Source organism: Emys orbicularis, chromosome 7 (assembly GCF_028017835.1).
Source record: "Emys orbicularis isolate rEmyOrb1 chromosome 7, rEmyOrb1.hap1, whole genome shotgun sequence".
NCBI lineage: Eukaryota > Metazoa > Chordata > Testudines > Emydidae > Emys > Emys orbicularis.
In genome coordinates, this window is record NC_088689.1 from 16,618,393 (window position 1) to 16,727,846 (window position 109,454).

The 109,454-nt window shown below is 41.3% G+C and overlaps 3 protein-coding genes and 2 non-coding genes across 6 annotated transcripts; 2 read left to right on the top strand and 3 right to left on the bottom strand.

Annotated features, from left to right (window-relative positions):
• Positions 1-30,762: 30,762 nt before the first annotated feature.
• NANOS1 (nanos C2HC-type zinc finger 1) lies at positions 30,763-31,530 on the top strand. The gene has a single exon (XM_065407086.1). It carries the CDS (start codon positions 30,763-30,765, stop codon positions 31,528-31,530), a length of 768 nt encoding a protein of 255 aa, XP_065263158.1.
• A 5,788-nt stretch (positions 31,531-37,318) lies between these two features.
• Positions 37,319-86,067, bottom strand: EIF3A (eukaryotic translation initiation factor 3 subunit A). Its single transcript, XM_065407434.1, has 23 exons — positions 85,931-86,067; positions 74,016-74,206; positions 73,487-73,623; positions 71,692-71,855; positions 70,057-70,256; positions 68,432-68,640; positions 67,079-67,250; positions 65,797-65,901; positions 64,867-64,965; positions 64,008-64,124; positions 61,897-62,082; positions 56,530-56,877; positions 55,900-56,004; positions 55,387-55,500; positions 54,927-55,049; positions 53,133-53,286; positions 51,827-52,011; positions 48,697-48,785; positions 43,621-43,971; positions 42,863-43,410; positions 41,631-41,805; positions 40,536-40,723; positions 37,319-38,641 (listed from the first exon to the last, which is right to left on the bottom strand). The coding sequence occupies exons 1-23, from the start codon at positions 85,977-85,979 to the stop codon at positions 38,361-38,363; spliced, it is 4,290 nt and encodes a 1,429-aa protein (XP_065263506.1). The 5' UTR covers positions 85,980-86,067; the 3' UTR covers positions 37,319-38,360.
• LOC135882014 (small nucleolar RNA SNORA19) lies at positions 61,642-61,773 on the bottom strand. The gene has a single exon (XR_010561572.1). It is a non-coding gene; the product is annotated as a small nucleolar RNA SNORA19 (small nucleolar RNA).
• LOC135882015 (small nucleolar RNA SNORA19) lies at positions 64,349-64,479 on the bottom strand. The gene has a single exon (XR_010561573.1). It is a non-coding gene; the product is annotated as a small nucleolar RNA SNORA19 (small nucleolar RNA).
• A 9,079-nt stretch (positions 86,068-95,146) lies between the features above and the next one.
• On the top strand, positions 95,147-106,196 carry DENND10 (DENN domain containing 10). Of its 2 annotated transcripts, XM_065407779.1 has the most exons (8): positions 95,147-95,353; positions 97,273-97,352; positions 98,530-98,678; positions 98,933-99,044; positions 99,410-99,510; positions 102,322-102,429; positions 103,930-104,024; positions 104,784-106,196. In XM_065407779.1, the coding sequence occupies exons 1-8, from the start codon at positions 95,216-95,218 to the stop codon at positions 104,958-104,960; spliced, it is 960 nt and encodes a 319-aa protein (XP_065263851.1). In that variant the 5' UTR covers positions 95,147-95,215; the 3' UTR covers positions 104,961-106,196. The 2 variants fall into 2 exon arrangements, with proteins under 2 accessions (XP_065263851.1, XP_065263852.1); XM_065407780.1 differs by lacking the exon at positions 95,147-95,353 and having other exon boundaries at positions 97,313-97,348.
• Positions 106,197-109,454: the final 3,258 nt, after the last annotated feature.

The window sequence follows — 109,454 nt, forward strand, 5'->3', positions numbered from 1 at the left end:
CTGGAGCGATGGTCGCAGCGGGCTCCATGCTCGCAGTGCTGTGGCGTCCGCGCTGTCACTGACCAGAAAAGTGCGCGAACTGATTTCCCGCCGGCGCTTTCAGGGAGGGAGGGTGGGAGTGACGGTTGGATGACGACAGTTACCCAAAACCACCCTCGACACATTTTTTTCCCCAGAAGGCATTGGGGGCTCGACCCAGAATTCCAATGGGCAGCGGGGACTGCGGGAACTGTGGGATAGCTGCCCACAGTGCACCGCTTCCAATGTCGACGCTTGCCCCGTTAGTGTGGACTAACAAAGTCAAATTACTGTCCTTAGTGTGGACACACACGTTCGACTTTGTAATATCGATTCCACATATTCGATTCAAGTAAAATCGAACTACTCTCGTAGTGTAGACATACCCTCAGTGTACTAACATATGAACCTCGCCTCCACTTGTGACCTGCTGGCTTTGGAAGTACAGGGGTTCCAGAGTTAAGCCTTTTTACTTGTTTCTCAGTTTCTATTTCTGGATAATTTTCTAGTTTGCACATTTAAATGGGAGCAGAGATGGAGAATTATAACTGAAATATGAGCTGCAGGTGCTTTTTAATGAACAAGCTAAAAAAAGAATTATGCCCAAGAGACTGGGAAGGTTGCTCTTTTTGTGCACCACTCGTTTCACATTGATTTGTTTTCCCTTCATTTCATCTGTCCTGAAGTTGTGCTGGCCACAAATTCTGCTCTGCTGTGATGATCCTGAGAAACCACAAATACCACTGGCGTCCTACTGGAGCATGGATCCTGCCAGTGGGTAGGAAGTAAGGGAACCTTCCTTCTTCTTATGTATGCTGAGAGGCTGTATAGTCTAGGGCTCTGGACTGGAACTCAGGAGACTTTGTTATACAGCCTTAGACCTGCCATCCCTCTGGGTCTCTCTCTCCCCTTGTGAACAAGTTGCCACCTCCCTACACCCCCCTAGTGGCCTCAGGCAGGCCTGCAAGCAGCTCCTCACTTCAGTTTCCCCTCTTGGTTTCTCAAATTATCTCCCTGCAGACTTTTGGGGGCCAAAAAAATACCCCTCCTTGGCGCCTGGGCTTATGAACATAAAGATAAACACCAACTAAAACTCCAAATCCCGCATGAAAGGCTACACAAAACAACAATGTCACTTCCTATTCCTGGGGCACCTCGCCCTGTTACACCCCTGCTGGTCTTTTTCTTAAGATTGTAAGCTCGTTGAGACAGAGACTATGTATCTGAGCAATGTTGAGCCCAATGGGGCCCTGATCTTGGATAAGGCCCACAGAGGGCTGCTATAATATGACTACGACGAGCTTGTTTTTGCCACGTGTTATTTTTATGACCTTCCAAATATAAAATAATGAACACACCTCTTATGAAAAAAATCCCACTGGGTTCGTTTACAATTACGGATGTGCTGATTGCCCCACATAGGAAGAGTAAGTGGGGCAGCTAGTGCATAAAAATACACTGGACTCCTTTCAGAGTTGTTTGCCGTTCCCTTTAAAGGAGCTAATGGGGAGATAGCTAGCTCCTCACAACAGAGCTGGGGGGTGTTTATGCTCAAACTCCCAGCTGAACCGTCCCTGGTGTGCTGTGTAGTAGTACACTTCCTGGACATTTTTCTGAGTGGGTAGGCAGAAGGTTGTGGAATAAGGCACAAGGGGCACCCTCCCTTCCTTTGGGGAGGTGCCATCCCAATTGCCAGTGCTTGTGCTTCCTGATTACAAGGACTGGGAGAGGTGAATGACAATGCTAGCCTCTCCAAAGGATATGGAGAGTGGATAGGATTGGACTAGTTCCCCTCCAGTCAGCAGAGCAGTAGGCACCTGGTTCGGAGGAGTTGCAGTCACTGGGGTAATACATGCTCCCTGTCCAGGACAGATTGCAGCTGAGATGCCCACTGCAATTCACACACAAACGCCTCAAAATGAAACACACTTTGAGAGAAAAACTCCCCCTCGAGTGCGACATTATTACCATAATCTAATATTAGTATAAAATATGACCTCTACCCAGGAGCTCAGAGGAGAATGCTCCCCTGGAGACCTGTTATCAGCCCAGGTGAAAACTTGCTGTAATAACTCATTCGAGCTTAGAGGGGAATCTTAAAGTTACAGTGAGATTTTTCCAACTGAAATAACATTTTCTGACATTGCAGGCTATGCAATTGCTGGGGGATATGGGGGGGCGGGGAGTAAGGTACTTTCACATACACTCAAATTGCTGCTGTAATTGTAGGCATTCAGAAGCCATTCCAAGATTAGAAGATAAGCTCACTTAAGGGAATAAAGATTCAAGATACTCTCTTTCCATACACCCAGCACATATAGTTTTATGTTGCGCTTCCTATATTCCTATTTTTTTAACTCAAAGCCATTTTCTGCCCCCGCTAAGAGATTGTTCCTTATTTTGCAGTTCATAATGGGATTTGAATGGTTCCAATTCTGACAGCATCTTCCCCATTGATGTAAAAACTCCTCTGAAAACAGTATTGGCTTTGACTAAAAAATGTACTACATGGATGAACTAGCTGAAAAAGGAAAGATTCACTAAAAAATGACTGCATACGCAAAACAAGAGGAGAAATAAAGTTACCCTTGTAACACAAAGTAAAGCCCTAAGAAACAAAGCAACAATCTATTTCAGTAAACAAAATGTGCAGGTATGACTCTTTCCCTGTACATATATTTTTCCCCCCATAGGGACATGAAGTTGTGTTGTTTTTTCACATGGCACGTTATTCCATTTAAGTGCTTGGGCATGTTTATTAATAGGGAAAAAATGAGTGAACAATGAGCTACTCCAGGGTGGCTGAAAGCCTGCGCAATATTATTGAATCAGAGGAACAAAATCCATTTAGCAAAATGCTCATTTTTAAGAAGGGTTCTTTTCACACTTGAGCTGTCTTTCCCCTGCACCCCAAACTTAATTACAACCCTGCACCTTGGGCATTGAATGATCTGTCTGATCTATTCCTCTCCACCACTTACTGATCAACTCCATGTATATTGACATATATCAAACAAACAGAACCTCCAAGACACACCGCCAGATACTAGCATGGGGTAGGCAGAGTGTGACTAGATACTGTTTGGGGTGACGTGTCTGATAACTGCTAACAGTCTGATCCAAACCCCGCTGAAGTGAACAGAAAGACTCATATTGACTTCAATGGAACTAGACTGACTTTAAATGAATTGGGCCTAATTCTGCCCTCAGAGACACGGATACTCCACGTTAATGAGTGCTGCAAGTATGTACCTGAGAACACAGTTGGACCCATTATGCACTGGGGCTGATTCTCCACTGCTCTACATCTTGTGTCGTTATTTACACTTGGGCAAACGGAGTGGGTGAAGAGGACAGTACTACCAAATCAGACTGCTAGAATCATACACCCTCCTTGCACCTACTTTATACAGGAGTAAATGATCGTTGATTATTATTTGTGTTGTGGCCGATCCTAGTCAGGGATTGGGCCCCATTGTGCTAGGTGCTGTACACACACATAATGGGAAGATGCTCCCTGTTCCCCAGAGGCAAATGACTACACAAGATTCAAGGCAGTGAAAAACTGGGCCCAATATAGTCTACTACTATGGGTCTTGAAAAGTGAGTCAGAAGAATGCAACAGAAAGCAACAGTGATGCTCTAAGCAAGGAGTGACAGATGGAGAGTAAAACATGGGTATTGCTTACCTGCTATTGAACAAACACAATGGAGGACATTTTCCAAGGGCTATTTCACCCTCACCTCATCATGTTGAGAGCATCTGAACCCCAACCCCCGCAAGTACCACGCGCCTGCATTAAAGATGCCTAGGGTTATTCATTTCATATTTCCAAAGGGGTTTGTTATCCATGAGCTAATAATGGTTGCTTATTTATCCATCTCAGTTCTCTGGTGGACTTGCTTGCCCAATCTCCCCAAGCTTTCAGCCTGAGCCTGCATCATTGCAGTGCATGGGAGCTTTGCCATCGACTTCAACAAGTGCAGGATCAGGCTTCACTGTACAAAAGACATAAGGCATATGTCCTATCAAAGCATCTCTCTCTAGCACCAGATTTTGGCTGCTTACACGAGAACAGTTTCTGTATTCATCCCAATGAGATTATCCGATTTCAAATAGCTCCCAATGAAAGCTGAGTTTTTCTAAGCCAACATTCCACTTTCCAGTGAACAAACACAACTCTTGAAAACTGGACTGGCATTTAAATTGGATCATGTGACTATTTTATGCAGGAGGCCTGTGAACTAGAAGACCAATGCAATGAGTCACAGAAACAGTTATCTGATGGGATTTCAAATGATTTTTTCTTTAAAGAGGTAGGAGGGTCTTGTGATTAAGGCACAAGATGGGGAATCCAATCTGGGCTGTATTCTTGACTCTGCCACAGTCTTACTACATGATCGGGGCAAATCACTTACCCACCACTCTGTGCTCAGTTTCCCCATTTGTAAAATGGAGATAATACTCTTCTGCCTCATGCGGGTATGGTGAGGTGCTCAGATAGTATGGAGGTGAATGTCATACCAATGCCTATACAACAAATAAATACCCTAGACTTGGGAGACCTGCTGCTCTAGATTTCAATGCCTGGGAGCAACAGCTGGGATTTAGAAATTGTGGGAAATATATTACAGCACATCATACTGTAAATAGGAATTCGCTGATGAGTTTATTTCAATACCCTCCACCATTCTGACAAACAGCAGTTGTTTGCCTGATACAACTGGAGAGGAACAAGCGGTCTCTACTACAAATACAGCAGCTGTGTTAGGGAACCATGTAGGGCAGGTTTGTGACATGGATTTCCTCCCCATGCAGGGCCATAAGAGACAGTAAGCCCTGCACAGGCTACCTGGACTTTAGCCCTAGGTGAAGAGGAGCAAAAGGTGCTTCACGCTCACTACTCCATGTGGAGCAGGTAGGTGGGGTGAGGAATGGGGGCAGCCTTGGCTCCACACAGCCGAGGGCACACTGGCCCCCACAGCTGAGCTGGTCCAGAACAGCAAGCCACCATCCTTTTTTGGGCAGCATGGGGGGGCATTGTACACCAGAGGGGGTCTCTGAGGCACAGTTAGGCTTCTTCCTTGCTCAGAGCTGTCCCCTACCAGCACCATCCCGCCCTATCTAGTTAGTGAAGTAAGACTATCACCTTTAAAAGTGCTGTGTCACCCAGCACTGCCGACGAGTCTTACGAGTGTTTCGTGTTGACCTGAGTAGTTCCCTACAGGACAGCCTGACGGTGAGTGAATTGGACAGGCACAGCCTGTATTACACCTTCACATTCACTAGAAGTATTGTGTCAGCAGGGAAACAGTGAGAAATACCAGGGGTTCCAAAAGGGTGAACTGACCTCCTCAGAGAGATTTTTCGACATACACTTTCAAACTCCAGCTCCTTATTTTCTTGTGTACCCAGGGGCTTCACCCTGTGAATTGTGTGTACATGCCAATGCACTGAAAATATCCGAGCTGATTCCACTGTATTTGGCCAGAGTTTAAGTGGTGAGGTCCAATTGGTTTGTTGTGGGAGGGGTTGTTTGTTTGTAATGCATTTTAACCTTCAATTGTTTCTACCAAATGTACCCAGTATGGTTTTGTATTATATCAGTAGGGAATTGACTCGGCTGAGCCCGGACACTCAGCAGAAAATTACTTAAGCAAGTACTTAGCTTTAAGTATCTCAGTAGTCCATTACCTTCAATGGCTTCAACAAGTGCCTAAGGGCTTTGCCAGATCAAGCCAAAACACGCAGTACGTTGTAGGATCAAACTCCATAGTGAGTGCTTTCCAAGCTAAGGACCTGAACCAAAGCCCACGGTGGGAAGTCTGTGGGAGTCTTTCCATTGATTTCAATGGACTTTGGATCAGGCTCTACCGGCTCTATGACCCATGGAATTTACAAAAATGGCCTGCACTATCCACCAAAGAGAGGCCAATCCAGTACTCCTTGCATCTCTCCCTAAAGTCAGTGGTTGGCCACTCCATACCCCTTTGGGCAAGAAAATCAAAGGAACCACCTAAGTCTTTCATCAGACACCATAAATGTCTCCAGTTACTGAATTTTAGCCCCTCTGGTCTTCAGCAGATGCTGTTGGGTTCCTCCCCAACCTGCTGATTACTGTCCGCAAGCCATTGTGTTTTTCCTATAACCACCCATCTAATGCCAACTTTCCTCAGACTGTTCCAGTCTCTCTCTCCTCCCCTCCCTCTATCCCTTCCTTAAAGGGAGACCTTAGTACTAGGAAAGATCACATATTTAGACTTAAATCCATTGCCTCGCCTGTCATTTTCAATAATGTATGTCAGCACTTTTGCTGTGTCCTTTTAAAATGTATTTGGGTTTCATTAAGAATTTGTTAAAGCACAATCCATTCTCTGCTTCTATTCAGTCCTCCGATGCAGTTTATAATCCTAATCTTGAGACATCTCAGTCTTCTCTGCACAACAGACCTGGACATCACCCTACAAATGAAATTAGAGCTTCAGTGTAGAGCCAAGGAAAGGAAGGATGGCCCAGTGTGTAGGGTGCTTGCCTCAAACTCAGGAGAGCTGGGTTGAAGTCCCTGAGTCAACTGACTTGGCCTCGAGCTACATATATACGGCTAAATATAGCAATGTAGGCATTTGGGCTTGGGCTGGGTTTCGGAGTCTCTGTTCCAGCCTCAGCCCAAACATCTACACGGACATTTTAGCCCCATAGCATGAGTCCTGCAAGCCCTACTCAGTTGACCCTGGCTCTGAGACTTGCTGCTGCAGCATGTTTTTTTGTGTTTTTTTTTCCAGTGTAGACATACCCTACGTTTCTGTGTGGACCCTGCCACCACGCACTAAAGTTTCCCTAGTGTGCTTCATCTACTCCTGTTTCAAAGCAGGGTAGATCAAAGAGTACTACAGAACTTCACTTAGGGTTTGCTGCAGTGTAATCCCAGGCTCAACCTCAAGCGTAACCCTCCCCCCTTTCTGTCTACACACAAATCATATTAATCCATGGCTTGATCCCAGGACCATGCAGGGGTGGAAGGTCTGAGCCTGAGTCAAGCCACGACCCAGGGTTCAAGCCATATCGCCGATTCCGTGGGTGCTCTGGGACTGGAGCACCCATGGAAAAAAATTAGTGGGTGCTCTGCACCGACCGGCAGCCAAGCTCCCCGCCCTTCCTTGCCCCCCTTCCCCTCACCTCCTCCTCCGCCTACCTCCCAGTGCTTGCCGCCGCCAAACAGCTGTAGCAAGCTCCAGGAGGGAGGAGGGAGCAGTGGGAATGTGGTGCGGTCAGGGGAGGAGGCGGGGCCGGGGTGGGGATTTGGCGAAGGAGTTGGAATAGGGGCAGGGAGGGGGCAGAGTTGGGGCAGGGACTTTGGGGAAGGGGTTGGAATGGGAGTGGGAGGGGGCTGGGCAGGGGTGGAGTCGGGATGGGGGCAGAGGGGGACCCAACGGCGCTAGTAGAAGTCGGTGCCTATGGTTCAAGCCCTATTGCTTTGCTGTGTAGATGCAGCTCCACTTGATACAATCCCATAGGCCAACTTCCTTTGTTCTCTCTATTCCCAAGAACCCCCAGTGGACTTCAATAAAAACAATAGTGAATCCCTCGGCATACTGCAGCAGTTCAGTGAGTCCATTGTCTTCTGACCACCGAGCTGCAAACACACCATCAGCGAGCCTTCTGAGTTTGCAATGGCAACTGACCAGAACAAGCCTTTTGCAAAGCACGTTGCTTCACGGTCATGCGAGCACAGCCAGATTTTGGTGAATCTCTCAAGTGAGGCCAGCAAAACTGTGGACTTTAGAAAGAGTACCAGGAATGACCATGCATCCCAGCAAAGAAGCTGACAACACTCCCAATTTACCTGACCGGTAACCAATGTAGGAAGTGGATTAAGTCGCTCAAGAGCTAATACCGGAAAAACTAGGAACCAGCAACAGACCTCAGGCAAGTTGCCCACATTGTGCCCATTTTATGAGGAGTTTTACTGAATGTTGGGCACTGTGCCCAGCATGGAGCCAACTGCGGTGCATGATGACCTGGTCAGCCAGGATGGTGCCCTGCTGGCTTCAGAATCCAGCATGGGCACTGATGGGAGCCAGCAGCGAGTGAGGACCATGAAATCACTAGGTTGCTGAAACTGGTTCCAGAGCAAGCTTTGGAACAGGGCAGCAGCAGCACATTCTGGGTCCATACTCAGAGAAGCTGTTTGATGCCCCCCGGAAGAACAGCCCCCTGCAGAGCCTGCAGCAGACCCAGAAGGGACAGAAGCCGTCCCTGAGCCCAGTAAGTTTATGGATCCATTATAAACTTTGATAATACTGTAATGGGAGTGATTTCCACCCTATGAACCAATGCAAAAGTTATGAGAAGCCCCAGCTAGCAGTATGTATCTGCTGATGGTGGATTGTATCCTAGAGCCTTGGTATCCCTCCTTCCCCTCCCATCCACCATATGTCATTCAAAATGGGGACTGGCAAATGCAAACAGTAAATAAGCGCTTTAAAGTGAATTTTTACTGGAAAGATGCAGATTTTTGCTAGGGCCGTTCCTGTTTCTTAGAAATAAGTCTTCCATTGCCATGCCTTTAAGTTTGCAGTTCTGTAACCACTCCCCGGTCTGTCAACCACCTGGAAACAGTGAATGCGGACAGGGGGTGGAGGGAGGAAGAAATATGTTCCATTTACAAATCTAGTCCATTTCAGCAGTCCATAGGTGACAAGATCATTTGTCCCAAGTACAATGGGTATTTTGAGTTTTTAATCCAGAAATGTGGAGTTCTTTGTGTTTGCATGCAGCCATAACAAGGTAAATCATGTAGAAGCTAATGCAGCATCCTGTTGATTCCCTCATCAATTCTGACCCAATCCCAGCTGCTGATAGCTGTAAACTTTTTCTGAAACAGGAACTCCAGATCGGTAGTGTCATTCTGGGGAAGGATGGATTTTCCAGGTCCACCTCGTTAGCCTCTACTGACCACTATACCTCCATAGCTTGTCCATAGTAGTACAAGCCTGGGCCAATGTACCGTCATGGACTATGCCAAGAGGAAGTGTTTCCGTGATGAACTTTGTGGTTGTAGTTCTGGATGGGGACACCAAGTGGGTTAGGTACCCGAAACAGAGGGACTTGCGGCTGGAGCAGAGACATGCCGACAGGCCAAGGCTGGCTGCCCAGTTTGAGGACAGGGTTTCAGTGTGGGAGCAGGCCTTGCTTTGCAGTTCCTGGAACAGGAATGTGGCTAAAGGAGGAGGACAGAGCTCAGCAGAGAGAACTGAGTGGCTCCTCTCAACCTGAGCTGCAAAAGTACTGGCTCCTGCTGCCTCTCCCCCATCACAGCCCGAGTCCCCTGCGACGTACCCTCAGTCCAGAAACAGTTTCTGGGTGGCCCATGCAATCGGTGCCCAGGAGGGGCTGGGCAGGACACCTGAGCCTCATGCACTCCTCCATCTTGACCCTCCCCCCTTCTTCCCTGTGGATGGCTCCATCCTCCTCCATTGGCCCCACGTGCACAGAAAACAGAGAAAGGGAGCTAGGGGACATGCAATGCTAGGGACTGTGTCGTGTACCTGGTTTCACTGTTTGCACTTGTTCATGCATTTTTGTTTTGGAAAGGTTCTGTTGTAACTGGTGTTTTGGTGTGGTAATGGCAGCAGGCCTGCCTGGCAACGGGTGAATATTGTGCTGTTTTAAGACACGTTTATAAATAAAGCTTTGTACATCAAAGCTCGGTGCTGTCACTGCATCTCATCATACAATCTGTATTTGAAATAATAAAGGTAAATGCATCATCAGGAACAATTAGAAATTAGTAAGCAAACACTATTCCTCTATGCAGTTAGGTACAACAATCCACACTTCAGTCACTTCCTTCTCTGAATCCATACTGTTAATCATCCTCACCCTGCCTTTCATAATTCAGCATGTCATTCACATGTACACTGCATGGCAATCACGCCCCCTTTCCCCAAACACACATTCATAAAAAGGTATTATTCCCCCCCCCCTTCCATTGGGCTGTGCAAGTCCATATTGTGAGAGCACAATGCATCTCTGACTTCTGTTGTCCAGGTGCATCCAGCTCCAGCAGGAGTAGCTGCACTTTCTGGCTGAGTGTATCAATTCAGGGCCCCCGGGCTGTCAGGGAAATGGCTCACCTCCGGCTTCACAAAGACTGTGAAGAGCACAGTAAGGCACAGTCACGCAGACAGCACTGATGACACTGGCACCCAAATGATTCTGAAATCCTGCTGGTGATGTTTACAAAAATTGGCCAAATGCACCTTCAGCCACCATCCTACAGCTGCTCAGAGGGTAATTAAACCTTCTTTTGCCAGGGCTGCTGAGATCAGGATATGGTTAAATAAGCCAAGGCAAAAGGGGATAGGTGGAGTCCTGCAGAGTAATAGTGGGGACAGTAACCCCATTTATGACAATGTCAGTTGGTGGGAATAGTCTCCCAGCAACTCCATGAATGTAGACTCCTACTCGCTGGAAAACCTTGGCAACGTGAACTTTCCCAGTGCAACCCACGTTGACATTCATAAATCTGCCTCTGTGGCCCACGAGGGCCTGCATGACAATGGAGTAGCACCCTTTGTGGCTTATGTACTCATGTTCCTTGAGGAGAGCAAAACTATGGGCATGAGTCCCATCTATGGCTCCGGTGCAGTTTGGAAACCCCATTCTCTCACAGCCAACATTTACCTTGGGAATATCTGTTATGCCTGCCACCTTGGGGGTCAGCTACATGCCTGATTGCCTCAGAAGCCTCTACCATCACTTTAGCCATGGTCAACTTTCCTACTCCAAACTGGTTGGCAACAGACCTATAGCAGTTTGGGGTAGCCAGCTTCCAGCCAGCTACAGCAACCCACTTGTGGACCAGCAAGGGTGCCCTCATGCACATGTCTTTACACTGGAGGGTCAGGGCAAGTTACTCACAAAGCTCCAGCAATGTAGCTTTCTTCATGCAAAGATTCTGGACCCACTGCTGGGCATTCCAGGTTCACATGATGATGTGATCCCACCAGTCTATGCTTATGGCCCTGCGCCAGAAGCCCTGGTCTACGTAGGGTGTGTCACATCTTCTAACTTGAATGAATTCAAGTCAGCAGGGCCTGATGCTTTTCACCCCAAGGTGCTGAAGGAATCTCAGAGCCATTGGCAATAATATTTGCAAACTGATGGATGACAGGAGAAGTCCCAGAAGACTGGAGAAGGGATAATGTAGGGCCCATCTTTAAAAAGGAGAAGAAGGTGGAGTCGGGGAACTATAGACCGGTCAGCTTGGGAAGCTACTAGAGCAGTGTATGAAACCTTCAATTTGTGAATACCTGGAGGATGAAGGGGTAATCACTAGCAGCCAGCATGGATTTACCAAAAACAAATCAAGCCAAACCAGCTTGATTTTCTTCTTTGACAGGGTAACTGGTTTGGTGGATGGGGGATTGCAGTGGACATAGTATACCTGGACTTTAGCAAGGCTTTTGACACAGTCCCACATGACATTCGGATAAGGAAGCTGAGAAATGCAGGCTCGGCGGAACTACCATTCGGTGGATAAACAACCGCAGACAATGAGTAACTATTAATGGAATGATGTCAGATTGGAAGGAGGTGTTGAGTGGGAGTCCACAGGGATCGGTTCTGGGTCCAGTGTTATTTAACATCTTTATTAGTGACCTGCATGTAGAAATAGCGAGCATACTGATCAAATTTGCAGATGACACAAAGCGGGGGTTGCAAACACTTTGGATAGAGCTAAAATTCAAAGTGATCTTAATAAATTGGAGAAGTGGGCTATAGACAACAAAATGAAATTCAACACAAACCAAATGCACAAAATACAGAATGGGGGATAACTGGCTTGGCATCAACACTGCTGAGATGGATCAGAGAGTTGCGGTGGATCACAGCCTCAACATGAATCAGTGTGATGCTGTTGCAACCTAAAATTGTATTTGCTTTTTGTTGTTGTTGTGTTTTTTTTGCATTAAATTGCCATAGCATGCAAGTCACGGGAGGCAATAGACTGCTCTATTCAGCACTGGTTAGGCATCAGCTGGAGTACGAGGTCCAATTTTGGCCAACAATGTATAGAAAAGATGTAGAGAAACAGGAAAGGATGGAGGTGAGTGACAAAGATGATCAAAGGGATAGAATGCAAACCATATGAACAAAGGCTGAAGGAACTGGGTATGCTGAGTTTGGAAAAGAGGAGATTAAGAGGGGGGAACCATAGTCTTCAAATACTAGAAAGGCTGCCATAAAGATGGAGAAAAAAAGTTGTTCTCTCTTGCCACAGAGGGCAGGACAAGAGGCAATGGGTTCAAACTACAGCATAGATTTAGATTAAATCTCAGGAAAAAACTTCCTAACTGTAAGAGCAGTAGGACAACAGAACGGACTGTCGAGATCATGGAGGCTCCTTCGCTGGAGGTTTTCAATAGGAGGCTGGATAGCCCTCGGTCTTGCTTTAGGCACAACAAATCCTGCGTCTTGGCAGGGGGCTTAGACTAGATGACTCTTGTGGTCCCTTCTAACCCCATAGTTCCAGCATTCTACGATTTCAGGTTGAACAAAACATTTTATTTGACCCCAGATGAGGTTTTTTGTTAACTTTTCAATTTGCTGAGCCCTCCCCCCCACCCCAAATATTGGATTCTAGTTGATCCAAAACAATTTAATATATTTTTCATAACTCCCAGCAAACAAAACAAACAAACAAAAATCAGTTATTCACACAAGGTCAACTACATATTGGAAAAGATGCACTAGTTTAAAGGGATCAGTTTAAGATCTACACCGCTACCCCGATATAACGCGACCCCATATAACACGAATGCGGATATAATGCGGTAAAGCAACGCTCCAGGGGGGCAGGGCTGCGCACTCCGGTGGATCAAAGCAAGTTCGATATAATGCGGTTTCACCTATAACGCGGTAAGATTTTTTGGCTCCTAAGGACAGTGTTCTATCGAGGTAGAGGTGTATTTAGTTCAACCCATGCAAATAGTACAGGGGTTTTTTTTTTTAAATGAAAGTTTTTAATTCTCTGTCCTCGCTGGTAATACACCCACTTTGAAGCTGGAAAATCATTTTGTTACCTATCACTTCTACTCTCTAAAAATTTAGCAAATTTTATCCCTCTGGTTTTCCATAGGGTAAAAGCCAATCTGGATTTTCTTATTTTACTTTCTTGTTTTCATAAGAAGCTTCAAGATGGTGACAGTCCTGGGACTAGGTTTGTTAGCTAACTTGTGCTTTCTTTCCAGGCGGTCTCCACAGTAAGAGAACAAAAAACATTATGGTCATGCATTAAAAATTGAGCTTTCAGTTGTACAGGAGTTGTTGGGAGTGGGTGGTTTCTGGGTATTTTAGTGACAGATGTGCATTTAAAACATGATATGTAGACCACCAATGATATTAGATAACAGATTATATCTATAATCCATCTCATCCATCATTTTAACCCAGATGTGTGTAATAGTATAGATTATATATTAATATATAACTATATTGTATACACACACACACATAAACACACACACACACACACACACACACACTATACCCACAAATTTTGCATTTACTGTATATAGCACCTTCCTTCTGACCTCTGCTCACAGCATAATGAATTTATGCCTCACAACCCGCCCTGTGAGGAAGGTACTATATTATTATGCCCATTTTATAGATGTGGAATCTGAGCCAGATTCCTCATCCATTATTGCCTTTGTACAGTCATTTACCCCTGTGCAAAGGGTATATTGAGCACTGTCCAAATGAGTGGCGATTTCCCATTTAACAGTGTCACTCCTACTTTGAAAAGGAGTGATTGACCACACAAAGTGCAAGGCAGTGAAGAATCAAAACTAGAGGCTAATCTTTTCAAGAGTGCCCTCTGATATCAAGTGACTCCATTTGGGGATCCACAATTTGCAACACCATGTGGGGACCCCAAAAATGAGGCATCCAAACAAAAATTAGTCGGCACATGAAAATTGTGGCTGAAATGACTTGCCTAAAGAAACTGAAGAAGCTTGTAACACAGCTGCAAAGGAAGCCAAGTTTCCTCCAACTCCTACTTTTAGGATTCTTCTCTTTTCTAAACTTAGGTCAATTTTTGAGCATGGTTTGCAGCATCCCTAGAGTGTCTGTAATGCTTTCCATAGACCTTTATTTCTTTATAATAAGATAAAAATGTGTCTGCACTGATATGAGTTTGAGCGTCCCAGCAAGTAGTCAAAGAAAATTGTAGCAGGATATATATGGGGGAAATCTTTACACTTGCATGCTGCTTTGCATCGGCATCCAAATTAGAAATAGAAATGCATATGTAATCAATACATTAAAACAGCTCAAACCCAAGGGCCAGACAGTGTAAGGTACTATTCACTAAGAATAGCACCTTACACAAATCAGTAATCCTGTTCAAGTCAAAGGGACTACTTGTGAAGTAAAGTGCTACTCAGAGTGAGCAAAGGTATAACAATCTGACCCTATACGGACATGTCTCACTTACAAGACTGAGTTTCAGGTCGCTTTTAATACAATTCTAAAGATTTCAGTAGCATTTGACACAATATGTACTATTTACAGGCAACAGTCTCCCAAATGACTTATTGGAGAGGAGTTGAATTTTTAACCAAGTATGTCCTACCAAAAAAACAAAACAAAAAACCCACACACCGGAGTTACATTTTATCTGTGCGATTCCAGGAGGAGAATGAACAAACTGAAGTGGGACCATGGGGCAGGGTTTCAGAAAATGTGTGGTTGAGTGCTCTAATAAATCAAAAAGACCAAAAACATCCCCACGCACAAACTGTCGGATTGATCACATGGCCAAAAGACGGAACACATGCAGATCCCTTGTACATTAAAATATTAATAGTAGTCTTTCTGTAGCACTCCCAAAACAGTAACAAAATTCCACCCAAAGACTTCCTAACCATAAGACACTGAGTTCCATTCACTGGGCTAGATTTAAGGAGAGTTAATGAAATTCTTGTTTGTTTCGTTCCACAGAAACTCTAACCCTCAGATATTATTATATTTCCAAGTATAAAATCATACTGAATAATCTCACATCTTCGAATTCCTGTGCTATGATGGTTTGTGACATTTCCCAGGCCTTCAGCAGCAATGCAAACAGCTAGTTTAATTTACTGTCTGAAATAGCAGTAGTGAAAAGCAGGGCTTGTGGCAACAATTAAATCACCATAACCAGTTGTGAGGCATCCTTGTTCCACAATGGATTTTCAACTTCCCTTTCATTATCAGCTGAATGAAATCTGTCATCACGGCCATACTTTGCCATCCTCAGCATTTCCCAAGATTCATCTGCATCTAGATGATGTTTACGCCTTAGCATTCAGACACAGTGTAAGTATCTGAATGATACTATTATATTATTCTGCACTGACGAACTTGTAAAAGTTTACATTAAACCCATATTCTCCTCTCAACTGTGATGCATTAACAGGTGACACCACAAAAATCCCTGCTCGAAACTCAATTTCCATTTTTCGGGAAATTCTGAAATTCCTTTCATCCCATACTAGAAGAAAAGTCAAAATTCCCACAAAATGAAATATGTGGTTTTGAAATATTGAGGCAAGCTTACTGAAGTGCTTCATTTCAATAATGTCAAAGCCTGTTGGTTTGACTTTATTGTTTGAACGTTTGTAATATACATATGTTGAAACCAAGTTGAAATGAAGGGCTTTAACCTTTTCAAAACAAAACATTGATCATTTTTGTCAAATGTTTCAATGAAATAGTTATGTTCCCAGGAAATGTTTTCAGTTTCACATTATCCATTTGATTATTTTTCAAGGGACACTGAGCTTAAATATCACATATATTAAACAAATTTCTTTACCTATGGTAACAATACCACCACAGATTGTTAAAAAAAGGGAATTAAAAAAAAAATTTAAAAAAAAGAAAACTTACTGTTTACTCACTTCTTTTTTGTTTACTTCTTACATTCTTCTGATCTTGGGCAAATGAAAATCAGTTAATTCAGCTTCATTTTTATTGATCGCCAGTTTCGCTTTCAGGCTGTTAGTGCTGTAACTTTTGGGTTTCAGACTTGGTCAGGAGCTGTTTGTTTAAAAACCAACTGTGTTTATTGGAGCTTTTTTTTTTTTTTTAATATAAAGGGTGGGGGTGGCATATTTCTATTAGTCTTATAAAAGCTATAAACGTTTATTTACAAAAATGTAACGTTGGGGCCAAATTTAAGTGGACTCTCCAGACACTTTAAAATGCAAAGGAATCTTCTCAGACATGCATGTGTGTGAATAACCATCTTTGCTTTCCACAAACATTTCTGTAAACCAAAGATTTGCCAATACAGATTCTCCACAGAAAGTGAAATTCTGCAGTGCACGGGCCACATGAATTTTATCCAAAGCAACTAAAAGGAGGCCATGAAACACTAGCAAAATGAAACCGTAGTTTCTGTTCATAAGTATATTCCTGAAAACTTCTTTGCCACATTCACCCACATCTAAACAATATGCATGAAAGCGAATAGCCACTGCCAGCACACTCCTGAGAGTGTGTGTCAGAAGAGCCTATTGGGAAAGGCCTCAAGCTTGTCACAAGACTTTGGGTACGTCTGCACTGGAATCGGAGGTGTAATCGCAGCGAGGGCAGGATACCCATACTAGCTAGCACAGCTACAAATAGCAATGAAAATGCAGTGGCACGGAGTCGAACAAGGACTAGCAGTGTGAATACATACCAAGGGTCCTGGGTGGGCTCGTACAGCCTACACTGAAGCCCATGCTGCCGTGTCTTTGTGGCTATATGTAGCTGTGCTAGCTAGGTTAGTGCTAGTGCATGTACACCCACCTGAGCAGCAATCACACCTCTGATGGCTATGTAGACACACCATTTGAGAAAACAGCCTGTAATGCTGATACAAAGTTCTGTGGCTGATTTTCTGCTTCATTATTTGTTTCAACAGATTCGTCCTCTTGCATGGATCGTAACTAAGCATAAAGCATACGGCCCCCTTTCTTTTCCCTCTCAAATGCCCCTGTTGTCAATTTCTTCAGAACAATCAAGATCCTGTTCTGCCATCTCAGGAGGAGCATAGACTTCCTTCCCCTATTACCAGGCCGTGGGGGTTTAGTGGTGCTAACCCTTCTGTAGCATCTGGCAATTATTGCGCTGGTTAGGTCCATTTCTCCCTTTGCATGTGTAACAAGACAAAGGGTACGTCTACACTACCCGCCGGATCGGCGGGTAGCGATCGATCTATCGGGGAATCGATTTATTGCGTGTAGTGTAGACGCAATAAAGCGATCCCCGATCGCTCTCCCGTCGACTGCTGAACTCCAGCTCGACGAGAGGTGGAAGCAAAGTCGACGGGGGAGCCACGGCCGTCGATCCCGCACCGCAAGGATGCGAAGTAAGTAATTCTAAGTCGATCTAAGATACGTCGACTTCAGCTACGCTATTCTCGTCGCTGAAGTCGACGTATCTTAGATCGATTCCCCCCCCCCCCCCCCCCCAGTGTAGACCAGGCCAAAGAGTGAAATGTTTCGGCAGTATGGCCATAATTTGCCTTGTCTTGTATTAATTAAAATTATGCTGATAAAAAGCATAAGGTGACATCTGGGCTCTACTGAAGTCAATGGGAGTTTTGCCATGGACTTCAATGGAGCCAGCATTTCACCCAGCTTGCTTTTTCAAAGTGTTGGTGCTCCACAGGATCTTTTGGCAGGTGGTAAATTAAATTTTATGTTTGTACACTTTTTATTATTATCTGCATTTGCTGTGCAGGTAGCACATGACATCAAACTTCCTGCCTCTTTGAAGAAAGCTGTCGAATATTGTATACAAACAATTCTTCCATATTTCTCATCTGTACATTCTTGCTGGCTTCATACAGCACCAGTCTTATCTTCACCTCCTTAAAGCAACCTTTAAGTCTTACTTGTTCCTATAGCAGTGGGATCCATTTTCCCAGCCTTGTTCACTACATAGCATTGCTATCTTAAGCTATTTATGCACAAGACTCGAGCCACATCTTAACACTTATATTTCAATGTTCCACACAGATGACATCTGTCCATTCCTTTTTCCTCTAGCACTGAAACAAGACCCAAAAGTTGAATTTTTTCCCTCTCATGAATTCCAGGGGAGCTTCTATAACCCAACATTCTGGAACACAGTCATCCACATCTGTACTTTTGCTATGCTACTGCTTGAACTGTATAAAATATCATCCTTCCATCTTTCTAGCAACCCATTAGTTACAGTGAAATCAGGAATGCCTAACTTACAAGCTAAGCTCTGAATTTTCTCCATCAGTTGCCTGCCAGTGAGATCTTGCCAACTTTCTGCCTGGATAAACTAACATAGTAGGGCATCTTCCAATCCCCTCCCCTTCAAACATACCTTTTTTCCCATTCATTCCATCAAGAGTTCTGGAGATTTGGCTCTAATTTGTTCCAATCTCTTTGGAACTTGTTTGGGCAGAATCTAGTTTCAGACCCAGTCTCTGTGTTTGTAAAGCACCAGACACATCTGTGACCCTATATATTATATAAAAATATTATCATTAGAGTCTGCTCCCCCTGCAGGTGCAAATACACATTGAATCAGTGTCAGGAGGCAGTCCAGAATCTCAAAATCTATCATGCATATTTGAGAGCAGAGTTTGCCCGTTTAATAAAAAAAAAAAAAAAAAAATCACATCTACTTTCTCAGCCACACAACATTTTACATGTTCTTATTACCACAATACTGACAGTTTCTAGTAATAAGGAGATTCCACTGTAAACAAAATTTGAGATACAGTTTTGGTATTTAATTAGTGATTTGTGTCTTTCGGAGGAAATTTTCAAAAGCACTTAAGAGATTTAGGAGCACAATTTTATTGGAAAAAAAAAATCAAAGGGACTTGTGCTTCAAATCCCTTAGGCACTTTTGAAAATCTCCCCATAAATCAAAATACATTTAACCTTAGCAGAAAAATATATGATTAGAGACAGATTGGGATATGATGATATCAGTCTTTCAAATGAGGCAAAACTGAAGCTCTGAGAAGCTGTGATCACTAAGAGCCAGTCTCACTTTTCACAAGAGCAGGAGATGCCAGCCCTGGTGCGCTGGTCTTTTTGCTAGACATGCCCTAATAGGCCCTCTACACAGCAAAGAGAACCCCCCAGCTGGACCATACCAGCTGATTTGGGCTTGCAGGGCTCAGGCTGCAGGGTGGTTTCATTGCTGCGTAGACTTCAGGCTTGGGCTGGAGCCCAAGCCCTGGGACTTTACCACCTCACAGAGTCCTAGAGCCTGGGCTCCAGCCTGAGCCCAGACATCTATACCGCATAGGTACAGCCCCACAGCCCAAGCCCTGTGAGCCCGAGTCAGTTGGCACAAGTGCCTAGTTCCTGTGTAGACATACCCTCAGATGTCCCAGACAGAATGTGTTTACTGTGAACTCTCAGGGTGGCAGTGTTCAATCATTAACAAAGGCTTCCTTTATCCAAAATGTTACTTAATCTTTGAAGTTGTTTTTCCACTAGTTTTTCCATCAGTCTTCCACAACAGACAAGACCTGAATTTGTAATGTAAAAACAAACAAAGAAACCCTATACACTAGAAGGAAGCAAAAAAAAGAGGCACAAATTTATTTCCTTTGCAAGTTACCTTTATCCGGGATTTCCAGTGTGTTTGAGGGATTAGTTTTTTTTTTTTTTTTTTTTTAATTTCAATGTTTTCCCCTCTTAATAATATGTTTACCCTTAGCTAATGATTTAACAAAACTTTGTGTGGGAATTTTCTTAGGATTTTAAGGAAGTTGTCAAGGAAAAATACTGATATAAATTGTAAGTTAGATTGCTTCTCTACAGGACAGCTGTTAATTAGCATATATTGGTCATCTGCTAGCTAGATTTGCACCAAAAATTCTTCAAAGCTAAATATGCAGACTTCCTGAAGTCTTTTAACCTGGCCGGTTCTGCTTAGGGACGCTGCAGGAGTACCCTCTTCACTTAAGCAGCCATGCAGTATTCAGAAAAATTACAGGAGTCCTTACAGACATTAGAAATATGCATTAGGATTCAATGACATTCAGAAACTAACAGCGATAAATCCAAACATACGTATCAGACCTTCCCAGAAATTCTCCAGGGCACAAATTTTCAGAGAGGACAGATGAATAAAAGGAATGTGGCGTTTCTAGGCTAAACTTTGTTTGAAATATTCCTTTCAAACAAGACAGCCAAAGACTTCAAAAACGGAACCCCCTCTCTTTGTTTCTAATTCCCTTAACAAAAAAAGCACATCAGCCCTGATTTGCCATTTCCTTGAACTTTTATCATCATTTAGGCCCCTATTCAACAAAGCATAAGGGCACGTCTTCACTACCCGCCGGATCGGCGGGTAGCGATCGATCTATCGGGGATCGATTTATCGCGTCTAGTGTAGACGCGATAAAAATCGATCCCCGATCGCTCTGCCGTCGACTCCGGAACTCCACTGCAGCGAGAGGCGGAAGCGGAGTCGACGGGGGAGCGGCAGCAGTCGACTCGCCGCCGTCCTCACAGCCAGGTAAGTCGACCTAAAATACGCAACTTCAGCTCCACTATTTGCGTAGCTGAAGTTGCATATCTTAGGTCAGCCCCCCCCCCCCCATAGTGTAGACCTAGCCTAAGCATATGCTTAAGTCCCTTTGAAGTAAATAGATGAAATCCTGGCCCCCATTGGAATCAATGGGAATTTTTCCATTTACTTCAATGGAACCAAGATTTCACCCAGTGTCACAAGTCAACATTGTTTCCCTCTATGCCTGAGAAACTCTCCAGACTTCTGAAACCAAACAGCTTTATGAATCTGCCAAACTTCTCCCCAATTCAGTAACGCACTTAAGTGCGTGCTTAGAATGATTTGCTGAATTGGGGTCCTCCCTTCTTATCCCAGAGTTAACAGCAGAAGTGAAGCACCCATTACATGCTGATAAAGCATGCTGACATTCAGAAGTGTGAAACTTACAAAATAGATGGCGACGTCTCCTCAAAATGCCAAAAGGCACTAACGGTTGCTAAAATGTAACAAGCAAAACTTCCTAGGCCTCCCTAGGAAGCTAACAGAATGTTGGGAATCATTAAGAAAGGGATAGATAATAAGACAGAAAATATCATATTGCCTCTATAATCCATGTACGCCCACATCTTGAATACTGCGTGCAGATGTGGTCACCCCATCTCAAAAAAAAAAAAAAAGATATATTAGAATTGGAAAAGGTTCAGAAAAGGGCAACAAAAATAATTAAGGGTATGGAACGGCTCCTGGCTTCCGAATGAGGAGAGATTAATAAGACTGGGACTGTTCAGCTTGGAAAAGGAATGACTAAGGGGGGGGAATATGACAGAGGTCTATAAAATCATGACTGGTTTGGATAAAGTAAACAAGGAAGTGTTATTTACTCCTTCTCATAATACAAGAACTAGAGGATCACCAAATGAAATTAATAGGCAGCAGGTTTAAAACAAACAAAAGGAAGTATTATTTCACACAAGGCACAGTAAACCTATGGAACTCCTTGCCAGAGGATGTTGTGAAGGCCAAGACTAGAACAGGGTTCAAAAAAAGAACAAGATAAGTTCATGGAGGATAGGTCCATCAATGGCTATTAGCCAGGATGGGCAGGAATGGTGTCCCTAGTCTCCATTTGCCAGAAGCTGGGAATGGGCAACAGGGGATGGATCACTTGATTACCTGTTGTGTTCATTCCCTCTGGGGTACCTGGTATTGGCCACTGTCGGAAGATAGGATACTAGGCTAGATGGACCTTTGGTCTGACCCAGTATGGCCGTTCTTATGTTCCCTCTTGCAAAATTCAGTCTGACAGCTGATCATCATAATCATTCAGCCACGATAAACCGTGAAGATGAAATCCTGGTCTCACTGAAGTCAACGGCAAAACTCCCACTTGACTGAGAGCTAGGATTTCACCCAGATAGTTTTATATTCTCATGAGCCAGATCCTCAGATGGTGTCAATTGGCATAGTTATATGGTCTTCCGTGGAGTTATACTGACCTACACCAGCTGAGGATCTGGCCCTGGTATCTCCACATTGGCCTGGCCAATTCACCCAGAATATCCCTTCTGGACCCCACCGTGCATACCAATTTGTAGGATAAAAAAAACTGTCCCTAAGTGTTAGAGGGGTAACTACTTGCATCTTTATAATGGAAAGGTTGTTGTATGCTTACAGCCCAGATAAATATAAACACCTTTTGCAAACCAGAGCTATATATAAAAAAATAAAATGAAAAAACCTTGCTATATCATTCAGTTATATCATACAGAAATAGGTCATTGTAATACTATATGGTTTTATGCCACTAATTTTAAACTTGCAAAATGTACAACTGTATTATGCTGTTTCCCATTAATGGGACCTCTACAAAGGAATGTTTTTTAAATTTCAAACTAAACTCATTTTCTTTAAAAGTAAAATCATATTCTACATTTAAGAACTGACATACTTATAGAATGTGTCCTGTTTTGCTCCTCTGACATATTTGCAAAATGCATAAGCACAAATTACTCTAAAATAAGAGATCCTTTTCAGTTTCCATAAAAACTGTTTGATTTTCATTAAAACAGAATATATGAATTTCTATGCTACTTTCATATTCTCCCCCAACCCCCAAGCTATCAATGTGAATTATTATAACCTCAGGAATATATACTTCTGATGATAAACATTAGTTTGCTGGGTTGCATTTATGTTGTGCTGTAGCTCAGGTGGAGAAATCTGAAATTGTTAGTTTTAATAACCTATGTTTTCTTCTTTAGATTAAATATATATGAAGGAAGGGGAAAATTTTATAGTGTGTGTGTGTGTTATTGGGGACCTGGTAATAGCCCCTACATTTAGCCTGGCTAATACTTTCCATTATAAAATATTCTTGTGACCTTTTATTTGACTAGCGCTACCATCTCCATTGTTTGCAGAAGGCCTTTGACTTTTGGTAAGGAGAAAGCCCCCGATGCAGAGAAGTGCCTTTTCTTTGTCCCAGGAAATTCCATTCCAGTTTAGCTGAGCAATAAACTTTTGAAAAGTCACCATTTCCCTCTGTTGTGTCACCAACAAATTATTTTGGCATGTTGCCAAAATAAATGGAGGTGAACATTCTAATTTAAGGTCATACCCATGCCACCATCAAAACAGCGACAGCAGAAGCACACATTGTACTGGGAACCCCAGAAATAGACAGCCTCTCCAGAAGGAGTTCAGAGAAAACCAGCCCAGGCTTCTCCATCAATGCCCACTATGGGGGCACCAAATGGGTAAGGGAGCTCTCCAGCCTCCTGAGAGAAAGAAAGAGATTCCTCCTGGGCCCACCACATAGCCTCAGAAACCCAATTCCTGCCATCCCCATGGTGATAGCCTTCTGCTGCCAACTTAATGCTATTACTCCCATAGCTCAGGCTGGACTGCACTGCTAGAGGCTCAGGTTCAAATCCTGTGGATGGTGTGAAAAACCTAAATTCTGGCATTTACTCACTTTCAAGTGTTTGACTTTGCAACCTAAACAATTCATACACAGATGCGATTTTCAAGTTGAAGGTGTCACTGCTCCAAACAAGTTACCTATATTCAGAAGCACCATTTTTCCTCTGATCTTTTCTGTTTTGCTGTATTTGCAGGGTGTAGAGCAAAGGTGCTCCGACTGTGCTCTGCAGAGAGCTGGCTGGTCAGATGGCACTGTGTGCTGCTCCGTGTTTCCAGCTGCTGAATAAAATTAAAAGGCAGCTAAAAATACATTTAATTCCTGACTGCTGTCACTTGTGCACATTAGCGATTGCTGCAGGTGCCACAGTGTTGTTAAGCAGTTGCAAGAGGGAGTGTGGGTGGATTCAAATGATTGAGTAAGACAGGTATGGTCCACACTAAGAAATTTAGGTTGAGAATCCCTGGTGTTGATAGCTGAGCATCTGACATCTTTCATCATCTTCCTTGCCTATAAAGAAATTACAATGTTGCTCAACAGTGTGTCAGAAAAAGCCTAAGAGTATTGTCAATGCCTCTGTTCCAATAGACTGATTTTATGGGGAAATGACTCTTCAAGGCATGTTAAATTTAACATGCAAGTCCCCTGGGGCAGAGACAGTCTTTTGTTCTACGTTTGTACTGCACCTAGCACAATGGGATCCTGGTCTATAACTGGAGCTTTCAGGCACTATGGTAAGATAAACAATAATAAAAATAAAAAATTCACAGAGAAATTTTGGTCAAGAATGACAATTGTTTCTGCAGTGAGCTTTTAAACATTGCTTTCTTCATAGAGAAAGAGAAAATTAAATAGGGTCTATACTTTACCCAAATATTTAACATTGGAATATTTTCAAGTGCTCCAGTTCTAATCATTGAGTCCTTGCTTTCATTACTCTTCTGTTTATGTCTTTTATAATAAATCTAACCTACCTATTTTTGTCCCACCAGCTGTTTCCAATCTCTTAGCCAGAAGGGTAACACTGTACTATAAACTTCTTCATTTCCAAAGAATGCATGATCTGTTAAACCAAAGGCTTTGGACAGGGTCACTAAATGCTACCCCAGCAATCCTATCAACACAGAGTATCTTTCTTATGTGGACACCTAATGGATTTTTCATTGCTGACAGAATCAAACAGCTCCTTGATCCTTAGGGCGTGGGGTGGAATCATCAAAAAGCGTCAGTGAAGCTAATATTTTAAAAGATCCTTTCAAGAGATCTCCAGTCTCTTGGGCGTGCTTGTCAGCATCTCCCACATTAAATAAAAAGCAGCTTCGTCATCCATGGAGGTTTCAAAGAAAAGCTTGAACATAATTCAAAAGTTGCCAGGACTGCAAGCTTCGTAAGATGATACATTATACATCACCATGTACAGACACTAAATCCTTCCAAGCCAAAGGGGAGCAAACAATCCCTTGGAGTAAGATCTCTCTCCCAACTCAATCTCCAACTTGAGCGCTCTCCTGGATGGTGCTCCCAATATATGTATATATCTCCTTCAGTCATTCTAATTAAAAGAATTATAGATCATTTTTGCTTTCTGATATAAAGATTTCACAGATCAGTTATGCAGGTGTGCAACACACCAACGGCAGTGATACTGCAGTCTGTGTCTTTGCAAAGGGTGGAAAGAGCTTATGGACAGCCAATGGTGCAATGGGGAGTCTTCTCTCACTGCATGCTGGGAAACACTGGTCCAAGAGGATTCTCTCCCTGGCAGAACAAAGTGTGACTTGGTGCTTGGATATGTCCAGTGGATCTAAAAACACAGTCCAGCCATCCTGTAGTGGGGTATTTAGCAGGTTCTGGTTATTACTACAAGCCAGGCTGTGTGGCACAGTAAATGTACTTGCCTACTATGTTCTTTTACCACGTGGTGCAGTATCTCCATTCCAATCCCAGCCATGCCAGATGAGAGTATGCCAGGATGGGGCTTAAAGGTCAAAGGACATATTTGTGTGCATACGCTCCCGAACCCAGCAATGGCTTCTCTGCACCTTCCTGTGCAGATTACTCATGCTCCTAGCAGAAATAATCCACTCTCTGTGCTGGAGCCAGAGCATGAGATCTCACTGCTTTCAGGGGATGATTAAACCACCTTTCTCTGCACTGGTTAGAATTTGGCCCATTGTGTTATATTCACAATGACAAGGGCCATTTCCTCTGCAGTCTCCAGTGTTTCTAGATACTCAGCCGCTATAAATCATGTGCGGCTGAAACAAGCCCCCCCCCACCCCCAAATGCTCCTCCCCCTATTGTCTTTCCAGGACTGTTAAGGGGGTATTTTGGGGTAGATTCAGCTATAGGCTTCAACCTAAATTTAAGGAGGGGGTTCATTTTAAAAATGGAATTTTGAAGGCCCCTTTGTCCTTAGGGTCTATTAACGTTTCTTGATAAAAATGAAAATCTGGCAGTTTGGTTTCATGTTATTTCAAGCTGTAGCACCTCATCCAGCAGCAACTCTTCACAGCATTTTTTGTTTGCAGCATGAAAACGGCCAATAAAACCGTTAGTTCCACTGACGCACTAATCCTTCCAATGTCAATACAGAGGTTTCCTACACTTAGGGTGACCAGACATTATCGGTTCCATCCCAATATTAGGGGCTTTGTCTTATATAGGCAACTATACCCCACCCTGGAAAAAAGAAGTCCCAATTTTTCACATTTGCTATCTGGTCATCCTACCTACACTTGCACAGTAATAGGCACCCAACAAGCCAATCCAAGGTCTATAGGAAGAGTGAATTCTAACGGTTCTGAAGTTATATCACCATGAAAATAGCACACTCAGTGAAGGGGTCTCATTCCCTATATGAGACATGATAGGTTATTAAAAGAAAATATGGACAGTCAAGGCAATAGAATAATGCTTTCAACCTGCCTCATGCACAGTAGCTGCATTGCATAGTCATCACACATTAGCTCTATCAGAGTTGTCAGTGAACATGATGTCAATGCTACTGCAGGGCTAACAACAGACATATCCTTTTACACTATTTTCATGGTGTAGATATTTTTCACACTATTCCCTGCAACAAACCAATACATCTTTTCCCCTCTCTGACTTCTGTAATACTTAGCCATAAGTATCACAGCACAAATGATAGGAGATTATTCACTTTAAGACCCAAGGCCATCAATGCCTAGACAAAAAGAGGGTGAGCAGCTGCATAAGGGCTGATTTTCAGGAGTGCAAGTGCTGGTCTCCTGCAGAGAGGAACTCATTGGTTACTTTTGGACTCTTCAAGCATTCAGCCCCTCTGAAAAATCAAGCCATTTGTTTGTGTTCAGAGAGGCAGCACCTGTGTAGCAGCACTGGTTGGCTATCCCCTTAAGGGTCCTCCTGCTCCACCAAAGAGAGAAAGAGTTTGCCAGTGTCAAACCCTGCATTGAGGCCAATGGTGCAGCACCTACCTGTGTGTGATTATACCAACACTTAAGCAGCAGCGTCACTATTAGAGCTACTCAAAAATGGGCTAAAGTTTTCATGGAAAAATTTCAAATTTTCCCAACTATTTCTAGTAACTATAGTCCTGGGAATACTCCTTTATAGTCAATACATGCACGTCTCTCTCTCTCTTAGGTACTTATGTAGCCCACCCATCGCTGTAGTAGTGGAGTGCCTCATAATCTTTTAACATTTATCTTCAGAACACCCCTGTTGTCTCCATTTTATAGATAGAGAGATGAGGTATAGAGAGGCTAAGGCCCACTTCCAGAAAGGGACTTAGGTATTGCAATGTTTAGAATCATGTCTAACTTTTAATGCCTGAGGGAAGGAGGGGAAAAAAAAAAATCACAGGAACAACTTTGTGATCCACACAGCCTGAGTTGGGGGCCTAGGTGAGCCGCCTAAGCCAAGCAATGGGAGATGCCGAGGAGAGCAGTGTGCTGTAAGCCCTGCCCCTCTCACAAAGGCAGTTACCTAAGTCCGAGCAGCAGGAAGGTGCCTAGCTCTGCCAGCTATTCACAGATGGGAACCCCTCTCCTGGAGTCTGAGGCACCCCAGGTGTTTCTTGTGAGAATGAGTTAGGCACCTGCCTCCCCGCCCACAAAGCAGCTGGAGGAGAAGATGGTGTCACCCGCCTTATAACTTTTAGCCCAGTGGTTAAAGCATCCCATTTAAATCCTCTCCCCCAGTCAGACAGCAGTGAGAATTGAACCTGGGTCTCCCACGAGAGTGCTCTCACCACTGGGGTAAAAGTTACATCCTGGCTGGTGCCAACATGTCTGGCTCTGAGCAGGCCTACTGGATGGGATATCTGGTCACCCTATTTAAGCACCTAACCTTTCAAGGTAGAAGTTTGCTCTGCCTCTATGTTTCTGCCTCTGGGCATGTGCAGTTTCATCTCCCACCTAAGCCCCAGAGTCATCCATGAACTTGGGGAAGATAAGCATTTGCTCTAACCTCTGGGCCAGCCTTCCTCACCAAGGCCCCTTTACACTGCCAGAGTGGCACAGAGCAGCCTGAGCGTAAAGGAGAATCAGGCACTTGAGTTATTGATATTTAACTTTGTTTGCTATTTAAATACTTGGGATTAACTAACTCCCTGGTAATTAAATAAGGATTAGAATGTAAATGTCTGTCAGCTAGGAACCAAGGTGTTGGTGGAGGCTGGGAAGAGAGATTTACCACTAAAAAGAAAACAGACCCTGCTTTGCTCAGCCCAGCAGTTCTTACTATGAGCTTGAAATGAATATTTTTAGTTGCAGCTGCATTGCTGACCCCTCTTGCATCCATTACTTGTGTGGCCCTACCAGTATGAGAAGCTAACTTCTGTGGGCCAGATTCACTCCCACTGTAGCACTACTAGAACACTCCCTATATAAGGGCCTGATCCAAAGTCTGTTGTATTATATTATTAATTCAGTATTTATTTGTCTTGTAACAGCACCAGTCAAGGACCAGGACCCCCTCATGCTAGACACTTTACAGACACAGAACAAAAAGTCCTTAAAGTCTTACTTACCAGCCTCACTAGGGAACAACACCTATTGATTTCAAGTGGTTCCATGCCAGACCCTAACGCCTAGCTTTCGTAGGCTTTTTTTATAGCACCCCTACACCTAGGGTGACCAGACAGCACATGTGAAAAATCGGGATGGGGGTGGGAGGTAATAGGAGCCTATATAAGAAAAAGACCCAAAAATCAGGACTGTCCCTATAAAATCGGGACATCTGGTCACCCTACCTACATCAGCCTGATGCAGCTGTAGATTGTGAAGTAGATGCTCTGAATCTGCATATACCCCAGCTTGCCCAGGTGACACCTTTTTTCCAGACCAGGCAGTCCCATACACTTTCAGAGCTGCACTGATTTTAGGTTTCTTGAGGTAAGGAAAATCATAGCTATTTTCTGCGGATCCCATAATCTCTTCCCCCTGCAGACTTTCTTCTGCTTCCGCATATTCTGCCAGGGTCCAGGCTGGCACGAATTAAGCTCAAAGTACACTGATTGATAGATAGATAAAAGTCCCAGGCTGCTTACAAAGAACTTCATTGTTTTTTTACCAAATGTTATTTTTAACATGAGCTTTTTTCTTTGTTACGCTAATATTAAGAAAGGTTGGAAACTAACTAGAGCTCAGTGTTGGAAGCGATGTCTCTTCTGCAAGATGGCTATCAGCAGCAAGCAGCCAGGAAAAGGCCATTTGTAATTAAAAACTTTATTTTCAAAAGCATTTCAGTTTCTTCATGGTCGATGGGCTCCTGACCATTCTGAATTTGCAGAAAGCTATGCTGCATAATCTGGGAGGATGAGTTTCTCAGTTCTACAAACTTCTTATTGCCTTTGCCTGTCTTCCTTATAGTTTATATAACACAGACACAGGCTCTAGCACTGTTTATAGGTTTTGTTTAAAAAACAGGAATGTACCTTTCAGCTGCTCGGAGACAGTGGGCCCACGAAAGGGGAGAAATAAACAGTGATCTTGAATTAAAACCAGTGTGATACTGTTGAGTTCAGGAGAACTGATCCTAGTTTGCACAAATGTAAGTGAAGACAGAAGCTAGCTAGCTTAGGGTTTTAGACTGCCACTCATCACCATAGTATCTGAGTGTCTTCCATGTAAAATCAGTAGCAATCGTGGAGTGCCCAGCAGATTTCATGGAGTCTCTAGCACTTCTCCTTTTCTGGGGTAATATCTCAGTTTGTGATAGAATCAGACCCCATATTTTTCTACATTTGGAAAGCTCAGCTTGCCAAGTACTTAGTAGTCTGCCTGAGGTTGATGTTGTTGTATTGCTGCTCACATTAGTATATGGGCTAGGACAATTCTGTTTGGGGGGGTCCTTGTGAGATGGCTTTTTGGGATGATTTTTGTTGTTGAAGGTTTGTATATAGTGCTACTTAGCATTTCACTACAGGGTTTTTATATCTGAAAACCAGCAAGTGTTTTGCAAATGTTAATTATGGCCCTGCTCCTGCAAACTTTTCCATGCAAGAGGACCCTGGTGCCTGCTTAGAACCCCACTGAAATCAAGGGGGCTCAGCATGGGTATAAGAGTCCCCCCAGGCAGCACAGTTTTTCAGGATCAGGGCTTCATTAAGTCTCACAACACCCCTTTGAGGTAGGCCAGTATCACTGCATCCATCTTACATGGAATGCAGAGGAAATGAACTACAGAAAAACACCCCAGCCACCCCTATGTAGGAAGGGCAATACTTACTAGTGCAATGTCCTAGCTCTGCGATCCAGGCACAACTTGGCACGAGGATGCTGCTTTTTACACATCATAATGCCCAGCTGCCAGTGGTGGAGAAGGCTTGCGCCCATCCCTAGCTACCCCATGTGACGCAGTATGTGTGTGTGTGCGCATTCCCCAAGACACCGTAGCAGGGGGCTGGAGGCCTCTCACCTGCTCCGAATCAAAGGCGAGGGGCGGCCCCGCCCGTGCACACACAGCTGCAGGAGACTGAACACAGCTTAACGCATCAACCAATCGGCGGCCTGAGCGGTAGAGCCGGGCGGGGGGCGCTGCTTTGGCTGGTGGCCAATTGCCGCGGCCCCTGGGCTGAGCCTCCTCCTCTCTCCCCTCCCCCGATGTAACTAGAGCAGCCGCGGCCAGCGAGCGAAGCGGCCGCCGCGCAGAGCTGCGTTGGTTGCGGGCGGGTTCGGCTGGGTGCGTGCGGGGCGAGCCCCGGAGTCGCGGCTGCAGCGCGCAGGAGGCGGCGGCTGGGACTCGGGTCCCCCCCCGGCCCCGTGGCGTGGAGCCTCCGATGGAGACGTTCCCCCCCGGCAAGCTGGAGCAGCACCAGCCCGTGGAGTTCCTGCAGGGCGCCCGCTACGGTGCCAAGAGCCACCCCGCCTACGGGAACGCGTTCAACTCGTGGAATGACTATCTGGGGCTGGCCACGCTGATCACCAAGGCCGTGGGCGAGGAGAAGGGCTTCGGGACCCAGCCCTCCTCCGTGGTGGTGGCCGCCGCCGTGCAGCCGGCTCCGGAGGAGGACGACGAGGACGACGAGGAGGAGGAAGACGCAGGGACCCCCTATTTCGAAGGCGCGTTGCACTTGCACGACTTCGACCTGTGCAGCCACCACCACGGCGAGAGCTTCCTGGAGGAGCGGTTCGCCGACTTCAGCCCCTTCTCCGGCCGCGCCAGCCCCGCCGCGCTGGTCTTTAACTGCTCCCCGGCTCACCTGCAGCGGGACCGCTCCCCTCACGCGTGGGGCGGCGGGCTGGGCGACGGGCGGCTCCAAGCGCCCCAGAAGCCCGGCTCCCGGCTGCTCAAGCCGGAGCTGCAGGTCTGCGTCTTCTGCAGGAATAACAAAGAAGCCGTCGCCCTCTACACCACGCACATCCTCAAGGGACCCGACGGCCGGGTCTTGTGCCCCGTGCTGCGGAGATACACGTGCCCCCTCTGCGGGGCCAGTGGGGACAATGCCCACACCATCAAGTACTGCCCCCTCTCCAAAATGCAGGCCAGTGCCGCCAAGCAGCAGCTCCGAAACGCCAGGACCGCCTTGGGCAAGAAACTCCGCTAGGGGGCTGCAGCCTCCTGGCCTCGGGACTGTTTGTTTTGTTGGCGATGGATTTGTTGGGTTCGGTTTTTTCCCCTTTTGACTGAGGCCGCTTCAGTAGAAAGTGACCCGACAGCAATTTTTTTGTGTGGCCCACAAAAAAAAGACCTTCCCAGTTTTTTTTTAAAGAGTGTCTTACAGCGGATTGCATTTTGTTCTCTTTAACACATTAATATATTCAACGTGGGAGACTAGAATGTAAAAAGCTCCTTGGCTTATGTACTATAATGATAGTTTCTAGTTTGTATACTTAGCATCCAGGGAAGCTGGACTCTGAAGTTAACTCTATATAATTATAAATATGCAGTTTAGATGCACTGTATTTGTTTATTGTATAATATATATATCTAATTTTTAAAAGGGGGATAAGATGAAATTGAATGATAGGGAGCTCCCATGGGGACGCTTATGTTGGTTTATTGGAGAGGAGGCATTTTAAAAAAATATTTTACAGAATCTCTGAAGAAAAGGCCTCTGTACTGCTAAGCAAACGAATTTCTGTTTTTGCAGTATCCTAGCCAAATGAAGAATTGATGTTTTTAAATTTTATGTTTTAAGGGTGAGCTCGACAGGGTAGGGAGGGGAAATTATGCTGTATTTGGCTGCTCGTGGTTGTGTTTGCACTGTCCTCTAACAAAACAACGTTGGTTGTAAGTAGGTAGTATGAATTGTTAGTTACTGATGTTTGTGGGGATTTTGAGATCAGGAATGATCATATGACACTTTTTAGTGTTGGGGGAGCTCCCCTTTGTGTTCACAAGTTCTTTTGTACTGATCTAGGGTTCTTGTTTTTACTATTTGGTTTTTTTCCCCTTCCATTAGTCTAGAAATTAACTTTTATTCCTCTCAATTCCCTTTCCCTTCCACCCCCAGCCAAAAATAAACACTGTCGAGATTGTAAAGCCCCATACTGGCCACAGGTGGCAATGGTGCTGTTTAAATTTGAAGTTTTGTTTTATAGAGTGAAGTAAAGGCATCACAAATTTGAGTTAAGCCTGTTCTCTCTTCTTTCCCCCCATATGTGCCCCTAGACCTACTACAAGGTGGTAATGTGCAGCAAGGTATTTTAAACAATGGACAACTATGTTTTCTACCTTGTTTTGCTACCCTGTAGCTATTTATAGATTATCACTCAACACTCTTGGGTTTGTTGGACCATTTTATAGTAGCTGCAATGCATTGCATCCCTGTCTAATGCATAATTAGTGGGAAGAAGTTCTTGTTGCCTTCCTCTGACTTGTAATGTGGATTCTAATAGCTACCATGCTCTTCTACTGCGAAGAAAACAAAGCGCCTTTTAATGTGGATGGAGGAAAGAGCCCTAGTTTGTTCGTTTTTTTTTTTTTTAATGCACAAGCTGCTTGAGGGCTCTTGCAGGAAATCATTTATAAAACAAATGAGAATACGCCCCCTGCTGCTTTCTCTTGCAAGACTTCTTTGAAACTACCTCAGGGCTGTGCTGAGGTACTGTTTACAATGGAGGCCTCAGCTAGAAAATAGTTGCTCTCTACTACAGAGCAAGGCCAAACTGTATTCTGACTCATGTACTGTAGTCTTAATCACACTGTGTAACAGGTTTGGACAACATGATCCAAAAGGTTAGTTTAAACTTCCATCCTGAGTAGATTTTTCTCAGCATAGCAAATTTAGATTCCACCAAGCAAAGCGTTTTTCCCCTTCACTACTTACAATGTAAAAGAATGGGGGGAAAGACTTACTAATGTTCCATGCAGTGAATCCCTCTCTTTTTTTAGTAATATACTGTGCACACTTCATTTCTCTTATATAGGTAGACAGTTGATGAAGCTCTGGAGTATTGCAGAGCATAACTGCATTTAAATTAATACGATGTGTATGTGGCTAATTTAACAGTTGCAACTGGACTGCATATAAGCTTATTTTAAAGCTGCATATCATCTTGTAAGAAAAAATGCTATCAGGACAGTTATGTAAAAATATTTACATTCTGAAGTACTCGGTACATGAACAACTTTCTAAAATCCCTAAAAGCTAGGAAGTTCTAACAGTGATCAAGCTACTACTTGTTTCTAATGGGAGAGTAGTGTAGTCTGCTAATTCTTCGCTTAACTCCAAAGCTTGTGTTGGGTTTGTTTTATTAAAGGGAGACTCTCATTAAGTATAAAACTTAAAATCAATACAACTTATTTAACCATATGCTGTTTATACTTTTCTCACTCTGGGTGTCCATTCATTACTATGTTTTGGCTCATAGGTAAATAGGGATGTAACTATCTCAAAGCTGTACTTCTAGACCCTCCAAACTGCTTGTTTTCTGTGGGATTTCACAGGTGATCTTTGTAAGAGCACCTCCCCAGTAGAACTTGCTTTGGTCTATGAGAATTTGCATTCATATGTAGGTGAGAATTTAATAAACTGACTTGTAATGCAAAAACTTTAGTTACAATAGCAAATATGACCAGGGCAATGTCCCCTCTAAGGGGCTACATGCTAGTCTAAATTGATGGACCAGTTCAGTGTACAATTTGCCCATGGCAGTTTTACTGGAATATCTGGAGTATGTCCATTTAAATTTGGGTATTACCTAGCATGTATTTCATGTGGAATGTGTCAGTACACTTAATGTACACAGTAAGTCTAGATACACTACATCCAATGCTAGAATTTAAGCTGCTGTCTTTCTTCTATAGGAAGAATGAATTCTCATGTCTGAGAACTGGATGTGTCCTTACTTAATGTTCTTCCTACCTACATGCCCAATGAATGTTGTTGTAATTTAACAGTATTTCCTTCAGCAATGTTTTATCTATCAAGGTTAGTGCAAGTTACCCACTGCACTGGTGTAAACATTAAAGGGAGCAAAAAGACCATATGAAACGCGTTCTTGGTTTTACACATCCCGAATTTAGGACAGTGCTGTCAAATGTGTAGGCAGACGTGCCTGCAGGGTGCTAGCATGATATGGTGGGGTATAGAGAACACGCTGCTTTATGCCAACAATTCTGTTAGCATGACTGGAATCTTTCAAGGAATCAAAATAACCTCCCTCCTTCATGGAGCGGTTGCTTCACAAATTCCTCTTGCTCTAAGAGAAAAATCAGTTGACTGACCTAACCACCCTTACAGGTACATGCCAGTTCTTGACACTTTGCTCATCCTGCAACACACAAGCCTGGCAGTTGAAGGGGCCAGAGTTGCTTGAAGAACCCACCACATGTACTAGCTTGCCGTAGTAATTAGGAAGCTGCCAGGTGAGATTAAACTATATTTTAATAAATTGACCCAGAAGAGTTAAGCTCCAACAAACCAACTCTAGAAAGATCAGTTAAGATATGTTAGGGGCAAAGGTTTACAACTAGGATATTTCCTCTTATGAGCACTAATATTACTTTTTATAAAAAGGTGTACTTCATCCTCTGTAGAATGACTCCCTTTAAAACTAATTTTTATTAAAAAAAAAAAAGCTGTGGTTCAGTTCAAGACTAAACTTATAAAATCTAACTTCGTTATCTTTCCAAAAAGGGATTTTTTTCACTTTGGCCACTCATAGTATTTCCAAGCATCATCCTTGGGTCACTAATGAGGCTGGGAAACCTTTTGCAAAAAGTTTATTCCACCAGATTGTCTAGATACACTACAACCAATGCTAGAATCCAAGCTGCAGTCTCTCTTCTAGAGGAAGAATGAATTCTCATGTCTGAGAACTGGGGGGTCTCCTTACTGTTCTTACAACCCTCATGCCCAATGAATGTTGTTGTAACGTATCAGTATTTCCTTCAGCAAGTGGTTTTATTTAGATTTCTTAAATTACCTGAATAAATAGTAATCTAAACCCTAACAATCACAGGAGGGTTAAGCAAAGAGCTTGTCTTTTAAGAATTGCTTCCTTTATCTTCTAGAAGTAACATGTGTGGGGTACAGAAGCAATTTTGGCATACAACCTAGTAAATGGAACTGCATTTAAAATGACAATCTCAAGGTGGCTCATGTCACAGGGGGATTCATACAAGATGAATAGTAAGCTAGACTGACAGCCATAACACCACAGTAACATTGTACAGGGATGCTTGTACAGCCAAGTATCTGTGAAGTATATTACAATAACATGACTCAGCCCTGGAGTAGCATTGCATTACTGAAGTGTAAGATTCAGATTAAGCTTAAATTTTAGCTTTTGTTTTAAAAGTTCACATAATTTAGTCATATCTTTTTAATGCAATGGTAAATCTTGTCTAGATATAGGGGAATGTTTTACAATATCTGCACCCCAAGCATTCCATTACTACAAAAGTAGCCTAGTTTCCAATTTAAGTGAAAAAGAGAGTAAACAAAGTGATAGCATTCTCCCTGCTGGCTAGATGTTCCATCACAGACTCATCAGAAAATGCGTATATACAGTACTTCACTATTAAGTGATCCATAAATGTTCTTCTAGTTCATTGGTAACTTGCAAATCCAAGATGACTCAAAATACACAGGGAATTAATAAAACATATAGCTAGCAGTTCATATACGGGCAACAATGCAAAAATCAGAATTAAAAAAAAAATTGATTGCATCTCCTCTCTACCCTCTCATCACACAAATTAAGATGCAAAGGGAGTAATTTAACCATGAACTGCAACTATAGAACAAACTTTGTACACCCCTAAAAATGAGCAAGCTGAACCTACACTCTAGCAGTTCAACTGATAATTTACAAAAATGAGGGTTAATTATTAAAGTGAATCAGTACAGTAGTTTTTAATTTGCATGAAACAACTTGATCACAGGTTTTTTTAAATATCCAATTATGTATTAATGCATAGTTGCATTATCAGAAGCTGTTGGGGAGGAGGTTTCAGCAACTAGAGCTGGTCATTTGTGGCTTTTGGCACCTGGAGCGGCATGGCAGGCACATCAGAGGATATTTCTACTAAAATGATCAGTAAACATTACAATTTAAAGTTGCCATCTTTAAGTTGCAGAGTTAACAGGCCACTAAAATGAATGGGAGCAGGTCACATCTCTGACTCCTTTAGGTTGTGTGCAGACCTGAAGACATGTCTGGGTGTACTTTATTCATGTTCTCAAAGTTGTCACAAGGGCTCAAATTGTTTTTTTAAATGTAAACTTTAGATTCTGAAATTGATGTCTGCTGCAAGGGAAAGATTCCATAGTGGCAGAATCTTAGAAAAGAGAGTCATGACTATACATATCATGTACCCCAAACAAGTATAGTTTTACCCAGAAAAAAGGGGAAAATAATTGGTTTGTATAGTCATTTTTTAGACTCTGAGTGCACTTTAGGTACAACTTCAAGTATCATCGAAAGACTGTCCAATGAGAACTTGTGGGTAGTGTACTATGTTATCACAGAGACTTGGGTCCTATTGTCTAGTTCCATCTCTCACAGAATAATAAGAGGATACAGAGGTAGTCCAGGGTATTGCTTTGCAGCGATTGCTATGGCCAAGCAAGGAGCAGAGCTGAAGGACTCCGAAGACACTCCCATCCAACCCTCAAAGGAAGAACGCTGTGGAGGTGAAGGTTTTTCATGGAGGGTGCAGGAGAAGGGAAGGAGCATAACAACTTAAGTTCATGTTTGTCATAAATGAATCATCACATTTCCCAGTCAGAACACCATACAAGAGACAAGTTACTTTCTCTTTCATTTGGGACAGAAAAGGGTAGGTATGGAGGAAGGGAGTAAGTTAAGCAGCTTGCCTTTTTTGTATAAAAATACATCAGTAATGTTAATTAAAAAGTCAATACACAGTAGAAGCTAATTCTCTAAGTTGTTTATTTATCATTGAAGAGAAACACAGCAGCAAATTCTGTGTTGGCTTCAATAAGACCAGATAGTTAATGATTAACATTGTTACTGCACCCCAAAATTGAAGTCAGTCAACACAGCCATTACTACAAAGCACTTGTTGAAAAGGAAAGCATTTACCCTGAAGACAAAGTTGGGGGGAAAAATCTGAACAATTCCTCCAAAACCACACATTTTAAATATGACAATATTTATAAATGCTTGAAAGGCATGAATTATCCAGTAATGGAATAAGCAGTTATGCTATTGGCAAAACAAAATACTCAGCAGTATGTGGACCATAACGCTTGAGTTCTAAAGTCTAATGATGTTTTGTTGTTTCACACTGCAGCAATATTCCTTATTAGAATGACTGCAAAATGGTTTCATATGCATTCAAGTAAAATCATAGAAAATATCCCAGTGTAGCTAATGTTCAGAATGTTTATTGTAATTTATTTAAATTTAAACAACTTACTGAATTCAGATGATAATATACCTCACAAAAACCTCTTGCCCTCAAAAATACCTCAGTAGGGGAAGGGTTTTTATAGTTCATCTTGGCCAATTATGGAAATTAATCCAGCTCCATCTTTTCAATAATGTGACCATTTTATGTGAGATTTGTTTTCAACTGCATGTTCGGTGATATAAATCATACCCCATTCCAAATTAAGAATTATATATTTTAAAAAAAGATCAGTTTGTTTTAGTTTGAGATATAACTGTTGCTCAAGATAGCTACAGAGTTCACATTTTTATTTTAGCAACAAGTGATCTGTGAAATATGCAACATTTGTCATTTCAGAAACCGGCATTCAATTTCCAACCTTCTGCTGCTAGTTTTGTGCATGATCAATCTATATATGAGTAAGTAATACAGGCTCATGCTTTTATGTTATCTCAAAACATTTGTCAAAGAATACCAATTCCGAATGTTTATAAAGCACAAATATAATAATCTGTGGATTTGCTCAAATCAACCCTAAAACACCTGTTTAAACTGTGTTTAGTTTTTGAATTAACGTCGTACAGTGGTCCATCCATCTTCATCTGTTTCATTTTTAGTGCGACGAAGAGATTCTCGTTCTTTTTCTGTTCTCCAGGACCCCTTCTCGCTCTCTGCATCCCTCTCCCTATCTTTTGAAATAGGAGGTGGAGCAGTGGGAGCAGCAGCAGGAACAGGAGTAGGAGCCGGAGCCGGAGCCGGAGCCGGAGCCAGAGCCGGAGCAGCTCGCCGGATAGTTTCACGCTCTTCCCCACGTTCTTCTTTTCTGTCATCACCACGCCGCCATGAACTCGCTAAAAATGTGCAAGATCATTAGAAACCACTTTTTTTGTATTACTACAGTCCCTTACAAGAGTTTAAATCAACAAGCCCAGCACTGATGGTTTAATTCAGTGGTTCTCAAACTTTGCCATACTGGAACCACTGCTCCCATGTAACAATACAGATGGTGGTGACACCCAGGTTCAGAGCCCATGGTTTAATTTTACAGTATTGTAATGAAAGCCTGCCAATAGTAACCCGTTGTTTTTTCAGTTGCTCAGAACTAGCCTTAATCTGGCTAGAGCTCTGTCTAATGTACATTATAATAAAGTCACTGTTTAGCTAAAAAACAAATGAAATAAATAATTATTAGCCCATAAGTATCAAATCTTGAGACACTTAAAATATCTGGCTAGAAAACAGTCGAGTTTCATAACAAAGTGAATCCTAAAAACTGAAAACCCCCAAATTTTATGTAAATGGGGAGAAGGTTTTAGATATGCCCTGTCTCAAGAAAACCCTGCAAATAGTATCAGCTTGTAGGCAAAGATAAAATTAGCAGAAGTTTCACTGGGTTATTAACACCTCATCCTGCACATAAGAGTGTGCTGGAATGCTAAACTGCATAGGAAACTACTTATTTCACAGTAGAGATAAGAAGTTGAAGAACATAATCAGTTTTACAATAATGTGGAAGTAAAATGGAAAACACTTTCAAATACCAAACTTAACATAGTATAAAAAAAGAATCTCAGCGCTGAAAACCAGTTCCTCCTTTCACTTGTCAGGAGGTCTTGTGCAGCATTTTCTGCACCATTTTTATCAGTTAGGACCAGATTCAGGGCAGCATCCCTATTCTGGATTGAAGCAAATGGGACTTAAGCACATGCACTGTGGGTGTAATGAGGGCATGTACTCATGTGGTGAGTCAGATGTGGATTCAAATCCCTCCTCTAAATTAGGCAGAGAGAAGATTTGAATCCACATCTACAACTTTCTCTTTGGCTCAATATTTAAGTTTTTCTACAAAATGGAATTGCTTCAATAGGAAAGACTAAGAGCAACCCACCCCAGAAGAGCTTGTAACACGGTGATTAGGGTGCTCACATGGGTGCGGTGGTGGAGACAGGACTTCAAGACTCTGCTCCAGAATGGGGATTTAAACCTGGGTCTCCTGCATCCCAGGCAAATGCCCTAACCACAGGGCTAAAGATTGTAAAGGGGGATGGACTGACAGATTGTTTTCAGGCCAGCAAACTTTCGTGAATAGCCTCAGGCCAGCCAATGGTGCATGTTTTGGTGAATAAACTATTTTCCCCAAAACATTTCACCCAGCACTCCTAGTGACATTTTGAATAGTCTCATTCTTTCATTTCTGATCTATATCCCAAATGACAAGAATCTACTGGGATACAAATTATTTAAAAAAAATAAATAAATAAAAATAAAATCAGGGCCAGATTCGCGTTTACACCAGGGCCCCTTCCCTTTATACCACTCCGACAGTAGGGACTGACAGGAAAAGGGTCCTTAACTGGGTATATATGTAATTTACTCCACTTTAAGGCCCTTTTACATTACCAGAGCGATGTAAAGGGGCCATTAGTGTAAGCCCTGGTCTACACTGGGGGGGAAATTGATCTAAGTTACGCAACTTCAGCTACGTGAATAATGTAGCTGAAGTCGATGTACTTAGATTGACTTACTGTGGTGAGTCGACTACTGCCGCTCCCAGTCATCTCTGCCTGCGCCTCTCGCGGCGCTGGAGTACAGGAGTCAACGGGAGAGGGCTCGGGGGTCGATTTATCGCGTCTAGACTAGACGCGATAAATCGATCCCCGCTCGCCAATCCGGCGGGTAGTGTAGACATACCCTAAGTGAGCCCCGGTGACAAATATTTCAACTAGTATGGGGAAACAAACATACTTTCTTCACGGTCTGTTCTGATTGGAGGTCCTCTTCTATCTCTATCATCAGGACGCCGATCTCTCAGATCACGACCACCCCGGTCATCTCTCATGTCACGACCACCTCTATCCCATTCGTCTCGACGACTTGAATCTCTCCAGCTGGAAACTTCCTCAGCTGGTCCTCTTCTCCAGCCAGCCTCATCCCTTTTGCCATTTAAAAATAAATAAAAGTAAGCCTAACCCTTTATACTCTGGCTTCTGCTGCAGTGAACACAGCAGTGTTAAAAACGACAAGTTATTTGAAACAGACAGTTTCAACGTGATGCTGTACCAGGCACACAGCACCATTTATGAGAAAAAATTATTGGAGTGTTAAAAGTTAAGATTTCATTTTAGTGAAACCTAAGGTCAACGCTCAATCCTGACTAAGAAAAGGACTGCAATCATACACCTCTACCCCGATATAACGCGGTCCTCCGGAGCCAAAAAATCTTACTGCGCTATAGGTGAGACCACATAATATCGTACTTGCTTTTGCCCCCCTGCTCCTTGTCCCCTGACCGCCCCCTCCAGAGACCCCCCATCCCTAATCACCCCCAGGACCCCAACCCCTACCAAACCTCCCTGTCCCCTGACCCCTATCCACACACCCCACCCCCTGACAGGCACTCACCGGCAGCAGCGGGAAGCGGAGCAGCCCGGCCCCAGCCGGCTCCTCTCCACCAGCTCCCAGCCGCGGTGCTCCGCTTCCTGCCGCAGGTGAGTACGGGGGGTGTCCTTTCCCCAACCTCCCTGCACTCACCGGCGGCGGGAAGCGGAGCACCCTGGCTGGGAGCTGAAGCACTGATCCGCAGGAGCACTGCTTTACTGCGTTGTATGCGAACCCGTGTTATATCGGGTCGCGTTATATCGAGGTAGAGGTGTATTTAAAAGTGAGTAGTAAAACATTTTGTGGCTGCTTCTGGGAACAATTAGGGTTTTCTTCACAATATGAATAATCAATATAATTTGTTTATTGCTTTAAAGATGTGACTAATTTCACAAAAGAGAAAAAAAGCTGATGGCTTTTACAAAACTCCTATCAATATTGTTAACAATAGAAAAATCAAACCTTGGACGTCTGAAGCGATCATCCCGATCAAGGTCACTATCTTTGTCAAACTCACGATCCTTTTCGTTTTCATCAATATCTTTATCTCTATCCAACTCACGGTCTTCCGAAGGTCTGGAGTCTCGCGGGGGTCCCCAGCTGTCTTCACGAGCTTTCTCTCGTTCTCTCCATCCACCTGTTAGTAACAAAGGGAATCAAATTATTTTCTGACTAAACTTGGAGTAGTCGAGAGAGAAGGGTTTACTTGCCTTCACAGTAACTGTGATTCTGCTTCAAGTTTTTGTCCATTTGGCTCCCACCTTGAGTGGGATCCACAAAGACTTGAAGAAGTACCTATGTAATGTAGGTCAGGTGCCTCATTCACCTGAAGAAATCCATACTCCCCATGGATTTTAAGCGGCAGCGCTTGAACGTGGCTGTGTAAAAAACCTCCACGAAGGGAATAGCTCCCAGCGCTGGTGCACTGTCTACAATGGCACTTTGCAGCGCTCGGAGGGGAAGGGGGCTCACTGACAGAAATGTCAAAATAAACACTAAGTAACAAGTTCAGACCTAGCTAAGCACTACAGGAAATCAGAAAACAACTGTAATAGCCATTACCAGCTAAGACTTCAAATAACTGACTGGAAATATTTTTTGCATGCTATAAATAAAAAGGTGCACAAAACCACAGAGGTACCAAAGTCCAACTTATTGGCTGATGAATTCCAAATTCTCTTTAAAAGAGGCTGACCTCTGGGACAGTTTAAAAAGGAAAGGGAGCCAAAGCTGCATTAGTCTAGTAAAAAGCTGATTCTGCCCCATGAGGGCATTAAAGTTTTTATTTCACATTGGTTAGTTCACAAGACAAGTGAATTCCCAGCATTAATATTTGACCTTTAAATATTTGCTACAGAAGCAATAAATATTGATTTAAACAAACAAACAAAAAAAACAGTAAAATGAAAAGGATCATTTAAAATGAGAGGGGCATCCAAATTAGCCAGATTGATCCAGCCATTTGCAACAGAAAATTAATAGACTCATACTGATTCCTAGTTTGAACTAGAGTATCTTTCAGACACACACCTAATCTTGGTTTAAAAATAACACACAGAGCTAGATCCAGTTATTTCTGCTATCTCAAGTATCTAGTACTTAATATACATCTTACTAAACTCAGCTAATTTCATTTTTGGAAGAGGGATAGAATTATGAAAAAAATCCATAGTTTAATTACAAAATTATTTTACCTGGTTTACCAAATGGTCTCCAAGGACCAGGTCTTGAATCATCACCACGCCTGGGCCCTCTGTCGTCATCCCCACCACGCCATGGACCTCTGTCATCATCACGTCTTGAGAGTCGATCCTCATCTGCACTACGCCAGGGGCCTCTGTCCTCATCTCGTCTGGAAATTCTGTCGTCATCCAGGCCCCGCCTAGGTCCCCTGTCGTCATCCAGACCACGCCTAGGTCCCCTGTCGTCATCCAGGCCACGCCTAGGTCCCCTGTCGTCATCTGCAGTGCGCCAACTCCCCCTGTCGTCATCCAGGCCCCGCCTGGGTCCCCTGTCGTCATCCAGGCCACGCCTGGGTCCCCTGTTGTCTTCTGCAGTGCGCCAACTCCCCCTATCCTCATCCAGCCCGCGCCTGGGACCCCTATCCTCATCCAGCCCGCGCCTGGGACCCCTATCCTCATCTGCAGTGCGCCAATTCCCCCTGTCGTCATCCAGGCCACGCCTGGGCCCCCTGTCGTCTTCCAGGCCACGCCTGGGCCCCCTGTCGTCTTCCAGGCCACGCCTGGGCCCCCTGTCGTCTTCCAGGCCACGCCTGGGCCCCCTGTCGTCTTCCAGGCCACGCCTGGGCCCCCTGTCGTCTTCCAGGCCACGCCTGGGCCCCCTGTCGTCTTCCAGGCCACGCCTGGGCCCCCTGTCGTCTTCCAGGCCACGCCTGGGCCCCCTGTCGTCTTCCAGGCCACGCCTGGGCCCCCTGTCGTCTTCCAGGCCACGCCTGGGCCCCCTGTCGTCATCTGCAGTGCGCCAACTCCCTCTGTCCTGATCTACGCCCCGCCTAGGTCCCCCATCCTCGTCCACGCCCTGCCTGGGTTCCCCGTCCTCGTCCCGCTTGGGTTCCCCGTCCTCGTCCCGCCTGGGTTCCCTATCCTCGTCCCGCCTGGGTTCCCCATCCTCGTCCACGCCCCGCCTGGGTTCCCCGTCCTCTTCCACATCCTGCTTGGGGGCTCGGTCTTCATTTGCTTCCCGGGAAGAAGGCTCTTTCTCTTCAGCACCACCACGTCTAAGTAGATCATCTCCTCTTCGGAAAGGTCTTTCATCCTCACGCCCTTCTCCACGGCGCCATTCCCTATTAAACAACATGAAAAGGGTGAAAAGTGAAGAAAGGTTTATTTATTAGAGCAGCGGGTCCAACCTGTGGCCCTTGAAGGTGCACGTTATGAAGAAAGCGTGCAATTGACTGCAAGTTGAAAATACGTTCCCCAACCAGTTGCTATTTCTAACTGGAAGTATCTGAATCAGCCTCATCACTGTCAAAAGGAGGTAGGAGGCATCACCTCCCCCGTTGCCCCAGAAACTGCTCTGAGCAGCTGTTGTCCCTTCTAGGCTACAGCTGCTCCCCTGCTGGCCACTTGCTGAACTGCAAAGAGAATAAGTCTGGCTGCTCCACTGCCTCTTCCCTGCTGATTTGTGGGAATCCAAGAAGAGCAGGAAAGGCATTTGAGGGGCTCTGCCAGAGTCTAAGCCCTGGCCTACACTGGCGGGGGAGGAGGTAAAAATCTATCTAAGCTACGCAACTTCAGCTATGTGAATAACGTAGCTGAAGTCGACGTACTTTGATCTACTCACTGCGGTGAGTCGACTGCTGACGCTCCCCCGTCGACTCCGCCTGTGCCTCTTGGCCCGGTGGAGTACAGGAGTTGGGGGGGAAGGGGCCTTACCCCTGTCTGCGTCCCCCCCCCCCTCCCAGAGCCGCAGCCCCACTCCAGGCCCCGGCTCTGGGGGCGTGGACAGGGATGAGGGGGGGCATGAGGTAAAAAGTTTGGGGACCACTGGTCTAAGGGAATGACTGTTAAAGGATGGCTCCCATCTCTTCCTCCCTGCCTCACAGTGCAGTCCAGAAGTTGGTAACCAACAATCACGTACAGGTCCATCACAGCAGCCTTGGAATGCTTTAACTGGCAACAGTCCCATAGGGGTCATAATCCAACTTGGAATGGTCAGAGGACAATGCGCTCCTGGCCTCTCATCTTCCTCACCCTCTGTGCTAGGTGGCTGCAGGTAGGGAGGTACAGGATATTGACAGACTGACTATGCCCTCTGGGGACTACCCCATTCTGAAGTGATGCAAAGGGAGCACAGCAATGGCAGAATCTGCGCCATAATACTGATTGTGGCTCCCTGATCTTTTGAAATATGTTTGGTCCTCAAAGCTGAAAAGATTGGATACCACTGGATATGAGTGTGAGCTTTCTTACTTGTCATTATCCAAGATATATTGTTTATTTTAATGCTTCACCAAGGGCTCTATATATATTTGGCCTGCACCTCTTCATTCACAACAGCACTGAATACAGTAAGGATGTATTTTACATATTTATACAGGTCACAAGCCATGGTTCTGTCAAGAGGTGAAGGTTTCCTCCCAATTTTAGGAAATTAAACAAACTATTTGTGGGGAATGAGGGACAGTTTATTATGAAGATGGAGGGTGGTGTGTGTCTTTTAGGAATTACGAATCAAGGTGTTAACCTGGATTTGAATTTCTCATGAATTTGAAAAGTAAAAATGCACATTATTGGACTGCTTAGAGGTAAACTACAAAGATTTGGTTAAAAAAAATAATAATGTGGGATTCCAACAAGAGGGGAAGAGTATGCCGCTGTTAATTTGACACAACCCATACCTCAACAATCTTGAGAAATCTGAGATACAGCTTCCTGTTTCTTCTTCCAGAATGAGGGAGAGTACAATTACCTTTAACAAACAATGAGACAGCAATTCTGTTCTAGACTCCTGTTTGCACTCAAATTGGAGAATTCTCTTTCAAGCTAAAGTTTTTCCTACTCAGTCTCTGGTGAAAGGTGACTGTTTAGGAACACTAACAAAATTAGCTGTATGGGTGCTCTAAGTTGACAGAAGTAGTGATATCTATAACCATAGCAAAAGAAAGTCTATAACTCAGATTCCTCAGGATCTTAAGAAGGTAATTGTAAAATACTGTGCCAATTACTTCTGCTAATCTTTGTACCTTCAAGATTGTGAAATAATTCTTCAGATGGAAAGAAAAGTCAGGAGATAGGTACTGATTAGGGGCAACTGGGAGCTCTTTCAACTGTGAATATGGCTCTCTACTAAAATTCCCTTTAGAAATGAAGTATGTTTATTGAAGTTAGAAAGCGAATTGTAATCTCAGTCAAACATACTAACATATAGGGAATGACCTGCACACTTGTGGGAGGCTAACATACAGAATGTTCTATAGGGGGATAGCTTTTTGCAACAAAAACTAATGATCAGACAAGATTATTATTCAGTTCATTACAGAATGGCAGCAGCCACTCCACACTCAAGACTGCAACCCGATTTCCATTATAAGGTTTATGAGGTTGAAAGTAGGATGCCTTTGCAATTCATGTAGAATTTTTCTGCCAAGTTTCATGCTAATCAAAATGGGGGAGATCTGGTACTAGGATCTCTAACTTTTCCCAAATCCTGGTGGATGATGATAGTTTAAGGATTCTTATGCTCACTCATAACTCAAAAAGTACATAAGATACACACATGAAATACACATCAGGCCTTTTTTCCATTATCAGAAGCACATGAAAAGCTATTTGGGGCTCCTCTGGGGAGCAATACAAGTCATGCAAAAGCAACGGATCACCATCACTGATGTTTTTTTAAGAACAAGTTAGACAAACATCTATCAAGGATGGTCTAGATATACTTAATTCCTGCTTTGGCACAGAGGGAATACACTACAAGACCTACTGAGGTCCTGTCCAGCCCTACATTTCTATGATAGCTGAAATAATATCATCCCCTCTGATGAATTCCAGGGTTGTCTTCTGGTCCCTCTCAGGAATTAGAAGTGCTTGTTGTGAACAATCTCTATTTTCCCTAAAATGGGTGATTTGGAAACAGACACTCCTGTTGAGGGTGCATTCTAGAGCAACTGCCATCTGCCAAAGACCAATCTGCTTTTTTGATGGAGAGGTAATATTTTATATAATGTTTTTAGGGGTGATAAGTTCCTCACTCTGTGACACACACTGCACAGCCTCTATTCAGTTACAAACTTATTTTCCTTGGCTGTTTTGGCAAATTGCAGATATTATCTGGAAGATGACTAATTTTGTTGCCCGGATTCTAAGAGATTTATGCTTTCCTTTGTTTCTTACGTTGACCATCTTCCTTGTATGGTGAAGGCTGACTCTCCATTGACTAGACCACAGGTTCTCAACCTGGGGTTTGCAAACACATCCAGCATGTGTCAGGACTACCCTCTCCTTATGGCTAGGGAGGGGGAATCTGCAATTTTTTCCTGTTGTAACACAGGGTCATGGTCCAGAAAAGGTTGAAGACAACTAGGACAAATTGACAGCTAAGATGACCACCCTGAAGTCCTGGGTAATCAGTGTGAGGCCTGCCTGCACTCTACAAGTAGTTCCACGATTATGGACGGTCATATGGCAATTGGCATTTGAGTGATGAATGAAATGGTTTCAAGTGAAAAATCTACCTTTGCAAGACAATCTCTGAATTTCCTTACCTTTATTGGTGTCCATGGGACGATTCCAACATGACACCATTTGTGCTAGGAGCTGTAGGCATAAACTAAATATGTGTTCCTGCTGCTGCTCTGTGTTCTGCCCTCTATATCACTGCCTCTGCCTTAATTCAGAAATAGATTTCTGAACATTTTATTCAGTTGCAGTCAAATCTACATTACTACACTAGAGTCCAATATAAATTAACACATTCCTTGTACACCCAGACTACCACTAAAACCAATGAGACTTTTGGGTGCACAAATAATACAGGATCCCTACCTTCCATCTTAAGCAATGTCAGAAAGTATTATGGCTAGATTTGGCTTCAATTACTCTCTTGGGACAAATTAAAAGAATTGGTCAAGAAAACGTTCAATAGTCTTGCATATTAGCCTGTACTGATTTTGATTCTCCTCTCTCAACATTTTAACTGCATGGAAGAGAAAGAAAAAAGTTCTAACAGATGCACAGAGCTCCCAAAGACCAATATTTCTCCTTCTATGCAGTCATTCTCAAAATCCTCTCAGTTATCAGTGAACGTACCCAAATATCCTAAAACAGTCAGACCCAGGATAAGCATTTTAGCAAAAGAACAGCCTCAAAATACTGAGTCCTTAAACTCTCCCTTTTCAGTTTGTTTCCCTTCTCAATTCATGACATTTCTTTAGATCTTAGTTTCAGCTTGCAGCATATATTTTCAGCTTCTGTAAATTATCCTGGATTTTGAATTTCTTGCAAGGCTTTGAATTTTTGTTACATAGTTCTTCGATATCTCTCTCAATTCCTTAATGGAAAATTCCTAATACGATAGGTCATCACAAAGTCTAGTGACTCTCTTTCCCTCATTTTGAGCTCTGCAGCAAATCATTTAAGTAAAGATGATGGTTGATTAGGCTGCAGATTTAGCAAAAGAAAAATCATGTAATCAGCTGCTGGTTTATTAGAGGTTTGGTGGCATCCGCTGGATTTAATGTAAAGGTTTAAATAAACCAGGAAGTTTAATTGTATTCAATGTTCTAGATAAAAGGATGCTTGGATAAAAGTACGATAGAGTTTGGATAGGTCTTTATCATATCTTATCACAAGTCCCCTCTTCCCCATTTGCATTTTTAAATAGCTATACTCCTTCTGTCTTACTTTGGAATCCTTACAAAGGAGTTTAAAAAAATCCTTGAGGATAACTTTCAAAGATGCAAATGCTGGCCATAATAGAGGCAAAGGCTATTCAGACTGACAACAGGAAGAGTGCCTACAAATTGGGGGCCCAACAACATGATGCTGGATTTCCCTCTACCTACCTCTCTGGTGGTGCTCGTCTCCATTCAGATTCTGGCTCAGCTGTTCGTCTCCAGGTGTTGTCAGCATCTCTATCACCCCAACGAGATTCCTATATTCACCACAGGTAAATAGTAGCATCAGCTTTGGTAGCACAAAAATACAGAACTTCTAATATTTGCAATCCATTCACTTAACATCATGCTCTAGCACCAATTAAGCTGATGTTCTCTACAATGTAACGCTTGAATAACTGTAAATTGGCTGAGCTAAGGAACAGACGTATCAGATAATATGATACAAATAATATTTTTTTAGGTTTAAATTCTAGATTAATACAACAAAAAGTTTACTAGAGCTAATTAAGTACATGAGCAATATTGTAGTGTGACTTTAAGCAGCAGCTAGATTTAAATATATTAGAACTTAACCCATAAAGACATTTTAAACTAATGTACTACCATAAATAGCAGCAGATGTCCAGTCACTTCAATTCAACTTTTTAAAAAGTGTTCTTCATTCATTACATGATATGACCCACTATAACCAAGTAAAACCTTATAACAATAAGTGTTTACAGGTACTCTGGATATAGAGTACCTTTACACATTTATGTGTCTATGAAGTCTATCTAGATGTCTAGATATCAAGCACAAGCTCAAGATGGCTAAAACAGAGCTCCTAATCTTCCCACTTCACCTCCTTTTTCAATCACTGTGAACATCACCACCATCCTGCCTGTCACTTAGACCTGTAATCTGTGCGTCATCCTTGACTTGGATCCCTCTCTAGATCCCTACATTCAGGCTATGTCTAAATCTTGCAAATTCTCTCTCATCCATCCACACCGCTAAAACTCTCATCCAACCTCATCTCATATCTCAAATACAACCTCCTTTTCTCTGGACTTGACAAATGTAGTTGTGCCCCATTCATATCCATTCAGAATACTGATGCAAAGATCATTCTTCTAGCCCATCGCTTTCATCATGTCACCCACCCCTCTTTGAATCCCTCCAGTGGCAACCCCTCCTCTATCGCAAATATAACCTGCTTGTCTTCACTTTCAAAGAAAAGCCCTCTACAGCCTTTCACCTCTTATTTGCTACTGAAATGTTGACTCTTGCCTTCGATTGGCCACTGATGCCAGCGTCCATTACCCACATGCTTAATTTTCAAACAAGCACCTTTGTGCTTTCTCCCCTGCTATGCCTTATGCTTGGGAGAAGCTCCCCATAATCATCTGCAAAGCTACCTTATTATCCTCCTTCAAACTCTCCGTTGTTGTGATGCCTACAAAAAGATTTGACAACGGTTAAGCACCTGGGGCACTGATACTGCTGATCATGCTGACTAATACTGCCTTATTGTTTCCTTATATTCCCCTATCAATATCAATCTGTTGTCTCTCTCGTTTTATAATTATGATTATAAACCCTCTGGAGGCAGGGACCATCTTTTTGTTCTGTGTTTGTAAAGCACCTAACAGTTTTTTTGTGATTCACAGACACTTCATTTTACACAGAAACTATTTAGCATATGACATTTTTACAGTTAAATCCTTGGAAGTGAGTATTAAGCATAGCAATAATCAATGATCCATTTTACAAAGCAAAGTTTCTCCTACTATCAAACAAAAATAGACCATTTTTATCTAATCCTGAAACAATTTCATTTGCTAATGAAAAAAAGTTTCTGTACAAGATATAGAAGACGATAGATTTGCGTTATAGATTAGTCATATGAATGACTGATTTTCATATAGCCATCCACTTACTTAGAACAGTGACCTTCAAAATTGGATCCAACTAAGAAAGACATTTAAAGCTACTTGGTCAATGGTGTTTCCAAGCCTCTAAATTTGTATTTCAACATGGGCTTTATGCCCTACAAAGCCTAGCTCCTCCTCCAGAAGGGATATATGGAAGTTTTTATAGCAACCAGTTTGTTATGGAAATAAGTTTTCACACATTCATTACAATGACTCAAATAGAAAAAAAAACGGTCAGTGAGAGAGTAGGCCCTTTTGTAACAGTTGTGATTAAACATTCAGTTTGTGACTGAAAAGTTTTCCCTGTACTAAAATATGTACATTTAGTAGTGCTAGTAAGTAGTACTAAATTGAGAGCCCCGTAGATAAAGTTCTCTCTACACAAAAGATCACAGTTAACTACCTAGGATCATTCAATCCTTGCTTTCAGTGAGTCTGCCAGTTGTGAAGGCATTTTTTGGGTGATGTGCATACCTGTTCCCTAGGAACTGGAAATCAACTTTTCCACATAGGCAAATTAGTAATGAACAAGAGTGTCACCTGGTATTAAATGAGCTGGTGGTTTTAGATAGCCAAACAAATGTTTGCTAAGAACAACCACTTTTTCAAAAATATTTGTAGAAGAGTACTTCTACAAGTACTTCTACTTGTTTCAGTATCTCCGTGAATCACATCCAAAGGAGGACCTAAAACAAGCTTTCCCATTAGCAAGCATTAAAAATTAGAAAATGTCAAAGTTTTGTACAGGTAAGTTACAGGATGTAACACACATTTTTGGAATGACTTTATTATTATACCAATCCCCAAAATCATGACACAATTTAACTTATGAGTTTGGATTTTTTTTTAAATTGTTATTTCTAGTGTACTCTACTGAGAAAGTGCATTATTTCAGTTCGATTTTATATTATATTTTCAAAATGATAGCTTCTGATTTTTTAAAGATTTTTTTAGTCCTTCACTCTTCTAATCTGATGTAGTGAGTATGTTTATTTTTATGTTTAGACTGGAGTTTCCCTTTAATGGCTATTCTGATTCACAACTTTAGCATAAGCCATTACAATTTTGTTCCTCACTAGTCCCTCCCAATTCATCTGCGCTTACCACAATTAAATCTATTCTCTACCCCTTTAAACATATTGGTTCAATTTGTTGACAACTAATTTTCTGTGGCCAATGAATAAACTGTCAATTGCTGACACCCAAATATTAACTTCTGAACTAGACAAGCAACTAAGCACACAGAATTTACCTAAACTTTTCCTTATGGGTTGCACACCTCTACACGGCTTTCATTAGCCCACCTAAACTGCATTTTCAACTCCTTACAAAATATAGAGAGAGGAAGAGCAACCAGCTGATTAAAAAACTAATCACAATACCCTTCTTGAAAGTGGGTCATCAAGACCCCTCCTCTCCTCTTCTCTGCGACGCTCCCTCTCTTCAATTTCCTGCTCTCTTTGACGTTTTTTCCTCTCTACTTCTTCTAGTTTTCTGACACGCTCCTGGTATTCACGCTGTTCCTGCTCACGTTTTTCACGCTCAACACGTTCCTTCTCTTCGAGCTCTGCAACAAGAATTTGTATTCTTTTGAAAAAAATAAAATAAACTACCAATAGAGCAAATGCTCTCTGAGAGCAGTTTATAACTGGAGGAAAAAAGAGAAAGGGTAAACAATAGTCCTCCTCACACCCACAAACATCTAAGTAACCATTGTAGTATTTGTGAACAGCAGCATTCTTCTTTTGAAAGTAATTAACGTCTACATGATAGGAAAAAAACAAAATAATTGATCAACTTGATATCTGGCACAACAGCTGTTGGATATTTAATAAAGAAACCATGCAGATATCTATTTATCGCTGCACAAATCAAATTTATAAACACTAAAGGTGTGAAATATTAGTTAACACCATAACAACCTTGATGTACCTCAAGTATGGGCAAGAAGTTCTTCTTAAGGACGCGTCAAAAAAAGCAACTAATTATTTCATAAGCCATATAAAATCTTATCTTCATTCAGGATTTTTGTAAGATGTTTTATACAGGATACAGACCTGACACTTCAGGGCTTCAGTCATCCATTAACAGCGGGTTGGGAAAATATTTGCCCTATGGAAAGTTATTTCATATTTGTCCAATCTAAGGATTTCCAAGCATCATCTTCTGAAGTCTCAGGTACTAGCCACCACAGACAGAAGATACTGGACTAGAGAGAACACGCCAATGATCCGATATGGTAATTCTTGTGTTCTCAGTCTGGCAACAATGTTCCCTCTATTTTTTTCTCCTCATGTACGGAAAGAAAGATGGCGAGAACTCTAATTTGAAACCTTTGAATAGAGACTCTCCAACTCCCATTCTTACTCTATCCCCTCCTTCATTCATTATTGCCTCTTCATTTTCTCTCTTCATTCCACACACCTCTGCCCCTAGTGTGTCTGTGTGTACACAGAGAGAGAGAGCCAGCAGGCTGGGTGGCTGCACAAGCATGCCTCTCACAAGCTGCACTGTCTGGTTGCAATGAATATAGAACTTTCCTCCGAATGGAAAGGAACAGAAACATTTCCTACTATCCAATGGAACACAGTGACCTATACTTGACTTTGAAAGATTTTGGGATGGTTCAAGAAGGAATGAGCTACAATATCAGTCTGTTTATTCAGTGCATGTCTCTTAAATTTTTACCTTTAAGTATTTTTTCTTCTTGCAATCTCTGCTCTTCCTCCTCCTTTTCTCTGTAATAAGAAACACGCCTCTCCTCTTTGCGTTGTCTCTTACGTTCCTCCAAACGGTTATGTCTTTCTTCTGCTAACCTTTCTTCGAACTGTTTGAGTTTTTCCTGAAAAATAGCAAGAGTACAAGTAAAACCTTCAGAACTCAATCCAACAGCTGGAGAGTTATTTAGGTCACTGAACAAAGATGCAAAGAACTACAAAATAGTAATGTCAACAAATTTTGCAGTAGTCATCTTCCCATCCACTGGCCATTTTACGGGGTGATGGTTAAACTTTCCTCCTGTCAACCCCCTTCTGGGAAGTTAAGAATAAAGGGATGCAATGTCTACCTCTGAGAAATGGAATCAGCATCCACAATGCTAGTGCTTTGTTTCCTCAGAAACCCAAGTATGATAAACAGATGCCCAATCTCTCAGAAATCACAGGTAGTGCCACAAAAAGAGTCGCACATAGCTACCAGAAAGCTGCTAAAACCTCTTCCCTCTTTAACAGTTATTATAACAACAAGATAATTTAAATTCCTACTTTTGAGGAATATTGATTTTGACAGGTTCTCATATCCCTAAAAATCTCAGGAAAAAAAACTCTGAAGAGGTAACCCCTAAAGACAATAGATACATTTTTAAGATCAAGTATCAAAGGGGTAGCCGTGTTAGTCTGGATCTGTAAAAGCAGCAGAGAGTCCTGTGGCACCTTATAGACTAACAGACGTCTATGAGCATGAGCTTTCGTGGGTGAAAACCCACTTCTTCAGGTATTCACCCACGAAAGCTCATGCTCCTATACGTCTGTTAGTCTATAAGGTGCCACAGGACTCTTTGCTATTTTTAAGATCATAATTTTCCCTTCTAAATTCCATAATATTTATGGGAGGAAAACTGCTAAATCTCCAATACACTGCAGAGAAATTCAGAGAAATTTCAAAGCGCTAGAACAGGAAACTAAGTCACACAATTTCTATTGCATCGCTTCTCCCCTTTCATTTATCTAATTTAGATATGACCTGTTCAGGTCAGGAACCTAGTCTCACATCTAAAATACCAGAGATACTTCTGTAACATATAAGTGATCTGCTGAATCAACTAAAAAGACAGAACTGAAACACAAGAATTGTGTTGAAGTCTGTTCTTTAGATTAGAAACATTTTCGAGATTACTCTAACCAGACGAGCAACTCCAAATTGTGGTCTGTGGATTATTTGTGGTCTAGAAGAGCTGACTGGTCACATGCTGCTGGCTCTCCCTCATTTCCATCTGCTAAACCACATTGAAAGGCAGCTAAAATACATCTAATGTTTTAATAATTACTTTTCCACGTAAGCAACCGTGGTAGATGCCACAGCAATTTTAAATGACAGCGCCTGGGAAGCGACAGGGTCTGCCAGATCATCAAGTGGACATCTCCACTCCCATGCACACTTCATTAATGTAACTCTCAATGAAAGAACGAGGGCTCTCTGGAATTACAAAATTATTCTGTGGCTCAATGTCACATTGTGGCCATCACTGTTTGTCTTTTAAAGGGTCAACTGTCTAAATTTGAATTCTTCTAGATTGTCAGAAAGGGTTTTCCCCCCAGAGTTGCAGAAAAATAGCAGGGCAACATCTTTGTAATTTAAACAGACATTATCTTGTCTAGCTCCATTTGTTAATTCATTTGTATTTTTCAAGTGGAACACTGAACTCACAAATTAAGTCCTGTACTTTATAGAAATGCTTTTCCAACAAGAACACATGATGTTTACCTGATAAATGGATTGTCGTGCTGCCTTGAGCCTAGATACAAATAAGTCTTTATCCTCCAACATCCTTGACATCCTGTTCTTATGCTCCAAGGCTTTTTCGCGTTCCAGCTGCATTGTGGTGATCTACAAATATGCAAAAGTAAAAATATTAACAATTTTTAAAAATTACATAATATTTGTCTTTATAACACAATCCCCTGAGGTTGTTTAACCCTCAGAGCCCACAGCCAGAGGCAGCTTATCAGACAGCTGCCTCTTTCTCTAGCTGGACTGACACAAAAGACATTGCTATCCATGAGTGGGAAGAAAATAATGAGAAACTGAAATAATCCCCTATGAACTAAATCACATCTCCCCTTCTTGGATTGAGCTGGACAAGGGAAAGCATACATATGGCACAGACCTAGTTTTTATATCGAGCACCAAATGATGCTGCTATATGAAATCAAAATATCCTTACCCTTTCTTCTTCTTGCTGTTCCCACAGGTCCATATCTCGGATTCTTTGTTCTTCATAGGCAGTCTTTATCAGAGGAATTTCTTCCAAGCGCTTTGCTCTTTCAAAATAGTCAATCTAAATATAGAAAACCAAATGTATTATACCTATAATGTATAAAATAAAGACCAAATCTGGTATGCTAAAAAAATATTTCTACTTCACCCAATATATTTGCTGCCTCAGTATTCCCAGCATATTCGTCTTTGAAACATGCAAAGTTGCACCAGTTTAATCCAAGGTGTGATTTTAAACCAATTTAGTTAAATTGATGCAGATTTGTGTGTAGAGACTCAAATCAATTAAAACCTGGCTTGTATGAATTCAGCTTGCTCCTGTATCTCTACAGCAGCAAGGTAAACTGATATTGTTTTAGAATCAGTATAAAAGTGTATCCACACAGGGGTTCACAATGGTTTAACCAAACCTGTGTACATTTCTATATAGCCATGCCCATACTCTTATTGCTTTATATACCTTCTTTTCCTGATTCTTCAGACGTTCTTGGAGTTCCTTCTTTTCTTTCTCCAGCTGTTCAACCTGTTTAGCCATGATGAAGTCAGGGTCCAATTCTTCAAGATCCTATAATCAGATATTAAAGTTAATAAACAGTACAGAAAGCAAATAGTTGTTTCCTGGCATGAATGCAGTTTCCTATGTTTACTTTAATTTTTTTGCAATTTCTCATTTAACTTTCAAACTAGTTGACTTTCTGAACATTTTTAGGCTCCTGTTAGTGTCTGTTGTGTAACTTGCATTCTACTTTGAAGACATCTCATGGATTTTTATCTGAATTCTAACTAAGATATAGTCCCGCTGTCACCGGTACAATTTGGATGTCTATTTCATGTTTTATTACTAGGTAGGTATCTAGATGGTAGAAATCTTCAGTCCCCTCTCAAATGGCTGGACTTCTTTCCTACATGTAAATAGCTCCTATCCCAATGACTGATCAAATATTTAAATTGCCCAAATTGGTAGTCTCATATTTTTAGGAATGTCTTACTGACATAAAAACAAAACAGGTGGAGAATATGAAATTTAGGCAGCTGAATAACAGTACAAGAATCTAGAATAAATTCAATATTCCAGTAATAAGTTGTTTACCTCAATATCAATATCTTTGAATGCCTTGGCTCCCAGTTCAGTTTTCTTAATTTGCTCCAACCGTTCACGAACAGTTTTCTTTTTGATTTGCTCATGTTCTTGCAGAATACGCTCCTTCTCTCTCTCTTTTGCCTCCTGGCGGAGTCTCTCTTCTTCAGCTTTACGAACTTTTTGAAGTTCAGCTTCACGCTGTTCCAACTCTTCTTTCTCACGCTGAATGTTTAGACTTTCAAGACGCTCCTTTCTCTCCTCTATAGTTTGACGACGAGCAAGGATACGCTGATGCTCTTTCCTTGAATTTTTTAAGTAAGCAGTGACAGCTAACTGATGTTGTTCTTCCTTCTCTTGCTGAATGCAAATTAAGAACAAGACAGAAAATTGGTTGGCATCCCTTTAAAATTCCCAAGTCATGAGAAAGTGAAACATTATAAAACAGACAACTCAAAGTCATCTTATTTCCTATATTTGGTAACTGCATGAAAAACTTTACTGAAACTGAAATCATGGTTCCCAATCCTGTAAACATATACAAGTAGTAGTCTCAAAGGGAATACTCACATGCACAAAAGTTAAACATGTTAAGCATTCCACAGTATCAGATCAACACACTACGAAGTGTGTCCTAGGTGTGAAATTTTTGAACTTCCTTAAAAAAAATCAATTTGGTCTGAAAATATTTTACATACCACTGTAACAATAATAGTTATGATTCTACAACTGAGAGATGAAAAAAACACTTTTTTCAGTTTGTTTTTATGCACTAAATAGCACTTTATGTATAGCCAGTTTTACTTGTACAATCATTTAATCGGTTTTCCATGTTTCTATGGATCTTTTATATAGCAACAGGGGAGAGAAAGTTGTAGGATCACAAAAACTGACAAGATGACTCAGAAGCAAGTGCAGTATCTGAGACTATTTTAAATTAATTTATAAAAAATAACTAGGTTTCACATAGACTGTGTCCTTTTAAATATCTTCTGCCATTTTTTCTTTACTCACCGCCCATTTCCCATCACCACACCTTAGCTAATCAGCCACTGCAGAGTTTTACAAAGAGAACAAAGAGAAGCAGCATGTACATTTCTTTGAAAACGAGAAGTCCGGTGGCATTTTAAAGACTAACAGATTTACAGATTTCTTTGAAGCCACTTACAAGTGCTGCTAATGGGGGAGAAGGCAACAGGAGTAAGGGGAAGAAAGTGGGGAGGGAGGAAAGGCTTAATGAGAACTTACAAAATGTCACCCATATGCACTGTAGGGAATTTGACACAGTTACAGAGTGTGTTGATATAGTAGCAAAGTTCTGGAAGTAACATAAAAAAAAGCCTACTTGGTTTACAGCTTGCAACTGTAACCACAAAGGGGGTTTGATTTTAAAATCAGAACATACACCCTGGAATACTGTGTTATTGCTTACATTATACTTATATAGATGTAACTTTGAACCACTTAAATCCTGTCTGTATTTAATAAAATCACTTTTTATTTAGTAATTTACTCAGAGTATGTATTAATACCTGGGGGAGCAAACAACTGTGCATATCTCTCTATCAGTGTTATAGAGGGCGAACAATTTATGAGTTTGCCCTGCATAAGCTTTATGCAGGGTAAAACGGATTTATCTGGGTTTAGACCCCATTGGGAGTTGAGCATCTGAGTGCTAAAGACAAGCACACTTCTATGAGCTGTTTTCAGATAAACTTGCAGCTTTGGGACAAGTGATTCAGACCTTGGGTCTGTGTTGAAGTGGACTGGAGTGTCTAATTCAGCAAGACAAGGTGCTGGAGTCCTGAGCTGGCACGGAAAACAGAAGCAGGGGTAGTCTTTGCACATCGGGTGGCAGCTCCCAAGGGGGTTTCTGTGATCCAACCCGTTACCCACGAAAGCTTATGCTCCCAATACTTCTGTTAGTCTTAAAAGTGCCACAGGACCCTCTGTTGCTTTTTACAGATTCAGACTAACACGGCTACCCCTCTGATACTTATATAGATGGAAATTCTTGATAAATTGTGGTTGAAATATTAAGATTACTCTAAAAAAGGGAGTAATACTGTAACTTGTACACATTGTTAAAGGACTTCTGTCCCTATGGAGAAAACGTTTATTATTTGATAAAGATTGGCAACCTTTTGAGACTGCTAAAAATAAAAGTACACATTAAACACTATTATAATTGAAAAGTTATTTTAACCTCCACTATATAAATATGGGTCTAGCTAGTGGCTCATAATAGTTGGGTCTCTTTAAAAATACTGACTGTGTAATGTGCCTATATTTGGGTCAAACACGGTGAATAATTATATATAAAAATATATATGAGCATGGCCTCAAGCATTGTGTACAACCATAATATCTACTAGACACCATTACATGTTGATCAAGCTGTATCTAACAACGAACAGCAATTTAAAGACTAAAATGTAAAAGCCAATCTCAAATCTAGTGCGATTTCCAAACTTATCACCTAAAAAATAATTGGCATTTTCACTAAACGCTTGTAAAGTCAAATACGTTGAATGTGAACATTTAGTAAGTCTAAACACATCAATAGTACAAACATGGAAACAGAAAATGTGTTAAATATCTTTCAGAAATTAACCCTGTAGGGTTCTATTTTTCCCCTGCTGTACAATAAATCAGTTACCAAAGGCTACTAAGAATTTAAAGTTAGAAGGCCCAATTCAATGCCCACTGAAATCATTGGGAAGAGCCCTATTTACTTAACTAGGCTTTGGACCCAGCCCTAAGAAGGCTTTGCTAACAGCCATTATGACAATCAATAGTAGTGCTTAATCATGCAGGTAGTCACCTCTAAATAATTTATCTAGCAGTCAACTCAAGACTGAAACACTGCATGTACAAAATGATTACTCTGAACACAACGTAAAAATCTAAAGACGACTTAGTGTCACTCAATACATATTGGTACTTTACGTACTGAGAAGCAAACTGGGGAAACGGTCTAGATGAAATTACAATAAGGTGGGTACAACACTTGATGAAAGACAGTACTCAAAGAGTAGTTATCAGTAGTTTGCAGTAAAACTGGGGATGGGGGACGGAGGGGGATTATCTAGTGAGGTTCTGCAGGGGTCTGTCCTGGGCCAGTACTATTCAATATTTTCATTAATTACTTAGATAATAGAGTACAGTTTGTGCTCATAAAATCTGCAGATGACACCAAGGTGAGAGGGGCTGCAAGTACTTTGAAGAACAGGGTTAGAATTCAAAACAACCTCCACAAATTAAAGAATTGGTCTGAAACCAACAAGAGGAAATTCCACAAAGACAAGTGCAAAATACTACACTTGGGAAGGGAAAAATCAAATGGACAACTAAAAAATGGGGAAAACTGGCTAAGCACTAGTCCTACTAAAGAAGATCTTGGGTTACAGTGGATCACAAATTGAATATGATTCAGCAATGTGATACAGTTGCAAAAAAAGCTAATATTCTGGAGTGTAACAACAGGAGTGTCGTATGAAAGATACAGGAGGTAACTGTCCCTACTGGTGAGGCCTCAGCTAGAGTAGTGTGTCCAGTTTTGGGCACCACACTTTAGGAAAGATGTGAACAAATTAGAGAGAGTCCAGATGACAGCAATAAAAAATTGTAAAAGGTTTAGAAAACATAACCTATAAAGATGAGTTTAAAAAATTGGGCATGTTTAGTCTTGAGAAAAGAAGATAAAAAGGAGACCGATAACAGTCTTAAAAGATGGTAAGGGACTGTTATAAAGAGGATGGTGATCAATTGTTCTCCATGCCCACTGAAGATGAAAGCTTAATCTGCAGCAAGTGAGATTTACATTAGATATTAGGAGAAACTTTCTGACTATAAAGATAGTTAAGCACTGGAACATGGAAGCATTCCAATGTGGAATCCCCTTCACTGAAGCTTTTTAAGAACAGGCTGGACAAATACCTTTCGGGGCTAGTCTAGGTATACTTGGTCCTGCCTCAGTGCAGAAGGCTGGACTAGCTGACCTCTTGAGGTCCCTTCCATCCCTATATTTTTATGATTCTAAATGTCCACTCTCAAAATGCATCTGCAAAACAAAAAAAAGTTTGCCCTTTTTTGTTTCTTTATGATAGGTAAAGATTAACTCAAAGATCTCGCTCCACCAAAAAAAGTATTTGAAAGATCAGGCTCTGAAACACCACTTTTTCCTGGAGAACCTGAAGAGTGACATCACAGATGGAGGTTGAAATCCAACATGCAACTATCAGCCTCAACTGAGGGGGAGTTGGTTTTAAGGCAGGGAAACCTTTACCTCAGGTTTCTAGCTTCAGCTATGAGGTCACATTCCAGGTCCTTTACACTGACAAAATCCTCCAGGAAGAGGAGATAAATCAGGATCCTATATCTTTAATTATATGCCAAAAAAAGTAAAAGAATGTTAAGGTTGTAAAATCAAGTGCTCAGAAGCAAGGATATGCCACAGAATAAAGCTTGCCCAGGCAATCCTAATTCCACCATCTCATATGCATACATGGAATTTTTGTCTTCCCTCAGAAGTGTCAATAACTTACTACTGCCAGAGGAAGACATTACCAGACGGACCAATAATTTAATTCAGTCTGACAAACCACCTATTCCTTAAATTCTGAAATTTACAAAACATAAAATTGACAAAATATCACTTTATTAGCTTATGTTTTTACTTAATTCAAAAGTACACGAATACAGCTCATCATTACAACTTGAGGGTATTAAAAACAACAGTTGGCACAATGCTCTAGAATAGTAATAATATCAATAAAATAGAGAAAGATGGAGCAACATATTACTGCAACAAAATGCAACAACCAAGCTTTGGGCCACTCAAACCCTAGCAGTGCCCATTAATTTATTTAACTACCTATAGACAATCAAATGGTTTTCCTGTGCCATAGGAAAGTAAATCAAACAAACTATTAATATTTACAAAGACACCGACAGCTTCAAAACAAGTATATCTGACTAATCCAAAAAAGCTAGTGGAGTTAGAAGGGTGGGGTACCTTAACTGAGAGGGCAAAAGGATGCTAAGACACATTTAGCCATCTGCTACTAATAATCATTTTACTACTACATTAAATTTGTACACACTGACCTTCCTGATCAGTTGTTTTGTCTGAAGGGGACTGGCAACAGTAACTACATATAGTCATGCTGCTAATTAACCTTCACCTGTTTGTTTAGCACATCAGAAATAACACTGCTCAGCAATGCAATGATAGCAGGTCAATGAAATGTGCATTTGACTAGGCAAGAAAAGGCTGAACAGAAACAGTACAACAGACAGAGACACAATTCACTTCATGGAATGTTGAGATTTTTTTTTTTTTTTAAACAAAAATTTCAAAAACTTAAAAATACTTACCACTATGTTTGGCGGTTTAATGACTTCAAGAGCCTTAGCGAGAGCAGAGGACATAGCAGTCAGCTGATTTCTAATTTGCTCAGAAGGCATACTTTGCAGCTGAGGGCCAAGCGGGGCATCTTCCCGAGTTGAATAATTTAAATCTGATCCAAAGCTCAGCGTTCGAGAAGTATGATCAAGGCGAACCTTTACAAAATACATTGAAAAAAGATTCAGAAGATCAGGATTAGGGCACCACTGAATATTTAAAATGAGACATCAATTTGAAATATAGACAGTTTCAAAAAGTGAGTTAAAAGTAGTGACTTGTGCTTCCTCATTGTGGTTTTAAAAAATCTTTTTTTTTAATTATTACATTTAAATAATGTCTCTCTCTTCATTGTTGTGTCAGTGACCCATAGCTGGGCAAATGACTACACACAAAATACTATCAAATATACAAAATAAACTGAAAAAATAATTATTTCTTTCAGCTATAGTAACTTAAGTGGTACTCGTAACAACAGGTAAATACAATTCTACTGCCATAAATAACCACTGCATTGTCGGAAGTGTGATTTTAAGTTGACTGTGCCTCCGAGGCCAGGTCAACACACAAAGATGCACCAATTTTACTGGTCATGTGATTTTAAACTTATTGAGTTAATGTGATGCAAATGCATGTGACCCTTCTTAAACAGGTTTAAATTCGGCTTAAATTTACAGGTGCAAGGTGAAACAATGTAACCAATTTTAAACAGAAGTTTGTCCACAAAGGGGTTTGCACAAGTTTAACTAAATTTGTTTTAAACCAAGTTAAGTTAAAAAATGGTGCAACTTCAGCATGTAGACAAGCTCTAAGCGTAAATTACTTTTAAAAAAAACAACTGTCCTAGATATTGGAAATGATGTTTGAACAATTAAAGAACAAAACTGTTGCTACATCTGGCTTATATTCAACAGAACAAAATGGCTTGTAAAAAAGCTCACTCCCATAAAGAAGTGACTCTCCAAAGTCTGAATAAAGATAAGTACGGAAGCATGGCTCTAAGACAGAGTCATTCAATGATTCTATGTAAGGAACATTGCATGAGGTGAAAACCAACTACATGAATAGTTCTTGCTACTGCCCTTTCATTACTGACAGATAACTTGCCCTACTTCATTCCACTTAAATTTGGCAGTAGACACCAAGAGTGAAAGCCTGATCCCAATGTAGCCACTAGAAGCTTTGCCAGTGACTTCAATGAAGCCTTCAAATGCAAGTATTTTATTATAGGTACTAACTAGACTCAACGTCTTCCCTAAATCAAATGAACAGATGTGAAGTGCTCTGAAATAAGAACAGCTTGTTTCTTCATGATCATATGCAAAAATATGGTAGTGTAGGCTACAGCTCAGGTTAATGTTTAATACACAAGTATATACTTCGGGTTTCAGAGTAGCAGCCGTGTTAGTCTGTATCCGCAAAAAGAACAGGAGTACTTGTGGCACCTTAGAGACTAACAAATTTATTTGAGCATAAGCTTTCATGGGCTACAGCTCAAGAAGTCTCTAAAGTGCCACAAGTACTCCTGTTCTTTTTAAGTATATACTTGACTTCCACTGGCAATACATCTGTTATCTACAGCAGAAGTTAAAATGTCTCAAGCCGTTTGCTGCTTTATATCATGCCTACAGCTGGACAAAGTGTGCACCAAGTATAGCTTTTTGGAAGTGGTCCTAAGTGATTACTTTGGAGCGTGCCCAAAGTTTCCAGTACTGTTTTGTTAGACTTTTGGTTAAGGACATCCTGTATTAGACAATCTGTTTTTGCTGATCCCCTGGGCAGTCACAGACAAGTTTCGCTGAAATTTATTGTATTTACATACTGAACTCCTCTTCACTACTGCAGGTGGGCTACACAATTTAAGAACATAAAAACATTAACAAATTAACATATCAAAAAGAGATCACATCCTCAATTTGTTCCTTCCCTGTTCATCAGCATCAACTCTGCATTATCTGGGTTGAGTGTCAATCTGCTACTTTTTACCTGACCCCGGAGTTTGGCCAGATATTGGGAAGCTATAAATATAAATACACACACACACACACACACACTTTTACAGTAGTCTTTTTATGGCACTTACTTGCAAGTCACAATGTCTGGCTGCATCGACAATAGCACGTTCTAATTGGAAAGCATCAACAAAAGGAACCAAGGTAGTTAAACGAGAAAAGTCGATGGTCTGATAAATCTGCGCCACCTGCACAATATATGAATATTCAGTTTTCTTCCCATTAAAAATCAGGTTAACAGAAGCTAAAACTGTTGCACATGCTGTAAAGTTAGCCTGATTAATTGACAGTTGGGCAACAGGTTAACCAAGATGTGTTTAATTATTATTCATATTTTACCAACACTTCAACATTTTCTTCCAACGTTTTATTTAATCTTAATCTAGGATCAAGTGACTTTCCTGACTAGGTTCTTTGTCTGAAGGAGACTGGCAGCAGTAACTATATACAGCAACGCTGCTAATTAACCTTCAGCTGTTGTCTAGCACATCAGAAATAACACTGCTCACCACTGCAATGGGTTCAGGTCAATGAAATGTGCATTTGACAAAATAAGCCTTTTTCAAATTAACTACAAGGAAACAAAGGACTGAACAGACATAAGACAAGACTGAAAAGCTAAATAAAGGAACAAATAAGTCTAGATAAAATCCTACACCAGTGTATACAGCTATTATTTAAAATAGATAGCAGCTGAGTTGTGTTTAACAAAGCAGTGTAAGACAGGAAGGATGTGTTATATGGATTGGGGGGAAAAGACGGTCTCAAAGTCATACGAAGAGCATTACATTCAATGGCAAATTTTTACTTAGGACATAAAATAAAATGTTACGTTTTTGGCTTCAGAATCTTCCGAATCACACTCAAACTCAGACACCTCTGTGCACATTCAATTTTTTTTTTTTTTTTTTTTTTTTTTTATAATCATACCTGCTGCAGAAGACGAAGGATGGTGTTGTTTTGCAGATGTGGGACATACAGCTGCAATTCAGGTTCCTTTTCAACTTGATCTCTCACCCAGTTTAGAACCTGTCACAATGCCCAGAAAGTTACAATATCTATTTCATCTGAGAGCCCCAAAATACTCTTCAAATTTCAAGTTAAACGAACTCTCCAAAATAACTCCACTTTAGAATTCATGAAGCAAAGCACTGCCTAATTATAAATTTATTACTGATGCAAATCTTTTGATAAACACACTACTGTTTTTTACATAATGGATATCTAGATTTTGTAGGAAGGACTGACAGCACTGGCCATATTAACCACATTGTGAATTTACCTTCACTGTTTCTTTAGCACATCAAATATTCCTGTTCTTACAGACACAAAGACAATATAACGTGCTTCACCAGTTGTGGAATTTAGAAACATTCAGTGGACCAAATTTACAGTGCTTATTTTACTCTCACTGTGGCTTGAACTCCACCTAAAGGTAAATGCAGATGATTTTTGCAGTTTTTCCCTCTCCCATACAATCATTTCAGTAGCTTTCCAGAAGAGGGTGAGACTGAGGCTGTGTAAACTACCAAAAGCTTAGCTCAACTGCATCCCCAATATCACCTTCATCAGCCCAGAGAGCTAGAATTTCAAGGTTGCTCCCAAAACTATGTCTCCTTGTAGAAGCACTTTAAGTGGTGCCAACGGATATGGCAGGTTAAAGATGCTTTTGAAAACAACTTTATATGCTATTTATATAGCAACATAGGCATACACAGCAGTGTATAATGTAAACACACAGCAATAATGAAAATGGGCCAAATGAAGTCCCTGACCCAAAGACCTGACAATCCAACCTCGCTAACTGCTAATATCATCTGCCCAGACTCATGTTTCTCTAAATACTCCTACAGGACTCACCTTGGTTACACGATCACATAGCTTTAGTGGGTGGAAATCTACTTCAAGCCAATTGTAAAGTTCCTTCACCTCCGGAACAACATGCTGCACTACATTGAACCTCACCTAAAGTCAACATAATGGAAGAAAAAAAATATTTGCTTAGGATAACAATAACTCAATATTGTAATAATTACACTCAGCAATTTTGTACCTAAGAAATTAAACATGCAGCTAATGAAATGCTTAATTCATTATGTTTTAATTAAAAACATTTTGATTAATCAAACATATGATACATTATTTAAATTAGAACACAGAATTTGTGGAATGTAGTTTTCAGCTGCAAATGTCAGAACAGAGAAAAACAAAAAAATGTAGTCAAAAAAATGAAAAGTATTTTGATGTGGTTAGCGTGCACAGCATATTAGGCACTTCCGAGACACAAATGAAAACAATCCCTGCATGAGTATATTTATGAGTGGATCTGAACTACAGATGTACATATTACAGCTTATTGGTAAATTTCCAAAGTTCTAAAATTAAAAGTGGCAAAAAAAATTGCTTGATGCAAAAACAATAATGCTTAAATTGTGAGAGGTAACAAGAGTTCAGTTTTCAATGCATGTAACTGATTTCAAGGAAAGGTATTTTTTTCATGAAGACTTGGAAAGTATCACCAGAAGACAATTTGTATCTCACTAACCTTCTCTCAAATCAAACAAGGGGAAGTTTTCCTAACTGCCTAGGTCCTTGTAAACCTTCATTCATCTTAATGTACTAATCTTACCTTGATACACATTGAAAAATATAATATTAAAACATCTAATCTAATTAACTACCCTCCAATTTCAATATGGTAAGTCAAAAGAAAAAAAATGAACGTTCCTGGTCTCCAACCCCTCCAAAGCCATTGCAGGATCATTCACAGCAGGCTTCTGACTTGCTTTTGTCACAAAATGGACAATATTTATCACTATATTGGAACATTAAATTTCACTGGGTACAAAGACACGGAGTTAGGATTAGTCTATCCATGTTGTTTTTCAAATGGAGAAAGAAATACAGCCCAAAGAGAGGGACTAACTTTAGCCTGACTTTCTAGCACATCAGAAGAAAGTATATTACTACATAGTTAAATTATAAACATCTTTACAGTTGATCATGTTGAATTCTTTTACTTTAATGAACTTTTTAAATTTACTGGAATATTTTGAATTGCAGCTCCACATCTAACTATAGCAGCTTTTGAGGGAAACTACAGATTAAATATAAAACCTTTCACTCAAACACCATTATTTACCATGTCATTAATAAGACTGATGCGTGTAGGTGGGGCCTGAAGGCCCAGCAGCGTGGCCAGACGTCGCTGTTTTTCAACGATGATACCATCCATATCCAGAAGACGAGCAATATCAGTTCGCTCAGGAGTTATAGGAATTGACAAAGTAGCCAAAAGGACTCGGGTTGACATCCTGTTGTTAAAGTATAATCACAAAAGATGAATTATAAAATAGAAATCTTAGTGTGTGTGTTTTGTTGGGTTTTTTTACACACATATTTCAGTTGTAAAACAGAAGCATCCAATCGGTGTAAGAGCTAAGGGGTGAATGATTTATTCTTTCAAAAACTACGCCATGTCAAAACACAAGCAACACCAGAGAACAAGACATCTTAGTATTTCAGTGTTCAGACTAATTCTGAGTGCTTCTTAATTTCTAGCTGGGATAACTTAGTCAATATCAGCCCTTTATTACTCAGCTTCCTTTGGGGGGGGGGGGGGGGGGGGGGGAACACACAACCTTCTCTCCAAATACAAAAAAATTAAAGAATATCCAATAAAGGGATGGTAGCCAGAGCCATCTTAGTCCTGCTTTCAGTACAATCACAAAGCCCCTTAGCTGTGGAATAGCTACTGACATCACCATAAAATTGATTAATTTGATCTCAAAATTTAAAAAATCAATTAAAAAATAAGTCTAACTTGAATATGTTACTGTAGAAGGGGACATTAAATAAAATCTGAAATATGTGCTGAATGCCCAGATAAGTATGTTTAAGTGGAATGTAAACATCTTCCTTAAATTGTGCCTTCCCACCATTTTTTAATTTACAAGGGTTTGTAGGTGAACGTTACAGGTTTACAAACTCCAGAGATCAGCCATGGATAGCCAACTGCTGCTCACTGAGTGCACCAGCATGCCTCAAAAGCCTTTTCAAGGTCACACTCAGCACTGAGGTGAATGGATTCTATTGTCTGCCTTAATAATGTACATAGTATCTTTCATTCAAAGATCTCAGAGCACTTTACTAACAATAATTAAGTCATGTGAAGTAAGTATTTCACCATTTCACAAAATGGAAAATGGAGGCAAGACAGAGGTTTGGTGATTTGCTCAGGGTCTCTGTCTGTGGCCAATATGGTAACAACACCCAGGAGGTCCCAATGCTCACCTTCATTACAAGATTCGTTGAATGTCCTTCCTGCCCTTATTATTGGGACATTCTTTATTTTTCCCTTTAAGCAAAGCTGTTCAGTATCTGATGCCACCCTCTCAAATAAACATTCCATCTGCTTCTTATTACAGGCTAAATTGAATGTATTTGTACATAAGTGATTAAAACCAGAAGCTAGGTGAAAAGCATCTCTCCCCACCTCTGCATCTCCTCTTGTGTGAGATTCTTTCGCATTTCTCTTGACAGATGGTACAGTCGGTGAAGTGTGGATGCATGGAAAAGAGCATTTCCTGATTTCCAGAAGACAGTGGAAACTTTGTGATAGTAATTTGCCATCAGCTGGGGCTTGGGTGGTTTCTTAGACAAGGAGAATAGCCCATGAATATCCTCCACTGCTTTGAAAGCTTCCTAAAATAATGAACAAAAGAATTACTTTCAGTATATTACTTGCAAGAAAATTAGAAAACTAAAAGCTAAACCTTTTAGGAGCATATTTAATATACACAGCTTTATCATTTGAATATATATCTTTAGCTGTAATTTTCAGCTTGATCAGTTACCCAGAAATAAATACATTCCTTTCTAACAAAGAAAATGATTTACATATATTACATATTACATATGATTTATATATATTACATATATTGCAATATTACATATATTGCAAATACTTTAAAACTATCTGCTAGAGCTGGGCAGCGAAGGGAATTCTGTTTTCTGTTTTGGTTTCATTCCAATTTGGCACAAAACTAGAAGATTTCAAAATTCTCTATAAAAGGGAAAAAAAACCGATCTGGGGCAGTCTGCCTGGTGGGTTGCTTTGGAGCCACAGACCCTGGAAGCCCAAGGCTACAAAAGATCAGCGAGCCTGGACTCCCAGCGAGGGTCTCAGCTCTCTCTGTCAGCCCATCAGGCAGGATACAAAGGAGCCAGGTGGGTGAGCTGACAAGAAATCAAGCACACAAGGTTGTCAGAAGCCTGCCTGGTTTCCATCGGAACTTCATCAAAATTGAACAATCTTTGCAAAACATTTTGATTTTGACAAATTGGCAAATTCCAATGACAAAATGTCTCCTCAGAATTTTTTCAACAAGCTCTATTTGCCCTCCTCTTCATCTCCCATCTAATCAATAGTGACCAGAACTACCTTAGATTTATTATATTAGAAGCATGACAAATCTACACCTGATAAAGGAACATAATGGTAATAATATTTTTAAGATTAATGTAAAACAAATTAACAAAACTTGCATTAATAACTGTAATTTTGACTTTGGCATTTCTCTAAAGGAAAAAGACTGAGTAGAAATAACAAAATAAATTAGTATCAAAATCATAGACGGTCATATTCCACAATTTTGGGACCTTGAAAATAGTTAGAGAATGGGGACCTCATCACAGATTTAGGTCCCTGCTGAATGCCTCCAGATAACCTGATCTCCCCCTTGAGAAAGCACATTTTCAGAGATGAGGAGGGTCAACTAACTGATTTCCTTCACCGATACTCCAAGCAGTCTTTGGCAACTACATCAACGCCCATAAAAATTCATTTTCCATTGCAAATAGTGGCTTATCTTGAAGTTCTGCTTCTAGACAGCACCAGGATCATCAGATGTTTGATACTTAATACACATATAACTACAGTATAAATTCAACACATTAAAATTTCACTCTACATCTTCGCATCCCTGTATGTTATTTTAGATCTTGGAGTACACACCACGGAATTCAAAATTTGACGCCAGTTTGGGACTGAGAGTCTATGGATCTTGGTGCAGTAAAGTATTGTGGGTCCTGTTAATAAGCATAAAGTTTAATACATACCTGCCACAATTCCATGCTAATAGCACTGTCCAGCTGTACAAGCCTTGTCTCCAAGTGCATAGACTGGCTCTCAGGATTACTGAGGTTAATTGCTGTACTTTGGTTATGGTGGCGTTGGATCTGCCCTAAATGCATCCTCAGGTTATCGCAGAGTTTACGGAACTCAGCCTTACGAGTGTACTGCAAGCAGAACTTAAAAGCTGTGAAATTGAATGATGTTCATGTTAGCAATATTAACTATTAAATGTTAACTATTAAATAACTATAAAATTAGCTATAGCTTCAAACTGCATGATATGAAAATCAAGTTGCCTAAAGATTCTTGATTTGGAGAAGTCCACTGAAAGCCTCTCAAGAGACAAACCAGAGACTCTGCCAGATAATACTATCTTGAGTGTTTTTGCAGATTTACTAAATTAAAAACCTGACAAGATCACTTTATTAGACTGTTTTTAAAATGTTTAACAGAAAACACGGTTCCTTGCTTTTATGTTGTACCAGCCTTTCACAAAGTGTCCAAAATAATTCTGAATAAAACTGTTTGGGTGGTAGAATCTAAAAGTTTCTGGTTCTGTGAAAAGCAGGAAAAGATTCTCATCAAGCCCTTACTGTTGAAATTCAGATTAGTCCACTGTGGCAAGTTACTTCAACATTCACAAAAAGGGGGTAAATTCTAGTTTTCTACTTCACCCTCTTTTTAAAATAAAATAAGAGTGCCTGCATTGGGACACTTCTACTCTAACTTACTACTGATGAAATATCCCTTTCTCTCCCAGTGATAGACAGGAGACCGATTCTGGATGAGAAAAATCAGTGTGACAGGAAACACTGGATGAATGACAGGAAGACCCCTCCAAGGAACAAAGGAACCCACCCACAATATGCACAATTTTGGGACACTGAAAAAAAATCTAGTAACTTGGAGTTGTTTCTTTCAACAAAGGATACAAATATCCATGTTGTTATGAAAATGGAGGAAGATAAATCTAGATTATTTCTTCCACAATCCCACTCAAAAAAGCCCAAAAGGAGATTCTTTATATGCCCACTTCTCTTCTTTCAAAACTCAGATATTAAGGCCAGAAGGACGACCCTGACTTTCTCATCTTTCCTTCTCCTCGGCACAACCCATAACAGTTCACCCAGGTATTCCGGCATGGAGTCCAATAATTTGTGATTGAAAGAACAACTATTTCAGCCAGTCAGCTATTGCACCTAAAATTGGTTACATGTCATATCTCATTGGGGGGATAACATTTGCCATAATGGATAACAAGGGGAAAATGTGCCTTCTACTTGTGATTAAGAAAATAGGTTCGAGATTAATACAGGTACAACACTACTAAATATTCTTAGAGGAAACTCCTGGAAAAAATAAAACTGCTCTTGAAAGATCTGTTATAAGAAACTACTTGCATCAAGTAAGATATTAACTACAGATCCAGCCATCCTGGAGTCAAGGGGCCTCAGGAATTTCTAAAATATTGTGTGCATGCACACAAGCCTGAGAGATTAATGTGTTTTTCACCAATAGCTTTATTCAAGCAAAAGTAACTTGTAATTTTTCAGCGGAGGGTGTGCACGCATAGATGTGCTAAGTCACACTGTAATTTACACTTCATGCTTTCATTTTACCTTGCTGTGCAATATCATGGTAGAGGCGTTCCACTCTAGAATTGTTTCGAAGAAGGTCCAAACATTGTCTGTATGATTCCCATAGAAATTTAACCCAGGGAGTCAAAAGCAGCCGATCTGTACGATCTTGAGTGTCTTCCCCACTTACAGCACTTAAGAGAACACTATAATTGAGAAAGTGACAGTTAGTCCCCATGATTCCCACCCTCATCGCTCACTTACCTCTTTCTTATTAAGACCTACAAAACAGCCCAGTCAAACTTAACCGGCTAAGGTTTACTGTATGTTTTTACACGTTCCCAAGACTTTGGCTGTTATGAAGAATTTAAAAAGAAGTCATATGCTTGTCAGTGAATTTCAAAGCTAGTTCCAGCTCAAGCTGCATCCTATGTAGACAGCTGATGGTACTGGGTGGCAGCCCTGAAAAGCCCAGGTTTCCTTGCTTCTGGTATTCCGCACAACACCAGACAAAAAGACTGTTTTGGGAACACCTCATCTACAAAGTCTTTCCCCCTTCCAGCAAGAGAGCAGTAGACTCCTCTACCGGCCCAGACTTCCTCCCCAATTCCCCTGCAATGCTACCAGAGGGTCCAGCAGCCGATTCAGGTGCTTTCTTGTATCTATTGACATGTGACAAAGCAGAAGTTTATGCTCTGACACTGTTTGGAAAACAGGTACGGTCACACAGTCACTGATTTCTATAACCTTCACAACAGACCACCAGCCTTAAAGTGATATGCCTAAGCAATATGAAAGGATACATTTTCTAAAAGTCTAGAAGATATGGAAGCTGTCACTATCTGCATGTGTACTTTCTCAACATCCTTATTTAAAATGTCTGTTTTTCTACTTCTAACTAAATCCACCCATTTCTTAGTCTGCAAGATACCAAGTTGTCTACAAATACAAGGTAAATTTACACTTTCAGGAATATCCTAACAAATTTTAAATTATTTGTGAATTTACATGCCTATGAACTAGACAAAATAATTATTCATTTGCCCATACCTGACCCAACTACATATTCCATGGTACTGAACAGGATGATGCTTGATTAAATAATCATTTTTGTTAAGGTTACAGTTGTCACAGGCTGTTAAGATCATTTCTTCCCCACCACCCAGCCAACAGACAAATCCCTTCAATCACCAGGTAGTTTGTTTTCCTAAAGGAGGCTTTAACGGATACTTCAAACACAAACACACCCCAGAAACATTCCTTCTTAAAATCTGATTTTGGAGAACTGCTTAATTACAGATTTAAAATGATATCAAGAAGATAAGATTTGACAGCATGGTCAAGCACTTTAATGTTTAGACAGCTTGAACTGGGTTCCACCAACTCCCAGACACTCACAGAACCATTTAAATTATTAAATACATAATCTGCCTTAATAAAGTTACATCATAAAGAATATCTGGATATTAACTGAGCAAAATTTACATTTACTCTACAAGTCAGATATGTTATTTATACAATAAAGCCACTTTTTCTAATACTGATGGTTTAATTTTACTCCAAACCTCTTATCTCAAACCTAATCACAAATCTAAAACCAGGACATGTAAATTAAATAGAAAATCTATTTTTAAAATGTACAACTGGTAAGAGCTACATTAAGTCTTATCTAAAAAGACAGTAGAAGCATAGCCTTCAGCAGCAGTAGAAAGTATGTATATTATGATAGCACCCAGAGGCTCCATAGGGGATTAAGATTCCCTTATGCTAGGTGCTGTAAAAACACAGAAGAGACAAACCCTTACAAGGGCTTACAACTGAAAGAAAGACCTCCTACCTCTCTGGAGTTTGAATATTATCCAAGTCTTCTATATCTAGCACCATCTGCTGGGACTCTTCCTTGGCAGCTTCCGTTTTTTCTTCAGCTAGTTTCAAATAGGCTCGAACAACATCCTCCAAGGATTTGATGTTCACCTAGATCAAAAGCAGAATATTTGAAGTGGCTTTCTCCCCGCAATGGGAAGCAAATATTGTAAGCATATATTCTAATTAGGGTGGTAAAATCTAAAGCAGGCTTATATAGAATAAGTCCATAAATCTAAGATCAAGTTATTATTTATTACTTGGATTAAATTTATAATAGTGCCCAGATATACCGATCAAACCTGGAGACCTAGTATATTGGGTGCTCTGATATCTAGACTCCAACCCTGCAAGCCGTTCAGCAGACCTCAGCAACTTGCAGGACTGGGGCCCTATATACAAAACAATTCTATGTTTTAGAAGTAATAAATAAGTTTTAAAAATACAACTCTAACGTACATCATGCTGCGGGTGGTAAAGAACGAACATTTCACAATTCCTACCTGCTGGCAAATGTTCTTGTACTGATACAATCCTTCCTTTGCCAGGTGGCTCTTGCGGAGGTCCACGCACAGCTCCAGATACTTCAGCATAATCGGCTCGTGGATTTTTTGCCATGTTCGATGTTTTTTGCTTTTCATAACATCATAAAGAACATCAAGGGCAGGTTGTTTCTTGCCAACCTCAAGAAATTCTGAAAATAAAACTCTTCATTAGACCAGTTACATATGCAAACCAAAAGTTCTTCCACTTAAGATACACATTTTCTATACTTCACATTGTAATTTAGAATTAATTAATAACTGTAACAGTCGAAGTAAACCAATGGTCACATTTAATTGGTTGATCTTATTTTACTGACCAGAGTGAAAATATCAGTTGATGTCATCATGTCTACACAACAACATATGCCTGGGCTTAGACTCAGGTTCAAGCCCAAACCTGCGTTTTGTCTACACACAAATCTGCCTGACTTGGGCCAGTACGCCTTCAGGACCCAGGCCCTATGGCCCAGCAGTGGGGTGGGGGCTGTGCCAAAATCCCACTGGGACTTGAGTCCAAACTATCATTTTGCAGTGTGGACACAAGTCAGGACCAGGTTCTCAGGATTGTGTCCTGAGAGTCTGCCAATGCTATCCCACAATCCCATGGGCCAGCGTTTCCTCGCCTTTCTATCCCAAGTCTGGCGAATTGACCACAGGAAATTGAAGCAACCCCCCTGGTTCAAGTATACTCTGTGTTTAATCCTTCCATTTTATTCTGACTACTGAATTGACAACAGATTGAATCACCTCCTGCGTTAGCTGTGGCCAGCAATAGGAAGTCCTTTTCCAAGCATGCTGGCACACCTGGTCAGAGGACCCCAGTCAGATTCTGGTACATCTTTGGTGTGAGGTGAACAAGACATTTGACTCCGGTAAGAATACTAGAAATGACCACGTTTATCAAGAAATATCAGAGAAGCTGGGAGCACTGGGAATTCAATGGATACGTGATCAATGCAGAGCAGATCCACACAGACTATCAGAAAGCCAGGGACGAGAACTGCACCTCTGGGAACTCATCCTGCCCCTTTTGTGAGGACTTTGACCAGGTGCTGGGAACTGAGCCAAGCACTGAGCCAACCAATCAGCCAAGATGGTGACCTTCTGACCCCTGAATCTACTACAGCACCAGAAGGAAGACAGCAGCCACCGGATCACTGTTACAAAGTGACTCAGGTGCTCATGCCAGTCCCGGAGGACGCTTTGCCTCCAGAGCAGCTACAGCACATCCTGGAGCCATACTCACAGGAGCTGTTTGATGACTTCCCAGAGAAGCAGCCAGCCACAGAACCAGCAGCAGAAACAGAAACAGCAGAAGTAGCCTGAGGCCTGGTAAGTTTCTGCATCCATGTTTGTTATTAATATACAAATGAGAGATTTCTGGTTTATAACTAAGGTTAAGATTTTGTCACAGGTATTTTTAGCAAAAGTTACAGACAGGTCACGGGCAATAAACAAAAATTCATGGGAACCTGCAACTTTTACTAAATATCCTAAGGGGAAGGAGGGGAACGAACAGTGGGAGCCCCGCCAGTGGGAGCCCTGTTTATTTCCCTATGAATTCTGATCCAATCTTGGGTGACAGCTGCAAACTTTTCCCATAGTACAAACACCAGAAGGGTAGTCACATTTCAGAGCAGGGTGATTTTTCTAGGCCCTCTTCTGCAGGTCACCAGCTCATTCCACTCATAGATGTGTTGCTCACTCACTGCAAATTGAAAACCCCTTTAGCAAAAATGGCTGGCTTGCCACCAGTAGCCTGGAACAGAATATCCCTTTGACATTCAGGAATCTCCAGAATACTGATTGCCTAAAAGGATTGTGAAACTATAGGTAGTAAACCACAGCAAGTTTACTTCCATGGTTTGTACCCCTGCTCCCCAACCCAAGCTAAAGTGGTCAGCAATTTTTAAAGATAGGTGAAATTTACAAATGATATTTCTGTTGTGTGTGAAGGCTTTACATATACTAGCTCTTATTGTTCACAGAGCATCTGGGAACTAAAATTTAGCTCTCCAAATACACTGAAGGAGTTTTACAAAGTATCATTTTTTGGCCTGGAGATTCCAAAGACACTTCTGCAATGATGTAGACTTCTGTAATACTGAAACAATCCTGTTTTATTTCTGTTTTCAAGCTGTTCTACTTCTGCATGCCAGACACAGTCCAGCAGGAAGCTGGGGTGTCGCACTGTCAAAATGCAGTCAAAGAGGATGTTTGTCTGAGACGACCTCATGGTAGACATCCTGGACAGGGCAGCCACCAGTACCAGAGGGAGAAGAATTCATGACAAAGTTAAAGGCAAAGAGAGGCAAAGAGTGTGAGGAGAGACTTGCAGTGCAGTTTTTTGAGCAGGAATGTCACTTGAGAGAAAGACCTATTTGAGAGGCTGCTTGCTAACAGCTGCGAGAGTGAGGCTCCTGGCTCCACCCACACCTGCTGAGCCAACACCATGTCCCGAGTCCCCTCCATGCCACCATATCCTGCAAACCTGGAACTCTCTAGACAATTCTATGGTTCTGTGGCCCATGCAACCAGGACTGAACGCTAGCTGGACTAGGAAAATGTACCCAGTGCAGTCCCACACCCCCATGCAGTAGCTCCTATTGCACACAAAATGCCCTAAAAGGGCAAAGAACAGGGAGGCTGGGGACACTCATAAGTCAGAGAGTTTAAATTGTGTGTGTGTGTGTACGCACTGGCTTCATGGTTTTGCACTGTTCACTCTTTGTGTATGCACTTGATTTTATTTAATTTCTCTTTTGGTCATTTCATTAATATTGTTAACAGGATTGTATTGCAGAATGACAAAGGCTTTGGATTCATTAACAAAGTTTATTACGATCACTACAGATGAACTGCATAAAATATATATTGAAAAGAATAAAGATAAAAACATGATGAGGCATAACTGGGAAGTCGTATACAACAAAACGTCTCAATATATCTTTTCAAATCCGTAAGTAAAAAACACAGTTCATCTTATCCGTAAGTAAAAATGCATAAAAACCACCATCCCCACTACCACATTGTAAGCAGTTATTTCATCCACAATTGAAAAAATTCATAATACTCACTGCCCCTCCCCCAGTGACAGTACTTAGTTTACTGTTGATATTGCTGTTCAGATGCATTCAGAAACATCATCTTCATCCATTGGTCCATGCAAGTTCATAATGCGAGTGCACAAAGCATCCATGATTTCTGTTGCATGAGTGAATCCTGCTCCAGTTGTGATAGGTGCACTTTCTGGTTGAGTTTACTGGCCCAGCAATCCATCACTATCATATGTCCACTCCAGATGAAATGGCTCGCCTATGGCTTCACAAACTTTGTGAAGAGCACAGCAAGCCACAATAATGCAGAGGATTCCAAACGATTCTGTAAACAGCACCAAATGCACATTCAACCACCATTCTATGTCTACTGAGCGTGTAATTAAACCTTCTTTTGCCAGGGTCTCTGTGATCAGGGTTCTGTTTCATAACTCTAGACAAAAGAGGATACCCACAAGTCCCCTAGAACAACAGTGAGGAGAGTTACTCCATTATGACAATGTCATTTGGAAGGTCCCAGTCTGCCCATGAAGGTAAACTCCCAATCGGCAGCAAACCCTATTATCATGCACTTTTCCACAAATCAGTCTCTGTGGTCGAAAAGAGCCTGAACAACAATGGAATAATACCCTTTTGTAGTTTAGATACTCTTGTGCTCCTTGAGGAGGGCAAACTATGGGAACATTAGTCCCATCAATGGCCCTGGTGCAGTTTGGAAACACTGTTCTCTCAAAACCAGCAATTATTTCAGACACATTGTTTATGCCCACTACCTTTGGATAAATCACATGCAATACTGCCTCACATACTTCTGCTACCACAGTCAACTTGCCAACACCAAACTGGTTAGCAACAGATCTGCAGCATCATGAGTAGCTAGCTTCCAGATGGTTATAGCAAACCACTTCTGGACCAGCATGACCTCCCTCATGTGTGTGTCCTGATACTGGAAGGTCAAGACAAACTGTTCACAAAGCTCTAGAAATGTTACTTTCTTCATGCACAACTTCTGGACAAACTGCTGGTCATCCCAGGTCCGTAAGAGGAGATCCCACCAGTTTCAGACGCACCAGTCTTGAGAGGGAGCATCAGCAGCTATACCAAGAGCCACAAGCAGAATCTGCCAGTTAGACTCTGCCATGTCTGTATCGTTCTCCTCCTCCTAGATGTGCTTCGGTAGGGCAGAAAACGCTGCCCAAATGCCCACCAGTATCTCATGGATGCTCTGCCCGTTTCCTGAAGTGAAAGTGCAAGCAGTACAAGTTCTTCAAATGGTACCTCCAGACTGGCTCCAGACGTCTGTGCAGACCCAAAGACGGCTCAGCTGGAAGTGCTGGCGGGCAGAGGCAACTTCAGGTAAAGTGCTGCTGGATGGAGAGTCAAGTTTTCCCACACTGCACTATGAACCAAGGGCTACAGCTGGGGAGGGCACTAGGAAGCCTGGGATAAGTTGGTTTGACTCGGGTCTGTGCAGTACGGTGTGGACGTATGAGTGCTGGTGTGAGACCTAAGTCCAGAAATTCTAAACCCATGGTTACTAATAAGCGTGGACAGTTAAGCTCTGAAATGCCTAGTCTGTGGATTTGAGTCCCACAGACCCTGGCTTAAACTGCAGTGTAGACATACCCTACGGCTCTGATCCTTCAGTAACATCAGTGAAGTCAGACTTCCATGCAGGCACAAAGCAATAAATGTGGCTATAAATGCAGGATCAGAGTCTATATAAGTATTATTAATAATATATAGGGAAATATATACACCCAGTTTTAAGGATCATTCCATCAAGGAAGACTGCTAACCCTTTTACCAGCCCTCAAATGCAGAGGCTGAGTGGTTGCAGTTATTAACAGGACCTCACATTGTAATCATGGCTCAATTGTGCCCTCCCTGTAGCATGTGTAAAGTGGAGCATGAAATACACCAAGCCATTCAGGAGCAAACTATACTGGAGCAGCACACAGAACTCCCAAGATATACACAGGCACTAACAAAAGGTATTTTTAAACTGTGCAACAGCAATAAAAAAAAATGGAAAAGGGAAGCAAAAGAGATGAGAGGATGAAGAGGACAGAAAAAATGATGACAGAAAAGAGGAGCTCAGATAAAAGGTAGAGGAAAACAGGTGGGTGAAGGGGCCAGTATTTTCCAAAATCCTTAAAAACTGGTGGTATCCCCCACAACAAGTGAGGAAAGAGGCAATGGAGGCGCGGGGGGGGGGGGGGGGAATCAGAGAAACAAAGAAATGACAAAGTGGTAACACAAGAGAAGAAAATCCTAGCTGCCAGAGCAGCACATCACCTGCTGTATCAGTCTAACAGTCAGAGCTACCTTCAAAAAACAACATCTAAGTTGTCAGAAAGTGGTGAAAGAGCTAACAACTATATGGGAAAGTTACATGTGTATTCAGTATTTATCTTTTAAGAGATCAGAACTTTAAAATGGAAATAAAGTTATAATATTGCTAATGGTTTCCACAATATAAATCAAGAAAAACAAAAGTGGCATTTCAGTTCTGGAACCACACTACTAAATGCTAGGCTAGTTTATGTGAGCAGTCATTTTGCGCAAGAGGAACTGACTCCTCCCTCTGTAGGTAAAACTAATTTATATACTGTTTTACAAAACCTGGATATCCCATGACATTCAGCATCATTTTAAATTCACCATGATGTTTTTAAATAAAACTACAGACAGTTTATAATTTAGGTTGTTCTTACTGCTGAACACAGCATATGGGTTAATTACCGCTTGGCTTTGGAGGTTTTAACCTATGAGAATAAACATGACAGACTAGTTCAGTCTTGCAGCGAGAATATTAGTCTGCCCAGTCATGATTCTCAGTGCTGACTACAGCATATAATTAATGCCTATGATTTTGGGCCTTTTAATTTTTAAGCTCATGTAGGACAAGTTCTTGCAGTAGATCAAGTAATTAATGGTAATTTAGCAGAAACTTTAACAAAAGCAAGAGCACCCAAAGAGTTCCTGAAGGGCCAAATTGCAACACAGCCCTTCTACATCACTATATCTGAGATGTGGAAGATTAATAATTCTAAACGTAGCCAAATTTAAATTATTCATCCTTCAATGGCTATGCAAAACACCCTATTTTGTGTTACTGTTTTCTATCCCATAGCCCTTAAATCCTTTTTTTTTTTTTTTCCCCCAACTATATCACCTAAATGAAGAAGCTATCAGCTGTTCAAGACAAAAGCTGAACTATCTCCTCTCATAGGATATGACTGAGCTGATAGACTGGAACAAATGATCCAGTTTCTATACAAGTCTGGGAGTTGGTTGAGGCTCAATCCTGACAAGACAAAGATAATGTTAGAAAACTAGCAAAAGACTCAAACTAACAGCAAAAAAATTTTTTAGGTACATCAGAAACAGGAAGCCTGCCAAACAATTAGTGGGGCCAGAGGACGATCATGGTGCTAAGGGAGTATTTAAGGAAGATAAGATCATTGCGTAGAACAGGGGTCAGCAACCTTTCAGAAGTGGTGTGCCGAGTCTTCATTTACCCACTCTAATTTAAGGTTTTGTGTGCCAGTAATACATTTTAACGTTTTTAGAAAGTCTCCTATAAGTCTATAATATACAACTAAACTATTGTTGTATGTAAAGTAAATAAGGTTTTTAAAATGTTTAAGACCCTTCATTTAAAATTAAATTAAAATGCAGAGCCCCCAGGACCGGTGGCCAGGACCCAGGCTGCATGAGTGCCACTGAAAATCAGCTTGCGTGCTGCCTTCGGCACTCGTGCCATAGGTTGCCTACCCCTGGCGTAGAAGCTAAATAAATTCTTTGCATCGATCTTCACTGCAGAGGATGTGAAGGAGATTCCCATACCTAAGCCATTCCTTTTAGGTGACAAATACCAGATTGAGGTGTCAGAGGAAGTTTTGGAACAAATTGATAAATTAAACAATAATAAGTCACTAATATTCACCCAAGAGTGCTGAAGGAACTCAAATGTGTTGCAGAACTACTAAGTATGTAGCCATATCAGCTTCTGTACCAGATGACTGGAGAATAGCTAATGTGACACCGATGTTTTAAAAAGCCTCCAGAGGCAATCCTGGCAATCACAGGCCAGTAAGCCTAACTTCAGTACCAGGCAAACTGGTTGAAAAGTAGCAAAGAACAGAATTATCAGACAAATAAATGAACGTGATTTGTTGTGGAACTGTCAACACAGCTTTTGTAAAGGAGCATCAAGTCTCACCAATCTATGAGGATTCTTTCAGGGTGTCAACAAACACATGGACAAGAATAATCCAGTGGATATAGTGTACTTGGACTTTCAGAAAGCCTTTGACAAAGTCCCTCACCAAAGGCTCTTGAGCAAAGTATACAATCATAGGATAAGAGGGAAGGTGCTCTCATGGATCAGTAACTGATTTAAAGATAGGAAACAAAGGGTAGAAATAAATGGTCAATTTTCACAATGGAGAGGTAAATATCAGTGTCCCCCAGGGATCAATACTGGGACCAGTGCTGTTCAACATATTCATAAATGATCTGGAAAAAGAGGTAAACACTGAGGTGGCAAAATCTGTAGATGATACAAAATTACTCAAGGTAGTAAAGTCCAAAGCAGACTGCAAAGAGTTACAGAGGCATCTTAGAAAATTGGGTGACTGGGCAACAAAATGGCAGATGGAATTCAATGTTGATAAAGGCAAAGTAATGCACATTGGAAAACATAATCCCAACTATACATATAAAATGATAGGGTCCAAATTAGCATTTACCACTCAAGAAAGGGATCTTGGAGTCACTGTGGATGGTTCTTTGATGGTTCTTTTGACTGCTGACTCAGTCTACTGACTCAGCAGCAGTCAAAAAAGCTAACAATGTTAGGAACCATTTGAAAGGGATAGATAATAAGACCGAAAATATCATAATGCCCCTATATAAATCCATCCCACATTCACACCTTAAATTCTGCAGTTTGGTCGCCCAATCCCCAAAAAAGATATATTACAACTGGAAAAGGTATAGAGACGGACAACAAAAATGATTAAGGGTATGGAACAGCATGCACAGGAGAAGGGATTAAAAAGACTGGGATTTTTTAGCTTGGAAAAGAGATGACTAAGGGGGGATATGATAGAGATCTACAAAATCATGAATGGTGTGGAAAAAGTGAGTGTTATTTACTCTTCTACATAAAACAAGAACCAGGGGTCACCCAATGAAATTAATAGGCAGCAAGTTTAAAACAAACATAAGGAAGTATTTCTTCACATACCGCTCAATCAACCTGTGGAACTCACTGCCAGGGATGTTGTGAAGGCCAAAAGTATAATTGGGTTCAAAAAAGGATTAGGTAAATTTATGGGGGATAGGTCCATCAATGGCTATTAGCCAAGATTAGCAGATCCTATAAATGTTGATGTAACCCCATGCTCTGAGTGCCAGAAGCTTGGAGTGGACAACAGAGGATGGATCACTTGATGACTGCCTGTTCTGTTCATTCCTTCTGAAGCATCTGGTGTTGGCCGCTATCAGAAGAGAAGATACTGGGCTTGGTTTGACCCAGTATGGCCATTCTTGTGTTCTTAAAAGCTGGGCAACACCCTTGCCTGAGGGAGCATGTCCACTATTTGCAACATAAGTTCTCATTAGAAACCATATTAAATTTTCTAATTTCTCAGTTCTCAGGTTTTATTATTAAATTTTTGTATTACATTGTGACTAGGGCTCCCAGACATGGACCAGGAGACCATTGTGCTAGACACTGTATAAACAGAGCAAAAAGACAATCCCTGCCCAAAAGAATTTAGAATCTAAATGTAAGACAAAAGACAACAGGTGGACAGACAAGGGAGTACAAGGATACTATGAGACAGTATTAGTCAGCATGATTGGTGGTAGTCTTGACACACCAGTGGCCTAACTGTGGTCAAGTTTTTTGTAGGCACTACGTCAGAGGAGAGTTTTAAGGAGAGATCTGAAGAAGGATAATGGGATAGCTTTGAGGATGTGTACAGAAAGCTGTTCCAAAGCATAAGGGGCAGCATGGGAGAAAGTACAAAGGTGACTGTTTGAGTATTTAACAAGTGGGTGATGAAGCCTGGCATAATCAGAAGTGGGAGTTGTCATTTTGCTAGTGCAGAGGTGGGCAAACTACGGCCCGGGGACCCTCCTGCCCAGCCCGAGTTCCTGCTGTCAGGGGGGGCTGTCAGGGAAGAGGGGGGGTTGGATGGGGCAGGAGTCCCGGGGGGGAGGGGGAGAGGTCATCAGGGGGCACAGCCACCCCTAACCAGCCCTCCATACAATTTCCAAAACCCAATGCGGCCCTCAGGCCAAAAAGTTTGCCCGCCCCTGTGCTAGTGAATGACACACGATATGTAGGGCTGGCATAGGTTGTGAAGGACCTTGAAAATTAAGACAAGCAGCTTACGTTTGATAGATAAAGGGGTGCCATTAGAGGGATTCAAAGAGAGGGTGATACGGTCTAAGAAACAGGCTAGGAAAATGATATTTGCACAACATTCTGAATGGGGAAAGACCATATTTGTTAAGACGAGAGACAAGCATGTTGCCATAACTGAGATGTGATATGATGAGAGCCTGAATGAGAGTTTTAGCTGTGTGGGTGGACAGGAAAAACCATATCAGTGGCAGTGGCCAACTGCAATTTTTACCCCATCTGTTATTAGACAGGAAAAATATCCTTTTTTTGACATAGACCTTGCTACAATTATCTACACCTTTGTTTCTTTAAGATAAGATTACTGGAACATGCTCTACGTATGGCTATATGTAGAGCCCATTCAGAGACTGAAGCAAATGCAAAATGCAACCACCCACTTTTCAATACATCACATACAAAATACAAACACCAGATCTTCCTTTCCCCCATATCCTGGAGTTACAAAGATAATTTTTTGGGCTTATTTCACCATGGCAGTCCTATAAATGTTGATTTAAATCTTAATGTTAAATGTTATTTAATTTGTGTTAAGTATCATAAAAATCAAAATAACGAAATTGTGAAGTTTAATTAATCAAAATCTTGGCAGGTGCCTATGCACTTTGCCATCAGATGAATGACTAAAGACTGACCTGCATCTTGAGTGCAGGAAATACAGAACTTGGGTAGTTTGGCTGTCATTTAGACAGATGTAATTTAAAGATTACTGTAATCATTGTTTTGGAGGGCAGATAGTCTTTTTGGACAGGATTTTCAAAGGACCTTAGAGTGTTAGGTGCCCTACTCCCTTAGGCACCTTTGACAATTCCAGACTTCGTTATTAAGATGACAGAGAAACCTGCACGCAGGACCATTTTCAAAACACACCTCCCATTTCCAAAGGTGCCATGTCAAACCCCATGTACCATCCAATATAACTTTGTGCTACCTTTAGGTCCAGATCTGCATGTTACTGTTTTGAAGCTGGGGGCACCTAGCAGGATCAGAGCCTTAAGCAGACACCATCTCTTCTAGATGTTTTTTGCTGGCCATTTAAAACAGGTTACACTGAATATAAAAAGCGTTAAATTTGTATATTCAATTTGGTAGGAGTCTGTTGATAACCACAGCCAGTCAGGCTTTGTTCTTGGAAGCTGGTAAGGGGTACTTCAGCAGCAGCCCTTAGTGATAGCCTTAAAACAGGGTGTGCATATGTCCCAGCATACTACTGTTTATACAGTGAGTTTCATAACTGATATTTTTGCTGTCTATAAAATAAGATCAGTTAACTAGGAGTGGGTTGTTAAATATGGGGCCTGTAAAGAACACTATGGGGACAGTAGTTGACCAGATATACATATCTCAAATTCCAGCAGGACTGATTCAGCCAAATGTACTGAGAAAGAAACAGAGTTCTACACAGTGTATTTTGCAGAGGTCTCTCATATAAAACCTTTAATAAACAAAGTTCTGTTCACTCTGCAGCAATATTAAAAATACCATGGCAGATGCCCAGTGACTAGTGTGTGTAAATGAACAGTGCGTCATACACAACAGTTTGTCAACTGGCTAGACAGGTCTGTGTGATGTCCAACACTTTGCTCATTTTACTGTAACTCTGTCTTCCCTCATCCCACTGGTTTGTCTCATCCATCTGGCAGCATTTTGTCACACCCTAATTTGTGCATATTTAGAGTTACGGGCTGTCCTTTTACTGAGTGTCTGCAGAGACTGATTGTGGATTTATGTGCCAGGATGCTGCTCCAATACAAACAGATAAATTGGGTGGAGTGTGCCCTTGACCTCCTTCCCCCTGGTGCCACGCAGTGTGCTGTACAATAGCTGACGGCTTCCCTTCGTGTCTTCAGAGGCAGTGGCTGTTGCAGCAGTACTGGGAGATACAGTCTTGGAAACGCTGCCGTGTGAGAGGCGGCGTTTACATGAGATCGGCCGAGGGCCAGCAGCGTATTCGGTGCGGCACAAAACCGGGGCAGTTGCCGTCCCCAGGCGCCTCCGCTCGGAATCGGACCCAGGCAGCGCAGGGCAGCCGTGAGGGTTTATTGTCACACATGTCCCGCCCGCGCCACATGGCCGAGCAGGGCCCCGCTGAGGCGGCGACTCCCCACACGGGGGAGGAGCCCGGCGGCGCCGCCTGCTGCCGCTCGGGCGGGCGAGAGGCCCCACGCGGGGGAAATGCTCAATGTGCCCCCCACCCTCCAGGCTTCCTGCCCCCGGGACGGGTCCTGCCTTGGCCTCCCAGGGTGCTGATCCCTGCGCCGGGGCCAGGCCTAGGCCGGGGCCTTCGCCACCCAGCTACAATGGGCCGCGGCGGCGGGGGGGGGGACGTTCCGGGGAGGGGAGCGGGGCAGGCCCTGAGCCCCGCCCGCACTCACCGTTCGCCCGCTTCAGGGCATTCTCGGGCCGCTGGAAATACACCGGCATGATGGCGACGGGGGCAGCAGCCTCTCCTCACAGGGCGGCGGCGGGTCGCTCCGTACGCCCAGCCAGGCAGCCTGCTGGGCCGGAAAGGGAGAGCACCACGTGACCCACACGCACCGACGTGTCCAGAAGCGGAAACCCCTCCTCCCTCCGTGCAGCTTGCCGGGGGTGGTACAGTCCGGCGCGGAGCAACTGCCCCTCCGAGAATTCCCCCCTAGCGGAGAGGGTAGCGCGCTGTAGAAGCTAGCCAGGGTTACAGGTTCGAATCTGCTGTTTCCCCAAGTAGTAGTGAAATGGCTGTGCTCGTAGGGTGGATGCGCGTAGGGAGAGGCCTTGCTGTGTGATAGGAAGCGTGTGCTGGGGGAGGCTATAATGTATAAAAAGCTGTATACAGAGGCTGACCAGATAGCAAGGATGGGGGTGTAACAGGAGCCTATATAACCATGGGTCTCAAACTTTTTTTACTGGTGACCCCTTTCACACAGCAAGCCTTTGAGTGCCACCCCCCCCAATAAATTAAACACACTTTTAAATATATTTAACACCATTATAAATGCTGGAGGCAAGCAGGTTTTGGGGTGGAGGTTGACAGCTCACAACCCTCCATGTAAAAACCTCACAACCCCCTGAGGGGTCCCAACCCCCAGTTTGAGAACCCCTGCTATATAAGAAAAAGCCCCAAATACTGGGACTGTCCCTATAAAATCAGGACATCTGGTCACCCTATGCATACATGACCTTGCATAAAGTGATAGGTGCCCAGGAAAAGCACTCCCTCTGGCTGCTCAATGCTTCACTTTGCAACCATAATTTTCCTACTTCGCATTAGACAGAGCACCTTTATACTAAACCCTATTTTAGGTCACACCTTCCTTAACGTGATGCATTTACTCAAGCACTTACTTACATATATGGCATGCTTTTAAATGCTGTAGTGTCTTCAGAAGCATCAAGATACTGCCCTTTTAGTGCTTTTAAAAGTTATGATGGCAGTTAAAGTTGTATTCTGTTTTTCACATAAAGGAATCCCAAGTTCTTTGCTTTATGTGAAAAAGTTTACCACAACTTTTCAGCTGGTAACCTCTGCAGAAAGCTTGCATTTTCTGAGGTGTTCAAGAAAAGCAGTTGATTAGTTTCTGAGTTCTAATCAATTAAAAATGGCCAAAACAAAGTTCACCCTCAGTGTCATGATTTTTCAGGCTCCTCTAGCGTAAAAACTATAATCTGTAGAAAGTAAAAAAAAAAAAAAAGTATCTAGTGAGAGTTTGGTGGGTTCTCCAAAGTTATGTAATTGTTAAGTAAAAATAGTGAAAAAACCTAGAGATTGACATCATAATTGATGGTTTACATCACAGTTAGCAGACTGAGACCAGGAGAGGGAGACCATGATTTATGTCCTGGCTGAGCACAGCTGCTGAAGTGGCTAAACAGTTTCAGGATTACTGGGATGCTCTCTGGACTACTAGTAACTGTTCCCTTGTGGAGCTCCATGAAGCTGTTTAGCAGGTTCATCACGAATGTGACTCTTGAACCGGTTAAACAGTTTAATGGAAAACAGCATCTTTGACAAAGCAGCAGCTGTTGCAGCAAGAGTCTTATTCTTTGTGAAGCTATTTCAGCCAGCTTCGGAGCTCCCTGTCTTCATGAAAGCAACAGCACTAAAGCTGAAGAGCCTGTTCTTCATCAAACTGTTCAGCCAGTTCAAGGATCAGTTTGCTTGGCACGTTAGATCTCAGTGCTGTGAGAAACTAGCCATTGGGAGGCTGGAGATCCTTTCGTAAACTAAAAAACAAACTGGGAAATAAATACAGAAAAACAAATTTTGCGTGATTTAAGGTTGCTCTATACAGAACATCTAACACAAAACCACAAAAGCAAGGAAAACACAGGGCTAAATAGGGATTGGGAATGGCTGAGCCATTACAAACATTGAATCTATCTCCCCTTGTAAGTATTCTCACACTTGCTTCTTATCAAACTGTCTGTACTGGGCTATCTTGATTATCACTTCAAAAGTTGTTTTTTTTTTTTTTTTCTCTTACTTAATTGGCCTCTCAGACTTGGTAAGACAACTCCCACCTGTTCATGCTCTCTGTATGTGTGTATATATATCTCCTCAATATATGTTTCACTCTATATGCATCCGAAGAAGTGGGTTGTAGCCCACGAAAGCTTATGCTCTAATAAATTTGTTAGTCTCTAAGGTGCCACAAGTACTCCTGTTATTTTTAAGGAAAACACATGACATGACAAATTTTACTCTTGAGCTCAGACATGCACACCTCACCAGATGAAAGCCTTCCAGCATTGGCTTCCCTGAACATGAGCACATTTTCCAGAACTATACAGGTCTGTCGCATCTTATGCGCATTTAACATGTGCGATTTCAGCTTTACGCGGTCGGCAAAAACAAAAACAAAAAAAAGAGAAAAATAACAATTTAAATACTGTTTCTGTAGTGCGGGCGATTCCGCCCGCCATTACACTCAATGTAATTTTGACTATACGTGATTTTCGCTTTAGGCGCTGACTGCGGAACGTAACCCCAGCGTAAGATGAGACAGACCTGTATAGAGTAGGGGGAAGGTTCAGGTCTGAAGTCTGGCTATTTATGGTGGGAGGAGACAATTTATTCTTGTCTTGCTATATTTTTAATGGAATTTTTACTTTTTTAATAGAAGAATAAAGTTTTCTTTCTATTGTTGATTTCTTTTTATGTTTTTTCATTGTTTCAATATTGTACAGCCACAAAAACACATATAAAGTCTCAAAACAATTACAGTGCGATATACATAACAATATATTTTAAATGGTGGTTCAATAATAGGATGAGAGCCAGGAGGCACTCGGCACTCTCTCAAATAGTTATTTTACCAGAAATAAATGATTGTTTCTGTTAATTGCAGGAAGAGCAGGAGGAATCAAACAGAGGCTGGGTGTGGAATGGAGGACTTCTGATAAGCATTGTGTTTGTTCTAGAAATATTTTCTTTCCCTTTCTCCACCTCTTACCCCCACTCAAAAAAGGATAGAACGAACATAGGAATTGTCATACTGGATCAGACCTGTGGTCCATCTAGTCCAGTAGCCTGTCTCTGACAGTGGTCAGTATTAGGTGGGTCAGAGAAAGGTGTAAGAACCTCAGAGTAGACAGATGTGGGATAGGCCTCTTCCTCATCTCCTGTAGTTAGAGACTGACCTAAACCCTGAAGCACAGAGTTTAATATTCCTTTCAATTTTGTTATTAATTATAACTCCAAATATTCCTTTATTCATATCCAAACTTGGTTTGAATTTTGGTAACTTCTTGTCCTCAACAACTTCCTTTGGGGGTGAGTTTCACAGTCTAATTACACATTGTGTGAAAAACTATTCAATCAGTTTTGAATTTCCCAACTTTTAATTTCACTGAACATCCCCTTGTTCCTGAAGTATGAGATAGGGAGAACGGTGATTCCCAATCTACTTCCTTTGTCAGTTAATTATTTTATATACTTTTGTCATGCTCCCTCTTATACATGTCCTTTCTAAGGTAAACAATCCCAATCTTTTAAATCTCTATATGAGAGTTTTACTATGCCCTTTATATCTTTTTTGAGATGTGGTGCTCAATATTCCAGGGGGAGGCCACACCATTGATATGTATAAAGGCATTATAATATTCTTTGTATTATTCCTATTCCTTATGCATTCTAACTTATTAGCTTTTTTTTTTTACTGCAGCTGCACATTTAGCAGAAGTCTTTACTGTGTTGTCTACAGTGATGTCCAGGGTCCCTTTCTTGAGCTGATACAGTTCATTTAGAACCTTGTAAGGTGTGAGTAGTTTAATATTTTTTCTCCAGTGTGCATTACTTTGTGTTAATCAACACTGAGTTTAATTTGCCATCGTGTTCCCCATTCACTTTCCTTTAGGTCTCTCTGAAGTTCCTCACAGTCCTCCATGGTCCCAACTAACTTGAATAACTTTGTGGCATCTGCAAATTTTGCTACTTCAATACTCACCCACCTTTCTAGATCATTAATAAATATATTAAACAAGACCTCATATGGAACCTTGAGGCTCCTGATGAACACTGACCACTTGATCGTACTCTTTGCTTTCTGTTTCCTAGCCAGTTTTTGATCTATGACAATACTTTGCCTCTCACCCCACCCCATGACTGCTGACTTCTTTAGTAGCCTCTAATCAAGGACCTGGTTAAAGGCCTTTTGGAAATCTAAGGGTATGTCTACACCCAGCCGCTAGTTCGGCGGCTGGGAATCGAAGTTCTGGGTTCGACTTATCGCGTCTTGTCTGGACACGATAAGTCGAACCAGGAAGTGCTCGCCGTCGACTGCGGTACTCCAGCTAGACGAGAGGAGTACCGCGGAGTCGATGGGGGAGCCTGCCTGCCGCGTGTGGACCGAGGTAAGTTCGAACTAAGGTACTTCGAACTTCAGCTGAAGTTGCGTACCTTAGTTCGAATTGGGGGGTAAGTGTAGACCAAGCCTAAATAAATTATGTCAACTGATTCTCCTTTATCCACTACTTTATTGACATATTCAAAGAACAGTGAGACACAATTTTCCGTTTTTAGAACAGTCAAGGAAGAGAGGTACACAATCCAGTGAAGAGGTACTCAAAAGAGAAGAAAACAGGTAGGCCTTAATCCTACATTTATGCATGTGATTAACTTTACATAAGACTTTGCAAGATCTGTATTTTGTATGTATTTGTATAGTGCCAAACTTTCCTGGGTCCAAATTCTGTTTGGAACCTCTGGACATAACCATAATAAAAACAATTGATAATAAAATAAGACTTCTAAGCAATACAACTGTATTTTGTATAACAGCTTGCATGTAAACTGTACCCATCAATGATTTACAGAATTAAATAACTCAGAGTTAAATAATACAAATAGTTACAAAGTTAAAATAGAAAATTAATAGCAGAGGAAGAGAAAAATTCAGAGTGATGAACAAAAGTAAAAAAGATAATTTTCATCTCCTATTTGAAAATAGATTGGAAAGGTAGTGATATGGAGAAAGCTGTTTCACATGGTTGCAAAGGAGAATGCTTTAAGGGACAGACAAAAAGCTAAATAAGCAGAAAGAAACACCTTCAGACTATGGCCTGATCCTGCAAACAGGTACATATTTAAGGAGACACTGACACTCTTCAGGTAGGCATATAGGAATAATACATATCAACAATAGAGATCCACGTACATAATTATCATCAGTGATACACATTTAAGAATGGGAAATGCTCCCCCCCTCTCCCACACACACACCAGAAGTGTAATTTATCAAAGCAACCACCCTAAGTAAACATCAAAATACATTGACAATTCACCAGTAAACATGGATGGAGTTCAAGTGTGCACATTGGTGCAGCCTGAGGGCGCGGACAAAACTTTTCAATTATACAGTAAATTAGTTTAAAAATGCAGTTTTGAACAACATTAGGAATTTTTTTTTTTTTTTTTTTTTTAAGAAAAGTAAAACCGGTTCATTTTGACATGTTTGAAATAAACCATTTTGACATTCTTTTTAAATGAACCATTTCATTTTGCAATATCGTTTCAGATCAACATTTTGTTTCAACATTTCGCTTCAAGCCTTACTGTTTTGTTTTGAAATATTGTTTCAGAAGGACATTAGAAAAGTTTCATTCAACCTGAATGAAATGTTTTCAGTTCTGCGTTTTAGCAACTGAAAAAAAAATCAGTTTCACTTAGAAACTAATAGATTTTATTTATTTATTCAGATTGTTCAGTTCAGCCCCCAAACCGAAAAATTATTTACTGAGCCACAGTGGGGAAATCGCACAGAGGAGAGACCCAGAGGTGGAGGCAGAGAGGGTGGGGGGAGCCACCCAAAGCATTCAGGGGGTGGGGAGGTCACCCAGAGGGGGGCCCGGGATGTAGCACTAGGGGCACGTGAGGAGGCCGAACGGAAGAGTCCCAGGGAAGCGACCGAGAGGTGGGGAGACCAGGCCAGACCCGTGGGCGGGTTGGAGAAGAGGTCGGACCCCCGGATTGGGGAGAAGCCAGACCCACCGGAGGAGTCCCGGGGGGCGCGGGAAGGCCAAGTGGAGGGGCCCCGGGAGGCGAGGCCAGGCCAGCCCCGGCTTGCTGGAGGGACCCCGGTCAGCGTACACAGTTTCAAGCGAGCAGGGGAAAAGCCCAGCCCTTGCCCGGGCAGCCGCTGCATCCCGACCCATTGATCCTCCAGGCTTCTGCTCGGGGGCGCCAACGACCGAGGCCGAGTCTGCGTCCTGCGTGGGGCCTGGGAGGCGGGGAAGCAGCGGGGCCGGGCCTAGGACCGAAGGCGGTGCCAGGACAGCGGGCGGAGCCGGTCTGAGGCGGGGCAGGGCCTGAGCGCTCAGGCGGCAGCCGCTGCGGGGGACCCAGGAAGAGGGGGAGAGGGCTGGGCTGGGCCTGGTGCGCTCCGGGCAGCAGGAAGATGGCAGAGCCGGAGATTCAGCTGCTGCTAGGCGTGGGGCTGATTGGTAAGGACACCCCTGGGCCCTTTGCCCCTGGTGTATCTACCCCAGGGTAGCTCTCTGTGCTGGGGAGGGGCAGACCCGCGGTCTGGCTAAAGGGCAGAGCCCCCTGCCCAGCCCCAGACTCCAGCTCCTTGACAGGACCCTCTGCCCCTTCAACGGAGGGTGGGGCTCTTGTGGTGGTATGGGGGCAGAGGTGCTGGAACTAGGGGTGCTGCTGCACCCCCTGGCTTGAAGTGGTTTCCATCATATACAAGGTTTACAGTTGGGTTCAATGGCTCTCAGCGCTCCTGGGTAGGGGGGCAGCACCCATCTAACAGTTCTCACTCTTTGAGGCACCACTGCAACCTTTCTCCTTCACATGTGGGGCCTGGGCCGGGCAGTAACCTACTGGGGGAACTTTTCCTCTTTTGTCCACCTTACATACCTTTAGCCTGGCTTTTGACACAGTTCTGCGTGAAGTTTTCCTAAGTAAATTAGGGAAATGTGGTCCAGATGAAATTACTATAAGGTGGGTGCTCAACTGGTTGAAAGACCATACGCGAAGAATAATTATCAGTGGTTTGCTGTTAAATTGGGAGAGTGTATTTGGTGGGGCCCCGCAGGGATCGGTCCTGGGTCCAGTACTATTCAATGTTTTCATTAATGACTTGGATAATGGAGTGGAGAGCATGCTTATAAAAGTTGCAGATGTCACCAAGCTGGGAGGCGTTGCAAGCACTTTGGAGGACAGGTTTTAAATTCAAAATGACTTTGAAAAATCAGAGGATTGGTCTGAATTCAACAAGATGAAATTCAATAAAGACAACTGCAAAGTAGTTAACTTAGGAAGGAAAAATCAAATGCACAGCAGCAAAATGGGGAATAACTAGTGGTAATACTGCTGAAAAGACTCTGGAGGTTATAGTGGAACACAAACTGAAATGAGTCATCAGTGTGACACAACTGCAAAAAAGACTAATATGATTCAGGGGTGTATTAACAGGAGTGTTGTATATTAGACACAGGAGGTAAATGTCCTGCTCTACTTGACACTGGTGAAGCCACACCTGGAGTACTGCATCCAATTCTGGGCAATACAATTTAGGAAGGATGGGGACAAATTGGAAAGAGTTCAGAAGAGAGCAACACAAATAGGGTGACCAGATTACATGAACAAAATATTGGGACACATGGGGGGGGGCAGGTCCGGAGCACCGCCCAACCAACCAAACAAAAAACCCGAACCAGAATATCGGGACAAATGGCATCCCGACCCCATACATCCGTCGGGACGCGGGACAAACAACTTTTATCGGGATTTTATTGGGACGTCTGGTCACCCTAAACACAAATGATGAAAGGTTTAGAAAATCTGAATTATGAGGAAAGGTTAAAAAAAACTAGACATGAGAAACTAGTCTTGAGAAAAGAAGACTGAGACACAACCTGATAACAGTCTTCCAATATGTTAGGGCTGTTATAAAGAGCACAGTGATCAATTTAAGAAAACCTTTCTAATTATAAGAGTAATTAAGCTCTGGAATAGGCTTCCAAGGGAGATTGTGGAGTCCCCATAATTGGAAACTTTTAAAAACAAGTTGGACAAACATCTGTCAGATATAGTCTAGGTTTACTTGGTCCTGCCACAGCGTAGGGAGCAGGACTTGATACTTCTTGAGGTCCTTTCCTGCCATATATTTCTGTGATTCTATAATGGAGGTGTGAACCCCAGAACCGCCCAGCAACAGGTGGCCCTCTGCCCATCCATAAAAATGCGGCTAACAGCATATCTCTGCCTCTCGGTATAAAATACGTTTGGAGATGGACAGCATCATATAAGTGTCCAAGTGTTGCTTGTTTTTGTTAATTATGCCAGTTTATTTTAAAGCATGTATTGATTAAAGATTCCTGCATGCAAAAGAGCCAGAACCTGCCCTCTGATACAAACCATTGGAAATATGTGGGGGTATCTGACGGCAACATTTGGCATGTGGTTGGTACAGCATTTGGGAACGAAGCCTATAAATGCTCAGACAGATAATGTACCCCTTCTATAGCATATAGATACCATATAAATATAAGATGCCATTATTTTAGTTATTACTTATTGAAATACAAAGTGAAAGCATTGTTAATTGAGAGAGTTTATCCATTTAGGACTAATTGATAATTTCATAGTCCAAATAAGTCTGTTAGTTTAACAATAAACAGTTAATAATGATGCTTTACCACTTCAAAGCATTGTGACAGTTTGAATGATGGAGATTTTAAATGATGCAATTAAGGGTTCTATAAATACTTAAGTGCATGCTTATTTCTGAGCACCAAAATAATTCCATTGGAGTCAATGGGACTACTTACATGCTTAAAGTTAAGTAAGTGCGCAAGCGTTTGCATAACTGGAGACAGCACCTTTGAAAACTACAATTCTTATTTTTCCACATACTCAAAAGCCTCACCTAGCTGGGACTTTGCATGCCAAGAGCAGACTTTTACAACAAAATGTTATAAATACCTGAAAATAAAAGTTAATAACAGAACCGCGAACAGACAATTTTAACAGTCAAGGCATGAGTGGGTACTGATATAGTTAGTGTAAAATGGGATGGATGTTAAGCTGATTCCAGTAAACAGATCTGATTAACCAATCAATTTACTTCCTTGCTGCTGTTTGGCATTCTCACAGTGAACATCTTTCCACCATAGAAAAAGACACCAATGGAGATGCTCTGTGGGTATGGTGTTATCCCTCCACAACAGCTGAAATGAGGGATCTATTGCTGAGAAAATGCTGCCTTACAGATGAAAATAAACTGCTTCACACCTTTGTATTTGGCCAGTATAGAAGATCATGGTTCTATATCACAACAGTGGAAGTTCAAGATTCTTCAGTCTTGGAAAAGGTGGGACTGAATCACCAATAAAGCGGTCTAAAGCAGTGTTTTGGGGCCTAGTTCTGCAAATGCTTTACTACTAGCTGGGGTACTTACTAGTGGTAATAGTTCTAATGGAAAGAATGGGGTTGTTCTCAGGAACAAGCACATGCTCAAGAGTAAGTGTTTACAGGATTGGATCCATATTTTGCAGTTTTGAAATTCCCTGAGTATGTTTTATGGTCTTCCATAGTTGTGAACTTTTTAAAATTATTTTTTGCAGATTCTTTTTGGGCTTGAAATACACGGTAACCACTTGCTTCTGGAAAATAAGTACAAAGCTCACTGTTTTTCATAAAAATTAAAAATATTTGAGAGGAGGAAAAGCTAAGGGCCTCTTCCTGGCACATTCTTTTAAGCATGAATTCTCACGGAAAACAATGAAGATTTTTGCCTAAAAATCACATGTAGTATGACGCTAAATCTTGGCAATAGAGGTTGAAAGAAGTCTGTAGAGTTCCTAGCACAATAGGGCTTGATTCTTGGTAGTCCTTTCCTACTGAAGTCATTGGGCAAAAATTTTGTGAGTAGAAGATTAATGTACTTTAATTTCCATGTAATGATGAAAAGGAGAAAGTTGGGTGCATCATGGATTTTAATTTTGGGGGTGTTTTAATAGAATTTATAATGGCATAAATTTTGTTAGAATGGAAGATTAAAGATGATAGACCTGGCAGATTTGGACTGATTATTTGGATCAGAAGAGAGTAGTTGTTTGGTGTATGAGAACAGGGAGGCTACTCCAGGCAATGTAGAGGAAAGAAGTTACATAGGAAGCTTTGGAAAGGAATAGGCTGAAAGGATAATAGGCTGATATTAGTAAAAGATATAGGCAGGAAGGAACAGCGTGCATATCCTTGCTTTATCTTACATTCTGTTTGTTTTTAAGCAGTTTTCATCACTGCAGGATAGACTTTGTAGAACTTCCCTTGACTTGTCTATTTTTTTGGCTGTAAATACCACCTTTTCTGTTACATCCCTCCCACCCCCTTCTTTTCCCCTCAGAGTGTAAGAGATTAATTTTGCACACTTACAGAATGCCACTTACACCCAATTTTCTGACCATCTTATGCTATCTCTAATATGTCCAATGGAAAAGGTTTTGGACAGTTTGTTAGATATTACAAAAATGCAGACATAATGCTTGGGACCCAGGCTGTAAAATTAGTCTTTGAACAGCATTGTTATATCTCACTCATTATTTATGGCTAAAATAGGTTTTTTATTGTTGCATTCTCTACATTTCTGCTAAAATATATGTCTATTTTAAAATGTACCTTAGCATTCAAAGTCTCTATTTTGGTACATGATTTATTGTGCTTTTCTGAAGGATTGAATTGTATATGTATTCATCTTTATTACTGATAATTGAAATATTGCAGATGCACTTTCATTTCTTCTGTACTCTGACATTAAGGTCCCTTAATAAGTTGTTGTAAGACTAGTAGCATTGTGGCATTCCATATTAAGTAAAAAGCATTCCTATGTGGTGATTCTTCCTGTCCTTCTCCCACCCTCTCCACCTCCACCTTAGAACCCCCCACCATGGTTCTGTCCTTCTCCTCACGCCATTGTAATCTATCATATCTGCAGTAGGAGGTTAATAAGGTGGGGGCAGGTAACTGTCTCATGTTTAGGGGTGGGTTTTTTTGTTGTTGTTTAATCCACCAAATATTGATAACTCCGACTCAGTGAAAGTGGGTCAAGTCAGAAGCCATTAGCTATGTCTTTTTTCCTGCATATAAATGAGATTTGCAGCTGTCTCGCACTCTCCTGGTACTATAATGTCTTGTATGAGTGTTGCATTAAATTCAGTAATGTAAGTATTACCTGAATTAAAATGGAAGTATATAAAACAACCTGCATGTTTTTTTGTGTGTTTTGGACAGGTGACTCACTTTTCTATTGTTCTGACTGCCAAAGATTTTAACCCGGAGAAATATGCTGCCTTCACTAGGATATTGTGTAGGTCTGTATAAAAGCTGTATTTAGTGCAAATGTTTAAATACTTAGGTCTTGCCAAACTGGGAGGCTGAACGATACATGTTGTCTAACAATATGAATGTTTGCTGGGATTCTGTATTATGATTCGTTATTGCAACTATATACATTCTAGGTCTGTGATTAAGTACAACTGGCTATTTTGTGTCCATGTGATAAAATTAAGAACATAGTCAAATGTTCAACATATGTTACCATAAAAATAAAATTCTTTGTTTTTCACAGCTTTTTTTCCCTAAGAACATGTTTTCAAAATGTAATAAATACTGAAAGAGCCTCTGTGATCTTTGTGTTTCACTGTTGCATAAACTATTTAGGCTGATTGTGACTTGTTTTCTCTCTGTGTGTGTGTGTGTGTGTGTATATGTATGTATGTATGTATGTATCTTATAAGGTGGAGGTTATTAAGGGTGACTTATAAACTGAGTGTCTTTCTAAATGATCTGAAAATTATAGTTGAATTTAAAAATAAATGTGACCGTAGCTTTGTAGGGAAACTAAAATGGAAGATGGCAGCTTAGAAACATCTATAACACTATTTTTGAAATAATCTGTTTTGAAGCTTTAGGTACGGTGTTCCCATAGCTGAATTCCTTTCTCCTTTCCCAGGGGAAACTTACCGGTAGTTAAAGCTCAGAGGAAGAGAGATGATTAACAAATGGATATTAAGAGGGGGGAGAGTTTCTTTTTTCTATGTACAAGGGACAGACTGAGAGTCTTTGCATTTGTCTCACGTACAGCATGTCTCCTGTCAGCTGTACCTTTTTTGATAATCATGAGGTAACTGATCATATGATCGGTATTTAAAAATCAGATGAAGAATATGAGGAGTTTTGCCCTTCACAAAACAAATCTTTTATAAATCCACAAATATTTTTTGTTTTGTTTTGTTTTTTTTACTTGTTTTATACTGAAACTATAGCTCCCATTCATTTGTGAAACAGGAAATCCTAATAAGAACATGAGTTGACCATAGATCCAAAAAACAGACAAGTTTTTGTGCTCATCCTGACCCAATCATGTGTCTTAAAATCAGAATTCTTCCAAATCAGTATTTTGGTGATACTATGACCTTTTCGTATGCCTATCTGTACTGTTCACACCATCATAGACAAAAACTAAATATTTTCACTTTTTTAATGCAGAATCTACCTGAAGCATGGGAGTACAGTTAAAATGATGGAGAGTTACATTGCAGTTCTTACAAAGGGGATCTGCCAGAGTGAAGAAAATGGATCTTTCCTCAGCAAAGATTTTGATGCCCGAAAGGCTTACCTTGCAGGTTCAATCAAAGGTTAAAAATAAATCTATAGTCAACTGATTACTTGTATCTTATTTAAATATGAAATCCACAATGCCATTCTGCAGCCATATAAAATAGATTTATATATCAAGTTCCAAATTCTGTTCAGATAAGTAACTAATATGAACTGTTTATATATATATTCTGAGTATAGTGATGTCTGGTGACTTGTCAATAATTTTTAAAGAAATATTGCCAGAAGATACTCTTGTGATACCATAATGTCTTTCTTTCCTGTCTCGTAGATATAGTATCTCAGTTTGGTATGGAAACAGTTATCCTATTCACTGCACTGATGTTAAAGAAAAGAATTGTTGTACATCACCCAAGAATAGAAGTCATCCAGGAGTTTACTAGGTACAGCACATACCTGTAAATAACAATGCATTAGGCCCTGATTCTGGAAAGTATCTATAGTCAGGAAAGCACTAAAGTAAATGCTTCAAGTTAAACATGTTCTTAGATCCCATTGATTTCAGTGAAACCAAAGTGTGTGTTTAAGTGCTTTCCTGAACTGGGGCCTTAAAAATAGAATGAATACCAATAATATAAGGACCCTCAATTATCTGTGTATGTCTGTATGCGTGCTCTCATATACAAGAGATTCTTAATGTCACAAAATTTATATTTCTCTCTAAAGCTTTACAGTATGAAGTGCTAAGTCACCGATTAGTACAAGAAAAAAATATACTTAGTTTCAAATGCTAACTTCATTTCCTTAGGACTCTACCTGCTTTAGTGTGGCATCGACAGGACTGGTCAATTCTTCATTCGTATGTTCATCTAAATGATGATGAACTGGAAGCATTAAAGACCTGCACAGGTAGTAATAAATTATCAGTCAAACTTTGTTCATAATGTTAATTTCATCTACATTGGAGCAACATCCTTTAGCAATAATGTCATGAAAAATCTCTTGCTATTTCCATCATAAATTCATTTTGAGGATTTTTAATTCTTTAAATCTGTCATAGAAGTTAGACTGTACATTTTTTCTTTAAAAAAAAAAAAGCATGTGTTTTACACTAAATTAAAGATCAGATAAATAGTTTTATTGGTGGTTCCATCCAGATGGATTGTACTTCCTCCCTCCCCCCCTAAGCTACTGTAAATGATTTCCTTTAGTTACTAAGAAGATAGAGCCTGTCATTAGAGAGTATTGGAATGTAATCCGGACCAAATATCACAAATTGAGGGATCGTTATTACCAAATAATCTTTTGGTAATCTTTCTGGGGCCTCCTAGTAGAAATGGTCACACAAAAGGAAATGAAGACTTAATCTCTCATCTGCTAGAAGCTGCTCAGCCATTTGTAGCCTCCTATTGGGAAAAGAAAAATAGCCCAACCATTGGGGAATGGTTGAAAAAATATGGGAGGTTGTGGTTACAGAAAAATTTAATACACCAATTATGTATCCAGCAAAATAGACAGGACGGATAGATATGTAGATAGTTAGTTACCTTCTGTTTAGTACTCAAATTAAATTCTTCAAAAAACTCAGCATACCTGTTCAGTTTTTTTGAATAGTAGCATTTGATACACATATTTAACATATCTCTACATAGAGATTTCACTCAATTTAATAAAATCACTAGGAATGACATAGGTGTTGTAATGATGCTCACTCTGTAATATGGTAACATCCTGCTAAATAGACCAGATTCCTGTATAATGTCTCTTTAAACAAAAACTAATTGTTGTAATGATTATTTTATTTCTGATATTTACATGGCAGGGATTTGTAAACTTATTAACTTCCTAAGGAGGTAGGGAAGTAAGCTTGTCTCCTTTTGATGTTGTTTTGGATCAGATGGAATGAAGGAGTTAATGCAGTGTTACAGAGGGGTTGATATAACATGCCTTCAACCCAAATAAGATTACCTTCAAAGCATGTATGTGGTTAATGATTATTATTTTTCTTACTTTTTTGCAGTTAAAAAATAACTCGAAGTAATAGTGGGTATTTCACTTAAATTAACAAGAAGTAATTCACTTTAAAGGTTGGAATTCTATTCTAAATATGCTCCACTGGGTCAGTTGGTGGCTGTTTATTGTAGTCACAAATGGCCTCCCCATGCTGTAAGAGTCTGATTTGTGATTTCTATTGAGTGTAAATGTTATATAATACATCAAAAGATAGTAAGCTTCTACTCTCTCCCCTCCCCTCCCCCCCCCCCTCCCGCCGCCCAAACTGGACACAACAGAGTGAACGAAGGATTTAGCAGTATTCTTAACCCTGAATTTCCTCACTCTTGTCTCTTTCGGATAATCAGTTTTATAGTTAACAAGTATTTTTAATGTTTGTTTGACTATTTTACCGCTAGTGTATACCTCAGCTCATCAAAATCACCAAACCACACTTCAACAGAAAACAGCTGCTATAAGGGAAGGCATACTGAGATGAACCTAGCTGGCATGTTGTAAATCAGAAAACGTTCTGCTGTCACTACCATCATATTCCTGACCCAAATAGCCGCTAAGAGCACTTTAATGGAATCTCTTAGTGTATAGACCAGTGATCTCCAACCTTTTAAGGCACAAAATCACTTTCCGAATTTAAGTTCAACCCAGGATCTTCCCCGAAACCCCGCCCCGCTCACTCCATCTCCTCCCCCGCCGTCACTCGCTCTCCCCCACCCTCACTCACTCTCACCGGGCTGGGGCAGGGGGTTGGAGTTCAGGAGGGGGTGCGGGCTCTGGGCTGGGGCTGAGGGGTTCAGAGTGTGGGAGGGGGCTCCGGGCTGAGCCTGGGGCAGGGGCTTGGAGTGAAGGAGGGGGTATGGAGTGCTGGAGGGGGCTCAGGGCTGGGGGTTGGGGTGCACTTACCTCAGGTGGCTCCCGGTTGGCGGCACAGCGGGGCTAAGGTAGACTCCCTGCCTGCCCCGGCCCCACTCAGGCACATCGGCACCTCCTCCCCATCACAAGCCAGGCCAATCCCCCCCCACACCCTGCCAGCCAGTAGTGCACCACGTGGCCACGCCGCTCCTGGAAGGGGCCAACACATCCCTGCGGCCCCTTGGGAGGGGAACATGACTCCGCGTGCCGCCCCTCTCTGCAGGCGCTGCCCCCGCAGCTCCCATTGGCCACAGCTCCCCATTCCCGGCCATTGGGAGATACGGGGGCAGTGTTTGCAGGCACAAGCAGAGCGTGGAAACCCCTGCTCCCTTCCCCCAGCTGTGGTGGCGTGCTGGCTGCTTCTGGGAGCAGCGTGGGGCTGTAGCAGGCAGGAAGCCTGCCTTAGCGGCAGCCCCGCTACACCACAGCGGCCGGAGATCGCGATTGACTGGGAGAGTCTGCAGGATAGTGACCGCTGCTATAGACCTTAGTGTATTTCACCTTTGGAAAGTGAACACGCAGTCACGTTTTTTTTTTTTTTAAATATTTTGAGTAGCAAGAAAGCTTTGAAACTGAAAACATAATCTTCCTTACTACGTATAGTGTTTTGTTCTTAATTTTAAACTCCGGAAGTCAAAAAATACACTAGGTGCTTATTCAAATGCCCAAAGAAGTCAATTAACTTCAATGGGTGCTGGATCAAGTCCTTAATTTTAAAACAGATTTTAGTTTACACTACATCTCTTTTGGTTTTCAGTTTTTAATCAGAATTTGTCTTCGTAAATCTCCACCACCTAGGTTACATTGCTGGATTTATAGACTCCAAAGTGAGCAATAGACCGGATCTATATGATGTGTATGTGAATTTGGCAGACAGTGAAATTACCATTTCCCAGCAAGCGAAAGGTTGGTTGGCAGCATTTGTTTTTGTTTTGTTTTGGTGAGAGGTGGTGGTATTTGCTTTGTAACTCTGAACATAGAGCCAGATTCAACAAAATATTGGTCCTGTTTCCAGGCTAGTTATGAGAGAGCAATTATTTTAGAGCTTTCATAGTCCTTCTCAGCTGGGAGCCTGGAAGATCTTTGGTGAATCTGGGCCATAATGTCATCATGTATAAATGCCTAAGTAATGGAATTGGAGAAGGGTGGTCTTGTGTATAATACACAAGTCTTAATTTAAAACATGTGACTGAAACATTTTATATTTTCATAAAGTTACATTCTAAACCATGGGTGGGTTATGAATCCAGCCCAGAACTAAACCCTTATAAATGACTATTCCCATTTTCATACCCACTGAACTTTGGGTTTTGTATTTCCTACCAATGATCAAGGGCAAATGCTGCCTGCAAAACTCTCAGTGCATGGAGGATAAAACCTTTAGAGCAGTAGGAAATCTTAACTTGGTTTTATTAAAAATGCTTAATTCGCCCATGGATGTCAAATGACAGATAAAGGTCATGAGAAGAACTCATAATTTGTCTTGCCATCAATTTACCAGATGGTAGTTTGTCACTTAAATGCATTTGCACATTTCACTACTAAAAATTCATAACAATTCTTTAAAATATTCATTCTTTAAAATAAATCTTATTTTTAAAGTATAAAGAAAAAAGCCTGATCTTGGTTAACCTTGATTTATCTTTACTTTATAGTTCTTTATATAAAAACTTCAGCATACTTTCTGGAAACTAGCAGTAAACTTATCTGTAACGCCATTGTAGGATCTACAGTATTTTGTCTAATTGTACCTCTGCATATTAATTTTATCCCAGCAAAAGCAATAAAGATGTGATGGGAATACATGAAAATACAATAAAGTTCAAAGTACATTTTTGTGAAAAGTTCTTGTAGGCAGTCCTATTATTCTTCCTCCTACATAAATATTTTCAGGAAGCGCCATTAAAGAGAGCATATGAGTAAAGGTGAGAGGTGCCATTCTTACAAATGCTAGTGACCTGCTACTACTGTTTTTGGATGAAGGGTGCTATTCGTGCAAAATATTATGTTCTAGATGGGTTAGATCAGTGCTTCTCAAAGTCGGGCCGCCGCTTGTTCAGGGAAAGCCCCTGGCGGTCCGGGCCGGTTTGTTTACCTGCCGCGTCCGCAGGTTCGGCCGATCGCGGCTCCCACTGGCCGTGGTTCGCCGCTCCAGGCCAATGGGGGCTGTGGGAAGGGCGGCCAGCACATCCCTCGGCCCGCGCCGCTTCCCGCAGCCCCCATTGGCCTGGGACGGCGAACCGCGGCCATTGGGAGCCGCGATCGGCCGAACCTGTGGATGCGGCAGGTAAACAAACCGGCCCAGCCTGCCAGGGGCTTTCCCTGAAGAAGCGGCGGACTGGCTTTGAGAAGCACTGGGTTAGATGATCAGAATGAATGCATGATGTATTTTTCTCTACTCCCCAGAGGCAATGACAATGGGAAAATTGCACAAAGAAATTGGTCAACTCATTGTTCAGTCTGCAGAAGATCCAGATAAATCAGATAGTCAAGTAATTAAGGTTAGTCCCTTTTATGTTTAAATGTCTCCTTTCATTAATATTTTATTTAAAGAAAGAAAGGAAGAAATACCATAATGAAATGTCAGGCCCTGCTTCCCCCAAACTCTGTTGATCTGTTGCAATCTCTAGTTTATAAATACCACTATACATTGAAATTCTTAAAATAGTTCTGCTATCATGACCTGGTTATAATAGTATATAAATAAAGTAACTAAAACATAGTGTATTGGCACTTCATGTTGTTGAAAAACTTCCAGACATTCCTTTGAATATATTTCACTCGTATTAAAATAAAATGATTTTACAATGGTATAAGATTTTATAATCAGTTATTTGCTTCACTTATACTATAACTTCTTGGGAAAATTCATAGGTAACATTTTAAACCCTGAAATATGCTTCTTCAGATTTAAGATTGGGCTTCAAAATGCTGTGTTTTTTCCCGTTCCCACACCAATAGAGTCTGTTAGCTATTACACAATTGCATTGCGGTAATAATTTTGAAATAAAGGTGTTAGACCCTGTGAAATGCTGAGAACTCCCAGCTACCCCTGAATTAAATGTTCAGCATCTTACATGATCAGATCTGAAGAAAGAATATTCCAAATTTTTTTTTTAAGTAGCATATTGATGCGTTCTGACCAATTATTTCCCCTGCATACTATTTGTGTTAGTATCTTATACAGAGGTGTTAATAATGTTAAATAATTTTCCTAGTACTCTATTCATGCTTGCTTATTTGTCTATTCTTATTTTAAGGATATTTCACTGAAGACAAAAGAAATTTTGACTAATCTGGCATCATTTACTGAAGTTTCTGATGATGGTGAGAAACCCACACTTAACTTTGAAGCCCTAAAACAAAAGCGATATCCACCAGCTACAGAAAACTTTCTTTATCATCTAGCAGCTGCTGAACAAATGCTTAAGATCTGACTTTGTTGATATACTTCACTGTTGTGGACCAATATGAAACTATTCCCTTTGCCATAAAACTATGACTGTCTGCTACTTATATAAAAAACTAAAGGTAGCAAAGAAAATGTTACATTTTAATGATGTAATGCAAAATATAGACATATGACCTGGAACATGCGGCTGCACATTAGGAAATATTTCTAGTCTTTTTACTTTTCCTTGACTCTGACTTTATACACACAAGGGCAGATACTCAAAAACACAACCTGAGTTGGGCACCTGACTTGTGTTTGTGCCTTTGAAATCTTCCCCCTTACTCTTGGTGTACTATAACATTATAGAACTGGACATACTGGTATAAACAAATTGAAATCAGATACACTGAAAACTGGAAAATGGTTAGAGCAGTAAAACTATACCTGTTTGTCTTGTTGCATAGCCATAAAGTAACAGTTTTTAAGTAAGCAGTCTGAAACTAACTTTGCTTTGTAATCTTCTGGGAAGAACTTAAATTCTTTGTAAGGAAACCTACTTTTTGAGCCAAACATCCAATGTTTCTGCAGAAATGTCCATGAAACCAGTCAAAAGGTTCTGCAGTAGCACTTTTGTTATATGAAAAATCGAACTTTTTTTCCTGGCCTTTGCACAGATGCGTGTAGCATGTGGTTTTACATAGAGATTTTATACTTAAGATCAAAAATTTAGTAATCCATATTTATACTATTAAAAATTGAATGTTTGGTATCTTGAAGCTGTAAGAACTCATAATTAACTATATACAAGCAATATTCATTTGAGAAAGATTTTTGTTTATGTATTGTAAAGTAAGGAAGTGTATTTTAGAATATGGATAAGGAATTAGGTATCTATATATAAAATAGCTACCTATTGCAGTTAGTCCGAGAGAACTACTGCTACAATCCCCTATTTTCAGGGGTGTATAATCCTACTTCAGATATTTACTCGAGACAGAAACTTTGCAGTTAGTTTAGACACAGAAGCATTTTTTAAACGAATGGCATATTGACTGTGTTTTGAATATCAGTGCTCTTTGACTTTTTTCCATTTGTATAACTTAAGGGGTGTTTTTTAATGGTCCAGATAAGTTTAAAGATCATAGAGAAAGAAACACAATTTGGGCCTGAGCCTTACGTCCATTGAAGTTAGTCTTTCCATTGAGCTCAACATGCTTTGGATCAGGTCTTGAGCATTTCTATAACTTCAGGGTTAGAGTGAAAATTTCTTTCCATGGATTCTTACAAAAAAAAAAAAAAACAAGCAAGCTTTATTAAAATAACATGTAGTTGAAATAACATTCACGGTTTAGGATAACTCACAAAAAAGCGGAGTTCTCATTTGCCAACTAAATATTTGATATTTAATTTTCTTTTACGTTCAGTCTTGGAGACTCTTTAGTTGCAAATTTCCTTATTGTTTGTCTCAACCTTTCATTCTAATGTTTTTGTATGAAAACAAATGAAACTTAATTTTGCACTTCAGGAATTATACACATAGCAAAGTTATGCCTATAAAAAATTATGATCTTTTTTTCCTGAACCCATTGCCCTGTGTATTTCATGTAAATTGTGCTTGAATAGTCATGATCATCAAGTCACAGGCTTCAGCTCTTTAATTACTATAAAATAATAGAAATATTTAGTAACGTGGTAACTTAAAACATTTATAATATTTCAACCACAATGTCTAATTTAAAAAGAATTGTGTTGCGTTTTTATTTATATTGAATGTACAGCAAGGTGGTATAAGCAAACTCTTGTAATAGGTGAGGAAGAGAATTTCAATGGAAGGTGTGCAAAATTAAGTTTAAATTCCCTCTAGCCCCCAGGTGATACACTTATCCTATGAGAAGAAAATTGGGCCACTTGCACTTGTATGAAGTAGTGCATCACCTACACTACTACAGCCTTGATTCCATACATAACAAAACAGACCCGATGTAGATCGTAACCGGTTTGTTTTGCTAACTTTCAAAGGGACAGATAGTAATGTCCTCGTTGAAATTTAACTTATTCTTTCTATCTCCAGAAATCAGTGAACTGTGTTCCTCTAGAGCAGTATCTTTCTTCGTAATGGTTTTTTGACACCTACAGATTTTCACAAGGGTTAAAAGGAGAGTTTGAGTGTAACGGGTAAAATCAGCAACCCTTTGTTAACCAAGTGTGGTTCTGTGCTGAGAAGTGACAGTATGAGACTCCAGGTTAGTTCTGATTTCCATAGTGTAGTGGTTCCCAAACTTGTCCCGCCGCTTGTGCAGGGAAAGCCCCTGGCGGGCCGGGCCGGTTTGTTTACGTACCATGTCCGCAGGTTCAGCCGATCGTGGCTCCCACTGGCCACGGTTCGCTACTCCAGGCCAATAGGAGCTGCTGGAAATGGCGCAGGCCGAGGGATGTACTGGCCGCCGCTTCCAGCAGCTCCCATTGGCCTGGAACCACTGCCATAGTGGATATGTTCAGCCTACAAATAGCCATTTTTGCAACTGTCAGCCCTACAAATGCAATATGTGGGTCTGAAAGTCAAGCAGTGGTTAGAAATTGAAGCTAGACAAATTCAGACTGGAAATAAGGTGTAGATTTTAAAGGTGAGAGTAGTTAACCATTGGAACAATTTACCAAGGATCATGATGGTGGATACTCCATCACTGCCAATTTTTGAACCAAGATTGGATGTTCTTCTAAAAGATAGGAGTACTTGTGGCACCTTAGAGACTAACAAATTTATTAGAGCATAAGCTTTCGTGGGCTACAACCCACTTCTTCGGATGCATATAGAGTGAAACATATATTGAGGAGATATATATACACACATACAGAGAGCATGAACAGGTGGGAGTTGTCTTACCAACTCTGAGAGGCCAATTAAGTAAGAGAAAAAAAACTTTTGAAGTGATAATCAAGATAGCTCAGTACAGACAGTACTCTAAGGTGCCACAAGTACTCCTGTTCTTTTTGCGGATACAGACTAACACGGCTGCTGCTCTGAAACCTTCTAAAAGATAGAACTTCCCCACAAATAATTTCTAGAGCCTATGGCCTGTGTTACACTGGAGGTCAGTCTAGATGATCACCCTGATCCCATTGGGCCTTGGAATTTAAGAATCTAGGTTTGTTGAGACCTGGTCCATTATAGTACTTTTGCTTGGCTTTCTTAATTGTTCATGCTAGCCTTTACTGTGGCTAATATTAAACATTGTAAAAAAAAAAAAGGGGAGGGGGTATATTCTGTTGATAGTAATGGAAGTTAACATATGTGTAGCAAGAGCATCGGTAAACCCCTTCGGAGTTCACCTTTAGTATGTTGCCGTTACAGGAGTAATGATGGAACAATAGGACAGAGGTGTGACTGTAACTGTAGGATTTATTATGACTTTACTATAGCAATTAAAACCATTTCTCTCCCTTTGAAAATGATGGTTCTTGAAAGGGCCAGGATACTTTTATTTAAAAAAAAAAAAACTATAGCCAATTGATACCTAATGAGTGAGCTGATCTAAACAAGCTACTCCCAATCCTTTTATAAATAGTCACATCAGTGAAGTCTCACCATAATCTATGTAGTACAGCTTTTGCTGCCATTACTGTGTGAGAAGGGCTTTGTTTTTCTTCCTACTACTAGTTGGGGTTTTTACGGTATATTCCTTTGGAGAGCTATATAATACCACCGACAGAATACATAGATATCCTCTGTAGGAGTAGCAAAAGATCTACTGCCACTCTAAATATAATCAGGCAAGAGGAAAAATAAAATTGATTATGGAATGTAGCAGTAGTAAGTGGCAGTCAGGGTGCTGTGTGTAATATGATTAAGCAGCCATTCCTGTAGCCTCCTAATTTATAGTTTTGGCAGCATGCCACAAATTCTCAAAAATAGCTATTTTCCTACCAGCTTCTTTCCTATGAGGAAGGATTGTAAGGGCTGCAAGGTAGCTACAAAGTGTGAGAAAATGAGAACCTTCAGATTTAAAATGGCAGGGGTCTGCCTTATGCCATCTTCTCTCTGAGGCCGTGGCAAAGACATGGCTGAAAGTGCTAATTTGTGAGTGGTATTCTGTTTAGAGATTATTTCTGTAAAATCAGTTATCAAATAATTGATAAGCTGTAGGCATCACCTGCAGCCTGTGCACTCCCACACCTTGCAGAGCTGCCTCAGTAATGGAGTTAGAGCCCCCTGCTAACCGTGATTCTGCTGTGTTCTATTTGCCATACAGCTTCATAACCAGATACCATGACAGCTGAATACTCTGCCACAGTTATTTGGTGGCCTGCTATAACTACTTGCCTTCTGCCCCAGGAAAGACCTATTTGTTTCTCCTCACCCCTCTGAGTTAAATGAAGGGACAGTGAATAAGGAATAATAAACAGGTTAAGGTTAATCCATAATACCTTCCCCAAGCATGTTTCCCCTCATAGAAACTCCTCCACAGCCTTAGAGGAGCTGTTCACACTGTCACCTTTTCTCCCTAGTGTAGATACACATGCTGAAGTTGCTTGAAAC

Coding starts and splice junctions, on each gene's coding strand:
- EIF3A (XM_065407434.1), bottom strand. CDS start 85,979: ATGCCGGTGTATTTCCAGCGGCCCGAGAATGCCCTGAAGCGGGCGAAC. Junction 64,966..65,796: donor TATGTGATCGTGTAACCAAG/GTGAGTCCTGTA, acceptor GCATTGTGACAG/GTTCTAAACTGGGTGAGAGA. Junction 56,878..61,896: donor TTAAACCGCCAAACATAGTG/GTAAGTATTTTT, acceptor ATTTGCATTCAG/CAAGAGAAGGAAGAACAACA.
- NANOS1 (XM_065407086.1), top strand. CDS start 30,763: ATGGAGACGTTCCCCCCCGGCAAGCTGGAGCAGCACCAGCCCGTGGAG.
- DENND10 (XM_065407779.1), top strand. CDS start 95,216: ATGAGGGATCTATTGCTGAGAAAATGCTGCCTTACAGATGAAAATAAA. Junction 99,511..102,321: donor AGCATTAAAGACCTGCACAG/GTAGTAATAAAT, acceptor TCCACCACCTAG/GTTACATTGCTGGATTTATA. Junction 102,430..103,929: donor CATTTCCCAGCAAGCGAAAG/GTTGGTTGGCAG, acceptor TCTACTCCCCAG/AGGCAATGACAATGGGAAAA.